Source organism: Thamnophis sirtalis, unplaced genomic scaffold, assembly GCF_051295495.1.
Source record: "Thamnophis sirtalis isolate CommonGarterSnake01/CBP01778 unplaced genomic scaffold, rThaSir2_p1.2 scaffold_7, whole genome shotgun sequence".
Lineage (NCBI taxonomy): Eukaryota > Metazoa > Chordata > Lepidosauria > Squamata > Natricidae > Thamnophis > Thamnophis sirtalis.
In genome coordinates, this window is record NW_028261387.1 from 88,135,333 (window position 1) to 88,239,281 (window position 103,949).

At 42.9% G+C, this 103,949-nt stretch overlaps 2 protein-coding genes across 3 annotated transcripts; both read right to left on the minus strand.

The window, feature by feature from the left end:
- Positions 1-1,642: 1,642 nt before the first annotated feature.
- Positions 1,643-11,863, minus strand: RPS21 (ribosomal protein S21). 2 transcript variants are annotated; one of them, XM_087720562.1, is made up of 6 exons: positions 11,726-11,863; positions 9,044-9,137; positions 5,376-5,439; positions 4,651-4,722; positions 2,756-2,811; positions 1,643-1,710 (listed from the first exon to the last, which is right to left on the minus strand). In XM_087720562.1, exons 2-6 carry the CDS (start codon positions 9,091-9,093, stop codon positions 1,701-1,703), a joined length of 252 nt encoding a protein of 83 aa, XP_087576688.1. In that variant the 5' UTR covers positions 9,094-9,137; positions 11,726-11,863; the 3' UTR covers positions 1,643-1,700. The 2 variants fall into 2 exon arrangements, with proteins under 2 accessions (XP_087576688.1, XP_087576689.1); XM_087720563.1 differs by lacking the exon at positions 1,643-1,710 and having other exon boundaries at positions 2,752-2,811.
- A 5,336-nt stretch (positions 11,864-17,199) lies between these two features.
- Positions 17,200-87,763, minus strand: CABLES2 (Cdk5 and Abl enzyme substrate 2). The gene is made up of 9 exons (XM_087720565.1): positions 87,119-87,763; positions 50,015-50,107; positions 49,141-49,218; positions 45,636-45,744; positions 42,946-43,111; positions 34,176-34,279; positions 26,221-26,327; positions 23,564-23,768; positions 17,200-20,962 (listed from the first exon to the last, which is right to left on the minus strand). The coding sequence occupies exons 1-9, from the start codon at positions 87,709-87,711 to the stop codon at positions 20,822-20,824; spliced, it is 1,596 nt and encodes a 531-aa protein (XP_087576691.1). The 5' UTR covers positions 87,712-87,763; the 3' UTR covers positions 17,200-20,821.
- Positions 87,764-103,949: the final 16,186 nt, after the last annotated feature.

A 103,949-nucleotide genomic window follows, 5' to 3' on the forward strand; every position in this document is an offset into this window, starting at 1 on the left:
CTTTGTCAGGTTGCAAAAGGGGATCACGTAACCCTGGGACACTGCAACCGTCATAAAGGCAAGTCACTTGTCAAGCACCTGAACGTGAATCACGTGAGCATGGGGATGCTGCGAGGGTCGTTTTAAGTGTGAAAAATGGCCATTAAGTCACTTTTTCCCCCAATGCCGTTGTTACTAAGTGAACTGTTGTAAGCCGAGGACTTTCTGTATTTATGACGGTTGCATCATCCTGAGGCCATGATTGTTGTGACCTTCCCAGCAAGCAAGATAGGAGCTCCATGGAAAAAAGGTCATAAAATCAGGCATAATTCACTGAACCTCCTGGCTCAGCAATGAAAATTGCTCCTAAATTCAAGGACTATCTGTAATACCCAGTTCCTGCAACCGTTCTTCATATGTTTTAGACTGGAGGCTAGTCTAGTTTAATGAAAAGAAAGACTAGGGGAGAGATTATAGCAGCCTTCCAATATCTCAGGGGATGCCACAAAGAAGAGGGAGTCAAACTATTCTCCAAGGCACCTGAGAGTAGAACAAGAAGCAATGGGTGGAAACTAATCAAGGAGAGAAGCAACTTAGAAACGAGGAGATAAATTTCCTGACAGTTACAACAATTAATCAGTGAAACGGCTTGTCTCCAGAAGTTGTGAATGCCCCAACACTACCTATATATGGAAGCCTGCCTAATTTGTTAAAATTTCTGTTGAGTCATGTCCAATTCTCCTATTCTTTTATTCCTAGGGCTGAGAGTGTTTCTATCTCTGTCAAGTATTGCGTCAATAACTCAACAAAGATCCATAGATGATACTTCAAATCACCCAGAGGTGTATGGATTGTCTGTTGTCACACTGCAACAAAAACAAGTAAAGAAGCCATGTATGATTGTGGGCTGCATCTTCATTCAGAAATTTTAACTTGCATGTTGACAAACTCCAAGTGTCTCAAAACTGTGGATCTTTTAGTTGAATCTAATCCACCTATTTCTAAGGCTTATGAATGTTTTAATCAATCCACATCTTAATATAAAGACTTCACCAAATTACTTGCTTCTTTCAGTTTCTTAAACTTACCGTATTTTTCAGAGTATAAGACGCATCTTTTTCCCTCAAAAAAGAGGATGAAAACCTGGGTGCATCTTAGACGCTGAATACAGCATTTTTGGCCTCCCGAAACCCCATCCCCTTTGCAAAAATGGCCATGCATAGCCTTTAGGAGGCTTCCAGAGTGTTCCTGGGGGCTGGGGAGGGCAAAAATGAGCAAAAAATGGGCCTCTGTTTGCTCGTTTTTGAGCCCCCCCCCCCAGGAGCACTCCTAAAGACTATGTATGGCCTTTTTTTTTTTGGACAAAAAACAGGCTATTTTTGGGAGGTCTGTAGAGTGCAAAAACGTTTTTTTTAAAAATTGCCTCTTCAAAATCTTGGTGTATCTTATGTTCCGGTGTCTTATACTCCGAAAAATACGGTAATTTAAGAAACAAATACTTTTCTAGGATCAATGCCATCGAAATCAACAATTTAATTACACACAGGACTGTACTCTTAAACTATCTTAAATGACACCTATCGATAATGCCGTAAACTTCAAAATTAGCCATGGGTAAAGCACTCTGCCTGTTACGACTTGAAATGATGCACTGTACAACAAACGTTTTCCAATGGTTTATTTTCTAGGAAATCCCACGTCGTGACATTTTTTTTTTTCAGTTAAAAATTCCTGCAAAGACAAAACAAAATACAGAATGGTTAACTTTCCAAGTCATTAAGGACATGGGCTCATAGAAATTCTTCCCTGGAACCTGCCCTATTTGACTTTATCTTAAAATAAAATGTTTGGCTGCAGCTCTATGCTACATTTGAAAATATGCTCAGAAAATATGCACCGAAAAACAAGAGAGGGGGAGGCTTTCATAGGGAAAAATGTTGAGATTGCCTTCTGATTACAGAATAATAGAACTGAAAGGGACTTTGGGGATCTTCTCGTCCAACCCTCTCATAAGCAGGGAATCCTATACCATTTCAGGCAAATGGTTGTCCAATCCCTTCTTCAAAACCGCCAGTGATGGAGAAACCACAATTTCTGGAGGCAAGTCATTCTATTGATTAATTGTTCTCACTGTCAGGAAATTTCTCCTTAGTTCTGATAAATGGGTGTTTTATAAGAATTACTTTTTGTGAGATGAATGGCTATATACCATATTTTTTGAAGTATAAGACGCACCAAGATTTTGAAGAGGTAATTTTTTAAAAAATTTTTTGCACTGCATACAGTACCTCTGAAACCCTCTGCGCGCCTCATTTTTTGTAAATAATGGGGCATGCTCCTGGGGGTTGGGGGGCAAAAATGAGCAAAAAACAGCCCTGTTTTTTACCAAAAAAGGGCATGCATACCCTTTAGGAAGCTTGCAGAGTGCTCCTGGGGACAAAAAAATGGCCTGTTTTTCACTTGTTTTTGCTCTCCCCAGCCCTCAAGAGCACTTTGCAGGCCTCCCAAACTTTCTGCATGTCCATTTTTGTGAAGGGGGCAGCGTTTCAATAGGCCAAAAATGCTGTATTCAGTGTATAAGATGCACCCAGCTATTCAACCTCTTTTTTGGGGGAAAAGGGTGCATCTTATACTCTGAAAAATACGGTAAACTTTATAAACAAGCATTTTCACCAAGGCATATCTTTTGGGAATAACGTGTCTCCCAATGACATCCATGATGTGCTATCAAACAAAACAGAAAAGAAAGATGCATTATCACAGCTTCCAGACTTACTTGGAAACAATTCCATCATTCTTTGCCAGTCGCAGAATTGAATCATCAGACTCCCCCTAAAAAACAGTTTTGTAGTTAGGTAAGATGAAGAAATTGAATTCACACCCTGAATTTCAATCTGCAAAATGCTTCGGTGAATTTGGGAAGTTGTCCAAAGGAAATTCATTGGCAACTAAAAGGACAAGTTTCTAATATTAAGAATCAAGTACTATCGCATACTTATTTGCTAAGTTTTTAAGGTTAGAAAACGGCCGAGATTGAAAACCTATAAAGAATTTATAATAGTCTAAAATTAGAATATAGAACTAGTATTCGTACAGTGAAGGTAAAGCATTCCATAACAAAACATTGACACTGAAATGATTTGGTCCTGAAGTGGTTTAATCTTGAAAGAAGTCCATTCTAAGGTTTGTCTGTTTCTTGAACAATTTGAAAGGTGGTCTGTTTGAGGTTACAACATTCCATGATTGGACATTTTATTCCTGAATGTTATTTTGTTTTATTATGTATGTATGTATGTATGCATGCATGTCCCACCTTTTAGTATTTTTTACAAATAACTCAAGGCAGTGAACATATCCGACACATTTTTTTTGTGTCTTTTAATGACCCCAGTGGAGTCGGAGCAACTGAATGGAATGGAGTGTTTATTGGCCGGGTGCCCTTCCTGTTACCAATGCAGAGTTTGCAGCTGATATTTACTCATTGTGCCCAGAGAGAAAAATATCTGCCACTACCTAGGATTGAACTCACAGCCTCCTGATTCTGAGGAAAGAGCTCCACCTCTAGGCCATTGCACCACTCAGTGAACATAGCTGACACATATCCCTCCTATTTTCCCCACAACAACCCAAACAAAGTTGGTTGGGGTGAGGGGGTCTGGCTCAAAGTCAGCCAGTTGGCTTTCATGGTTAGGGCGTGACTTAAACTCACGGCCTCCCACTTTCTAACCTGATGCATAAGCGTGGCACGACAAAACCGTGCTCCACTAAAGCACGCCCGATTAAAGCGCGTCGCTGACGTCATCAGCAGCACGACAACAACGACCACGGAGAAAAAAGGGCGCTTTAAAAAGCGCTTTTAAAGCAAGCCGATTCACATAAGGGTTAGGTTTAGGTTAAGGGTTAGGGTTACGTTAAGCGTTAGGGTTAGGTTTAGGGTTAGCATTAGGTTTAGCGTTAGGTTAAGGGTTAGGTTAAGGGTTAGGTTTGGGGGGGTTAGGTTTAGGTTTACGCGTTAATTTTAGCTTTACCGCTCACAGCGTGCTTTTTTCGTCGTGCTGTGATGACGTCAGGTACGCGGTTTCGTCGAGCGTGCTTTAGTCGACCGCGGTTTTGTGGTGGAACCATGCATAAGAACTGTGGTGGCACAGTGGTTAGAGTGCAGTACTGCAGGCTACTTCTGCTGACTGCCAGCTGCCTGCAATTTGGCAATTCGGATCTCAACAGGCTCAAAGTTGACTCAGCCTTCCATCCTTCCAAGGTGGGTAAAATGAGGACCCAGATTGTTAGGGCAATATGCTGACTCTGTAAACCGCTTAGAGAGGGCTGTAAAGTGGCATATAAGTCTAAGTGCTATTGCTATTAACCACTAGACCAAACTAGCTCTAATATTATGCAGTATGGTATTCAAAATTTCTTGCCTGCATTCTTTCTGTAATACAAACAAAATGCTGACAATTTATTTGTGTAATATACCCACTGCTCTTACTAATTTCCGTATTCAGAAGACAACCATCCCTAGACCTAAAGTCTTCACCTTAATTGAATTGCTACAAGGAAAATTGGAATGGATGTAAACATGTATAAAGACAATGAATGAAACTACCCATCCTATATTTATAAACTATTCAGAAATAGGCAAAATCTGAGTCATTGGAAAACAATTAGACTTACCATCCGACGGATTGCTCCACAAATGGCATATGCTTTGAACTGGCCATTCACTCTGCCTGTGGCTTTGTCAACCTGCCATTGGAATTAAGAGGGTTCAATTAACTGTTACACAATCATAACTGCAAGCTGAAAGATTGGAGGTATGAGGCACAGAATATATTTATTCATTTTATGTTTTATAGATCTAACCAGTTTGACAACCAAGCAAAGTCCAATCCCATCCTGAACAAATGGGTTTAAAGGAAAAGATGCATTTACTGAGCTAGGGTGGAAAAAAAATCCCATTTATTAAAGAATATTTTTCATTACTGCTATTCCAAGGCACATCGAAATGAAAGAGAAAAAAGGAAGAATTTGAAGTAATTTTAAACTTTTAAAAGAAACCTGAAACAAAATGATGATCTTATCCTCCTTTAAACAATATTTTGTTCTAACAATATTCATTCTCTTTCTCTCATTGCTAGCTTTCAGTTGTATTCTGAAAGCTTTTGATTAACAGTTGTAACGTTAACAATGAAGCTCTGGTTTTGTTGGCCTGCATTAGAAAATACATCTTAATGCCTAATGCCCATACATCTGGATCTATCACCCCTAATGCCCATACATCTGGATCTATCACCCCAAAATAAATACAAATATGTTTGACTATGCAACTGCAACTAGCTGTTTATTTTATTTGAAAAACTGGTAAGATTTCAACTTGGAATTACAGATATTTTACTTACTTCTGCAACATTTATTTGGATGGAAGCATGGTCTTTAGCACCAATTATCCGATTGCTAGCAGAGCTGAAGGGAAAGAAATACATAAATAGAACTTAAAATCAGACACTGATTTAGAAAAAAAATGTTCTGTTATCTTTCTAGATAACTCTCAGCATGCAGCATCAATTCCATTTCTTGACATGCCAATTTACCACTCTTTTAGCAGAAGTTCCTACACAATAAACACACACACACACACACACCTCAGAATCCCTCTTATTAAGATGTTGTAGGAGGGCAACTGTACTAATCTACTGTAAGAAAAACCAAAAACCTCTTTTCTAACAAATTTTATTAAACACATTTTCATAAGCTGCAGTTTATACCTTTTAAAGAAATATATTAGTCAGAAATTTCAGGTGCCAGATTCTTTCTTATAATATTTTTAGTTGTAAATCATGCATATCTACTTGAATAACACAAATCACTGTGTGCGCACATGTAAATGCACCAGAATAAAACACCATGCCCAATTAAGACACATTTAAGATTAAATTATAATTTGGGTTAAAATCATGAATCAGAAAGCTACTGAAATGTTTTTCCTGAGAAGGAAAGTTTTTCATCTATAGCAGAGCATTCATTTGGATATAAAGGTAAACCCAGATTCCAATGTATTTTCAGTTAGCAATTCTCGCTTCCAGAGTGCCCGCATAATATTGAAAACTTTTACTACCATTTAAAAGTAATTACAATTTTATTTTATAATCTAAAATTGGACAAACTGTTAATCTAAGAGCCAAGGTGGCGCAGTGGTTAAATGCAGCACTGCAGGCTACTGCTAGATCAGCAGGTCAGCGGTTCAAATCTCACCGGCTCAGGGTTGACTCAGCCTTCCATCCTTCCGAGGTGGGTAAAATGAGGACCCAGATTGTTGGGGGCAATATGCTGACTCTCTGTAAACCGCTTAGAGAGGCCTGAAAGGCCTATGAAGCGGTATATAAGTCTACTGCTATTGCTATCTTAAGCTATAACTGATATAAATAAGGTATTTTAAACAATAATTTATGAAGTATGATTTTCTCTCATCTTAACTAAACTAACTAGTGGTTAAGGCATCAGGCTAGAAACTAGGAGATTGTGACTTCTAGTCTCGCTTTAGGCATGAAAGCCAACTAGGTGACTTTGAGCCAATGCCCAGGAGACAATAATTTCTAAGCCTTCCTTGGGAAGTAAAGCCAGCTGGATGACCTTAAGCCACTCAATCTAATCCACCTCACAGGGTTATTGTGGGAAAAATTAAAGAAGGAATGACTATAACCTATGTTTGCCATCTGGGATTATTTCAAAGAATGAGGGCAGGCTAAAAACATCTAAATAAATAAAACGTACTTAAAATGTCCCCCCTCGCACATATGTGCTAGTCGTTCCCGACTCTAGGGTGTTGTTCTGTTTCAAAACAAAAGGGCTAGCGCTGTCCAAAGATGACTGTGTGGTCATGTGGCGGGCATGACTCAATACCGAAGGCGCAAAGAACGCTGTTACCTTCCCACCAAATGTGGTTCCTATTTTTCTACTTGCATTTTAACATGCTTTTGAACTGCTAGGTAGGCAGAAGCTGGGACATGTAACGGGAGCTCACTCTGTTACGCAGCACTAGGAATTCGAACTGCTGACCTTTGTGATTGACAAGCTCAATGTCTTAGCCACTGAGCCACAACGTCCCTAGAAAATACTTAGTGGCTATAGTGGAAGACAAAGATTAGTTTAATTAAGGTTCCTTCGCACCACTGAAACAGAGAAGCCTGACGGTGTAGTTCAGTGGTTCCCAACCTTTTTTTGGCCATGCCCCACCTAAGCATCTCTAAAATCCCGATGCCCCCCCCCACCTGTGACACATAATTCTTACTTTACTAAAAAATGAACTCTACTCACGCGGAGGAAGCCTAAAAGGCCATTAACTTGGTTTAAACAAAGTTTAAATAGCCTCCATTAAAAATCAAATTGCCCCCCACGTTGGGAACCACTGGCTTTAGTTGTAAATATTAGGCCTGATACTGCTGGTTTCTTTCATTCATGGAATAACATAAACAAATTGTCCCAAGCTTGCTTTGTTGGGCCATCTGAACATGCTGCAATGACCTCTGGCAAAAATCATAGAGGGGGAGGAAAAAAGAACAAAGCCAACTGTGATTGGTTCAAGTTAAGGAGGTTTTCCTAGGTACCGAGAGGATGCTGAGCTAAGCTTGCAAGTAAATTGCCTAACACGTGTAGCAGTGAGAAGTCTTTGGATGCTGTCTGAGTTTGGTTGCTTTCTTACAGATGTTTCATGGAGGGAAGTATGCAGTGGAATACCCCAAGGCTCTGTTTTGGGCTCAGTACTCTTCAACATCTTCATCAATGATTTGGATGAGGGACAAAAAGGGGAACTCATCAAATTTGCAGATGACACCAAGCTGGCAGGAATAGCCAACACTCCAGAAGATAGGCTCAAGATACAGAAGGATCTTGATAAACTTAAACATTGGGCACTATCTAATAAAATGAAATTCAACGGTGAAAAGAGTAAGGTTCTACATTTAGGCAAGAAAAACGAAATGCACAGGTACAGTATAGGTGGTACCTTGCTCAACAGTAGTGAAAGGGATCTTGGAGTCCTAGTGGACAACTATTTAAAGTCAGCAGTGTGCAGCAGCTGCCAAAAAAGCCAACACAGTTCTAGGCTGCATAAACTGAGGGGTAGAATCAAGATCACGTGAAGTGTTAATACCACTTTATAATGCGTTGGTAAGGCCACACTTGGAATACTGCATTCAGTTTGGTTGCCACGACATAGAAAAGATGTAGAGACTCTAGAAAGAGTGCAGAGAAGAGCAACAAAGATGATTAGGGGACTGGAGACTAAAACATATGAAGAACGGTTGCAGGAACTGGGTATGTCTAGTTTAATGAAAAGAAGGACTAGGGGAGACATAATGGCAGTGTTCCAATATCTCAGGGGTTGCCACAAAGAAGAGGGAGTCAAACTATTTTCCAAGGCACCTGAGAGTAGAACAAGAAGCAATGGGTGGAAACTAATCAAGGAGAGAAGCAACTTAGAACTGAGGAGAAATTTCCTGACAGTTAGAACAATTAATCAGTGGAACAGCTTGCCTCCAGAAGTTGTGAATGCCCCAACACTGAAAGTCTTTAAGAAAATGTTGGATAGTCATTTGTCTGAAACGGTATAGAGTTTCCTGCCTAGGCAGGGGGTTGGACTAGAAGACCTCCGAGGTCCCTTCCAACTCTGCTATTGTATAAGAACAGAATAAAATTCTTTATTGGCCAAGTGTGATTGGACACACAAGGGATTTGCCTATGGTGCATATGTTCTCAATGTACATAAAAAGACAAGATACATTCGTCAACTATCATAAGGTACAACACTTAATGATAGTCATAGGGTACAAATAAGCAATCAGGAAACAATCAATATCAATTCTAAGGATACAAGCCACAAAGTTACAGTCATGCAGTCATAAGTGGGAGGAGATGGGTCACAGGTGATAGATGAAGGGAATGTTAAGACACTTAAGAGTACTGCTGATTTGGAGTCATGTGTAAGATCAAATAAGTAATAATACAGCCATTATCAGTTTCCAAACTATCCAAGGAAGACACAAAATTTCTGATGATCAGACATACTCACCATTTACGAGGCACGTAGAGATCTACAAATTCCCCAGCGTCGTTCTGCATTATGCTTCTTTTACTTGCCTCAAATCAGGTACAACAGGAGATTTCTAAAAAAGATTATTGCTAAGATCAGTTGTTAAGTGAATCACTGCAGTTGTTAAGTGAATCATGCAGTCATTAAGCAAATCTGTCTTTCCCCATTGACTCTGCTTGTCAGAAGCGGCTGGGTAGGTCACAAAAGGTGATCAGAAGACCCTGAGACAATGCAACTATCATAAATATATCCCAGATGCTAAGCACCTGAATTTTGGTCACATGATCATGGGGATGCTGCAAGAGTTGAGTGTGAAAACAGTCATAAGTCATTTTTTTCAGTGCTGTTGTAACTTTGAAAACAATTGGTTCTAGGTCAAGGATTACCTGTAGCTGCCCATTTGCACATAACTTTACAGGATAGAAACTGGAATTGCCAATATTGGCTTATACATCTTTTGGGAACAAGATCATATCCAACTAGCCACTAGTACCCCATTAAGATGATTGTGTATTTAATAACATTTGTATTTGAATGGCAGGATACAAGCTCTTTCCCATCCCTACTAAAGGAAGTCCCTTCTTTTTTCACAGATGCAAGCAGGAATACACTCAGGCAGTTCCTCATTCTTCTTGGCCACTACAACTACCAGCCACTCTGAAGACTATAGAAATTATAGATGCAAATATGTGGAAAGCAACAGGCCGTAGAATGGCTGCATTCATTTGCTCTGATAAATCTGCATCTAGGACAGGGGTATTAAACTCGCAGGATGGATGCATCACGTGCTGGCCAACTCCACACCTGGTTTAACAAAGGGGGAAAAAGTCATGATACGTCATATGACGATGAGTGTTTGACACCTCTGATCTAGGAGATAAAACTCATAAACTTGAGTATAAAAATCTGCAAAGACTGCTCTTCTTAAATCAAAGTTTTCTCAAAAGCTCCAGTTCTATGACATGCATGGATAAGAAGGTGGCTAAACTTTCCCACTGTTCAACCCCATTTTCTAGGTTCTTATGAGCGCTAAGTGAAGCAGAAGGAATGGGCTTGACTTGGAAAAAGTGCCAAGAAGAGCAACCAAGATGATTAAAGTCCCGGAGACTAAAACATATGAAGAATGGTTGCAGGATTTGAGTTTGGTTAGTCTAGAGCAGGGGTAGTCAACCTTTTTATACCTACCGCCCACTTTTATATCTCTGTTAGTAGTAAAATTTTCTAACTGCCCACCAGTTCCACAGTAATGGTGATTTATAAAGTAGGGAAGTAACTTTACTTTATAAAATTTATAAAGCAGAGTTACAGCAAACCCTTACCGCCCACCATGAAAGCTGAAACGCCCACTAGTGGGCGGTAGGGACCAGGTTGACTACCACTGGTCTAGAGAAAAGAAGGACTAGGAGGGTGACATAATAGCAGTGTACCAATATTTGAGAGGCTGTCGCAAAGAGGAGGGGGTCCATTTATTTTCCAAAGGGCAGGACAAGAAACAATGGATGGGAACTAATCAAGGAGCCGAGGTGGTGCAGTGGTTAGGGTGCAGTGCTGCAGGCCACTTCAGCTGACTGTTATCTGCAGTTCAGCAGTTCTAATCTCACCGGCTCAAGGTTGACTCAGCCTTCCATCCTTCAGAGGTGGGTGAAATGAGGACCCAGACTGTGGGGGCGATATGCTGACTCTGTAAACCGCTTAGAGAGGGCTGAAAGCCCTATGAAGTGGTATATGTCCAACTGCTATAAGGAGAAGCAACTTAGAATTAAGGAGAAACTTCCTAACAGTGAGGAAAATCAACCAGTGAAACAGCTTGCCTTCAAGGTTGTGGGTGCTTCATCACTGGAGGGTTTTAAGAAGAGATCAGATAGCCACCTGTCTGAAATGGTATAGGATCTTCTGCCTGAGGGGGGGGGGTGTTGGACTAGAAGACCTCCAAGGTCCCTTTCAGCTCTATTCTGATCACAGACGTTGGTCCAACATTTCCACTAAGCATAGTCACCATTAAAAAAACAAACTAATGTGCATTTGCCTTGAACTAGGAGGATGGAGATAACTAACATCATCGATCAGAGATACTTGGCTGACTGACCCTGCAAAGTGGCGCTCAATGATCTGGAAAGCGGAGCCTGCACCTGCGGGAATGCGCTAAGAAGAAGATCGAGCAGGTACCTGGCTGGATCTGACAGGCAAGGGCAGGATCTGTTCTCTCTGGCCTTAAATGCAAGCCAAAAAGGACGGATCCAAGATACAGGAATCAATGTGAAGCCAAGCATGCACAGCTTAGCTGGCTTTCCAAAGGGGAACCCAGGCGGGTGGGCAGGAAACGTGGCCAGGCAGCCATCAGATGGGAAAAACCAGGATAGAAATGTTAACAAACGAAGCTCTCTGGATATTTTCATTTGGAACCCTTGCACTAGTACAGGGGGTTGGGCTCGATGACCTCAAGGGGCCCTTCCCACTCAAGGCTCTACCCTCCTAATGGGGCTTTCTGCATAGGCAGCATTGGGAAAAAGAGGGTCGCGGGCGCATCCCTCCTTCCCCGCCCCGCTCCCAGCCCCGTGGAAACAAAGGAAGATTCCCCCTTTCAGCCGTGGCCCGACCGGCCCCGGGGAAAGGCGGCGAGAAAGAAGCGGCCCCCGCGAACCGGGATAGGCCTCGCCTCACCTCCGCACACGCCGCGAGCTCAAGCCGGAAAAGGAAGAGGGCGTCACTCCGAAGCGACTCGAAAGCACGCTGCCGAAGGGAGGGGGGGAAGGCCACGGAGCGGCGCGCGGGAGATGACGGCATCCGAACGCGAGAGCGAAAGCGGCGGGAAGGCGTCCCAGAAAGCAGAAGGCGGGGGGGGGGAGGCGCTATTTTGAGGGCGGGGCGAAGAGGGCGTAAGTCACGCCCATGCCTTTCTCTTGTTGCAAGGGCGGGAAAGCTCCAAGCTGAGCGCGCGCTTCTAGGAGCGGTGCGCGATCTGAGGAGAATTCCGAATCGTCCAGCGGGAGAAAGAAGCACGCAAAGGAGCCTGCGATGTGTTCTATATATTGCCTCATGCTGGCTGGGGAATTCTGGGATTTGAAGTCCGTCCATTCTTAAAAGTTGCCAAGTTTGAAAAAAACACTGATCTAGATAGGCCTTGGGTCAGATGGGCATAGCTAGTTTAGTGAAGAGAAGGACCAGGGGACACATAGCACTGTTCCAATATTTGAAGGGCTGGCACAGAGAGGAGGTCAAGCTATTTTCCAAAGCACCTAAAGGTCAGACGAGGAATAATGGATGGAAACTGCTCCAGGAGAGATTCAACCTAGAAATAAGGAAAAAATTTCTGACAGTGAGAGCAATCAACCAACTGAACCGAAGTTACCTTTAGAAGTTGTGGGAGCTTCATCACTGGAGGCTTTCAAGAATAAACTGGACTGTCATCTGTCAGAAATGGTGTAGGGTCTACTTGGGCGGTGGAGTGGGGTTGGGCTAGATGACATATAAGGTCGCTTCCAACTCTGTTAATCTGTACCTGGATTCAGATCCCATAATCCCTAGCCCATGACTGTTGTTTATGTTTGTTTATGTTTATTATACTTGTATGCCGCCCTATTCCCGAGGGACTCAGGGCAGCTAACAAACAAGTGGGGAAGGGGGAAATACAAAAAACAAACGACAAAAACAAGATACACAAAACAGATTAAAAACAACACAAAAGTCACAGGAATTCAAGTGGGGCTGGGAACTCATCAGCCCCAGCCCTGCCGGAATAGCCAGGTCTTGACGGCTTTGCAGAAAGCCAGAAGGGTGGTGAGGGTCCGAATCTCCATGGGGAGATCGTTCCAGAGGGCTGGAGCAGCCACAGAGAAGGCCCTCCCCTGAGGGGTCGACAGTCGACATTGGCTAGCTGATGGTATTCGGAGGAAGCCTAATCTGTGGGATCTAATTGGTCGTAGGGAGGTAATTGGCAGGAGGCGGTCTCTCAAGTACCCATGATGACGGCATGATGGGAGTCTCAGCCCTTCAATTAGAGGGCAGCCTGGAAAACAAAACTATCCCGGGATTCGTGGCTTCTGCCAGCTCATCAGAGAAGCTCACCACATTGGAGTAGTGCAGCCAATATTGATCATCATGATACAAAAAAGATACTGGGACCCTGGAAAATGTGCATAGAAGCACAACAAAGATGATTAGAGGACTGGAGGCTAAAATATATGAATACAAAATGGGTGCGTCTAATCTAAGGAAGAGATAGACTAAGGTTGACATAGCTGTCTTCCAGTACTTGAGGAGCTCTCACAGAGATGGGAACCATTTATTCTCCAAAGCACCTCAAGACAGAAGTAACAACGGATGGAAACTTATCAAAGAGAGATTCAACCTATAATTAAGGAGAAATTTCCTGTCAGCGAGAGCAATCAGTGGAACTGCTTGCCTTCAGATTAAGAAGTTGTGGGTGCTCTGTCAATAGAGGGTTTTAAGAGCTGGACAGCCATTTCTGGATTGGTATAGGTCTTCTGTTTGAGCAGGGGGTTGGACTACAAGACCACCAAGATCCCTTTCAACTGTTCGTGGCTTTTGCCAATTCATCAGGGAAAATACTGTTTGTGTATGAGGTAGCATTGCAACAAGATTTCTCTTCATTCTGGGCAGCCCCATCTTCGCACCAAATTGGCTTCCTGGGAAGACACTTGATATTTTGCTCCTTTGAAAAGCAGTGGTGTCAGTAGGAACTGCCAGGCCAACCATCTCTCCCGGTGTTGTACGGTGGATGGAACTACTTAGGGCTAGATGGGCCTGGCATGGGCCACCGCACCACAAAATGAAAAGGGAACTCAACCTGTCAATTCAGGTCTTACTGATGGGAAGTGAAGCGCAACAGCCAACACCAAGAAGCCATTTTGTATCTCTGTCCTACTCTCCTGACCTACCTGAAAATGACAGCTGCTTGAACTGGTCCTTCTTGCCATTTGCAAGGGTGAGCAAATGTCAAAATATATCTAATGACATCACACAAAGGCTACTGTGTGTCATTTTGACATCACTGTTGTTTGCTGAAGCTGTTGCTGTTTGCTTCCTGGGCATGTTTTGCTCTGAGGATTAGACAAGCCAAATTAGGTTAGGTACACAGAGCTGATCTGATACAGGATATGGGAGATTCCATTCTATATCCTATAATGGGTGTCTCTGCATTTGTGGAGCAGCAGAAGTAGAAGATCTGGCTCACATCTTATTTGATTGTTGCCTGTATAAGGTGAGAGACAGGTACCTTGGTCTATATACTAAACCAGTGGTAGTCAACTTGATCCCTACCTCCCACTAGTGGGCGTTCCACTTTTCATGGTGGGCGGTAGGGGTTTGCTGTAACTGCTTTATAAATTTTATAAAGTTACTTCCCTACTTTATAAATCACCATTACTGTGGGACCGGTGGGCGATTAGAAAATTTTACAGAGATACAAAAGTGGGCGATAGGTATAAAAAGGTTGACTACCCCTGTACTAAACGAATGATACATTGGGATCCCCATATCAGAACAACTTACCTTATGTGCGGCCAGAATCTGAAAATAACATTTCACACAGCATAGTACTTGAGTAAAATGGTTTGGTTCAGATCGGCATATGGGATTGATTGAGGTAGATTGTAAAAAATTATAGAAATATATTTTTAGCATATTTTATTTATCTACCACTATATATTAAATTATTGTACTTTATTCCAATTTTATTTTAAATCGTATTTTATTTGTTCCATTTTAAATACTTTTTTTATCAGATTTTAGTAATAATTTGTGTCTGGAACTCTACATTCTCTCCTTGGATATGCACAATTTATCCCTATCTGAACATCAGTCCTATCAATATAAAAGCCAACGAAGTTAGTTTTGGACTCAGGTAATCCTTAGAGATTGTTTTTGAAATTTGATACTATACCTACGTAAGAGTTATGCATACAAGACTCAGTATACTTTACCCTATTGAATTATTGCCGACACCTTGGGTTTGAGACCTGAGTGCCATATGACGGGGTGAGCTCCCAATACTTCTAGCTCCTGCCACCTAGCAGTTAGAAAGCATGCAAATACGAGTAGATTAATAGGTACCAGTTTGGTGGGAAGTATTTTGTGCACTTTTGGCATATAGCCATGCCTGGCCACATGACCACAGAGATGCCTTCGGACAACACTGACTCTGGCCAGAAAACAGAGATGAGCCCTGCACTGTAGAGCCAGACACAACTGGACAGGGAAACTTTACCTTTACTTAAATCCTTTCATTTTACAATTTATTTGACATATGGTAGTACATCTTATGAAACAACCCCGAGTAGTTCGCAGCACTATGTTCGTTATATTATCCCCTTTTGATGATAAACATACTTTTCATCCTCATCCCCCTTAGAATGATTTGAACAAGTATCAACCCATTCCAGCTTAGTGCAATCTTCATTAGCCTATCATCCCTATACCTATAGGAAACTATAGGTATTTAATGATTTAAGAGCCATGGTGGCACAGTCATTAGAATGCAGTACTACAGGCTACTTCTGCTGATTGCCAGCTGCCAGGAGTTCGATTCTGACCGGCTCAAGGTTGATTCAGCCTTCCATGGTGGGTAAAAAGAGGACCCAGATTGTTGGGGGCAATATGCTGGCACTTTAATTTCTTAGAGAGGGCTATAAAGCTCTGTGAAGCGGTATAGAAGTCTGCTATTGCTATTGAACATTTATCAGTTAAAACCAGATAAATGTGGTGAAATGTATCTAGAATGCATGTATTCAAGTTGTATGATAATCACCTTTAGTCCAATGGTGGCTATTTTGAGGCCTCTCCTATTTTGTCTAATTATAGCATCCAGCACCACTTTAGTTGTGGGTGTTGAGAATTATAGTTCAGTAGCATCTATCAGGCCATAAGTTTCCCACTTTTTAGTCTTTATAGCAAAGCTCTCAATTCTGGAAACACATTTGAACATATCCAGATTCCAAAACAGCCTGCACTGTTGCGGTTATTCTCTGTGTCATAACTATGAACAATTCTGATGAGATGTACTGAAGACTACAATGTGTGAAGCCTATCATGTACTTGTAAATAGGTTACAGTTTTACTGCAAAAGCAGCCACTGATAGAAAGGTCAATAGCTAAATATAGATGCCATGAAAAACATTGATCTACCCCTTGCAATTACACTGAAGCTCATCAATTTTGCAACTCTGTTTTGTTAAATACCCAAGGCTGATTTTCATTGTCTAATATATCACTGATCAACGGATATTAAAACATGGGCACTTGTTGAAAGAGGTGACCTGTATATAGTTATAATTGGAACAGTTGCAAGCAGCTATTTATGGATTTCCCCCCTATTTGTGCAACTAATGAGAAGGGTCAATTTGCTGACAGTTCAGATTACAAGTGAGGAATATACAACTAAGTCATTATTCTTACATATAAGCTATGTTTTTTTCTAGCATATTATTACTATACATCAAAGAATTATTGTGAAATATATGTAGACAAACTTAAGATTTTCACACAAATCAGTTCTAGCAAACTAATACTAACAGCAATTCTGAGTAAACTTTGTTTTCATAGTCAACATTACACTTAATATAAGACAGATAAAAATTAGCAGTATCCCAATTCTAAAACCCCATTATTTATTCCAGAAGGTCCTAGCAAAGAAATCAGTTTTATCAGCTTAATGGTATAAATGGTATTTGTAGTAATGGCTTAATATTCCAGTATAAATTTATAGAATATAAGGAGGTAAAATCTAAAACTATAAAATATATCAAGTAAAGCTAAACCTGAGTCTCTCATATATATAAATATTGTAAATATATAATATATATAAATATGTATTATTTTGTCTCTGTCTTTAAGGTATGTCTATATTTACATATATAAACATATTTTAAAGACAGGCAAAATAAAGCAAATCAGTAGTAATCTTTCTTGCTTTTTCCCTTATGTTTTGATGCATAACTATTTACTGGTAAAACATGAGTAATATACAATCTATTTAATATTCAGACTCATATATATAAAATTCTAGCTTTGGAATATGCATGTCCAGAAAGTATTTGTTCTAACATTTAACATTCAGTTCATAAAATCACAGGCTGTTTTTTGTGCAGGGAGGAAAAGAAGAAAAAGACACACCACAATGTTTTAAAGGGTTATTTATGACACAAACCTGAAATATATTCAGATGTGCTAAGTTATAAAATAGGTATCAAAACATTCAATTACACAAACATTCAGTTATTAACAAATTCATTCATTTCATTTGGAAGAACAAAATCAGACAATATACAAAGCAGAAACTTAAATGTAGGACAACACAAATTTACTAACATAAAAATATACAAACTCCAATTCAGAATGTTTTCTTGGGATGAAGGTATACGAGCACCATTATTTACATAAGAATCTATAATTTAAACTTCAACTGTCAAAAGATTAGTATCTTACTCCAAAGATAGTAAACTGGGATTTTATACTGGATCTAAGTTTGGTTGTAATAATAATAGTTACCACGCAGTGGCAGATATTGCATGAACAAGGAATACAGTGAGTCTTAGACAAATGAGAACCAACCACCCCAAATTAGGTATGAAATTGCAAACACATTACACTCTCCATATTCACCACAGTATTCAATAGTTGAACTGTTCTATGTAACTCAATGTACAAAGCCAAAGTGCAAAGTTAAAAAGGATGATACTCAATTCCTCATTCTTTTGAATCCTGAAGCAACATTGACTCGAATATTAGGCAAGATTTTCAGTCTCTTCCTTCCAAAATATATTTCCATGTATAATAAAAGACCAGAACGAGTCTTTTGTCAATATATAGACCACTGCATATTTGCAAGTACATATAGAGACAATCAGGAAAAGGGAAGAGGAGAAAATCAGAATCCCTGATTTATAGATGGGTCCTTAGTTCTAAAATAGATTTTTCTTTTAAAAAGTTGTACCGTCAGTCATTACAAATCCACTTTATTATCTGAAGAGGTGAACTCGTACCATTGCCATATACATTTAACACTTAAGGTGTTTTGAGCTTTTAAGGAAAACAGCCTTCTCCAACCTTGTTGCCTCCAAATATACTCTAGAAGGCAGCAACGACTTGCAGAAGAACTTACTTGTCCCAGTGCCCGCATATTACGGTAATAAATGTTTTAACTAAACTGTACATGTTTCCAGAGACAAAATTAAATTTCAGAGTTTAATTAGGACAGCCTTTTCAAGCAGCCTTTTGACAAGCCTATTTGCTTGAAAAAAAGATAACAGCAATAGCACTTAGACTTATATACCGCTTCATAGTGCTTTACAGCCCTAAGCGGTTTATGGAGTCAGCATATCGCCCCCAACAATCTGGGTCCTCACTTTACCAACCTCGGAAGGATGGAAGGCTGAGTCAACCTTGAGCCTGTCAGGATCGAACTGCTGGCAGTTGGCAAATTTAACCTGCAATACTGCATTCTAACCACTGCGCCATCATGGGTTTTATACCTGCCTTACTTGGGAATGTAAGTTGGCAAATATTTTAGAATACAATGTAGCTAGTCAAGTCATTTGGTGTTAGGTTAGAACTGTTTAACAAAATTGGAAAAATTTGGAGGGGGGGGGAATCTGTTGCTTTCTGTTCAGGTGAATTAATGTCCCACCCGATTATTTCTAAGGTTTCCTGGGAAAAACTGGGATGGCATTCTACACTGTGAAATTCCGTAAAGAAATGCTACGTACCACATTTTTAATTGTGAGCAATAGTTAAGCTACTATACATTGTATCAAAAAAGGCTACAATTAGGACTTGACAGGTATTATTAATACAATGAGGTGCATTAATTTGCAAGCCATGATTAGAAAGCCATTCTCAACTGGGTTGGCTCAAATTTCAATAACAAGCTGACTTTGGGTTAAAAATATTTTTCCAACTAGTTTTCGTTCATGCATGAGTGCGAGAAAAGTCGGATAAATCAAAACTCTTCATGCTAAATAATGCAATCTTGGGTTCTAGTCTTTTTCTCTCCCTTCACTCCAGATGTTTCTGACCCCCTTTGCAACTTTCCATTCCAAACCATATGTATTTCCATCTTAAGATTTGTGGCATTCTAGGTAGTAAACGCCCTCTATTTTACTAAGAGGCTCAGTTTCTACAGCCCAGAATGATTGACTGTACCATTTAAGATTCAACAGACTTGTGTCTATAATTTTAAATGCTTTTGTTAAACAACATTTACTGTCTTAAAACAGCTAATTGGAGAGAATTTGTTCTCTAAGTTTCTCCCCCGTGTGCTTGTTTACTGTACATTGTCATATGATGGTAGAAGTGTACCTGTGCTCAAAAATGTGATTTTATCCTATACTTGGTACCTTCCATACTGATGCACCTTTATCTTCCCTCTTATTTTGCAAGATCTCTCTCTCTCTCTCTCTCTCACTAAAACTGGCCAAAGTTACACTAAAAAAAGTAGAATGGACATTAATCACAATATCCAAGAAGTAATTTTGTTCACTGGCAAATATCACACGTATACACAGACACTTTGATTTATATCACAATATTGCTTAGGAAAAAAAAACAACAACCTGACAGCCACTGACTCCTCTTATAGTCTCAAGAAAGTTCATATTTTAGCATCTGAATGCTTAAATCAATGTATTGTCCAAGTGTATAAAAACGGCATCTACCCAGCACACTGCTAAACATTGGCCTTTATAACATTGGCGGTTTGAATGTGCATTTAAAAACCAGGTTTGTGAGGAACATCACAGTGACGAAAAGCTTGGAAGAACCTTTTTTTAAAAAGAAGTTAGTTTTTTTTAAACAGAAGTTAGATATGCTGAGTTTCATTGGCTTAATTTAGGTAACGACAGCTATACTTCCCGAGACATTTACATGTCAGTAGCATACAGGAAAGATAATATATGAACACTTTGTTATAAATAAAAGAGTTATTACTTTCAGGCTACAGAAAGCAGTAACAGAAACATATAGCTCTGGAAGCTACATGTCAGAATTACTGCCATTAAATCAATGGTTTCACTCAACCTCTGAGGGACACGTTAAAATGAAGACTGTTTTGCCATGTAGCTCCTTGTTCAACAAGTGCAATATTTCATTTAAAAAGAAAGCAAAACTGAACAATCAACATAGAGAACCTTCCCAGAAATGATAGTGCAGATACGTTAATTTTTTTCCTTATAGCACAAGTAAATAAAGGCAAAAGGATAAATTGCTGCTTAAGTTCAGAATTTGCCACTAAGTAACGTAACTTTAAAAACAAGAAAGAGAAAAAGGGAGACTGGTACCAGCCCAGTCTTAGGCACATCCTTCTTCTTCCCCTCCCCAAGTTTTTATGGTTCGAAATGTCATTTTTTTTTCTCAAGCACTAATTAAGGAATGGAAGTGTTGCTCTTTTAAGTTTGAAGGAGAGGGGGAAAAAGAGAGTAAAGAAATGGTAAAGTAGCAGTGGCAGGCAATAAGAAGAAATTGTTTCCAGAAAACAAAAAGTTAAATGAAGAATAATTAGCAACTTTAGTGGCAACTGGATGCAAAATCATTTGTGCTTTAGTTTCTCAAACAAAAATTTCCCACTTCTGCCACTTCTCACACTGTATTGTATTTTCCACTTTGATACTTCCATGAAAATCCCACCATCGGACTCCCTGCCAGGAATATTCTTAACACAGTTTGATCCTGTCACCTAGGCGAAGCCGGGTATCAATCTCCAAATCCACCTAAAAACTGGTGCTTTTGTTGTAATGTAGCTCTCGACTAGGACTGTTGTGTGAGACGACGGAAGTGAGGTAACACTTGGTTATCGGGAAGGTAAAGAGCCAATTCCAAAGCCACAAGAACAGTAAATTCAAATCCGATGAGATCTCGTCTGTTGAATCGGAATCGTTCTTCCAACTTCTGTAAAGGCAGAAAAAAAATAAATTACAGCACCATGTTTTGCATCCTTGCTTACAACAGGCTGCATATTTGTTCGGCATACAAAACCAGAGCTACCGTAATTTTCGGAGTATAGGACGCACCAAGATTTTGAAGTGGTAAATTACAAAAACGTTTTTGCACTCTGCACGCCTCGTGCTTTGTGAAAAACGGGGCATGCAGAGAGTTTGAGAGGCCCGCAAAGTGCTCCAGGGAGCTGAAGGGGGGCAAAAATGGGCAAAAAATGGCTAGTTTTTCACAAAAATGGGCCCGTTTTTTGCAAAAAGCAGGGCATGCATTGGCTTTGGGCAGCTCATAGAGTGCTCCTGGAGGCTGGGGGGGGGGGGAACAGGCCACAAATGGCCCATTTTTCACTCATATTTGCCCTTTCCAGCCCCCAGCACCACTCTACAAGCCTCCCAAAGCCAATGCATGTCCATTTTTGCAAAGGGGCGGGGTTTCGGGAGGCCAAAAATGCTGTATTCAGTGTATAAGATGCACCCAGATTTTCACCCTCTTTTTTGCGGGGAAAAAGTGCATCTTATACTCCGAAAAATACAGTATTTTAGTGATAACATACAGGTAATCCTTGACTTACAACTAATTGTTTAGTGATCGTCTGAAGTTACAATGGCACTGAAAAAAGTGATTTATGACCGTGTTTCACACTTGCGATGGTTAGGGCATCCCTGTGGTCATGTGATCAAAATTCAGGGGCTTGGCAACTTTGATACACTACAGTATTCTCTAGGAGAAAGTATTTTCTGTATGGAGAAGCACTGAAGTATGTAAAAGCACACCACTTTCTTCAGGGAGAGTAATTTTCAAGGACAAGAGATGACTAGCTGTAAGTTATATCACTGGAAGGATGGACGTCACTAGCAGGGGTGGGATTGGCCCTTGTAAATGCTTTAAGAATAGGGAAGGGTGAAGGAAGACTTCTGGAGATAAACTGTTCCATTTTGATCTTTAAAAATCCACTCATCCAGCAGAGCCAAACTAACATACACTACCATGAAAATTTAGTGGAAAAGCAGAAACATTTTGGTGATCTGATTTCTCGTCATTACTGATAAATATTTCTCTCTCTCTCCCTCCCTCCCTCCCTGTAGTTAGAAATTGGAATGGTTTGTCTCCTTCTTACCCTGGAGTAGGGATTAACATTTTGCCATTGAATTTCAATGGCCTCATTTCCATGTTGCCTGTGGGCTGCCATTTCTGACTTGCGCAGTATTCTGAAAAGTCACAGCCTGAAGGCCAGACAGATTTAGCTGCCCAGTGAGAGGAACATCAAATGGTTACATAATACGACAGGAGACAGTGAGATGGTCTTCTGCAGAACTTACACTTTTGCAATTGCCATACGTTGGCTTTGCTGACGTTTGTTACAAGGGAAGTTATAGAACTAATTACATTGCTTCAGGAGGATGACAGACCCTGGTGCTGTTTTCTGGGAAAGAACCAGTGGTGGGATTCAAATAATTTAACAACCGGTTCTCTGCCCTAATGATCGGCTGGGTGGGCGTGGCCAGGGGTATGACAGACAGCACTTGGCCTCCTGCACCCCCCTGGAAGCAAAAATGGGCCACGGTGGGGGAGGGATGCTCTGTGCCCCTCCCTGTCTTCCATTTTGGGCCTAGTAGGCCTCCCAGGAACCAAAATAGGGCACGTGGAGGACTCCTAGAAGGGGCAGGGCAGGGAGTGTCCAGCCAGCAATTTAACAACCGGTTTAGCTGAAGTGGTGCAAACTGGTTGAATCCCACTACTGGAAAGAACCAAATTGCCTGGTACTTGGCCCATCAACAATGATTTATTATAAGGTAAATGGAGTGTAGTAATACATCGAAGGGCAACAAAGAGATAGCTTCAATCCCTGCTCATTTATTTGAGAATAAGTCTCACTGAAAAGAGCAGGGCTTATTATCAGAAGGCATGAATAGAACTAGGATGCATGAAAAAAAAAACACTCTAGTTCCAGACGAAGAATAGAAAAAGAAATTGCTTGATGCCATTATCAGCAAGGTAACAGAAGAAGAAAATTAAAAATTGGTGCATATGAACAAATGGCTCTGCTGCAGAGAAATTCAAATTATTTTGACAATAACCAAGGAGACCCAGTCTCAGTACAATTTAAATCTGGTATCATTTCCCATTCCAAACTAACACAATCATTTGACTGCTGATCCATTAAGTAGACAATTTGGGGGTGGTAGTTGCAGAGACAACATTATTACTATTATTTTCATCACAATCCTGACATCCAAATGGTAGCTTCAAAGCACTGCCAACAATTCCACCCTGTCGCTTTCCGATTTTTCTCCTGCATTTACAGTGACAACCACGTGCAGGCTATTCGTATTGCAATTACTTAAAACTAACTTTGGATTTCCAGTCTCTTATCAACATGTATATATTTCCATTCAATGTTTTTTTTGCAAGTCTGCAAAGATTTATGTATCAAGTGTATTAAAAAAATTATCATAAATGTAAATGTGATTTGTGTATCAAAAAAAAAAAATCATTTGAGAACTTTAGCGTTTTCAAAGAGCTGGAGACCCCGGGAAATATTCCAGTCGTACTTACATCAATTAGGTGTTTGACTTCGTGTTTCCTGAGATCACTGCTAATCTTGGCTGCGAGCAGCACACAAGCACCGGCACACAGTTTTCGGTTCTGTTTGTTGAGCTTGCCTTGCAGGACGAGCTTCTCAAAGTAGACGTAAGCCATGGACACAGTAATTGGCTCCAGGTTGCACTCCATACTCAGGGTCCGCATTTCTCTCTTTAAACTGCAAGGGAGAAGGAAGCGGACAAGAATCAAAGGTCATTTTCTTTCTAGACGGACGAGAGAAACTTCAGAATTAGGTGAAATACGTATGCCAGGCCTGGAAGCCGTTTTTTACATTTGGGCCTTCAGGGCTGTCACATTTGCTACGGTGGGAAAATGGGAAGGGGGATTATATGGAGTAGAGGGAGATATACAGTCAAAATAACATTCTTTTCTCAGAGAGTCAAGGATGTCTTGCCCTGCAGCTGCAATGATGTGACTGGGAGGCATCTCCAGTTTTGGACGGTGCCTGATTGGGCCATGTGATGGACATGTGGGAGCTGGGTGGGGACTTGAACTTTCGTTTGGGTGGGGAAAACCTGGAAGCTTTCAGATTCGGGTTTTCCCAGATGTGCCAATATGACATATCTAATAAAATGGAACATTACGGAAACTCAAGCTTTGGAGACTTCTTTCATTGGGGGTGTTACTTGGAACCCTGACAATGTATGTTTTAAAGCACGGGGTCTCCAACCTTGGCAACTTTAAGACTTGTGGATGAACAACATTTTAGTTAAGCTGAAACTGCTAGACACCCTCTATGAGGTTTCTTCAATCAATCAGAATAGAGCTGGAAGGGACCACCGAGGTCTTCTAGTCCAGCCCCTGCTCAATGAGGAGACTCTAGGCTATTTCAGTCAAGTGACTGTCCAGTCTCTTCTTTAAAACCTCCAGTGATGGAGAATCCACAACTTCTGAAGGCAAGCTATTCCACTGGTTAATTAAGTTTTTTTCTTAATTTCAGATTGCTTCTCTCCTTGATTAGTTTCCATCCATTGTCCTTCCCTCTGGGGCTTTGGAAAATACGTGGAGACCCTCTTCTTTGTAGCAGCCTCTCTAATACTGAAATATTGCTATCATGTCCCCCCCTAGTACTTCTTTTCTCTAGATTAGCCAAATCCAAATCCTGCAACTGTTTTTCATATGGTCTCCAGATCTTTAGTCGTCTTAGTTGCTCTTCTTTGTACTTTTTCCCAAACTCTCAACATCTTTTTTGCAATGTGGTGACCAAAACTGGATGCAGTATTCCACGCGTGGTCCTTTTAAGGCTTTATAAAGCGGTATTATTACTTCACACGTTTTTGATTCTACGCCTCTGTTTATGCAAGCAAGGTGTCAGCGTTCCAAGTATCATGTAGAATTAAATCAGAATCCAAGGCAAAACGATCCTTAAAGTTCCAATTTAATAAATCAGACATCTTGGTACATCTATGGAATCTCAATTCTGGAAGTTACCTAGGATTCCCACCCAGTTGAAAGTTCATGATCTTGTCCCCACGCCCCCAAATCCATAACATGGCCCAATCTTCTTCTTCCACGCTGGCATCTCCACCCAGCTGGTTCCGGTCAGGTGCGGAGACAAAAGATGACCTTGGGCTTCTAGAAAAGAATGACATTCCACAATTCTACTCCTTTCTATTCCCCCCTCCCAACTACTACACTAATGAAACAGCATAATGAAATAAGAGAGAGTGTGGCAGGCCCAAGATCCTAAAAGGGATATAAGTGCAGGCCTGACACAAGGATTGTATTAGCTTTATTGGCTGCTGCCGCACATTGCTAGCTCAATACTCCGGTTTCAGTTGAAATTTTTCAAATTCAAATATGTTTCACAGTTCTAGTCAAAAACTGTACAGAACTGAAGTTTTGCTAGGGACAAAAGCACTCAAAATATGCTAGAAGGTTTGATGGCACATACTTGATTTGTATGTAAAATAGAACATGCAAAAACATGGGTACGAAACAAGCCAAGAACAAAACTTTGCCCAGTATCGTCTTCTAATCAAAACTAAACCAAATAATTAAGTTTCACACTTCACTGTAGGAATTAAATCTGTGCTTAGGCCAGTGTTTCTCAATCTCCAGAACTTTAAGCTGGCTGGGGAATTCTGGGAATTGAAGTCCACACATTTTATAATAGTTGAGGTAGAGAAACAGTGATTTAAACTACATCACAGCATATTTCACAACTAGAAATTCATTACAGAATCAACACCCCCCCCCAAATTCTTAACATAATTAGAATGAAAAAGAAGGAAATAATAATACATCACCTCCTGACTACACTGCTACCACTTTACAGTGCTTTTACAGCATATTGCCCCCAACAATTGGGGTCCTCATTTTACCCACCTCGGAAGGATGGAAGGCTGAGTCAACCTTGAGCCTGGTGGGATTCGAACTACCAAATTGCAGGCAGTCGGCAGGCAGCAGAAGTAGCCTGCAGTACTCAATACTCAAGTCTGCAAGGTTATATGTACTTCCTCATATTTATTAATACTTGTGCAAGATTGGGCAGTAAATGTTTACAGATAAAACTGTTCTGATAGAAATCTGGATAGAAAAAAGCTTGTTCCAAAGGAAGGACTGAGAAAAAAAAATGATTTTCACATTCCCCCAAATAATTTCTTTACCTTCTGATTTTGCTTAGCGTGAGCTTGATGTAAGGAAATTTTTCTTTAAATGTTTCATTCATATCCTTTTTAAGATCTGAAGGTTTTACATATTCGATCACGGTGGTCTGAAATAAATAAAAAAATGATTTATTTATAAATTTGTACTGTGAAAGAGAACGTGGGACACCCAAAAATAACAGAACAGAATATAGAATAGAATAAAATAGAATAGAATATAATAGGAGAAAATACAGGTGACACTCGAAAAATTAGAATATTGTGCAAAAGTTCGTTTATTTCAGTAATGCAACTTAAAAGGTGAAACTAATATATGAGATAGACTCATTACATGCAAAGCAAGATAGTTCAAGCCGTGATTTGTCATAATTGTGACGATTATGGCTTACAGCTCATGAAAACCCCAAATCCACAATCTCAGAAAATTAGAATATTACATGCAACCAATAAAACAAGGATTGTACATAGAACAATATCGGACCTCTGAAAAGTAAAAGCATGCATATGTACTCGGTACTTGGTTTGGGCCCCTTTTGCAGCAATTACTGCCTCAATGCGGCATGGCATGGAAGCTATCAGCCTGTGGCACTGCTGAGGTGTTACGGAAGACCAGGATGGTTCAATAGCGGCATTCAGCTCTTCTGCATTGTTCGGTCTCATGTCTTTCATCTTTCTCTTGGCAATGCCCTATAGATTCTCTATGGGGTTCAGGTCAGGTGAGTTTGCTGGCCAATCAAGCACAGTAATCCCGCGGTCATTGAACCAGGTTTTGGTGCTTTTGGCATTGTGGGCAGGTGCCAAGTCCTGCTGGAAAATGAAGTCAGCATCCCCATAAAGCTCGTCTGTGGAAGGAAGCATGAAATGCTCTAAAATCTTCTGGTAGACGGCTGCGTTGACCCTGGATCTAATGAAGCACAGTGGACCAACAGCAGCAGATGACATGGCTCCCCAAATCAACACAGATTGTGGAAACTTCACACTGGACTTCAAGCATCTTGCAGTGTGTGCCTCTCCATTTCTTCCTCCATACTCTGGGTCTTTGGTTTCCAAATGAGATGCAAAAGTTGCTCTCATCAGAAAAGAGGACTTTGGACCACTGAGCAACAGACCAGGTCTGTTTTTCTTTAGCCCAGGTAAGACGCTTCTGACATTTGTTGTTCAGGAGTGGCTTGACAAGAGGAATACGGCATTTGAAGCCCATGTCCAGGATCCGTCTGTGTGTGGTGGCTCTTGATGCACTGACTCCAGTCTCAGTCCACTCCTTGTGAAAGTCCCCAACACTTTTGAATGGCCTTTTCCTGACAATCCTCTCCAGGCTGCGGTCATCCCTGCTGCTTGTGCACCTTTTTCTTCCACACTTTTCCCTTCCACATAACTTTCTATTAATGTGCTTTGATACAGCACTTTGGGAACATCCAACTTCTTTTGCAATTACCTTTTGAGGCTTTCCCTCCTTATAGAGGGTGTCAATGATGGTTTTCTGCACAACTGTCAGGTCAGCAATCTTTCCCATGATTGTGATTCCTACTGAACCAGACTGAGAGAGCATTTAAAGGCTCAGGAACCCTTTGCAGGTGTTATGACTTAATTAGCTGATCATAGTGAGACACTCTGAGCCTAGAATATTGCACCTTTTCACAATATTCTAATTTTCTGAGATTGTGGACTTGGGGTTTTCATGAGCTATAAGCCATAATCATCACAATTATGACAAATCATGGCTTGAACTATCTTGCTTTGCATGTAATGAGTCTATCTCATATATTAGTTTCACCTTTTAAGTTGCATTACTCAAATAAATGAACTTTTGCACGACATTCTAATTTTTCGAGTTGCACCTGTAGAATAAGAGAAAATAGAGCCCTTTAGTAGAATGTTAGCTGCAGCTAAAACTGAGCAGTTTCTCCCTAGCCAGGTGTTTTTCAATCTTGGCAGCTTTAAGATGCATGGACTTCAACTCTGGGGAAACACTGTCCTTGCTTATTTTCCATTAGTGTTTGGTTATTTTGCTGATTTCTTTTTCTGTGCTTAATTTTGTAGGCTGCTCGGAATTGTGAGACAGGCAGCTATATAAATCTGGTAAATCAGTCAATGTTTAAGAATAAATCTAGGCAAAAATATAGAACAGTGGGGTCATTGTGGGTCTCCGAGCTTGGTTGTTTTCTTGCAGATGTTTCATTACCGAACTACGTGCACTGATGATGTTATCTAGTTGGGTAATTAAATGTTAGTAAGAAAACCACCGAGTTCAGGGAGCACCAAGGAACCCACTGTTCAATCCTTAGCTACAAATATTCTATCAAAAATGTAGAAGGCCCATATATTCTGCACTATGCAGTAAAATTCAATGCTTTGTTTCAGCTGCACCCCATTAAATTGAACTTTGCACCCAAATAACCCTTAGCTGGTGTTTAGTTGTACTAAGTTTGTGCTGTTAAACCACATTGCTCGTCTGAGTCCCGGCATCAGAGTCAAGCCCTCCCCTAACTAGGTCAATAGGGTTATGAGACTAATCGCTTTTAAGACAGAAGGTTTCCAAAGCCTTTTAATAATCATTTAATCCTGCAACACTTGGCACTTCAAACAGAATGGTGCGTTGAGACTCTTTAGAAAGAGTTCAGAGAAGAGCAATGAAGATAATTAGGGGACTGGAGGCTAAAACATATGAAGAACGTTTGCAGGAACTGGGTATGTCTAGTTTAATGAAAAGAAGGACTAGGGGAGACATGATAGCAGTCTTCCAATATCTCAGGGGCTACCACAAAGAAGAGAGAGTCAAACTATTCACCAAGGCACCTGAGAGTAGAACAAGAAAAAGCAATGGATGGAAACTAATCAAGGAGAGAAGCAACCTAGAACTAAGGAGAAATTTCCTGACAGTTAGAACAATTAATCAGTGGAACAACTTGCTTCCAGAAGTTGTGAATGCTACAACACTGGTGGTTTTAAAGATGTTGGATAACCATTTGTCTGAAGTGGTGTAGGGTTTCCTGCCTAAGCAGGGGGTTGGACTAGAAGACCTCCAAGGTCCCTCCCAACTCTTGTTATTTTATGTTCCACGTCTACGCCAGTCTAGGTTGAGAAGCAAATACACTGGGTTTAAACACAAGATGGGTAATAACAGGAGGTGCAGAGAAATTGCTCCAGCCTTTAGGAGTTTGCTTAGTAACTGAAACTCAGAAGTTGAATCTGAGCTCATTAGGATCTGGGTCTGCCTGCTAATGGAAGCCAAACCTGCTGGAGAGATCATTAGAAAAGCATTACTGCTCATCACCTGGTGTTTGACGGGCGGCTGCTGAAACTATTCCTGTGTGCCTCAAAGAGAAAAAAAAAATGTAGGTTTGTGATAATATCTGCATTGCCCTAGAGGTCTATATAAACTCCATTTATGTCTGTCCTTAGGCCACGGTGCCTGGCATTGCGCTACAATCGGATTAAGTTTGAATACAATTTGAATACTTGATTTACTGTTCGGTTATAAGAGTCCCTATAACCTTTCAGCTGCATATTGATTTTGCAGAGAGATTGTGCGGGCTTTTAGTCGCACGTGCAGTAAGGAAAAAACTAAGCATTTTTAGGAACCCTGAGATAATTCCAGGTTTGTTTGTTTTTTCTCTGACCGTGCTGAGAGCCTCCAGTTCTGGCAGTTTTTTTTGGGAATTATCTAAGCAACATGATTGGCATGATCAGAAGGAGAAACAGTCTAAATCAGTGTTTCTCAACCTTGGCGGCTTTAAGTCCTGTGGACTTCAACTCCCAGAATCCCCCAGCCAGCATAGCTGGCTGGGGGATTCTGGGAGTTGAGGTCCACAGGACTTAAAGCCGCCAAGGTTGAGAAACACTGATCTAAATTATGTGGAATAGTTTTTAAGTGGTCCAGAATAGGTTTTGGACTTATATAACGGGAAGTAAGATTAAGCAATCTGTAACTCCATGACTATGGAGATTCTCAGTCGCAGGTTGTCCCAAAGGTGCACTTTTCAAGAGGCAACTGGACTTTCTTGGTTTTTTTTAAAAAAGATGTTCGGCTTCTCATCCAAGAAACGTATTCCGCTCTGACTGGATGGTGGGGAATGGAAGGATTTAGAGTCCTTGCAGACAGCTGTCCATTTGCATTCTTTTAGAGAGTTTTAGAGACTTACTGGAGAAGAGCCTAATGCTGTGAAAGACTGATGGCACAGGATTAAAATAAAGAGGAGGGAAGCCTTAGCTACACAGAGGAAGAAAGCTGAAGTGTAGGTTACGGATTGCAAGAAACTCCCCCCACTACAAAACTTTCTTTTGGAGGCATTAAACCAACATTATAAAATTTGCTGTCAGGAACCTGGTGAAAAATAGACTTGACTGGTTTCTTAGCGGACAAATTTTGAGAGGTTCCTTTTGTTAACTTTAATATTGTCTCTGTTAGGAAGCAGAGAAATCATCGTGCCAAGAAAAGTGTGTCTAGTCAAGGCTGTGGTTTTCCCAGTTGCAATGGATGGCTGTGAAAGTTGGACCATAAGAAAGGCTGAGCGCCAAAGAATGGAAGCCTTTGAACTCTGGTGCTGAAGAAGACTCCTGCATTGAGTCCCTTGGACTGCAAGGCGATCAAACTGGTCAGTCCTGGAGGAGATCAACCCTGACTGCTCTTTAGAAGGCCAGATCCTGAAGAGGAAACTCAAATACTTTGGCCACCTAATGAGAAGGAAGGACTCACTGGAGAAGAGCCTCATGCTGGGAAAGATGGAGGGCAAAAGAAGAAGGGGACGGCAGAGAACGAGGTCGCTGGAGGGAGTCACCGAAGCAGTCAGCTTGAGTTTAAAGAGACTTCAGAGGATGGTAGAGGACAGGAAGGCCTGGAGGAACATTGTCCATGTGGGTCGCGATGTGTCAGACACGGCTTCACCACTAGCAACAACAAGAGAGTTGTTGAGGCCACCTGGAGGTTTATCTGTGTCCTTTGGGTCATCTGAGTAGTGCAAATGGATATATAGCCTTCCTAGAACTATTGAAGGGACAGTGTTGTAGACACAGTTCTTTCAACAGTTCTAATTCCATTCTTTCCATTCCCCAGCATCTGGTTAGAGCTGAAGAAGCTTCTTGGATGAGAAGTGAAACTTTGTCTTTGAAGAAAAACCAGAAAGTCCATCTGCCTTCTTGAAAATACACCTTTGACCTGGATGACTGAGAAGCTCCACAGATGTACAGTTGTTCGGTGGCTTGTGGGGAAAATTGATCCAGTAGTCAGATTAGTTTTCCCTACAATTCGCAAGATCAGCCCATCTCCCCCCACCCCATCCCGGCGATCTAGAATCATATTAGGACTAGAAGCTGATTCAGGTAGCAGATTATAAACGAGTAGCAGCAAACGGGTTTCAAATGGGAGGAAAAAAAGGCTTGTTATCACTAAGAATTCCACACGAATGAACTTCTATAAATTATTCTCTTTGCTTTCAATGCTGTCGAAGTCTGGGGCCATGCAGTGGTAATTAATTCTGAAGGTTAAAGTCCATTACGTGCCATTTCAGAACAGAACAAATCTATCTTGGTTAACAATGGTCACCAAACTGCAGCTTGCTAAGGGAGGTTGGTGCAGGGGAAAAAAATAAGACTATTTGTGTAACCTCTTTCTCCTTTATTTCACGGAAATGTTGGAGTTGGGGGAACCTAAGTCAGGAAAATAACCCTAAAACAGTGTTTCTCAACCTTGGCAACTTGAAGATGTCTGGACTTCAACTCCCAGAATTCCCCTGGCTGGGGAATTCTGGGAGTTGAAGTCCAGACATGTTCAAGTTGCCAAGGTTGAGAAACAATGCCCTAAAAGAAGAATATGGGGTTATATTGATCACAATTCTATCTAGTTTCAAAATCAATATGATCTTGGATCCCAGGATGGTGAAACTGGAACACCAACCCCTGAGTTGGTTAGGAAGACGTGAAAAGAACCGAAAACCACAGGCAGTTCTCAACTTATGACCACAATTCCTGTTGTTAAGCAAGGCATTTGTTAAGTGAATCACGCCTGGTTTTAGGACCTTTTTTTGCCATGGTTGTTAAGCAAATCACTGAAGTTGTTAACTGAATCTGAGTTCTCCATTGCCTTTGCTTGTTGGAAGCGGATTGCCATGCCCCTGTCGGAGCCTGAATCTGTGGAAGAGGAGGAGAACTGGAGCTGGGGCCTATGAAGATCAAGGGGGCAGCATCGTTGACTTCGGAGGAATTTGGGCAGAGCAGGACAAGGCAGCCCAGGGGTCCCTCAGGCTTGGGACGGCTTGCCAACAGAGAGAGAGAAAGGGGCAGGACGACAGAGAGCGAGTGGGCCATGGAAATGAGGAGTGACGGAGTTCAGACCATGAGCAAGGACCGCCCCCTTCTGATCTCCAAGCACGGAGAGTGGAGAGAAGGTTTCGAGTTTCGAGTTTCATTTTATTTATATGCTGCCCTATTCCCAGCGGGACTCAGGGCGGCACACAAACCCAAGGAGGGGAAGGGAAACACAAAAACTACACAAAAGTACAGGGCATGTAAAACAACCAACAGCCACACGATTCGAGAGGGGAAGGGAACTCATCGACCCCAGGCCTGCCGACACAGCCAGGTTTTAACGGCTTTTCGGAAGGCCTAGAGAGAGGTGAGGGTCCGGATCTCCGCGGGGAGTTCATTCCAAAGGGCCGGAGCTGCTACAGAGAAGGCCCTCCCCCGGGTAGTAGCCAGATGGCATTGGCTGGTGGACGGAACCTGGAGGAGGCCGACCCTGTGTGATCTGACTGGTCTTTGGGAGGTAACTGGCAGCAGGCGGTCTCTCAAGTACCCAGGTCCAATACCATGAAGGGCTTTATAAGTGACGACTAGCACCTTGAAGCGTATCCGGTGGGAATGGCACAGGCTAACCCGACAACTCCAGAGGAGAGCATCCCACCCCTCTTCACAAAGCACATCGGGGGACTGAGACTTAAGGAGACACTATGGGGAGGGGCATTTGTCAGGAACAAAAGCTGAATTTGTGGAGTTTTTTTGTGCTTGCTTCTTCCTTGCTTCGTGGATTCATTTCCCTGTTCCTTTGCCTCGCTGGACTTCTTCCAGCCAGAGGCTGCTCTCTCTGTGTGTGTGTGTGTGTGTGTGCACGCGTGTGCTTCTCTCACATTAAAAGGACTCTCAGCTAGCTGTGTGGCCTTTCGTGCCTTGTCCCGGGTCATCACATTGACTGGGAAAGTTGTAAATGATGATCCTGGTATCCTGGTTGCAAGCCAGGATTTTTTCAGTGCTGTTCGAATGGTCTCTAAAATGAATAGCTGTAAGTCAAGGACCACTTTTAAATGTTATTGTTAATATTAATTGGGTTTGTTTTTGGATACTCTATCTAATTTTCTTTTTTAACTTTTGTAATATGTGTTCTTTTTTTTAATGTTGTACGCCGCCCTGAGTCCTTTGGGAGAAGGGCGGCATATAAATCCAATAAACAAACAAACAATTATAGCAGTGATGGCTAACCTTTTTGTTGTCACGTGCCAAAAGCCATGATGAAATGTGCAGGTGACATCCTCGTGCCCCCTGCCCCGTGTGCCCCCTACCCCCGTGCATGCACGGGTGACCCCACACTCTCCCTCTGCTCAAGCCTCCGCATGTGCCCCGCCCTCCCCACATGCAAGTGAGACACCCACCCCCAATTGTGCATGCTTGGCAGCGACCTGAACACCAGCTGGCTAGTGGGAGGTGTGCACATGCGCAGTGGAGCTGAGCTGGGGCGACCGCTCATGTGCCCGCAGAGAGGGCTCTGTGGGCCACCTGTGGCATGTGTGCCATAGATTCGCCATCACGGACCTATACATTGTGTAGAAAATAGTATAACCATCATTGCTCTCCCACAGTAATTTATAACCAGTCCGGGGAATGAGGACTCAATAAGACACACAGGGAAATACATCACAAATGCTTGACTACTGTACTTGTCAAGAATCTGCACGGAAACATCTTACCATGTATGATGCAAAGATGAGGACACGTTTGTGTTTCCCGCACGGCCACTGCGGGTCATCCAGCAAATTGGGATTGTACTCTATCAACTCTCCCACTTCGTTTCCTAGGAGTAAAGAAGAAGTTGATGACTAAAAGCTCACCAACGTAATTTAGGAAAAGCATCCCCTGAATCTTCCTGAAGGATCTTTGCTGTCAAGTCCAGATGAAGCTAAGTGTTCTGACGTAAGCCTCCCAAGAGCATGAAGCTGACTCCTCGTCCCGATAAAACCTCTTTTATTTAGGTGAAAGGGAATTCCTCCTCCAGCAAAGTCCTGGCAAACAGTCTTTCATGGGATTTCACAACAACAGATCTTCTATCACAATTTTTTTGTTTTCATTTTCATACACTCACATGTATGCTGTACATAGCCAACACCATACAGCATTAAACAATAATTGCATCAATTCCTCTTGTCAACAAGGCCCCAGAAAATAGAAACCCAATATAACTCTTCCGCTCTCCATACACCTCTTTCTTCCACCACCCACCAACTTTCTATCTTCCCTCCATCATCCCCCTCTACCCTACTTCCCCTCCCCCTCTACCACTCCTCTCTCCCCAACAACAGATCTTCATCACACTTGGAGAGCTGCCAGGCCGATATCTTCCAAACTACAAGCTGTAGCAGCAATTACTTGGCAAGAAGTCAGGAACAGATCTTCCCACGAATGAATTGAACTAATTGTCTCCTGCAAACTCTCCCTTGTCTCCTTTCGCTCCTCTTTATTCCCTCCGGGAGGGGCCATTCACCTATGCCTTTACTCCTGAGTAGACCCTTGTTTTTTAGCTGTTCCCTTCTCCTGGGAGCTCTGAGCATGCACACATCGGGAACAGGCTCCAGCTGTTCTTCTGCCTCCCTGATGTCTGACTTCGAAGGCAGCTGATAACTGTCAGACAGCTCTGGCCCTCTCTCTGCCTTCGACACAGAGCCCTCATCAGAGCTTTCCCCAGACTCCAGGACCGGCCCATCTTCCTCCCCAACCTCCTCACTGTCTGAATCAGCCACCAGCTCCGCTGGCAGGCCACAACACTAAGGAAGGTTCAATCCTAAGACCAGTATGGTGCAACGAGGCCCGGTGTCCTCCATATGAATGCGCACAGCACACGCACACCTGCGTCCTTACCTCCTGCGACACTCCACCTCTGTGATGCTCTAGCTGCTCAGCGGAGCATCGTGCAGGTGCTGTACGCTCTGTGCACGGATGCCCCAAAGAGCTCAAATACAGGTAAGGATGGCGGGCGGGCAGGTGGGCCCTCAGGAGCATCGTACCAGAATGGTTCCCGGTGCTCCTGGCAGGCACCGGTACACCCGTACCGGTCGTAACCCACGACTGCTTAGGTCACTCGTTTTGGAGGTCAGGAGGACACAACAGTTGTGCTCTGCTTACAACCAACAAGAAGACCATTTTCGGCTACATGTCCAAAGAAATGTGTTTCCTGACTTGGACTACTGGTCATAAATGTTGTTTTGGCTCACCTCAGAGGTGGGCTGCTGCCAGTTCGGACTGGTTCAGGCGAATTGGTAGTTCCGATCAGCAGCTGGGCCCGCCTACCCGCCCTGGCGTCCTATATAATCACCGAGTGTTTGAAGCTGTGCACATGCACATACTCACATTTTTGGTTCTGGGCTGCTGTTACATTATGTGATGCTCACCTTTGGTTCACCTGCCTTCTTTCTTGGTTGGCAAGCCCATGCGCCCCCACAGCTTAGAGTGTATCATAGCAGGAGGGAATGCAACCTCTCAATTGGTCACTGATTACCACGTCACAAGGTGTGTGTGTTTTTTTAAGATTTATGCATGGAACAGTGAAACATATTGCATTTGTTTTTACCAGGTAAAATAGACAAAGAGATCTGATACTTTTCCCTTGTAGCCCTAGTAAAATGAAAAAATTCTCCTCTCCTCCCTTTTTCCTCTTCTTTTCCCTCCTTCCTTCCTTCTTTCTTTCCTTCCTTTCTTTCCTTCTTTCTTCTTTCTTTCTTTTCTTTCTTTCTCTCTCCCTCCCTCTCTCTTCCTTCCTCCTCCTCCTTTCTTTCCTTCCTTCTTCCTCCCTTTCTTTCTTTTTTTCCTTCTTTCCTCTTCTTTCTCTTTCTTCTTTCTTTCTCTCTCTCCCTCTCTCTCTCTTCCTTCCTTCCTCCCTCTTTCTTTCTTCCTTCCTTCTTTCTCTTTCTTTCCTCTCCTCTCTCTTTCTCCCTCCCTCCCTCCTGGAAAGAATGAATCAGGCTCAACACAATCGGAAGAGAACACCAGGTCATCAGTGCCACTAAGCAGTGGCAGAGCAAAGAGTTAAATCTGGAAAAGAATGCTTTAAGCTGGCTTTATTTCCAGCCAATTTACCCAGGGGAGACAAGCAGCTTAGCATTGCAAAAGCTCAAAATCTTCAAAACCCCCCAGAAAGTAACAACAGATAGTTAAAAAAAAAAAAAAAGAACACTGAGCTAAACAGACTGCTAATTTGATTAAGCAAAGGCATATTTATATATCTTTGACCTAATTTAGTCTAGTCTTAAAGTGCCAGATTAGAAACCAGGAGAACTGGGAGTTCTAGTCTTACCTTAGGCATGAAACCCAGCTGGGTGACTTTGTTCCAGCCACTTTTTCTCATCCCAACCCACCTCAGAGGGTTGTTGTCAGGGGGAAAATAGGAGGGTGAACAATGACTAGTGCCCTTCCTACTTTGTTTATTTTTATTTATGAAAATAAAAAGCCAGGGTAATATTCTCTCTCTCTCTCTCATACACACACACACATGGAGACAGAAAGAGACAAAGAGAGTGTGAGTCAGGGTAATATTGACAAACCCAGACCCTCTCACATATCGTATTTTTGGAGTATAAGATGTACCTCCCCCCCCCAAAAAAAGAGAGTAAAAATCTGGGTGCATCCTACACACTGAATACAGCATTTTTGGCCTCCTGAAACCCCACCCCTTCACAAAAATGGATGTGCAGAGAGTTTGGGAGGCCTGCAAAGTGCACCGAGGGGGCTGGGGAGGGCAAAAAACGAGTGAAAAACGGGCCGTTTTTTGCTCGTTTTTGCCTCCTGTCCCCCCCGCCAGCCTTCAAGGTGCACTTTGCAGGCCCCCCAAACTCTCTGCATGCCTCGTTTTTCACAAATAATGAGGCGTGCAGAGGGTTTGGGAGGTCTGCAGAGTGCAAAAACTTTTTTTTTAATATTTACCTCTTCAAAATCTTGGTGTGTTTTATACTCTGAAAAATATGGTATATACATACATACATATATGTATGTATATACAGATACACACACACACACACACACATAAACACACCCACTTTCTCTCTCTCCCTCTCCCTCTCTCTCTCACACACACAAACACACAAATAAACCACATTTTTTTTAAAAAAACCAGATAATTCCCAAAGGTCTTTTTTGGGGGGGGGGTGGTAAGATACAATATTTAAGACTATCCTCATTTGGCTTTAATTTTTTTAAAAAAAACCTATGAAGGCCCTGCAAATGTCTGGGAAAAGGCTGGGAAAGGATATACTGAATCCCTTCCAAATGTGCCCAAATCCTTCTCTCCAGGGACCCCTTCCTCTCTTCCTCCTCCAGAGACCACTGCAGAGAGAGCACAGATTCCTGCGGTTGTGTGTTTGTCACTCATCAAAAGCTACGCCCTGCAGATCTGACGGCCCCAGCGAGTGTTGCCTCTCTTAGTGGGGTTCTACAGGGCCTCGAGCAGCAGGTGCCAGGCTCCGGCCTTCCATCCTGCTGCTTTTTGGAGGAGGCGCGCTGAGTCGCGACGGGGCAAAGGCAAATTTTTCTGAAGGTCTCACAGCGGTGGTTGAAGGGATTCGTCAAGTCACCTCGGGAAAGGAAGGCCCCGCCGTGTATTTCCAGCAGCGGCTCAGCGACAAAGCAGCATCGGGAGAGCAAAATGGGGATTCCTCTGACGAGCACTTAAGGCTCCTGGAGATGCTCTCTTGATGGACCACCGACCCAGCAGAACCCAATGGGCTTTTAGCTGGAACTTTCAAAGTCAACCGGCCGTATGCCGCTTCTGTTCCTTGAAAAATAATGAGACCTTCCTTGTTTGGAAGCTCTGAAGCACAGTTATGGCAGTATTTCAAACGTTGAAAAATCAAACTAGAGACCGTTTGGACTAGACGCCAAGCTAGAAGTCGGGAGACAGCGAGTTCGAGTCAGGCTTTAGGCCTGAAAGCTGGCTGGGTGACTTTAGGCCAGTGATGGCTAACCTTTTGGGCACCGAGAACTGAAAGCACTCGCATGCACGCGCACACCCATAATGCAATGGATGCGCAACTCACCCCCCACGCCCTGTCCCACATGCGCGATCCCTGTGATTTCGCTGAACACTGCTCAGAAACGGTTTTTATAATCAAAACAGCAGAGTCATATGCACAAGACAGAGGAATCAATCAGCCACGGGAAGTTTCTACTACTGCAGAATAGTAACAAAGAGCTGGTGGGGGGGGGGGGGGAGGGAATGCACCAAGGGGCTAGAGAATGTCTCCCCAAAAATAACTCAACAAAAATGTGGGTGCAGTAAATTACTGACAGAATCTTGGGATGGGAGAAAATGGAAAATTAGAGACAGGCTTTATAAAGGTAATAGGGATGTAGTGGCTCAGTGGTTAAGACGCGGAGTTTGTCGATCAGAAGGTCAGCAGTTCGAATCCTTAGCGTCGCGTAACGGAGTGAGCTCCCATTACTTGTCCCAGCTGCTGCCAACCTAACAGTTCAAAAGCACATAAAAATGCAAGTGGAAAAATAGGAACCATCTTTGGTGGGAAGGTAACAGTGTTCTGTGAACCTTCAACATTTAGTCATGCGGCCACATGAACTTCGGACAGTGCTGGCTCTTTGGCTTTGAAACGGAGATAAGCACTGCCCCCTAGAGTCAGGAACGACTAGGACATATGTACAAGGGGAACCTTTACCTTATATAACAGGTTGGCATCCTAAATAGATGCAATCTATCTTCCTGTATTGTGTTGTAAGCCTTGTTTCTTTTCAACCTGTTTATCTCATCATCTAAAAGGAGAACTGGCTTGTTTTCAAATTTAAAAGGTGGCACTCATTGAGCGAACACAGCTTGGTTTCCCAAAGCCAAAGCCAGTGGGATGAAGTATTCGCTAAAACATAGCGGAAAACTATTCAGAATTGCTATTTTAACGCGATTGGTACTTTGCCCAGATTTTTATAAGAATATATTTACGTTTTTGGCTTTTTAAGGCATTGCTTCGACTTTCAGGAAATGTCTCATTGGTATTTTTTGCATAACCATGCTTATGAGATTAAAAAAATATATATTTTCTATCTTTAGCTGGTTTGAGACCTCCGGACGCTGAATCCCAGCTAGGAGTACCCAGCCAATAATAAATTTGATTAAATTGCGGGATTTTAAAATAATATTTTGTAAACTCAATATGCCTTTTTAAAAAATATATATATTTTGTTGAACTGTGGAAGTTTGCATCCAGATAGAGCCAACTTTCTGCAAGCTTGAGAGTACTTGTACTTGAGAGACCGCCTGCTGCCAATTACCTCCAATAGACCGATTAGATCCCACAGATTAGGCCTCCTCCGAATTCCATCCGCCAGCCAATGCCGACTGGCGACTACCCGGAGGAGAGCCTTCTCTGTGGCTGCTCCGACCCTCTGGAACGAACTCCCCGTGGAGATTCGAACCCTCACCACCCTCCAGGCCTTGCGCAAAGCCCTTAAAACCTGGCTGTTCCGACAGGCCTGGGGCTAAAGAGCTGTTGCCCCCCCGCCTCGAATGGTATGACTGCTGTGTGTTTTTTTAAATTATGTATTGTTATGTTCTGTCTTTTTATTTCTTGTCTGTACCCCCCTCCCCTGATTTGAATTGTGAGCCGCCCTGCGTCCCCTTGGGGAAAAGGGCGGCATATAAATGTAATAAAATCAAATCAAATCAATCAAGCCTCACAGCTTGCAAGATCTCATGCCAATTCTAAAGGTGAGATAGAAATATATTAAATAAACAACAGAAACTTATTTAGTTTCTTATTGAGTTTAGGGGCAGGAAAGCGTTTAAAATGGTTGTTGGTATCTGTTCTCCTAACCTTTCTGTCATTATTTAATTAAACACAGCATCAAATTTATATATGGACTGCTGGATACCCGTGCTCCTCTACGAAAGGATGTGATCGGGCTTGATAAATCAACACTTACAGCTTGAAAATTAATGAGTAGTTACGGCCTCTCCTCTCCCCTTCTCTCCCTCAGGTTTTCCCCACAGAGGCCTCTCCTATCTTATCCCCTTTTCTTCCTCAGGTAACTCCTTAGCATCAAAGCGTTTTTTCAGGTGGGAGGGAGAGTAGAATGTCTAAACTGCCAACCACAAGCTGGATACTTCATGCACTAGCCAAGCCCACACCCAAGTTGGAACAGAATTCTTTTAGGTTGGGGAGGGGGAGTAGAACGTCTAACTCCTTAGCATCAGAGAGTGTTAATAGTAATATAAGAAATACTAATGATCTGATGGTCATTTTGAAAAATCCTTTCTTAGCGAAGGATTAGGTCCACAAACCATAGTGGAAATTAACTATGGCTTCACAGAATATGTCTATTTCCAAAGCTGAGCAGTTGCGGGAGAATTGGAATGGGATAACTGTGGCACCCTTTGCCACAGAAGCCTAGCCTTGACCTTCCTCTGATAAATTGTCTGTTTCTTGGCTGTTCTTTGTTTCATATTTACAGGTTTTTACACCATAGATCAGTCTCAACCTTAGCAGCTTGAAGATGTATAGATTTCAACTCCCAAGATTCCTCCCCAGTCATGATGGCTGGGGAATCCTGGGAGTTGAAGTCCGCACATCTTCAAGTTGCCAAAGCTGAGAAACACTACTACATATGGTTTTCAATTGAGGTGAACGGCAGCATGTAAGCAAGCTTGGATAAATGCATTTCCACTTTTCCTGTCTTTCTCTGTTTCTATATTCTTTGCAAAGTTGAAAAATTCCCAAACAGGAGGTCCAGAATTCAGAAGAAATGACTAGATAGATAGCCATTGATTTATATGTCTATTATCAAATGTGGAAAGCAACTGGTTAGTAGGAAATAATTGGATTACAAATTACAGTTGTGCTTTTTACACATTGATTGGAAGCATTCAGGCAAATTAGATAAGTAGATGGGTTGGAAAATTTGCTAGATAAGCAGAACACCTCATAAATTGGAGGTTGGGCTATTTCACTCAGCAGGGTAAAATCAGAGTTGCATATTGTGAGGCTACCGAGCCAGTGAGATCCTGAAGCTTTGGGAGCAGTTGCACAGCCCCTCCAAAACTTACAATAAAGGTGTAATTTTAATGTAAAATACACATGCAGTAAATCCCTCTTCAGGTCAAGGGTGGCTCTCACTGACCTCCCAGACCCGTGCAATTTTCTTGGACAAAACAAGGAAATAATTTCAAATTTGTATCCTTCCCAGAGTTGGCATTCAGCCAGTTCTGACAGATTCTGGAGAACCGGTAGCGGAAATTTTGAGTAGTTCGGACCGGCAAATAGGCTGGCCGCACCCCCGCTGCCTCCCAGTCAATCTTCTTTTATTGCCCTCAACAGGAGAATGGATCTGGAAAGCGGGTTAGTGGGGTGGGGAGGGAACAGGGATTTTTCAGCAACATTTCCCTGCCACGCCCACAAAGCCACGCCCACAAAGCAACACCCACAGAACCGGTAGTAAAAAAAATTGAATCCCATCACTGATCCTTCCAGATTGTTTTCGATGGGCCAGTTTACAAATTTCCTACTGGTTCACACCTGTATTAGTCAAACTCAACTGCTCAATTTCTGAGCCCAGAAAAGACAATTGGAGTGGCTCCTCTACTGAGGCTAAATGCTCTGGGAATAGTCATATCTGCTTTGAAACACAAAAGACTAAACTGATATTTAAAATACATGAAATAAATGTGAGCATTTATTTATTTCTTTATCCTTCCTTTATTACTTTATAAGCAACTCATGGCGGCAAATATACCCAATACTCCTTCCTCCTATTTTTGCTGCCACAACATCAACCTGGAGAGGTGGGTTGGGCTGAGTGGGAGGGACTGGCCCAAAGTCAATCAACAGACTTTCATGCCCTAATGCGGGACTAGAACTCACAGTCTCCTGGTGATTGGCCCAAAGTCACCCAGCAGGCTTTCGTATCTAAGGCGGGACTAGAACTCACTGTCTCCTTGTGATTGGCCCAAAGTCACCGAGCTGGCTTTCAATCCTAAAGTGAGACTAGAACTCAACAGTTTCCTGATTTCTAGGCCAGCACCTTAACCACTAGGCCAAACTGCTTCTCCTTTACATTTGACCTCACTCTACCCATGTCTTGTAGTATCTCCTCTTGCACTCTATTCAAAGCAGCTGCTGGTTTAAAAAAAATTCATCCCAAGATTATGCTGAGTATATAGGACAACATCTATCCTTTGCTACAATGCCAAGTATTATGTACAAGAATGTTCTATTAATGCAATTTTTATAATTAACTCTCAGAGTACTAACAAGGACAAAGAAAAGCATCAAATCTGTGAAAAATGTAGGCTCCCAAATTGCTGTTTTAGAAAATGAAATGCTATATTTTCACCCAGTTGGTCCATTAAATCTACAGCTGGCAATATTCCACCTGTCCTCTTAATTGCAATGCAACCACTGTTTGCTTTTATTTTTCTTATTTAAAATTTTAAAAAAATACAGAAAGGTAGCATATAATTCTTGAAGGACTTACCGAGATCTGCTGTAGAAGGGATGGTTTTGGCTGCTGGCGTTTTGTACCTTGATCCCCCAGCTGTTCGGGGTGCAGATGCTCGACATACGGAAATGGCACTGATGCCATCACTTTTGTGGCCCATGAGAGCGTTGGTTGGATACAAGAATTTTGCATAGGACACCACCTGAAAGACAGTTCCACAGCCGTCAGCAACAGACGGCCCATGATTTCGGCAACAATCTTTGGTCTCCGAGTAGTGTATTTTCTTGGAAAAGGAATTCCCTGGGAACAATCTTGCCAGTAGGAAATTCATTTCCCAACTTTGGTCGCCACGATATATTAAAAAAAAAAAAAGATGCTGAGACTCTTTTAGAAAGAGTGCAGAGAAGAGCAAGAAAGATGATTGGGGGACTGGAGGCTAAAAGATACGAAGAGCGGTTGCAGGAATTGGGTATGTCTAGTTTGATGAAAAGAAGGTCTAGGGGCGACATGATAGCAATGTGCCAATATTTAAGAGGCTGCCACAAAGAAGACGGGACCAACCTATTCTCCAAAGCACCTCAAGTTAAGGACAAGAAGCAGTGGATAGAAACCCATCAAGGAGAGAACTAATCTAGAACTAAGGAGAAATTGCTTGACAGTCAGAATATTTAATCAGTGGAATGGTTTGCCTCCAAGTTAGGGGTGCTACAACATTAGAGCTTTTTAAGAAGAGATTGGCAACCATTTGTCTGTAACAGTATAGGGCAGCGATAACGAACCTTTTTTGGCTCGGGTGCCATAAGTGGGGGGAGCGCAGGGGGGCTTGTGCGTGGGCATGCTGCACCATAATGCAACGCGTGACCCCCCCCAGCGCGCATGCGCACATGATAGGCGCTCCCCCCCATTTTTGCTTTTTTTTCCGCCCTATAAAGGCTCCGGAGGCTTTATAGGAGCCTGGGGAGGGTGAAAACAGCCTCCTCCACCCCCTCCAGAGGCTTCAGGGACCTTCAGGAGGCTTCCCTGAAGCCTCCGGAGGGCAAAACACTACTCTACCAGCAAATCGGAAGTGACCTCTGGTTTGCTCGTAGGGTTGGTTTAAGCCCTCTGGAGGCTTCAGGGATCTTCAGGAGGCTTCCCTGAAGACTCCGGAGGGCTTAAAGCGACCCTGCATTGTTTTTAGTCCTCCCCCTGAAGGTCCCTGAAGCCTCCGGAGGGCTTAAACCAACCCTACGGAGCAAACCGGAAGTCCATTCCGGAACTTCCGGTTTGCCCATAGGCCATTTTTTTTTTGCGCTCCAGAGGCTTCAGGGAAGCTCCTGAAACCTCTGGAGGGTCTCGGGGGGGGGCATGGGAGGCTCTTTTTGCCCTCCACAGGATCCTATAAAGCCTCTGGAGCCTGGGGAGGGGGAAAATGGCTTTAAAAAAGGCTGAACTCAGCTGGCCAGCGCACACATGCGCACTGGCCAGCTGACAGGGCAACGCCTTGCGTGCCCTGACAAATGGCTCAGCGTGCCACCTGTGGCACGGGTGCCATAAGTTCGCCATCCCAGGTTTTGGGTTTCCTGTTGAGCAGGGGATTGGACTAGAAGACCTCCAAGGTCCCTTCCATCTTAGTTATTCTGTTATTCAACTTCAACTCCCCATTTGGAAGACACAAGTTCAGTTGCTGGAAGGCCATAACACAGCAGAATTTTGAGCTTGAAAAATTAATCAAATCTGGGAACCCAGAACTAACCAGTTTTAAGTTCAAGCGAGCCACCCGGAGGGGGTTTGCTAGCCATGTGGCGTTGTGCATGGAGCGAGCAAGCGCCTTCAACATTTAACAGAGGCAAGCATGGCATGCAAAATGCATAAGGAGAAGTTTTAAAGGAAAGAAATTGAGAGCAAATTAATTACGGAATAGTTTCAGTATCTCTAAAAAAATATTTCTTCCCAACTGATGTCTATGGAGATTCTCAACCATCCAGGTCATTGTTGTCCCAAGGATGCTTTTTCAAAAGGCAACTGGACTTTCCTGATTTTTTTTTCCTTGAAATGTTTTGCTTCTCATCCAAGAAGCTTCTTCAGTTCTGACTAAAGAACTTCAAGGAAAAAAACCAACCAAAGTTTAGTTGCCTGTTGGAAATGTAACTAAAAAAGGGCATATATTATCATATGTGGTGGAATTGTGTTAAAGCAAAAAAAGTTTTGGGCAAAAATACATAAGTGGTTAGAAAAGATGATAGGAAAACATGTTGATTTTAAACCTGAACTGTTTTTATTAGGTATAACATCAGAAAAATTGATAAGCCAAATATATATTTTAATACTGCATGTCTTAACAGCAGTGAGGATTATATTGGCACAATATTGGAAAAACGAAGAAACACTGCGAGACGAAGAGATAATTAGGAAGATAGTAATTTGCGCAGAAATGGGACAGACTTACGCTGAAGATTAAACAAAAAGAAGACACAGAATATTATCAAACATGGACTTTATTTTACCAGTGGTTGGAAAAAAGAGGTGGAGATTAAGAATGTAATCTGTATTTTTAAGTGAATTAAATAACCCAGACAACACGATGTTTATGAAGCAGTAACAAAATGTAAACAACAGAAAATCAATAAAACCTTTTTAAAAAAAGGAAGGGAAAAGCATGTTTGGGATATGGAAGCGCGCACACACACCCTTGGAAACCTCCACATCACAACACAAATGACTTGTTCCGCTCTGTGGGGTCTTACCTTGCCGTCAGCTCCTAGTTCCACGCCTTCCATTCCTAACACCATCTCTGACGTGACTGAAATTCCACCCGATGGATGCCTCTGTTTCTGGCCCTCTATCCTCAGCTCGCTGTCCAGAAGACAGAATAAGAGCAAAGCAGAAAATTCAAAAGTTGCTTTCTTCTCATCCCCAGCCCCAAACCAGCTGGGTCAGCAAATAATAATAATAATAATAAAGCACCCGCACACGTTGAAAAATTAAAAGGGCGATTCCCTGGTTGGAAAGTGTTTGTTTTCAAAAGATTAGAGAAGAGAAGAGAAAGAAAAAAATATAGCTCAGTAAATAGTCAAGAGGACTTAGTTGGAGTTCATCCTATTTTTAAAAGAGTTTCGTTCGCAAATGTATCCGCGGACAAGGCTCAAAATGTTAAAAGTTATTCCCACGATTCGAGAGGACTGAAAACAGAACCCGGCCTTTGAACTCCATCCTGAGGCTGGAGGATATAATATAGGAAAAGATGTAAGCTCGCAAAGCTATAAAATACACAAAGAACCGATGCTGCCCTGGGAACCTCTTTTGCTAGAAATAACATCTGTGAACTTTACTTCGCACTCATCCCCCCCTTCAAAACGACATAAAAGTAGGAAGTTTCCTGGCAATTGTTAACTCGTTTAAATTTATGCCCAGTGGGATATTATAAGTCACCCAGTGCTTAGAAAGAAAACATTCTGCCAGCTTTCTCTAGCCGGGCTGTCTTTCGGATGTGATGTGATTGTAACTCTTTAGGATTCCTTGCAAAACATGAGAAATGTTGGAAGGCCATAAATAACACATCAGGATTTCGAGCTTGAAAAATTAATCCAAAACTGGGGAGCCAGAACTGAACAAATATGAAAACTACTTTCTCATATCTTAAAGCAGTGATGGTTAACCTTTTTGGCAATGAGTGCCAAAACTGGAGCAAGCGCATGTACATGCATGCAGGTGCGCTTATGCGCGCCGGAGCACCAGAACCCAGAAAAGAGTAGCTAGCCAGGGCGCAAGGACGTGCCAAACAGCTGCTCTGCTGGGTTTTGTTACGTGCGTGCATACCAACTGGTCTTTGTGCATGCACATGATGGAACTCAGGAGAGAGCAGCTGGCTGATGCGTATGCGCAGCTGGCCATTGCACATGCACACGGCGTAACCTGGAAGGGCAGCTGATGACGGCGCATGTGCCCAGAGAGAGGGCTTTGCGTGCCACCTCTGGCACATGTGCTATAGGTTTGCTATCACGGTCTTAAAAGCATGTATACGGGTAGTTCTTGTTTTATGACCATCATTGGGACTGAAATTTTCAGTTGCTAAGCAACGTGATCCTTAATAAAACCATTACATGACCCGACCTGATTTTATGACTTTTTTTTTTTTTTTACTGTGGCTGTTAAGCGAATCACATAAGGGAGTTGCCTGGCTGTTAACTGAATCTGGAGACTTCACTTGTCAAAATCCAAATTGCAAGACCTTGGGACACTGTGACCATCGTACATGTTAGCTGCCAAACCTCCAAATTCTGACCTGGTGACTTCGGGGGATGCTGTGATGGTCATAAGTGTGAGGAACAGTTATAAGTCACTGTTTTCAGGGTCACTATAACTTTGAGCCACCGTTAAACAAATGGTCATAAGTCGGGGATTCTCTCTATTCAGCTGCACACAAGTCCATGGTATATTAGACAAGTTTGCAATTATATTATTCTATTGCAGAGGTCTTCAAACTTGGTAACTTTAAGACTTGTGGAGTTCAACTCCCAGAATTCTCCAGGCAGCATGGAGAATTCTGGGAGTTGAAATCTATAAGTCTTAAAAGTTGCCAAGTTTGGGGACCCCTGTTCTAACTGCCTTTCCCCAAGACTCTTAAATCAGTAGCTAAACTATTTGCGAGGTATTCAATCTACGTTTCCCATCCCCAAATAATTCATTTGGCTTTCATTAAAACGAAGCACTTTTGAATGTCTTCGCTATTTCCCATCAAGTTACAAAGAAGTTTCCCATACGTTATTTATAGCAGCGGCATCCGTATGGGGGACGGCTGTCATGAAAATATCCATTTCCTTCTTCATAGCACTAATCACAGGAACTTGTGTGGTGACATAAGTTGTTTTATTTTCATGGCGAGGCTAATTAAATGTGATATATACTTCCAGCAAGAACCCGAAGCATGTCGTGGGAGTTCCGAAGGAAAGGTGTTTAAACGGAACAGTCTGCTTATCAGCTCTGCTTTAATTAAGGTTTAATGAGTGATTCAATTCTGAAGTGCGCAGGGCCAGGGATATGACTTATGGGGTGCGATACTTTAGAATAGAATGACAGAGTTGGAAGGTACCTTGGAGGTCTTCTAGTCCAGCTCCCTGCTTAGGCAGGAAAACCTAGACCACTTCAGACAAATTGTTATCCAACATCTTCTTAAAAACTTCCAGTGTTGGGGCATTCACAACTTCTGGAGGCAAGTCGTTGCACTGATTAATTGTTCTCACTGTCAGGAAATTCCTCCTTAGTTCTAAGTTGCTTCTCTTCTTAATTTCTACCCAATGCTTCTTGTCCTGCCTTCACTGTTTTGAAAAATAGGATGACACCCCCCTGCCGCCTCTTTGTGGCAGCCTTTCAAATATTGGAAGACTGCTATCATGTCTCCCCTAGTCCTTCTTTTCATTAAACTAGACATACCCAGTTCCTGCAACCGTTCTTCATATGTTTTAGTCTCCAGTCCCCTAATCCTCTTTGTTGCTCTTCTCTGCACTCTTTCTAGAGTCTCCACATCTTTTTTTTTACATTGTGGCTACCAAAACTGGATGCAGTATTCCAAGGGTGGCCTTACCAAGTGTGGCCTCTTGATATGTTTCTAGACATCCATGGGAGAATGTTACCTGGGAGGAAATACACAAATGTGTGTGTGTATGTGTGTGTGTGTATGTGTGTGTGTGTATGTGTGTGTGTGTGTGTGTGTGTGTGTGTGTGTTCCAGCATAAATCTGGAACGCCTGGGCCGCTGAAAAGAAATGAATTATATCTATAGTGTTAAATCACAGTACTTTTGACAGTGATAGTGTGCATTTTGGATCCAGGTTTTCGTGTGTATGTGTGTGTGTTCCAGCATTACTTTGATATAATTCATTCCTTTTCCAGTCTAATATAGGATTCGGATAAATAAATATCTGGGCAATGCCGGGTTATCAGCTAGTCATCAATATTATACAATCCGAAGCAAAACCATATTATTGCAAGAGTGAGCAATATGATCTTATCCAAAAGAGTAAAAAAAGGAGGGGGGGGGGGAAGGAATGACTTCAAATAAGCTTAGAAAAATGTATATGGAGATTCTCAGTAATTCAGGTCATGGTTGTCCCGAAGTTATTTTCTTAAAAGGAAAAGCAAATCCAATTTGCCTTTTGAAAAAAAAACCACCTTTGGGATAAGCTTAGAAAGATGACCACTTCATAGCCCATCAGAGTTAAAGATACTCGTAAGAAAAACTGGAATTTCTCACCTGATCCTTAAGCTCTCTCCGTAAGGCAGGATCGAAAAAGCCACACAAAGGGTTCGTTTTGCGCAAATTAACACTATCCTGAAAAGAGAGGGAAAGAATATTGTGAATTATAGAAGCATTTTCATTTCTAGCGAGTTGGATCAATAGCCCTTATAATTCGGGTTTTTATTAAATAGCTTTCTGTGAGCAATTAGAAGCCCAGGTTTTTATATATTTTTTAAATGCAGCCATTTCATGCTTTCCCTAATGCAAGATTTAGAAAAACGACTTCTCCAGTTTCCAACAGAAGTCATCTGTAACCATCTCTGCTGTATGGTCTTCAGTGAGGAAGATTTATGCAATATTGGTGAAACATTTAGTTGGCAAGGTGGAGTCTCTAAATCCCATTCCCCAATTATAAGAGGATAACCCTAACCTTAGGCATGAAAGCCGGGAAGGTGATTTTGAGTCAATCACCAGGAGGCTGTGAGTTCTAGTCCTGCCTAAGGCATGAAAGCCGGCTGGGTGGCTTTGGTCCATTCACTCTCTCTCAGCACCTCACAGGATTGTTGTTGTGGAGAAAATAGGAGGAAGATGGTGGATATATATATACACAACCTCAAGTTATTTGGGTAAATAATAAATGTGGGCAATAAACAATTAACCTAACTTAACCAGACCTGACCTAAAACTGAATAAAATAAACTTAAAATAAAATAAACCTAAAATTAAAATATCTGCCATTGGTCAGAGAAAGCCAATAAGGGGGGCACCTCAGAGATCCAACAGAACCGCCATCCCACTTTTCCAGCCATTTTGTCCCTCCAATGAATCTGTGAACCAAAATGTGCATGGATTTGCTCAAGAGATCTACTTCGGTTAAAGCAAAACTCACCTGCTGTTCCGTGTGTCATATTGCCTCATATTCTTGATGAAATGTACTTTCTTCAAGCCTTTGTGTCGCGGAGATCCAGATACATGCTTCGTTCTACATTTCAAGAAAAGAAAAAAAAAGAGAGAGAGAACAAATACGCAAATATTTGCGACTAAAAAAAAAGATCTCTCAAGGATAACGAGAGGACTGCAGATGTCATAGTTGGATCGAGCATGCATGCTTAGGTTCGGGAGTTTTTTTTTTTTTTTATTTGGCTTGAATGAGGGTGGCGGGGGAAAAAAAAAGGACTTGCAAAGCATGCAATGGAAGGTTAATGCTGCTTTTGACAAGTACCTGCGCGCACTGGCATATCCCACTATGTCTTCTAAAAACTCTAGAGAGCAGCGCTGGGAGATAAAACGCCTTCTGCAAAAATGCACAACAGCACGAAGAGCGAATCGTATTAGTTCATGGCCTCCGAGAACTGCAAACCATCAATCTAAGCCAGGGGTGTCAAACTCCAGGTCTGCGGGCCGGATCCGGCCCGTGGGGTGCTTAGATCTGGCCCGCGAGGCCGCCCTGGAAACAGCGAAGGAGCAGCCAGCGGTGCCTCTGCCAGTGAAAACAGAACTCGGGAGGGCCACGGCAGACGGTTGCAAGAAGACGTCACAGCCAAAAACGGAGCTCGGGAGCCCGTTTTTGCTGGCAGAGCACTTGGGCCCCCCACAGGCCCCTCTGACACGAGTAACGTTGAGCTGGCCACGTCCACCTCGGGCCCCCCCAAGGTCAAACACAACCCTGATGCGCCCCTCAATGAAATCGAGTTTGACACCCCCGATCTAAGCGCATCCCTATACAAGAAGTCCTTGACTTACAACCTCTCATTTAAAGACTGCATGAAATTACACTGAAGGAAACCTGACTTATGATACTTTTTCCACACTTGATGTTTGCGGCATCCCTGGGTGTGTGTGTGTGTGTGTGTGTGTCACGTGATCAAAATTCAAATACTTGTTACCCAGTCTCTGTGGTGGTTGGAGTGTCCCAGGATCATCTTTTGGTGAACTTTGTTTTAAAACAGTTTTTTATTTACTTATAAAGTATCTTGAATGCAGTGTATTGCTCGGGCATTCCATTTTACAGAAGAAAAAAAAGAAGAAAAAGTAACCGATATACTGATACGAATAAAGATAATGCAACAGAGTAATTCTAACCATATTTATAATTACGTTCGCTTATTTATGATCTTATTTTGGCGACTCTCTGACAAGCAAAGTCAACAGGAAAGTCAGATTCACTTAACGACCTTGTTACTAACTTTAACAACTGCAGTGACTCACTTAAAAAACTCTGGCAGGAAAGGTCGTAAAATGGGACCAAAGTCACTTAGCTGATTGTCTTGCTTAGCGAAGGAAATCTGGGGTTCAGTTTTGGTTGTAAGTCGAGGACTACCTGTACGGTCATTTTCCCACAAGTAATCTAGAACTTTGGTCTTTCAGAGAAGGTTCTCACACCGTTATGGCCACCAGATGGACATTTTTGGACCACAGGCTGTGGTCCCTAGCAACAAACTCTAACCGTCAGAAGTAGCAACCCTGGGCCTTGCAAAATACAGTATTGTGGTACATATTTTGGGAAACAGACTGATCCCGCTCTTGGGAACAGACAGTGAATCCATCATTCTCAAGAGCATACCTTATTAAAAAAACACTGAGTCATATTTTGATGAATTTTCCCACGTTTCTCTTTTAAAACAGCAGAATAGGGCACACAGCATGAAAACCACCGATTGAGAACAGTCTGTTAGGAACAAAACTTACTATTCCGTTTCCGTTTCCGAGCGGCTTTCAACTCTTTAGGAAAAACTCTTCAGTCTCCCTCCCCCTCTGGGATTTTAGGTAAATATCAAGCCTGTATTTTTAATCATTAGTAGCTGCAAGCATTTCTCTGCCGTAGCTTTTCATGTGGACACAACAGTGTTCAAAAGTCATGCTTCAGTGGTTATTAGTACTTGCCAGAAGAGAAGAAAGGAAATTATTTATAGACTATTGATGATTTTTTTTTTTTTAAAAAAAGTTGTTGCTAGGAAGTCCAGGCGTAAGCCAGAGACAAAGGATTTATTGTAAATGGATATTAGTCGAAGTACAATCGTTCTGAAATGTAAATAAAACTATGTTCTTGCCTTATCAATACTGTTGGTCAACAAAACTGTTATCATTCCTGGCCCAGCATAGGTTTTCTCTAAAAAAATAATATTGATCTTAAAAAAAAAAAAGAATCACTGACCTGACAATTTACTTTAAAATTGGTTTAAGAATATATCAGAGCACAGCTCAACAGTAATTATTTTCTTTTCTGGTTAATAATAACAATAATAATAATAACAACAACAACAACAACTAGTGGGGCCCGACTAGTAACCAATTCCAAATCCGGCGAAACAACTGGCCGCTGTGATACAATTGTATAACAACAACAACAACAACAACAACAACAACAACGATCATTTTGGTTTTGCTAATAGAATATGACACAGAGGCAACGAGCTGGGTAAGTTAATTACAATTCACTAGATTACATTTGTATACTTTTTGAACAAATGGAATTTGTTTTAAACCCAGTTTATCTAGGCGGGGGGGGGGGGGCAAACTCAAGTCCCAGGGCCCGGGTCCGACCCGTGGGATGGTTAGATTTGGCCCAGGGGGCCACTCTGGAAACAGCGAAGGACTGCCCTGCAGCGCCTCTGCCAGCGAAAATGGAGCTCGGGAGGGCTGCACGCGGATCCTTCCATGCGCCGTTTTCGCTGGCAGAGATTTGGAGGAGGCCATTGCAGCTGGAAATGGAGCTCGGGAGCCTGTTTTCACCAGAAGAGCGCTCGGGACATCACAGGCATCCTTGACACAAGGGATGTCGAGGTGGCCACCCCCACCGAGGTCAAACACAACCTTAATGCAGCTCTCAATGAAATTGCGTTTGACACCCTTGATCTAGGGACTAAAGCATCAAGCTGGAAAGAAAGGGACTGTGAGTTCAAGTCCCGCCTTAGCCATGAAAGCCAGCTTTGGGTTGGTAATTCTCTCCCAGCCCAACTCACCTCACAGGGTTGTTGTTGTATGGAAAATAGGAGGATCAAGTGTTTATATTTGCCACCTTATTTCTAAAAATAATAAGGAATAAATAATCAGGAAATCGATCAACCAACCTTCTGGAAATGATAGATTAAACTAATAACTAATAATTATTACTGTAGCACTGATGATGTTAGCTAGTTTGGGTAATGAAATGTCTGCAAGAAAACCAGCAAGCTCAGAGAGCACCAAGGAACCCTCAAACTATGGAGAAAGATGATTTTGTAGTAGAATTTCTCAGATGAAATTATTCTACCCTGTCTCCTCAGGTAAGGTTTAATGGGATAATCTCCCCAGCACTCAAGATGTGGGACATGTCAAGGATGTCCCTCTCTTCTCTAATATTTAATTTGGTATGTTTAATAAAACAATTGGATGATACACAAGGCAGGTGGGGAGTAGGAATTGAATAAAAGTTGCTGTTAAATACAGACGATATTGGGAACAAGAAATACTACCCTGTTTTCACGAAAATAAGCCCTAGCACGATTTTTTTCAGGATGCTCATAATATAAGCCCTTCCCCAAAAATACTCCCCAGTTAAAATTGTCAGAAGACAGAGGCGTTTAGTACTGTATTTTCCCCAAAATAAGACCTAACCGCAAAATAAGCCATAATGCGTCTTTTTTGAGCAAAAATTAATATAATACCCGGTCTTAAGTTTTGGGGAAATATGGTAGTAGGCAAACCACCGGCAAACTTTTGAAATACTTGAAGCACACTCACATTCTTCCTATAATAATAGATGATTTGTAGATGATTTGTACTGATTATATCATCTTTTAAAGATCTTAATCAAAGATCTTTTACTTAAATATATAGAAACGATGCACCGTTATGTATTATTCCATTTTCTAACAAGGTAACGAGCTAGACACCTTTGGGCAGTATTGAATAAGAAATTCAAATTAACCCCAGGTTTCATTAAAAATGGATGCTCGGTTCTGATTACTGTAGGCGATTTATATAAGGAAGAGGTTACAGTATTATTTTTGCTATAACAGAAAAGTGGAAAACTGTTTACAGTCCGTCTGTGAGGGAGATGGGCTGCTTAAAATGTGATCGATTAATACGGCAAATAAACATTGCATGCTAATATTATTTCATTTTAAAATATTTCTTGTTTTCTCTTTACAGGGAGTCCTCGACTTACAATTCATTTAATGATGGTTCGAAGTTACAATGGCACCGAAAAAGGCCACATGTCCGTTTTTCACACTTATGACCATTGCAGCATCCGCATAGTCATATAATCAAAATTTGGACGCTTGACAAGAGGTTCATATTTATGACGGTTGCGATGCCCCAGGGTCATGTGATCCCCTTTGGCGACCTTTTGACAAGTAAAGTCAATGGGGAAGTCAGATTCATTTTACAACCATGTTACTAAGTTAACTGCAGTGTTTCACTTAAAAACTCTGGCAAGGAAGTCCATAAAATGGGCCAAAACTCACTTAACAACTGGCTCGTTTAGCAACAGAAAGTTTGGGTTCAATTGTGGTTGTAAGTCAAGGACTAACTGTACCACGATTCTCTGTGTTGTAAAATCAAGACATACCAGGTCAAAAAACCAATCTGCTAACTGGCCCGCACACACAGAAAACACAGAAATATGATTTTCTAGTTTGAAAACTCGGTGTTGCCCAGGTATTTATTTATAGAGGGAAAATGTCCGGAAGAAACATAATTTCTAATGTTGGATTTTCCCCCTTACCAGAGGGAGTTCCCTTGTGGAATATTGTGAAGCCGTTAACATGGCAACTCCACTGCGCTGTACAGTAGAAGCCATTTTACGGCATACCGTAGAAGTCATTTAAGGCACAATGAATTGTATCTTAACAGAATACACACCCTAAGTTGTATTATGGGTGTCTTACCTCCACAGTATCTGTTTCCAGAGAGTAAATCATCTATGTACCAAGTTTGGTTGAAATTGCTTGAGATGTTCCAGAATTGCTGGATACACACATACAGATATACCCACAGCCATATGTGTGTGTGTGTGTGTGTGTGTGTGTGTGTGTGTGTGTGTAGTATTTGTTCTGATAAATAAATAAAGGGAGAGTAGTATAGATCTATTTCAAGCTATTTAGCTCTCATCAGCTAGCCATACCCTTACTGGGATTCGAACCTGGGCTGTATTACATATTAGGCAAATGTAACAAAGGCAACAGTAAAATATTGGGCTTTCTGTCTGGATGGTCTCTTGTGACGAGCCGATGGACAGAGAATGGAGGCAGTTAGCTTCCTCCCATAATTGGGGCATACCAGGGGTTGTGACTTTAAATACACACACACACACACACACACACACACACACACACACACACACACACACATACACATACAAATATATATGATTGTTGAAACAGGTTTTATCCAGTCTTTATAAGAATACACATTGGAAGGCAGGGGGTAAGGGGGAAAAATAGAACTGGCAGGGAGAGATATATATTAATTAAATCCCAGGTAATGGTACCAATAAATCATGGTTATGGTTGAACACTTCTGACAATTGAAACATTTAAAAAAAACACCAAGATTATATGTCAAGGCATGGAAAACCGTATCGGTAAAGGAAGATTTCATTCATCAAGTTTAATGGCATATTGTGCATTCAGTATAAATGTCAGCATGCATGAAAAATAATTCTTTAGCAGGAGATGAATAGCCATATGAGCTAGCTGGCCAACAGCTCCTATAATCAAAGAAGAGCTTCAGACGGTTTTAAATAAGATTTATAATCTAAGCACAAACCCTTCGTGATATTGCTGGGATTATTAACAGGAACGGTAACAGACGAATGCTATTTATTAGCCTTAACTTTTAGTTAAAGAGTGATGGGAAAAAAATCCTTCCAGTTATGGAGCTAAAGTATTACAGCTCACAGAGAAAATGCAAGACCCAAGGCTAAAAACCGTCATTCTTTATTATTTATTTATTGTGGTGGGGTAGAAGTCTGAAAAATAGAAATAAAATTTTTTGTTGGCTCACGTTTTTAGGGAAATCGTGGTTATACATTGCATTTTGCCACTTTAAATATTTGTATATTTTTGTACTGAAAATATGGGACATTTCTGATGCCACTGAAATACTGCAGCAGAGACTGCCATCTCTGGAGAATTGGTCTAAAATCCACAGGCAGCCCAAAGATTATCCGGCCTCTGAATCTACCACAGCAGCGTTTTCCAACTTAAGACAGCTTTAAGATGGACTTCAACTCCCAGAATTCCCCGGCCATGTGACGCTGTAGTCCACACATTTTAACATTACAACAACAGAGTTGGAAGGGACTTTGGAGATCTTCTAGTCTAACTTCCACCATTTCAGACAAGTGGCTGTCCATTCTCTTCTTAAAAACCTCAGTGATGGAGCACACAGAACTTCAGGAGGAGACAAGCCATTCCACTGGTTCATTGTTCTCGCTGTTAAAAAACTTCTCCATATTTCTAGGCTGCTTCTCTCCGTGATTAGTTTCTGTCCATTGTTTCTTGTCTTGCCTTCTGGTGCTTTGGAAAATAGGTTGACCCCCCCCCCCCATCACCCCTCATCACCCCTCAAGAGCAGAGGTGGCGCAGTGGTTAAATGCAGCACTGCAGGCTACTTCAGCTGACTGTAGTTCCACAGTTCGGCTGTTCAAATCTCACCGGCTCAGGGTTGACTCAGCCTTCCATCCTTCCGAGGTGGGTAAAATGAGGACCCAGATTGTTGTTGGGGGCAATATGCTGACTCTGTAAACCCCTTAGAGAGGGCTGAAAGCCCTATGAAGCGGTATATAAGTCTAACTGCTATTGCTATCTTTGTGGCAGCCCCTCAAATATTAGAACGCTGCTGCTTTTCAAACTGTTTGAAAAACACTGCAAGGCCCTCGATTACCATGTCATGAAAGGTGGAATTTCTCTGCTATACTATATTTCCATTAAAGGTAAAGCTAAAAGTTCCCCTCGCATACATGTGCTAGTTGTTCCGGACTCTAGGGGGCGGTGCTCATCTCCGTTTCAAAGCCGAAGAGCCAGTGCTGTCCGAAGATGTCTCGGTGGTCATGTGGCCAGCATGACTCAACCCCAAAGGCGCATGGAACGCTGTTACCTTCCCACCAAAGGCGGTTCCTATTTTTTCTGCTTGCATTTTTACATCCTTTCCAACTGCTGGGTTGGCAGAAGCTAGGACAAGTAACGGGCGCTCACTCCATTACGTGGCACTAGGGATTTGAACCACCAAACTGCCTAAATCAGGGGTATAAAACTCGATTTCATTGAGGACCACATCAGGTTTGTGTTTGATCTTGGGGGGGGGGATGAGCGTGGCCAGTGCATGGCCAGCTCAACGTCACTCGTGTCGGGGCTGCCTGTGGCGGCCCGAGCGCTCTGCCAGCAAAAACAGGCTCCCGAACTCTGTTTTCGGCTGCAACAGCTTCCTGCAACCTTTTGCCAGCGAAAACGGAGCTGGGGGGGGGGGGGGCGCACCTGCAGCCCTCCTGAGCTCTGTTTTTGCTGGAAGAGGCATTGCGGGTCCATCCTTTGCTGTTTTCAGGGTGGCCTGGCAGGCCAGATCTAAGCACCCCACGGGCCAGAACAGCCCCCCCCTCCAGCCTTGAGTTAAACACCCCTGGCCTAGATAAATTTGGAAAGCACAATAGCTTTTGATTTAAAAGGCAAACTCCACCTCCTTGTTGATGGCTCGATCTGATTATTAAGTCACAGAGATGTGGGAGAAAAAAATAGCTAGGACTGGGTTCTGGACAGCCCTTGTCATCCTGCCTTTCCAAGTTGTTTACCCAGAGGACCGAAAGTGGCAGAGGCTGAAGCAGCCAAGGTCGTGGGAATCTTCTGGCTAGACTGCTGGAGGTCACAGTGATCACAGAACCACAGAAAACTAGAGGAGGTTTTAAGCTGGAACACGCTGTACTTTCTCAAGGACATCATCCCTGCACTGTCATCCTTCTGCAGCTTATTTTGGAGGCAATCCCTTAATCTCTGTGATAGGAGAAAAATCAGATGTCAACAACTCACAATTGGTTTTGGGTTCCGAGTCCTCAGAGCAATCTTGCTATTGTTTTAATAAGTCTACCTTTCTTCTGCAAAGTCTGGGGTGTCCAACCTTGATAAATTTAAGACCTATAGACTTCAACTCCCAGAATTCCCCAGCCAGCCGAAGCCCACAAGCATGGCTGGCTCGAGGATTCTGGGAGCCGAAGTCCACACGCATGGTTGGCTGGGGGATTTTGGGAGCTGAAGTCCACATGCATGGCTGGCTGGGGAATTCTGGGAGCCGAAGTCCACATGCATGGCTGGCTGGGGAATTCTGGGAGCCGAAGTCCACACGCATGGCTGGCTGGGGAATTCTGGGAGCCGAAGTCCACATGCATGGCTGGCTGGGGAATTCTGGGAGCTGAAGTCCACACGCATGGCTGGCTGGGGAATTCTGGGAGCCGAAGTCCACATGCATGGCTGGCTGGGGAATTCTGGGAGCTGAAGTCCACACGCATGGCTGGCTGGGGAATTCTGGGAGCCGAAGTCCACACGCATGGCTGGCTAGGGAATTCTGGGAGCTGAAGTCCACAAGCATGGCTGGCTGGGGAATTCTGGGAGCTGACCTCTACACACATGGCTGGCTGGGGGATTTTGGGAGCTGAAATCTACACGCATGGCTGGCTGGGGAATTCTGGGAGCTGAAGTCCACAGTCTTAAATTTGCTAAAGTTGGACACCCCTGCTCGAGATTAAAATTCCCAGAATCCACAAGGAACATGGTTGGAAAATTTCCAAGTTGTACTGGCAATACACATTGGTTCATTTTGTTTGGTTTGTCGCCCATTTTTATATCTTATCTTTCAATGTTTTAATGTTTTTAATCTTTTCGTTGAAAGAGAGGAAGACATAATTATGTTCTCTTGTACAGTACAGTTAGTCCTTGACTTAACAACAGTTCATTTCAAGACTGGTCGAAATTACAATGTCACTGAAAAAAGTGATGTATGACCATTTTTCACACGTATGACCATTGCAGCATCCTCATGGTCGTGTGATGAAGAACTGGATGTTTGGCAACTGGTTCATATTAATGACGGTTGCAATGTCCCCAGATCATGTGATCCCCTTTGGGAACCTTCTAACAAGCAAAGTCAATGGGGAAGCCAGGTTCACTTAACAACGGGGGAGTTAACTCAACAACTGCAATGATTCACTTAACAATATAGCAATAGCAATAGCAGTAGACTTATATACCGCTTCATAGGCCTTTCAGGCCTCTCTAAGAGGTTTACAGAGAGTCAGCATATTGCCCCCAACAATCTGGGTCCTCATTTTACCCACCTCGGAAGGATGGAAGGCTGAGTCAACCCTGAGCCGGTGAGATTTGAACCGCTGACCTGCTGATCTAGCAGTAGCCTGCAGTGCTGCATTTAACCACTGCGCCACCTTGGTGGCAAGAAAAGTCATAAAATGTGGCCAAGCCCACTCAACCAATGCTTCACTTAGCAACAGAAATTTTGGGCTCAGTTATGGTCGTAAGTCGAGGACTGGCTGTATTTAAAAGTTCAGTTTACCCCTGAAATTTATTTGCACCCATTCCAGCAGTCACTCATACCAGAGAAACCTCGACAGCGTGTATTTTTACTGGAGGTTTCAGATGATGGATAGTCACCATCAACAATATTCTAATGGAGCCTACTGGTGGAAGCAGCAAAAAATCAGCTGCCTCCGAATTCCTGGCTACGTACCTGTTTAGAGGATCTTCCATCTGACGTCTTATCAGGTTTTCTTATCCTTCAGGCAAGAAGGAAAGAAGAAACTGTTTTGCTGGCAAATGCTCTTCGATTTTTGCAGCTTTTGTGCTTGCAAGGAAAGGGGGGCTAGCCCAAGGCAGAACGGCCGTCCGTGCTGGGAACTTCAAACTGCCTTGTGCAGGACAAAGTAGGTCTCTCCCACTCTGATCAAAGTTTTGTTTAATTTATTCTTATCACGAGCTGGATCCGTTCACCATGGACATTAATTGCTTATCAACATTTTAGCTTCTTTTCTTTTTCTCCTCCGAAAAAATTATTTACTCAGAGGCTTCTAAAATGGCGCCGAGCAGCCTGGTTTCTCCGGTAATAACGAACACTTTTTGCTAGACAAAGCAAATCCTCAAAAGAATTCAAAACAAGAGAGATTGCTTATCATTTGTTTTGGTTTCACAATAGAAGAATTTTACTCCTTTATTAACCTTGCTTATTTGGAAGTTAAATGGTGATGAATCTGCTGAATGGTCTTGTTACAATGTTTACTCACTGAAAGTTTTGCCAAGCCTTAAACTTCAAAATAAAAGCCTCTTTTTTTAAAGCTGCTTATTTAGGCAATAGAGTTTTATTAACTGCAGGCAGATAAATTTTGAAATGGCCTCAAAACCAAATATTAACTTGAAGTCGTCACCCTCTACTTCCAGGGGCACATCCTCAGTGCCTGGCACAAAGCTGCAGCCTCCGCTTCCTACGCCCCCTGCTGGGGATGTGTTAACGAAAGAATTTTTTCTGAGTAATCTAAGCGAGGCTCTTAATGCACAGACAATTAAAATGGAAGATAAATTTAGAGATAATAGAGAGGAGAGAAAAGAGGAAATAAAAGAAATGAAAGAAGAAATTAAAAATGAAATTAAAAGTGAAATAAAAGGACTTAAACAGGAGTTGTATGAGAAATTTGAGGCGAAGGTTGATAAAATTAGAGACGACATGCTGAGTCTTGTAACTGTATTAACAGAACATATTTCTGGAGTGGAAGATACTTTAGAGGTTCTTAATGATGCCAATGCTAACTTGACATTGAAAACAGAGGTGGTGGAACAAAAAGTGGAAAATGCTGAAAAAGAAATTATTATGATACAGTACCGACAAATGGAGTTCGCATTAAGAGTAAGGGGGCTGCGTGAGGAGAAACAGGAGAACCTGAAACAGATCCTATCGGAAGCTTTTGACCGCCTGATGGGAAGACCAGGGACCAATCAAGGCTGGCAAATTGACAAAGCTTACCGCGTCAACTCCTGGCTGGCAAAGCAGAAGCAGCTTCCTCGAGACATCGTTATATATTTTACTACAAGAGAGTTTAGAAATATGGTACTGCAAGCATCTTATAACACTAAGCTTCAAATTGGCGGTCAAGACCTGGTTGTTTTGAAAGAGATACCACCTCCAATGTTAAGAGCCAGGAGAGACTACGCTTTTTTTGGTTGAAGAACTCAGAAATCGTCAGATACAGTATAGATGGGATGCACCATTTGGCATCATATTTACATTTGATAAGCAAAGGTACCGCCTCAACTCTGTATGGAAAGCCCGAGATTTTTATTATAATATATTGAAGGCCGGACACTCTGCACCATCTGGACCCAGAGAAAAACCACAAGAAAGACAGGATAGACAGCAAACTACACAACCATCAGACAAGATGGAGCATCTTTCTTCTCTAGAAGTGCAAGGTGCTATGGAACCAAGACCTAGCCGCATGACTACTAGACGTATGGAGAAACAAGCTAAAAAGCAACAGCATCAACAATCATCGGCCATCGATCAAGGATCTACAACAACAAATCTGGAAGCAATGGGAGGAGCTAGACCTAAGGTTAAACAGGCCGTGCAGGAAGCTCTAAAAATGCTTCAACCAACCAAAAATGACAACTAAGATTTTAACATGGAATTATCTGTAATTAGTGACTGGATTCACTTAACCAATGATAGAATATTGAACATTGAGGGACACGATCTGGTATTTGGTTGGCATGCTTACCTGTTATTCAACAAAAAATTGGATAAGAACTTTAAAAGTCATATTTTAAGAAATGCTTTATTGCGGGTCTGGAAGAAATATCAATATAAATTAAATGACAAGATACCCATGTGGGCAATTCCTAGACACGCAATTGAAAATATGAATACAGCACAAAAACAGGACAGAATTACCTACAGACAGCTTCTTACCTCGGAAAGGGGGGTATTACAATTAAAATCTTTAGAGGTATTAAAAGAGGAGAAGGTAGTTCAAACATGGTTCCAGTATGGGCAATTACAGGCTAGGTGGAAAATAGATCAAAAAATTGGTTTTATTCAAGTTGAGGATAATTTGTTTAAACAAATAAGAGATCAAAGCTTAATGCATATAAAGAGGATATATAATGTATTGATACAGATGGATTCGGAAACAGAATTAGTTAAAGATTGTATGATAAAATGGGCTCAAAATATTGAGGAACCAATAATGTTGGATACATGGGAAAGAATCTGGGTAAGAAATGTGAAATTTACACAAGCTCAAAATCTGAGAGAAATTTTTTACAAGATGTTCTATAGATGGCATTTAGATCCTAAAAAGTTGGCTTCTATGTATCCGAATGTACAGCCTAAATGTTGGAGATGTGGTTCTCTCGATGCTACATATTATCATATATGGTGGACCTGCCAAAAGGTTAAAGCATTTTGGATAAAAATATGGTGGGTCATGCAAAATGTTTTTAAAAGAAGGATAAAGTTTAGTCCTCAGTTATTTTTACTAGGTATATGTACTGACTTTACAGTGGTAGAGACCAATTTGACTCTGCACCTGATAACTGCAGCAAGACTGTTGGTGGCGCAATATTGGAAGAAGGAAGACTTGCCTACAATTCAAGAATGGACATTGAAAGTAACAAACTTAGCTGAAATGGCTAAAATATCGGCATATCTCAAAGATCATTCAAATGAGAGATATAAACGAGACTGGAAAAAATGGATTGATTATATACAAAATAAATACGGGACTAAGAAATTCCAGTTAGCCTATGCTTAAGATCAGAAATGATTTAAATTGTTTAAAGTTAGTTCAGTAAGAAGAAGCTAAGGTCAATCTAGAATGTCATTAATTTCTTTATTTCTTTTTTCTCAATAGATTTTAGACTGTGTTAGTTAAAATTCTATACCGTGTACGGGTTCTGGGAAGTCGGGGGGGGGGAAGGAGGAGGGGGGGTGGGGGGTGGAGGGAGGGAGGGGTACACAAAAAAAAAATTGTACTTCAATGTTTTAATGATTGACAAATGATGACATATTTGTGTGTTTTTTTTAAAGAAAAATAAAAAAAGTTCTGTTAAAAAAAAAAAAAAACAATATTCTAATGGATAGCAATAGCAATAGCACTTAAGACTTATATATTGCTTTACAGGGCTTTCCAGCCCTCTCTAAGCGGTTTACAGAGTCAGCCTGTTGCCCCCAACAATTTGGGTCCTCATGTCAGCCACCTCAGAAGGATGGAAGGCTGAGGCAACCTCGAGCCTGGTGAGATTCGAACTGCCAAATTGCAGGCAGCCGGCAGTCAGCAGAAATAACCTGCAGTACTGCACTCTAACCACTGCGCCACCATGGCTCTTCTGGATCCTGCTGCACTGAGCGTAGGGTTGGACTAGGTCGGGAACCACAACTCCCGGTCCGTGGCCCACAACTGAGCTGCAGCCTGTTTGCGTGAACTGGGCCATGTGAGTGGCTGGCCGGCACACATGCACACACAGTTCAACTTGTGTGAGTGGCAGGCGGTTCCCCTGCCCTCCCCCGCTGGGCTGCCAAGCTGTAAATGTTAGGGAACACTGGACTAGATGACCTCTAAGATCCCTAGTAGCCCTATGATTCAGTGATTCCAATAGGCCAGACCAGAAAGTACCTGTCAAAACATCTTCAGAGAAGCAATTCTTGGACCACGTAGTTAAACATTCTTCAAAGAGGTTCCAACAACTGGAAAGCCACTTGGTGGACCAATCAAGGGGATCAACTATCTGGGGTGATCTTACTTCTTACTGTAAAAAGCTCGGCCCAGGAAGGCAACATGTGGTGAAGTTTACCATACACAGGTTCAAGCAGGGGTGAAATGCTTTGAAGTCTGCTAACACTTTGCTTTGCTACCGGTTCGCTTTGCGCTCATGCTGATTGTCGCACAGCTGATGGTCGGAACGTTAAAAAAAATGGTACTGGTTCAGGCAAACCGGCAGTTCTGATGATCAGCTGTGCAACAATAAGCTGTGCCACGTGATTTCTAATTGCGCGGCATAGCTGATTGTTGGAGTTTCTGGTTCACCTGAACCGGTAGCATTTTTTTTACTACTGGTACGGGTGAACCGGTAGCATTTTTTACTACCGGTTCGGACGAACTGGTAGCCTTTTTTACTACCGGTTCGGGTGAACCAGTAGCATTTTTTTACTACCGATTCGGGTGAACCGGTAGCATTTTTTTATTACCGATTCGAGTGAACCAGTAGCATTTTTTAATGACCGATTCAGGTGAACTGGTAGCATTTTTTTACTACCGATTCGGGTGAACCGGTAGCACTTTTTTTACTACCGATTCGGCTGAACCGGTAGCATTTTTTTTACTACCGATTTACTACTGGTTCAGGCGAACTGGTCCAAACCGGTAGCATTCTATCCCTGGGTTCAAGCCTCACTGCAATACATCTTAGAAGAAAGAGGCAAAAACAGTATTTTCTTCCAAGTGTAATATGAACCGGATGGGTCCTATCAGCCTCCCCCATCTCTAAAGATTTTTTTAATCCATGCTTTTGAGCGGCTAAACATGCACAGCTGAAAATGGCATGCAGATCCACTCTCCAAACTTCCTTGATAGCTGAGTCACTTAAACCGTGTCAGCACCTAATTAAACAGAAGTTATTTTTACTCTAGGATTTGCCTCCTAAGAAATCACTGGCAGATTTCCCCTTCTAGTCTCCATCGCAGGACTGCAGAGTGGCTCAAGGCAAATGCGTTTGGGCAAAGGTTCAAAATCCTGCTAAGAAAAATGGGATGCAGTCCTCTGAAATGCGTTTGAGGAAAGCTTAGTGGAGCTTTCTGGTGGGTTGTTTTTTTTAGGCTGTGGATTATGGGAGAATAAATTGAGAGTCAGTTTGGTCTAGTAGTGGTATCAGGCAAGAGACAGGGAGATTGTGAGTTCTAGTCCTGCCTTAGGCATGAAAGCTAGCTGGCTTACTTTGAGGCGGCCACCAGGAGACTGTGAGTTCTAGTCCTGCCTTTGGCATGAAAGCTGGCTGGGTTATTTTGAATCTATCACCAGGAGACTGAGTTTTATTCCTGCTTTACACACGAAAGTCGGCCGGGTGACTTTGGACCACTCACCAGGAGACTATGAGTTCTAGTCTTGTCTTAAGACAAGAAAGCTGTCTTGGTGACTTTGGGCTAGTCATTTTTTTTCAGTCCAACCCACCTCGCAAGGTTGTTGTTGAGGGGGGGGGAAAGGAGGAGGAAAAGAGTATCAGAGATGTTCACCACCTTGAGGTGTTTATAAAAATAATAAAGGCTGACTATAAATATGAATTAAACATGCCCGAGGATATCACATCGCAGCTCCCATCAAGGGAAATGGCGCCTAATCACAGCAAGCAGAGAGCACGGTTGATTGTGCCAGCAAGACCTGGAGAAATTTCACCTCAGAAAACCAGATCTGTGATGCTTTATTAACACGGCTTAGTATCTGTTCTGACTCCCCTCGTCCCACACCAACACACTCCGAGCCAAAGATAAGTTACGGCATTTAATTAACAGACAGACAGGTCCTTGGCAGCAAACCGGCACAGACAAGCTTGGGAAGCAATCCAGCACAGATAAGCCGTGGCAGCAATCCAGCCTGCCAAGCTCACAATAATGTTCTCCAACATTAGTTCCTGCGTTGACTTCTGCAAAAGGGGCGTGTGCACAAGCAGTCCTTTTATAGTCTGGAGAGGAGCCTAATGACCACCAGCTGAGTGCAATTACCTCCTGTAATTGCGTAATTGTTCCTTACGCCTATTAGCTCTCCGGTGCTGGGCATCTAGGAACAACTCCCTTGGCTCCTCCCCACTGCTGACGTCCGGATCACACTTCCTTGTCTCCTCCCCACTGGTCCAAGGCTCAGGCGCCTCCTGGTGGCCAACCAGCTTCTCTGTGCCCTGCTCGGAGTCGGAACCCTGTCCAGGGTCCTCCACATCCTCCAAAGCCGGCTCATAGGGCTCCTCGCTGTCGGAGTCTGGTGGCAGCTCCAATGGTTCCTGCTGGGCCACAACAGTATCCCTTCTTCCTCCCCAAGCGTGCAGCTAGGATGCTGCAAACACAAAGATCAAACGATAGAAATTCGGGCAAACGCCTGTGCTTTTCCTCACATTTTTAATGTTTTCTAACCATTTTTTTTTTTTTTGGTAGCCTCCAGCTGCCTGGACCGACTTTGTAAATCCTGCCCATTTCCTTGGTGCAGAAATTAATAATAATAATAATAATAATAATAATAATAATAATAATAATAATAATAATAAAAACTGGCTACACCGCAGAGTGTATGGCTGCCCTTTTTCACACCTTTTGTTAGACTTACTTTTTAAGAGAACAAAGAAGAATCAAAAGATGTAGGAAGCTCTTTTCAAGAAATTGGTGAGGGGAAAGAAGAAATACAAGAGGAAAAAAGGGAAAAAAATATCTTTTTAAACCGAGGCGCAGTAGCAATTCATAGGAATTCACAGGAAACCAAGTTCATGCATTTTATTTTCAAGCCCCTATGCTTGAGATCAGGTTTTTTAAAAAGTGTTTCAGGATGCAAATTGGGCTGGTGGAGAGACACACGCAGCCTCTGATCACCACCTACTGTATACCTGGTGAAACAAGGACTCTCGGATTTCATTTCTCTTTTATTTAAATCAATCCCTCCTTCCTGAACACACTGGCACCATTCGAACCACCCACAACAATGCAGCCTTGTTCGATACTAGGCAAACAATTCAAAGATCAGCCTGAGTAAGCTAGTTGCAGTGCTGAATATGAACACCCTGGGGTTGTTTTTTTATTCACAGGCAAGATGCAAATCTTATTCTTTTATGTTACTTTCACCAATACCCCCTTTTTATGCCCGGGATATATTGGCAAGGTAATTCTGTGGTGATAATTAGGACTCTATTGCAGGCTAGAACACCAATTTGAAAAATAAGGGGTTGAAACAGAAGACCTATGGGAACAATTAATCAGTGGAACAGCTTGCCTCCAGAAGCTGCGGGTGCTCCACCACTGGAGGTTTTAAAGAAGAAATTGGACAACTACTAGCCTGGAACGGTATAGGGCTGTGATGGCGAAACTATGTGGCACGCGGAGCCATTTGTCAGGTCACGCAAGGCATTGCCCTGTCACCTGGGCAGCGCCCATGCGTTGAAGGCCCTGGAGGTCGAAAATCGGCCCTACGGGGAACCCGGAAGTTCGGGAATGGTGATTTCCGGTTTGTTCGTAGGGCTGATTTTTGTAAGACTTCCCTGAAGGCTCCGGAGGGCAAAAACCGGCCCTACGAGCAAACCGGAAGTGACTCCTGGTTTGTCCGTAGGTCAATTTTTTGTCCTCCAGAGCCTTCACGGAAACCTCCTGAAGGCTCCAGTGGTTGAAAATCGACCCTATGGACAAACCGAAAATCACCATTCCCGAACTTCCAGGTTCTCTGTAGGTCTGATTTTTGCCCTTCGGAGGCTTCAGGGAAGCTCCTGAGGCCTCCGGAGGGCGTCTGGGGTGGGGAGGCTGTTTTCACCCTCCCCAGGCTCCTAGAAAGCCTCTGGAGCCTGGGGAAGGTGAAAAAACGCGGCAAAAATGGGGTGGGTGGGTCACTGATTGCGTGCATGTATATGCGCTGGGGGGTACATGCATAGCATTATGGTGTGGCACATCAGCGCACAACCCCCCTGTGCTTCATCCGCGTTTGGCACAGCAGCCAAAAAAGGTTTGCCGCCACTGGTATATGGTCTACTGCTTGAGCATGGGTTTGGACTAGAAGACCTCCAAAGTCCCTTCCAAATCTGTACTAGATGGCTACCCATGCTTCGCAATGAAACTATGTGATTGGGCAATGCAAGAAAAAGCCAGTTCACTCTGGTTCAATCCTTTGGCTCAGTGGTGGTCGGTGACTGAAAGACATAAGGGAATATCGCTCCCACCGCTTTGAGTCCTGAAGCAGTTCCATAGATGGAAGACGTAGACATTTTGGTGAGGTACCGACGTTTAGTATGTAAGGAGCCCCAGATCGCTTCTGAGTGAAGGAGTGGAATAGTTTGAACTGAAGTAGTGGAATGTGAGGCAACTGGCAGTTGGAACAGAGTTCTTTTCGGGTGGGGAGGGGAAGTAGAACTCCTTAGCATCCGAGCGTGTTAATCACTGTATAAGAAATACTAATGATCTGATGGTCATTTTGAAAAATCCTTTCTTAGCGAGCAGCTAGAAGCCAAGCGGAACATACGTGCCAAGTTTCAAGTTTGTAGGCTTTACGGTTCTGGAGATTTCGTGATGAGTGAGTGGTATTTGCCTTTTATATAGAGAGATTCTGAGACTCGTCTTAATGGGGTTGTGAATACACAGTATTCTTCCTCTTGCATTCAAAGTAATTCATTCTTCTTTCTAAAATAGTTTTGCCCATCAGGGTAACCTTTAGATAGTCAGAGGAGATTGGAAGCTAATCCTGAAGTTTTTACAGTATCTACAGCACCGTAAAACTGAGGCACCCCAAACTGATGAAGCCTGATCTAAAAGAGTTAAGAATAGGAGGCACTGAACCTGCTGTTAAAAAAAAAACACTGAAATATATTCTAAACAATAAAGTAAGGAGTAAAGTAAACTAAGCCCCAGAATAGTCCAAAGCCCCTGAAAGATCAGGATGTTTGTAATGCTCAATGTGGCAAGAGAGAGAAATGATTAAATATGAGAACTGTTCCTTAAATGCCAATCAAGGGTCCTTTGATTGAGATGGACAGTGAATGAATGAATGAATGAATGAATGAATGAATGAATGAATGAATGAATGAATGAATGAATGAATGAAATGGAATGAATATGGTTTGGAGAAAATGCTTTGGACTTAACAAAAGACAACATTACTCTGCTGTTTGGAAAAGGTGTAATCTTCTTTCCAGATTATTTTTTGAGCCAAGCTGGTTGCTTTAAGAGTCACATTATAAATTGGCTCATCAAAGCAGCTGCATCTCTCTTCCCCCCCCCCTCCCTCCCAGGCTTCGACAATTGCCTGAAAAAGATCAGGGAGGGGTGCTGTCCTCACCCAAGATCCTAATCACTATTTCCAAACCATATTAAAAGTGTATGCAAATATACAGGGAGTAATCAAATAAACTATACCTCTGATGGCACGCGGAACCATTTCTAAGGGCACATGAGGCGTTGCCCTGTCAGCTCTAGCATGCATTTGCATGCTGGCCAGCTGATTTTCAGCCTTGATTTTTGGCTGTTTTTCATCCTCTGGAGGCTTCCCTGAAGCGCCCGGAGGGTGAAAAACAGCCCAACATGCAAACCGGAAGTCCGTTCCCGATGGTTTGCGCGTTGGGCAGTTTTTCGCCCTCCGGAGGGGCCCACTATTCGGGAACGAACTTCTGGGTTGCCCGCTGGGCCATTTTTCTCCCTCTGGAGAAATTTTTTGCGGAGGGTAAAAAAATGACCCAGTGTGCCTCCCGGAAGTCCGGAGGCTCAGTGAGGCCTGCACGCATGCGCGGGTGTGTGCATGCATGCATGGGGGGAGGGCATTGCATTATGAGTGTGGGCACAGGCACGTGTGACCCCCCTCCGCTCCCCCCCACTTTTCACACACCTCAACAAAACGGTGAGCATCACTGACCTACACCGAAGAATGTTTAATGCTAATTACACTTAAGCAAAACAGAGTGAAATATGGTTTAAGTCCTGCCGCACCCAATTTTTCACCTCACCTCCTTGTTCAGAACAGCTCCAAGGCATGTTGCACCACCATTCGAAAGAGAACTAAAAGTTTGCAAGCCAAGCCATTGAGGAACTGGCAGCTAAATTCTATTTATTTATTTCATAATCAAGGAACCATTAGAGAAATGGTTATTTGTCAAATCTGGCAGGGGTGTGGAGGGGAAAAATGGTTCCTTGAAATTGCAGAACTTAAGATCTAGAATTTTATAAATTTATGACAGGTATATTGTAAATCAGTTTTTCCTCCATCTCAGCAACTTGAAGAGATGTGGACATCAACTCCCAGAATTCCTCGTGCTGGCTGGAAAATTCTGAGTGTTGAAGTCCACACATCTCCAAGTTATTGAGGTTGAAAAGCATTGCTTCAAACCAGGGGTGCCAAACTCAATTTCATTGAGGGCCATATCAGGGTTGTGTTTGACCTCAGGGGTCAGGAGGGACATGGCCAGGGTGGGTGTGGCCAGCTCGACATCACTTTCGAGATTCTGTTTTTGGCTGTCATGGACTCCTGCAGCCCTTTGCCAGCAAAAACAGAGCCCCCCACCCCCTGCCCAGTTTTCACTGGCAGTGGCACTGCAGCCTGGTCCTTCACTGTTTTCAAGGTGACCCCGCGGGCCAGATCTAAGCACCCCCTGGGCCAGATCCGGCTTGCGGGCCTTGAGTTTGACACCCCTGCTTTAAACCATCATTTCCTTGCGAACGTCCATCCTTTTATTACTGCACGGAAAAAACTTGAAAGCAAAATCCAAGCTATTTCTAAAACCTTTTCCTAACGGAAACAGTTGCATTTAAGGAATCACATTTAAATGTTCCAGATAAGCACGGCTTATATTTTACATGCTGGTTAGGAATCAAGATTCCTGGCTCGGGCCTGTAAAATCCCTCCTACTGACATGAAGGTACAAAATGTGCTCCTCACAGCTGTTGTATTGTTCAGATATATTGCCTAATCCTAAAACACACAGGATAGAGGCTGCATTAAGCCACAAAATGTGGTAGACACAATTGACAATCCGTTATTTTATTAGTTTCTCCCTTCTACAACACCTTACAGTCATTACATCAACATTGTTATGTCATCATACCTGTACATGTATATAATATTTCGCTTATATATTTACACACCTTTATACACAGTTCTCTATATATTTATATATAGCTTTTTTGCTTAATTAATTTTATTCTTGTTTTGCAGCCATTTGTACCAATTGTTCCAAATTTCATAATATTCAGACTCTTCTTTATCTTTTAATTTTAGTGTTAATTTGTCCATCTCTGCACAATCCAAAGTTTTTTTTTATCACTAATTCGTCCGAGGGGGTATTATTTTGTTTTCAGCATTGGGCAAATGCTATTCTAGCTGTAGTTAGCAGATGTGTTAATATGTACTTAATTTTCTTTGTATATTTCCCTTTGATTATTCCCAGTAGAAAGATTTCGGGTTTGTATTTTATCTGTTCTCCTGTAATTTCTTGCACCCATTTCCAAATTTTTGTCCAATATTTTTGTGTTTCCGGGCAGGTCCACCATATGCAATAATAAGTCCCTTGTACTTTTTTATACTTCCAGCAGGTCGGCTTCATGTTTGGGTACATTTTAGCCAATTTATAAGAAAAAACATGCCCCCTAAATCACTAAGATTCCCTGTGCACCAAACACCGCGGAAAAGCATTTTCTGCTGATATATTAAAGCATTTTCTGCTGATATATTACTGTTTAAATTTGCTGATGGTTGGGTCCATATGTCCTATTATATATTTTGTGCCAAGATTCCAAGTTGGAATATATTTGATGTCAAATTCCATTAGCGCCCCCACCCCCACGCAAGCAGAGCTGAACACAGCTTTCCTCTATCAAATATTAAAAAGAAATCCAAGAGAAATAACATCCAAGAATACAGGCATACTTGATATTTTCCAAATTAAAAGAATCTTAAAAGTTGCCAAAGCCGGAGGGAGGCTAAGCAACTACAGAACATGGAAAACTCCTTCTCTGCAGCAACCCAAATATAATTTATTCCACTGACGGGATCCTGGGATTACTCTGTAGAAATCCGATGGCTGCTTTTATGCCCCTTGGCACAAAAACCGGCAGAGTATATGCGCTTGTCATATTTTTGCATTTCGAAACATGTACGGTGCATAAAATAGTTTAGGCTGGTACGAACTGCTCATATGAGGAAGCAGTCAAAGGTTATTCTCATTTCACCGAGTTCTCTCACAATATTGCAAGCCTGACTTGTTAAATATGTGTGAAGCAACTATCTCTGTTTTAGCATTTAGAAGAGATGCCAGTCCTAGCTACAATCTGCCTCCTTGCTAATCCTTCTGTCCCCAGGAGACAATCATTTTATAGGAAGATAAAAGTGCCTTCTATCTCAAGTAACAGAAATATTACCTTCTTTTTTTGGTTTGCTGTTATGACTGCTTGTTTCAATTTCTCAGAGCAAAGATAGCGAGCTATTTTTTAATATATGCTGTTGTTTGGAGGACTTATTTCCCCCCCACCCAACACTTTTGGAAGTGGGTCTCCAAATTATGCCTTTCTTGCACCTTTCTATAGTTAGGTACTTGTTAAAAAAATGACAGCATGTGTTTTTTAGATTCTCAAAAGGCAGAAGTGTTGGAAATCTTATCTTCGCCTCTTATTTAATAAACAGCTTGAGTAGATTTCATAGGAGCCTTTACAAGGGATTAATTTTTACTTTTGCAGAATGAGGCTTTAATGCGCTTTTTTTCCTCATTTGATGTCGAAGGAAGATATTTGTTGATGCTCGCCTCTCCCAAAGGGATTCGTGTACAAATGATACTTTCTTCTAAGTTATTTTGCATCCTGCATTTTCACTGCCAAGAAAACTGCAGAGATTTCGTCCAGGCTGTTTATTGGGAATTGACATGGACTTGAAAGCATCCAGCAAATCATTTTTTAAAAAAATCATTACAATTCTACCATCTGCTATTAGTTACAAAAAGTGATTGAATAGCCTTATTATTTATATCCCACATTTATTATTATTTTTATAAATAACTCAAGGTGACCAACGTATTTACCGTAATACTCCTTCCTCCCATTTCCCCCCCAAAACAGCCACCTTGTGAGGCCAGTTGGGTTGAAAGAAAGTGACTGGCCCAAAGTCACCTAGCCAGCTTTCATACCTATGGCAGGACTAGAATTCACCATCTTCTAGTGATGGAGAACCAATGGCGTGTGTGCCACCTCAAGCCGTTGCCCAGCTCAGCGTCATCCCACATGCGTGTGTGCCTCCCACCTGCCAGTTGATTTTTGGGTCTCTGCCACGCGTGGGGGAGATGTGCATCATGCGTGGGGGGCGGGCAGGAACACGGAGTATGTGTGGCCCATGGCCCATTTTTGGTCCAAAGAAGCTTCAGAAAGATCTGGAAGCCCCAAAATGGGGCACAGGGGGGGAGGAGTGTGTCACACACGGGGGAGAGTGTCACTCGTGCATTGCATTATGGGTGTGGGCATGTGCACACGCTTTCGGCACGCAAGGAGAAAAAGGTTAGCCATCACTGTTTGATTGGTTCAAAGTCACCAAGCTGACTTTTATACTTAAGACGACAATTCACCATCTCCAGGTGACTGGTCCCAAGTCAGCTGACTTTTGTCAGCCTCTGCTTTGCTATCGCTTCGGCTGCCATGAAACGGGGAGGGAGGGCATGGTATTTGGGAGGGGTTACTCATTGTGCTGGAGGAAGGTTCTGGAGTTCACTGGCTGATCGGACTACGCATGCGTGGGTGTTCCCGCCAGGACTAACGGCACCGACATTCCATTCCATCTTCGTGATGCCTTTTGAAGTTATCTCACACCTGACACTTGGAAGAATTATGATTGGACTGGAACTGTGATGCCAAGGGGTGGGGAACGGGCTATTCTATATATCAATCGCTTTCGCGCCTAAATAATCAGACTTCGCTTCGCTATGCCTTTAATCATTCTTAATTAGTAAAAGTACACTTGATTTCCACACATGGAGTCTCGTGGTCTTTCTTTCCTAATTAATTAATGGAGAGGTGTTGACAACTTTCTTGCCTAAAGCAGGGCTAGAACTCACAATCTCCTGATGATTGGACCAAAGACACCCAACTGGTTTTCATGTCTAAGGTGGGACTAGAACGCACAGTCTCCCAGGCTCTAGCCTGGTGCCTTAACTATTGGATCAAACTAGCTCTAGTTCTTTTCCTCAAAATCTCCACCATTTTGCCCCCCAAACTGGTAGGACTTCCAAGCTACCAGACTTCTACTGCTAAAGAGCCACGGTGGCGCAGTGGTTAAGGTGCAGTACCGCAGGCTACTTCCACTGACTGCCGGCTGCCTGCAATTGGGCCGTTCGAATCTCACCAGCTAAAAGTTGACTCAGCCTTCCATCCTTCCGAGGTAGGTAAAATGAGGACCCCGATTTTTGGGGGGCCATATGCCGACTCTGTAAACCCTTTAGAGAGGGCTGTAAAGCACTGTGAATTGGTATATAAGTCTAAGTCAGTGTTTCTCAACCTTGGCTACTTGAAGATGTCTGGACTTCAACTCCCAGAATTCCCCTGGCTGGGGAATTCTGGGAGTTGAAGTCCAGACATCTTCAAGTGGCCAAGGTTGAGAAACACTGGTCTCAGTGCTATTGCTATTGCTACTGTACTTAAGAGTCTACATTTAGCTTGCTTCCCCTTGTCTCTAACAAGAAAGATAAATCTCAATTTAACTGTAACCTCTCTTTGCTTGAAGGCCTTGGCTTCCAGTATCCTGCCATCAGCATCTTCTTAATGAGATACTAATTAACCTGCACAAATCTTCTTTTCACATCCCTGGAGCTCAGCACTCCATTGCTGATCGGAGGAGAATAAGAAATAACTTGGCATTTGCTGCTTAGCTATTTATTGCCCACAACAAAAGCTGGAACAAATGGCCTGCAGTAACGCACAAAATGAAACGAAGAGAGCTTTGTGGTCATCCCTGCTTCACACTTTTTTTTTTTCCTGGAGGACTGAGGATTGCTTAAATATAGCTTTCCAAAGTCCGGGTCAAATATAGCCTTCCAAAGAAATCCACATTAAGCCAGTCAGATGTCAATGTTACTTAACCAAAAGTGGAGCACTGCAAGGTAACCGTTAATGGTTCTTTACTTAACTAGATAGGACTAATTGTCTCAGTTTTGAAGAACCACAATAGAACCAGTGTCCTGGGAAAATACCATGAACATGGTAATGTTGAGACTCTAGAGCAGTGTTTCTCAACCTTGGCAACTTGAAGATGTCCGGACTTCAACTCCCAGAATTCCCCAGCCAGCATTCGCTGGCTGGGGAATTCTGGGAGTTGAAGTCCGGACATCTTCAAGTTGCCAAGGTTGAGAAACACTGCTCTAGAAAAGAGTGCAGAGAAGATCAATAAAGATGATTAGGGGACTGGAGGCCAAACATATGAAGAATGGCTGCAGGGCCTGGGCCTGGCTAGTTTGATGAAAAGAAGGACCAGGGGTGACATGATAGCAGTCTTCCAATATCTCAAGGGTTGCCACAAAGAAGAGGAAGTCAAGCTATTCTCCAAAGCACCTGAAGGCAGGAAACGAAGCAATGGGTGGAAACTAATCAAGGAGAGAAGCGACCTAGAAATAAGGAGAAATTTTCTGGCAGTGAGAACAATTAATCAGTGGAACATCTTGCTTCCAGAAGTTGTGAATGCTCCGACACTGGAAGTTTTTAAGATGATGTTGGATAACCATTTGTTGAAATGGTATAGGGTTTCCTGCTTAAACAGGGGGCTGGACTAGAAGACCTCCAAGGTCCCTTCCAACTCTGTTATTCTATCCTATTCCTATTCTATTCTATACATTTATCTTTCCAGTCATTGCTCTGGTTAGGAGGAAGTTGGGATGCTTATCTTGTACACCTCTGCCATTTTCCCTTTATCATATAACTGAGGGAAGACCACCACCCCCCACTCTCCTAGAAGAATGAAATATTTTGAGAAATATTTTTTAAAAAGGCAGAATATTATATTTTCCTAAAGGAGGAATGGAGAAACATGCTCTCGGAGACAGAAAGAGACACCCCCCACCTTTCTTAATAGCCCCCAGCAAGTATTTTTTGCCCATTGAGAAAGACTGGGCCAACCTATTTACAAAAGAAAAGACCTTCAGCTCCAGGATGATGGGATTAAGATGTGACCTTCCAGTACGTAATAGGATTAACCCACTGGCAGCAGAGCTCACCACATTGCACAATCTCCTAAGGACATTGCACCAGAGACCAAACTTCAACCAAACCTTAGATAACCTACCAAGCCAGCTCTGACTCCTACAACAGCCAATAGAATACATGTCCTTGCACAGGAACAGGAGGCTCAAGGGCAAAGCCCAAGAGAAGGTATAAATACCCCTCACTCTGACCCACTCCATGTGGTCAGCTGCCCAGAACCACCCACGTGCTTCTGCTTCATCAATAAATGGACCCTCTTTCCAATCAGCCTCCAGTGCTGATTTCTCCCGGCTTCGAATGGACCTGGGTATTTCTTCCAACACAGCTGAGTAACTTTCTACCAACAAGGACTGGGACTTTTGTTGTGGGCAACGGTTCCACCACAAAACCGCGGACGACAAAATCGCGGTCGACGAAAGCGCACATTTGACGTCATCACAGCGCGACGAAAACATCGCGCTGTGATCGAAAAATGTAAAAATAAAGCGAAAACCTTACCCTACCCCCCCCAAACCTAACCCTAAACCTAACCCTAAACCTAACCCTTAACCTAAGCCTAAATCTAACCCTAAACCTAACCCTTAATCTAACGCTAAACGTAACCCTAACGCTCTAAACCTAACCCTAACCCTAACCCTTAACCTAACCCTAACCCTTACCTTTATGTGAATCAGCTTGCTTTAATTTTATTTTTATTTCAATTTTTAATTTTTTTCGTCGCGCTGTGATGACGTCAAATGCGCGCTTTCGTCGATCGCGCTTTTGTGGACCGCGGTTTTGACAGGTCACGGTGGGCAACGTGTTGGCCATTGGCACAGACAAGATGGAGAGAGCCCCATACGTATCAGTTATCACTATTTCAACAGTGATTTCTTTTCTCCACTCAGCTGATCTACGATCTTGGTAGAAAGGGAAGAAAAGCAGGTAGGGCTCCTTTGAGCTGCACAGGAGGTAGCCAACCGTGAAAGCAAACCTGGATTCCTTCCAGAAAAACGCACGACGTCAGCTGTAGATCAATAAAGACTACCAGAGGAGGCTGCCAACAGTGACAATAGGAAATCTGAGAGCCCTGGATAAGAGGAGGATGGGAAGAATGATCCGGCTGAAACAAGATCTGGGTTGTTCTCCATAGGCAGTTTAAGGCAGAGCTTTGGGAGGCTCTTAAAGTGCTCCTGGGGGCTGGGGGGGCAAAAACGGCCCTCTCTAGCCCCTAAGAGCACTCTGGAAGCCTCCTAAAGGCTATGCACGGCCATTTTTGCAAAGGGGGTGGGATTTTGGTAGGCCAAAAATTCTGTATTCAGTGTATAGGATGCACCCAGATTTTCACCCTCTTTTCTGAGGGAAAAAGGTGCATCTTATACTGCAAAAAATACGGTATATCTAAAAGGGAAAGCTACTAAAACATTCTACAAGTCACTGTAGAATGACTTAAAAGCCACAAAAGTCAACTTGGTGACATTAGTGAATCAGCGTAGCAGTTACAGGCAGTCCTCGACTTACAACCAGGGTGGATAAAAATCGATTTTTTTTTTAAGATTAAAAAAAATTGGATTTTTAAAAATTTAAATCGGATTTTTAAAAATTTAAATCGGATATTTTTTTAAAAAAAAGGTTTATCCAATTTATTTTAATAAAATGCTTTTGGAGTAAAAATCTATCTAAAGAGTTTTCTATTTAAGATGCATTAATAATTTAGTTTATTCTGCATGAAATGGAGCTTAGTGATATAGCAAGAGGCTATATATTCTGTAATATTGGGATTGTCAGTGAGTCAACAGCGGGTCAGAGGAGGAGCCACTGTGGGACAGAGATGACAGTTGCTCTTTAAAAATTATGATTTAAATGAGCCTTTTTACTAGTCAACTTGATTTAAATCAACCTGATTTAAACCGTGATTTAAATCAACCTGGTTTAAATCGTGATTTAAATCACGGTTTAAATAATGATTTAAATCGCGATTTAAATCATGGTTTAAATCAAGTTGATGTAAATCAAATCCAACCTGCTTACAACAGTTCACTTAGTGACCATTTGAAGTTATAATGGTACAAAAATATGACTTATGATTCCTTTTCACACTTATGACTGTTGCAGCATCCTCATGGCCGCATGATATAAAATTCGGACACTGGGCAACTGACATGTACTTATGAGTGTTGCAGTGTCTCAACATCATGAGATCCCCTTTTGCGCCACCCTGACAAGCAACGTCAATGGGGAAGCCAGATTCACTTTACTAACAATTGCAGTGATTCACTTAACAACAGAGGCCAGGAAGGTAGTAAAAGGAGGCAAAATTCACTTAACAATGATCTCGATTAGCAACAGAAATGTTGGGCTCCGTTGTGGTTATAAGTGGAGAATTGCCTATATATTGGAGACCTTGACTCTAAATTGGGATGCTCAAGAGGATGACTCAAAGAATTAATAAAACAGAATCCAAAATTGAAGGACACCTGTTATAAGGGGAAATTCCTGGGATGGTAATCTGCCATCTAATATTTCAAAATAAAACAAAAACAAAGCAAAAGAAGGCCTTGATCTAATAGCAATAGCACTTAAGACTTATATACCGCTTTACAGCCCCCTCTAAGCAGTTTACAGAGTCAGCCTATTCGCCCCCAACAATCTGGGTCCTCATTTTACCCACCTCGGAAAGATGGAAGGCTGAGCCAACCTTGAGCCTGGTGGGATTTGAGCCGCCAAATTGCAGGCAGATGGCAGTCTCAGAAGGAGCCTGCAGTACTGCACCCTAACCACTGCACCACCGAGACTTAAATCAAGTACACAATCAGTGATGCCCAGGGAACATAACCTAGATCAGTGGTGGCAAACCTATAGCATGTGTGCCACAGGTGGCACAGAGCCCTCTCCCTAGCTCTGTTTTGGTTCTCTGCTGCACATGCGCGCATGCCTCCCACCGGCCAGCTGATCTTTGGGTCTCTGGCGTGCATGCACGGGGTGTGCACACACCTACGCCCATGCTTGGCCGTTTGGGCGCGCACACACACTCTGGGTGCTTGGTGCCTAAAAGGTTCGCTATCACTGACCTAGATAGCAATATCTGATAATCAAAGGTGTACTATCTAGTCCAGAACTGATTCAACAGGACTTGGCTATCAAAACACCATTTTAGGATTGGAGGCGGTATCAGCCAATCACTTGGGAACTAAGGAAGGTTTCTTCCTCAAAGGATGAAGAAGGATGAATAAGAGAATCCAGAAGTGCACCAGCAGTTAAAGGACAGTTCATCAGCTGACAACACAGAAGAGGAATAAATAGCAGAAAGTAAAAAGAAAAAGAAGGATGAGCAGAGGATGGAAGTGGAAGGATGGGATTCCATACTGTTGAACCTTTTTATCCGAAAGAGGGATTGACTCAAATGCAGAGGGAGTAGAAGACATAGAGAAGATAAATGACGTCTAGTAGAAAGAAAAGAAGAAACAATACTCATCATTTGTAACTTGCATAGGATAAGCAATAGCACCATATAGTGGGGCCAAGAAGGGCCTTCTCTGTGGTGGCTCCCTCCCTGTGGAACATCATCCCTGCAGAGATAAGAGATTGGTCCCACTTTGGCACTCTTTACAAGGCCCTGAAGATGTAGTTTTGCTATGGGTCTGGAGACTCCAAGAATGATATGGAGCCCATCAAGTGGCTTGTTAGATTGCTGTCACCATCAAACGAGCCAGGATTGAAGTGTGTGTTTGTGTGTCTGTGTCTGTTTGTGGGGGGGCTGTTGCTTTTTTTATTGTCCTTGCTTTTATCCTTGTAAGCCAATGGGAGTCACTGAGAGTAAATTGGGTGGCCATAAACCTTTTTTTAAATAAATAAACTACCTAAGAGGGGGAAACCCTGCTCTTGTTTCGCTTTTCAGCTTTCACTTTTTCTGGGCTTGTCTCTTCCTGCTCCTTAGATTGACAGGTTAGCTAGTATCCATGAGACATGGGAGGAGAGAATTGATGGCTGGCCCCATTTAGCTTAAGGTGAAAAAGCAAAGTCAACTTGACTTTGGCTGACAAGTCAATGCAGGGTTTTGCCAACAGGGAAGTTATTTCCATTGCCTTCTTGGGGGATTTTGTTAACTAATATGGGGAAAATGTTACGATATACGATATAATTACATAAAGAAGGGAGAATGATAATAAACTATATGCATGGAAGATGGAATTTTTGGTATTAAATATTATGGATGTTCAGCTAAAACAGGATATGAGGATTTGATGTTAATAGAGGATTTTACAAACAAGTAAATGAAATGCTAGCATATGGTTATGGATTAAATATTTGGCATAGTTAAGGATGAAGGATGTTTAAATAACTGTAGTCAACTAAAAGTGGAGGTATAATGATGTCAATATGGTAAACATTTGAGTTAAGATATTTGAATTAATATGAATTAATGGAAGAGATGTACCAAAACATGTTGTAACCAGCTGATATACTTTTTTTATAATATATACCTGTGTTTTTTTTTAATTCTCTTTTTTCTTCTTTTGTTTTTCCTTTTTTTTCCTGCCTTGTTTTTTGTTCTTTTTGTCTTTGTGTTTTGATTTTTTTTTCCCCACTGGTGTGGGCATGTGTTGTTTAAGTCAGTGTTTTTCAACCTTTTTTGTGCAAAGGCACACTTTTTTCATGAAAAAAATCACGAGGCACACCACCATTAGAAAATGTTTAAAAAATTTAACTCTGTGCCTATATTGACTATATATAAGGTGTTTTTCCCACGGCACACATTACACTATGTCACGGCACACTAGTGTGCCGCGGCACAGTGGTTGAAAAACACTGGTTTAAGTAACAAAATTAATTTTTTTTTTAAAAAATGCAGGGTTTTGCCAACAGGGAAATTATTTCCATTGCCTTCTTGGGGGATTTTGTTTTTAAAAAATTCCCAGTCTACCTCACAGTGCTGGTGATGTCCCATCCAAGTATCAAACAGGCTGGATTCCACTTAGCTTTCAGGGTTAGACAAGGTTACAGAAGGGTTAGCCCCGTGCTGGGGTACCCGTGGCACGCGTGCCGCAGGTGGCATGCAGAGCCCTCTCCGCAGGCATGCGAGTCGTCGCCTAGCTCAGCTCCGCCATGCATGCACACACGCATGCCTCCTGCTGTCCAAATGGTTTTCGGGTCTCTGCCATGCATGCGTGGACAGTGGGGCACACATGGGGGGTCGCATCTGCATGCATGGGGGATTTGGGGCACACATGGGGGTTGTGCGTGCAGGCACAGGGTCCCACAGGGGCACAGGTAGGGCATGTGTATGCATGCATGGGGGGCGTTGGGGAGCACAAGGGTGTCTCGCATGCATGCGCGGGGAGGCGAGGGGGAGCATGGGCGCATGCGCGGGGCAGAGGTGGGGGTTGCACACGCATGTGGGGTGGCCCCCCATGTGCACATTGCATTATGGATGCGCGCTCACATGCTTTCGGCACACGATAACGGGTTAGCCATCACTGATTTAGGCTAAGAGGGTTGACAAACAGTCACTCAACTCTCAAATCTGCATTGTTTAGGGAAGTGAAGTGGAATCCTTTATCCTTAGAAGAATAAAGCAGAAGAACGAAGATGCTTTCCCCGCACTATGTGTGAACTGTGGGAATCAACTCTCTGCAAAGTTTTCTAAATGTATTGGGCAATTAAAATTTGAAGATCTGGAGAACATCCTTCTTGCAAGAGGGAGCTGCTTCTCTGTATGCATGCAAATGACTTTTTAAAAAAAATTAAATTTCGCCTTTATTTTTTATTTTTATAAATAATTCAAGGCAGCAAACATATCCAATATTCCTTCCTCCTCCTATTTCTTCTTTCTCCCTTCTGGGTATTTTAGTTTCTTTTTCAACTTGGTCCATTTTGGATTTCTGGACCTTCTTAAATCAGGGGTGTGTCCACCCTGAGTAAATTTACGGCTTGTGGGACTCATGTCAGCTGGGGAATTCTGGGAGTTGAAATCCACAGATCTTAAAGTTACAAAGTCTGGACACCCCTGTTCTCAGCACTCTGAAAGACGACCCGATATATTTGGAGAGAATTAAAATAAATTGAATCATTTTAAAAATTAAATTGTTTTAATTAAATCAAACTCTCCCTGTGGATGGGCTCTAGCACTAATCCGAAAGCTCAAAAGACAAAATCTCTAAACAACCCAGAATCCTGCAACATTATCCTGGAACACGTATATTCGCTTTCCTTTGTGAGAATTTAAAATAGGAAGGTTGCATGACACGCTTGATTGGAGATAGCAAAACATCATGCAGGATAGGAATTTCCCCCCCAAAAAATGTATTATTTTTTTCCCCCGTCTGGGAAAAAGTGCTCTAGCAGATACTTTTGTTCAGCAACAAGCAAGGAAAAACACATCATCCCCGTAGGGTTCTTAATTATGGGAGTGGAAGCCCAATGCCTCTGTTACAGGCGCCTGGTAGCGAAAGCTGGCCTATAAATTTCTAGCTTCCACAGGTAGATAGTAAATTGTACCTGACAGAGAAGAAAAAAGCCTCAACAACGAAGACAAGCCTGAATGTTAAAGATGTTAGGCAGAGGACATTCCACACCTTAAGCAATCCTATCTGAATTGATACCGTGTTTCTCCGAAAATAAGACAGGCTCCTATTTTCTTTTGACCCCTTGAAATAAGCACTTGGCCTTATTTTCAGGGAGGTCTTATTATTTTTGAGGTCACCTCATGGCTGCTGCTGTGTTGCAATATTTTCGGGGAAGGCTTATTTTTGTGCATGTGCTCAAAAGCCCGATTGGCCTCATTATCCGGGGAGGTCTTATTTTGGGGGGGAAATAGGATATTGGTACCACAAGTGGCACAACTCCTTCCGAATGAAGCCGGACACAAGGAGATCAATTATACTCTGTCTTAATGACAAGGCCGCTTGGATTTGTTCCAGCCAGGATCAAATTTGGATAGGATTGTTTGGGCTCTACCAAAAACAGGTCACTGGAAGAGTCTGCCCGGCTATTCCGAGCTCAGAGTTGGGTTGAAGAGATCTAGGATACATTCACAAGTCGGTGTAAATTGAAAGAAAACTGAAAATTGAAGGACGCGAGCAACAATCTTGTTAAGGACAATGCTGGACAATGAATATCTATAGAACAAGAGTTGTCACTGTACAGAGGGATGTCTTTAGCTTTCTGTGCTGTATTGTGTGTGTGTATCTTTGTGTACTTTGAGTAAACTGTTGTCTCAGATGGAGTGGGTGGGGGGCGGGCGGGGGAGACTGATCCAGCAGGCTTCATGCCCGAAGTGTCAAGAGGCCCTTTGGATAGTGAGATGGGGGAATGTGTAAATGTAATAAATAAAATAGGACCAGAATTATATAGGACAGACGTTCTCTGAAGATCTTCTAGCCTAGTGCTTGGAAGGATTTTTCAAGTCACAATTCCAGTAAGAACAAAAACGATACCTCTCCTAAAGTTGCATTTCAGGTTTCAGATATCTCTCTCTCTGCTCTGTTACTGCTCTGTTACAGGTTTTAAAAAATCAGAAACAGTCTGCTACAAAAACAGTTTGACAAAGTCTTTAGGAGCTGCACAACTCACATTCGATTTCTGAGAAGCAGGAGGAAAATGGAATAGATCAGGGGTCACCAAGCTTTTGGATCTCAGGGACCACTAAGTTCATAATTTTAAATTCTGTGGACCACTAATGTGATCTGCCTAATAACCAGCTGGGTGGGCGTGGTTAGGTGGTCACATGACTGGGGTGGGTGTGGCCAACTCGACGTCACTCACATTGAGGGGCACCTCGACCGACTTCCTTCTTCTATAACTGCTAGAGCTTTTTTAATTATTGCAGATCCGGAAGAAAGGAAGATGTTTTGGACAGGGATATGTGGGAAGAAAGGAAGATGTTTTGGACAGGGATATGTGGAAAGTCATTGAAAAGTTACACAATACCAACACTATTTTTGCAAGTGGTACAAAGATCATTGCGGGGGTGGCTTTTGTTTTGTTTTTGTTTTGATAAATATCACAAGCACAATGCTACAAGGTCAAGCTGAACAGGACAATCACATTTGCACTAAAAAAGAATTATTCTTTCCCTTCCCTGAGAAAAATAAGATTTCCTTTTCTCTGGATACCCCTCCTACAGAACACAGAAAACATTTATTAACAGGACAAACCGAACCGAACCAGAAAACCAACTAAAATAAAAGCAAAATATAAATTGTTTTTGCCTGGATGGGTTAAATTATGTACCAGCAAAATACCAGGTAGGCCTTTGAACTAGGGTGCTGGAGAAGACTCCTGTGAGTCCCTTGGACTGCAAGGTGATCAAACCGGTCAGTCCTGGAGATCATCAACCCTGACTGCTCTTTAGAAGGCCAGATCCTGAAGAGGAAACTCAAATACTTTAGCCACCTAATGAGAAGGAAGGACTCACTGGAGAAGAACCTAAGGCTGGGAATGATGGAGGGCAAAAGAAGAAGGACGGCAGAGAATGAGGTGGCTTGATGGAGTCACTGAAGCCATTGGTGTGAGCTTAAATGGACTCCAGAGGATGGTAGAGGACAGAAAGGCCTGGAGGAACGTTGTCCATGAGGTCGTGATGGGTCGGACATGACTTCGCAACTAAGAACAACAACATTTTGTTGTTTAGTTTATGATACTTAACTTGTTTAGGGGCCTCGTGCATTATGCAAACCTTGAATATAGGCTAATTCAGAAACCAGGTTGGATGTGCCGCCAGAGGATTCTACGACCAGCCAACTAGCTTTACAGATGTGAGGATTGCAACCAGAGCCCCAAATAGCACATTTCTGAATAATCACTTGGCCCAGAGTCTATGTGCTCAGTGAATCTTATATGTTTACCTTCTTCATAGCCTCTCTGCCAAATTTGAGGGTTATTCACAGATTCCCAGTAAAAACCACAAAACAACTCGTAAACTATCCTTTAGGGTCGGGCTTGAAATGGTGACCTCACGAACATATTCAGAGAGTTTAATTGGCAACAAAACTGCTTGCTTTTGACTTCTTCCAGGATATATTTTTTCCCAATTTCTCAATCCACAGCTTGTTCTACTCTACAGATTGATTTACGATTGCAGACTTTCTCATCCAAGTAGGTCTCAACCTGCTCAGCTTTTGAAGATCAGTCAAAGCTTATACATTGGCTTAATCAATGTGGCACAACCTAAAGATCATCACACACACACACACACACAGAGAGAGAGAGAGAGAGAGAGAGAGAGAGAGAGAGACACCTGTGATGTGGGAGGGCGTTAAGAAAGAATTCCATGTGGAGAAGGATTTTTCTCAAACTTTGCAACGTGCTCTCATTTTTTGGAGCCTGGGCCTAAAAATGCTATTCACATATTCACAATGGCAAAAATCAAACCACCTAAGTTGCCTCATTAGCCTCCAAGGAGAGATGCCTGGGCAATAAGCTCATTTTGTACACAAACACAACCTCCTTCCGTCTTTGGCCATTCTGGGATGGTGAAAATGCACCCCAGATTTGCTTCTCTTAAGGCTCAAAGGGACCCAGCAGAACACAGCTGTGTTGTTGAAAGCTCCACAGAGCTCCGACACTCTTCTGCAAGATTTGAGTGTGAAAACCAAGAAAAAAGGGGGGGAAGGGGTTAATTTGACGTAACTTCTCTGCATAGCAAAGCAAAAACCCCAAAAGGAGAAGGGGTTGAGGGTAAGGAAAAATAGTCAATATGTAATTCCTGAAAAAAAATAGAAGCAAAGTTGCACGCCGCCCCTTGGTTCCTTCCCTCCCAACCATCTCCAGAAAGTCCAGAAAATGCAAACTCAACACACACACAAATACCTTTTAAAACAGGGGTCACCAACCTTTCAGACCTCAGGGACCACTACATTCATAATTTTAAATCCCGCAGACCACTAATATGAATTTTTAAAAAAAGATAAAATAGTATTTGGTGCAATATAAAAAAATGCAAATTCTGCAGATCACCAAAGTTTCCTCGTGGACTACCCAGTGGGTCCACGGACCACCAGTTGCTGACCGCTGCTTTAAAATGTAGGGTACTCAATGGGGGGATTGGAGAGGGGGTCACAAAGGGACACTGGCAAGCTGGCCACAATGTTTTGGAGTGGGTTTTTTTTTGCACTTCTGGTCTAGGGCATCAAGTGGCGTTTCCCAACTTTCCTTCTCTTTTAGGGACTAAGGAGGAGACAAGCAAAACTCTTTGGGATGATTTTCCTCAATCTTGCTTCCAGGATAAAATGCTCCGTAGGTTTCCTTCGGGTTGCACACTAAGGAAGCCTCTTTGCACGGCTCCCTTGAGAAAGGGCACACACACACACACAGACCTTTATGCTGCTGGTGGACAGAAAGTTTGCTCAGCCTAAAAAACCCCAGAGCACCGCATACAGACGTGTTCTCTCCGGCTCACCCGCCTTGCCTTTTACCTTATGCCACCTTGCCCCAAGCCGCTTCCGCTACTGGAAGAAGGGGGGGGGGGGGCGACTGGCAACAGAGTGGTCAATGCCTGGAATGCACTACCTGACTTTGTGGTTTCACCCCCAAACCCCCACAACTTTAACCTTAAGACTGTCTACTGTCGACCTCACCCCATTCCTAAGAGGTCAGCAAGGGGGCGTGCATAAGCGCACCAGCGTGCCTTCCATCCCTCTCGGACTGTCCCCACTTATTCGTACCCATTTCCCTGTATTCATAATCATGTTTATACTTATACCTGTTATCTGATGCATGCTTGACAAAAATAAAATAAAATAATAAAACAATCGGCCCGTCCTAAAGAGGGGATGGGTGCTGTAGTCCCAGGGTTCCCAGCAGGGGGAAAAGTTGCAAAAAAAAGACAAGGGATGGGCCTAGGGGTTTTTTCCCTGTGGCCCCCCAATACCCATTCCTTGGGGCTGGCCACAAAAAAGACAAGGTGTGTGTGTGTTTTCCCCCAATCCAGAAGGCACAGCCGGGAGGGGGCCTTAATCCAGCCGATCCGCCAGCAGGTTAATTAATTAATTGGAATTAATTGCAGACCATCATAAACAGACGATACAAGCTTCCTCCCCCCCCAATACTTGTGCAAAACCCGGGGAAAAGGGGGGGGAGAAGAGACCCTTACCTTTGCCTCTGTACCTCCAAAGGTAGCCCTCCTCCTCCAGCTGCTCCTGCTGCTCCAACAGAGGCGCCCTGCGTGGGGCTCAGCAATCCGGGGGGCGCGATGCCCGTCTTGGGGGCGCCCACCAAGACCCCCGCCAGGGCGGCCGGGCTGACAGCGGCAGCGGGCACGGGGCAAAGCGGGCTGCCCAGCAGCAGCTGGGGCAGGAGGGCAGCGGCCGCGCCCAGCCCGCGGGAAGGGTCCAGCTCAGCCGCGGGGGGCAGCAGGAAGCCCGCGGGGGGCCCGAGCGGGGCCGGCAGCAGCAGGCGGGGCGCGGGCTCCGCCGACGCCGCCCGCCCTGCTTCTTCCTCCGGGGGAGGCGGCGGAGGAGGAGGAGGACGCGGCAGCGGCGGCGGCTGAGGCTCTCCCGGGGCCGGCGAAGCGGGCTTGCCCGGCGGCGGCGGCCGCCCGTCCAGGGAGATATTGTTGAGGAAGAAGAGGGCGGCCTGCCTCCGCCGCGCGTCGCCGCCCCGCTTGCGAGCCCCGGCCGGCGCTGCCTCCGCGGGCTCCTCTTGGGGCGGCCGGCTGGCCGGGGAGCCGCACGCAGCCGCAGCCATTCTCCCCTAAAGCCGCGGCAGCCGCCACTCGCAACGGCGGGGAAGCCGTCGGCCCGCCGGCCGCCCGCCCCCAGCTCGGGCGGGTGGAGCGGACTCGCGCTTCCCACTCTTGGGCCGCTAAGGGACGGGGCTCAACAGCGCCCGGGCAGCCATTGGCCGCAACGCAGCGGTATGTAAATAGGGGAATCCTTCGCCGCCTCTCATTGGCGCGCCCACGGTCCTATTGTCACGGCCGCTCTGTTTTCCCCTCCTCCTCCTCCTCCTGCTGTCCCCACCCCTTCACTCGGGACCTTTTTTTTCCTTCTTCCTTTCTGTTTAACGCGTCTTCGCCAGGTCCTAAAGGCCGCCGGGTTCAAAGGCTGGGAAGGTTTCCGAAGGGGGGAAAAAAACAACCGCTAAGAAAGTTCAGTTGCCTTTTGGGAAAAGCGCCAAACGTGCTTTTTCAGGAGGCAACTGGACTTTCTTGGGGGGTGGGGGGTTGAAGACGTTTCGCTTCGCATCCAAGAAGCTTCTTCAACTCTGACAGAGGAGAGCAACCAGGATGGTTAGGGGGACTGGAGGCTAAAACATACAATGGACGGTTGCAGGAGCTGGGTATGTCTAGTTTAATGAAAAGAAGGACCAGGGGAGACAGGATAGCAGCCTTCCAATATTTGAGGGGCTGCCACAGAGAGGAAGGGGGTCAAGCTATTCTCCAAAGCACCTGAAGGCCAGACAAGGAATAATGGATGGAAACTGACCAAGGAGAGATTCAACATGGAAATAAGGAGGAATTTCCAGACAGTGAGAGCAATCAACCAGTGGAACAGAAGTTGCCTTCGGAAGTTGTGGGAGCTTCATCCCTGGAGGCTTTTGAGAAGAGATTGGACTGCCATCTGGTCTCCTGCTTGAGTGGGGGGTGGGGTGGACTAGATGACCTATAAGGTCCCTTCTAACCCTGATAATCTGTTATCAGTGGGGAATGGAAGGATTTATATTCCTTGCAGACAGCTGGTCATTTGCATCCTTTTAGAGGATCGTTGATCTCCAAGTGCTTCCTGTCAGAGCTGAAGAAGGTTCTTGGATGAAAAGCAAAACATCTTCAAAGAAAAAAGTCCAGTTGCCTCCTGAAAAAGCACCTTTGGGACAAACACGAACTGGATGGTCAAGAATCTGTATAGACATTTGACCACGTACGCAAGGAAAGCAGCGTTTAGAGCAGCGTTTATTTCTCAAACTTGGTTTTTTTTTGCATATCTGCCTAGAATAGGGGCAGATGGATTGCCACACATATTGAATAAATAAATATTATAGTCAAAATAGAACTTTGGACAACAAAACCCAATGGTTTTCAAACTTGGCATGCTGGCAGGGGAATTCTGGGAGTTGAAGTCCACACATTTTAAAGTTGACTCTGTCAACAATCCTTTTCTTGGATTATAAAGAATTTGCAAATGTCACTTTTAATAGCCTTACGCTATTGGTATCATACACCTGACCAGGTGAAGGAAGTTCAGGGAAGTTTGACATTTAACCTTCTTTTACCTGGTGTTGAATGATTTAATGGTTCATGCAACAGATTTATCTTTCCATTGAGTCAATTAGTAAACATATGAGCAGAAAGAATTTGAAATGCAAATTTATTCCTTAGAGTTCCACACTTTTATTTTCTAATTAAGAGCTGGTTTAAGAAGATTCCCTATAATATTTATCACTGTTACCTGTTTTTCTGGAAGTATCTTCAGTAGCCCTGAATAAAATATGTAATGCTAGTCTTGGAAGGGAAGAAGGAAAAACCCAATTTTCAGAAAATTTGCTTCCAGTATGTTTCTAATAATAAGACACATGTGTCTTATCTCATAGGATTTGCTGCCACAGATGTTCAAAGCTATGCTAAATTTTGTTTAATACCAATAACTGAATTTTCAACTTAATGTTAACACTTAAAAGTTACTGAATTTGAGAAATATTTGCTTAGAGTGAGCAAGTGAATGAGTTTGTGGCGATGTGGTCCCTGCAGTTTTCTTGGCAAGATTTTTGGAACTATTTTGACCATGCCTTCTTCTTAAGGCTGAAAATGAATGATTGGCCCAAGACAGAAAATCATTTTTAAGGCTGCATAAATTTTATTTTGGTTAATTTCTACCCCTACCCCTAAATAATACTTCATACATGGATGGGAGACCACTAGGACTATAGGTTAGAATGAGAAACTGAAATCCCTATAGGTAGCCACCACAAAAACCTCTTTATTTTTAACCAATGCAAACCTATCAATACTTTGACACAGATATTATTATTATTGCTATCATTTTATCATTTCATTTCATCCGATGTTGTGCGCTGCCCAATAATATTTTGAGACTGGTGGTTTTTTTAAATTACATGAATAAGTAAAATAAAAACTGTGATGCCTTTGCTTTTCCTGCTGAAAGCTTTCATCTTTTTTTTAGATGTAGCAGAAGTTAATTTCCAAATAAATCCTTCAACCCACCTGCTCCAGAGGGAATTTCTGGCTTGTAAAGCTTCTGATTTGAAAAGAAAATTGAATATTGATTTTACGATTTATGAAATGGTTTTGGGTTTTAATCTTTGTATGCCACTCAGGGTCACCTTGGTGAAACAGGCAGCCCTATCAATTGTTTAAACAATTAAACAAAGAGACGAATGAATAATTAAAAAAAGCCCTTTGCACATGTATATTCTTCCATTTTCAAAACTTTTCAAAGGAGTAAGCCTTTAAAGCAGATTTCCTAACTGAATCCTGTTTTCTACATTAGAGAAAACGTTTTTTAAAAAAAGCATAGCCTGAGTGGCTAATTAATATATTAAAACCGCTAGCATCAATTATTTATTAGGTAGCAGATCATCATTTTCTCACTGTGCCTACAGGAATTCTTTTATTATTATTATTATTTTCCACCTTCGCATTGGGGAAAATAAGCCCTTTCTGTTGGATTGCTTCCTTCGGGGTATTCTTAAAGCCATTGCAGGATCTCTGTGTCGCATCCCACCCAATTGTGTGGTGCAGCCCTACTAGGCAAATTATCATTTGACTTGTTTATGGAGTGATGAAAGAAGTGTCCTTCTGGGTTCGGCTCCAAGTGGGGAAAAAGACACTGGAGACATGGAGGCTGCTTGGAAAGATGGTTTATTGGTGGACAGGACCACATGGCTTGAGCCCTGAACAGAAAAGGTGACCACATGCTTCAATGTTGGTGGAGAAGAAGAGAAGGGCCGACTGAGATGCTGAGTCCCTGGTTTTATCCCCCTCTGGTCTTTGATCTCGAGCTTGTATTCTGATTGGTTGTCAGACTCTAGTTCAGTGTTTCTCAACTGTGGCAATTCTAGTTCAGTGTTTCTCAACCTTGGCGACTTGAAGTCCTGTGGACTTCAACTCCCAGAATCCCCCAGCCAGCTGTGCTGGCTGGGGGATTCTGGGAGTTGAAGTCCACAGGTCTTAAAGTTGCCATGGTTGAGAAACACTGCTCTAGTTAAGGATCTGCCCAGTTCAGCGAACCTGCAAATCCCACCCCTGGCTCGACCCTCCCACTCTGCCCAGCCCCTCCCAGGAGTCTCCACATGGCCCATTAGGATACCATTAGGTAAGCTAAGTACAGGGCCCTCATGGAGGCTCTGGGAGGGTGAAAAACAGACCTCCTGGAAGTCCGAACATCGGCCTGTTTCCAGCCTCCGGAGGGGCTCTGGAGCCCAGGGGAGGCCATTTTCCCCCTTTGGAAAGCCCCTGGAACCAGGTGGAGCAAAAACACCCACCTGCTATGGTGCAGGAGGCTGATTAGGCCACGCCCTCCATGGCCACGCCCACCCAGCAACCGGGAAGAGAACCTGTTGCTAAAAATTTTTGAAGCCCATCCCTGCCAAAAGTGCTTTGTTTTTTTCCTTGAATATGTTTCCCTTCTCCTCTAAGAAGCTTCTTCAGTTCTGATGGTCTTTCTTTTTCCTTGAAGTTATTTCACTTCTCATCCAAAGAAGCTTGGTCAGTCAGAACCGAAGAAGCTTCTTGGGCGAGAGATGAAACATCTTCAAGGAAAAACCAAGTCCAGTTGCCTTTTGAAAAAGCACCTTTGAGATATCCATCGATTTGCCTTGTGCTAATTTGAGAGGAAAGATGATTTGGATTGGGGGGGGGGGGGGGAGACGCCGCAGATTTCAAATCTTGCTTTTAGACTTTCCAGCCATGGGTTAGTCCCTGCAGGAATCCTTGATGGCATTCACACAATACATGTCTTAACCTTAAGGGGATCGGATTTCTTATTTTCTAAGCTGACACAAACACTCGTATATCAGACCATAAATTAATCAAATAGCCGAAGTTGACATTGACGGCCGCTAGCTGACCCAAAATTTGCCAAATCAGCTCGTGAGGCTCTGATGCCTCTTCTGAATGCTGCTTCATTGCTGCAGATTTAGTGCTGCTGGTATTTGAACCTGGCTGCAGCTGGCAATGTTAGCATCCCCAGAAGAAAAGAACAGCTGCATTGAAGGTTATTTGGCAACGATTTAAGAAATGGCCTTTATTTTGTGATTGTGAGTGTGATTGAACAGAGTCGTGGATTGCAAACTTAATGCTACGTTTTTCTTTCTCTCTTTGCTGGCTGGGCCTTCTAATTAGGAAACGTTAAATGTGCTCCTGGAAAAGGGCGTTTTTCTCTATACTTTTATCTGCAAGATCCAGCTGCTTATAGTTGTCAGAGTTTTAGTAACTAACCATGGTAGACTAGACAGGAATTTCCCTCCCCATCTCACCCTGGATGTTAAATTAGCATAGAATCACTGGACGGGGAAAAATACTATTTCCATGTAGTGCTTCCTGTTGCAAAGTGACTCTCTTTTTATTTCGTGCTCGTTCACACAACATACTAAACCTTGAACTCAGATTTTAAAAGAAAGCTTTTCTTTAAACTGAGCTTCATTTTGGTGACGTTAGAGCAGTTTTCTCAACCTCAACCAGGGGTGGGATTCAGCCGGTTTGCACTGGTTTGGGAGAACCGGATGTTAATTTTGCATCCCGTTCGCCGAACCAGCTGTTACAAGGACTGGCTGGCCACCCCCACTCCTCCCCTCCTCTCCCAGGAGTCTCCACGCTGCCCATTCATCATGCCAGGTAAGTGTAGGGCTCACACGGAGGCTCTGGGAGGACGAAAAACGGGCCTACCGGAAGTACCAGTCGTCTGAAAATTGGCCTGTTTCCAGCCTCCGGAGGGGCTCTGTAGCCTGTGGGAGGCCATTTTTGCCCTCCCAGAGGCTCGAGGAAAGCTTCCGGAGCCTGTGGAGGGCGAAAATGCCACCCCCACTGTGGTGCAGAAGGCTGAGTAGGCTACACCCATCATGGCCACGCCCACCCAGCAACCAGGCAGAGAACCAGTTGCTAACATTTTTCAATCCCACCCCTGAGTCCTCAACTACTTTAAGATGTGTGGACTTCTGAAATAGATTAACGATACAATGAAAAACTGATACATTTATGAATTGAATACTTTAGAATTTTTTGTTTTAAAAAGGATAAGGATAACAATGATTTGATGTATACTTGACAGAGGATTGGTGATATAATGTATAACCTTAAGAACATATTACAATGATATCTTGTTGTTGATAAATAATTTTAATAAGGGAATAATTAAAAATTGGTATATATATATATGTAGCGACTATTTAGAATATTTTGTTGAAAAATAAAGGAATAAGATTTCTGTTTGAAGGTATGAGGTACAAGGATAACAATGAACATAAGCATACCTGATAGTTGATTGGTGGAATTATGTATAATTGAAAATAGTGATATATAAATATAAATGGTTGGTAAAAAAAAAATTTTCTTTCACATGGGGATTATATAAAGGTATACTGTTATAAAATAGACAATCAAGAATGTAAGGGAATTATGATTTATTGGGGAAAAAATAATACTAATTGCAATTGAACATATACTGTAGAATGAAAGTGAGGTATTTAGTTACACTAGATGAAAAATCTGTGATGGTAAATGTTATTCGAGAATATGGATGTTAAAACACTTGTAACCAAACGACATGCTGTATGTGATGATGCTTTTTTTTTCTTTGTTTTTCTTTTGTTTGTTTTTTTATTGTTGTGTGTATGTGTTGTCTGTGTAATAAAAATAAAAAATTATATTAAGATGTGTGGACTTCAATTCCCAGAATTCTCTAACCAGCTATGGTGGCTGGGGAATTCTGGGAGTTGAAGTCCACACATCTTAACATTCTGAGGTTGAGAAACACTGCTTTAGATATACCTTGCCTTTTCCCAGGAGGTAGATAAGCACAGATTCCTAGTCTAGCATCAGTGGTGGGTTCCTACCGTTTCCGGTGAACCAGTAGTGGTTTGGCGGCCTGGGTTGTTGGAGCCGGCAGCAACCAAGGCCGGCCACGCCCCCGAATCAATTCTCTCCATCTTGTTTTTTGCTTCTGCACATGTGCAGAACAATTCTTATTGTACTGTGCATGCGTGCACAGCGTGCATCAAGCAAATGTGGGTTGCGTGCCCACGCGCGAACTGGCAGTAATGGCTGCCAGAACACCCCGCCCCGTCTAGCATCTACTCTTGGGGGTCTCCCATCCATGTATGAACAAGACCCAACTTTGTTTTTAAAGTTCTTACAAGGTCAGTTTGGTGCTAACTGTGTTTTCATCTGATTTGAATTACAGATTAGCTTCCTTATTTATTTATTTATTTATTTATTTATTTATTTATTTATTTATTTATTTATTTATTTATTTATTTATTTATTTATTTATTCAATCAGCCAGTCATTTTATGTCTGTCCTTGGCTGGCAAAATAAATATTGAAGCATGCAAGTCTTAAAGCTGTCAAGTTACAAGACCCTTGCACCCCTAACCCTTTAGGGAAAAAAAACCCAGGGGTGTTCAAACTTGACAGCTTTAAGACTTGTGGACTTCAACTCCCAGAATTCCTCTTCCAGTCATATTGGCTCAGGAACTCTGGCATTGAAGTGTGCAAGTCTTAAAGCTGTCAAGTTACAAGATCCTTGCACCCCTAACCCTTTAGAAAAAAAACCCAGGGTATTCAAACTTGACAACTTTAAGACTTTTAAGGTTTAGATAGGACTCTTAGAGGCGGGCGGGGTGATTGGTGAGCCAGCCAATCAGTGAGCAGTGGGCAGAGCAAGTGTGGTGCAGACAGGCAGGGGGAGGGAGCTGGAACCGGTTCTAAACGGCATGGTAGATTTGTGGAACCTCTTCTGTAGAAGAGGTTAGAACTGGCAGGAACCCACCCCTGGAGGCAAAGTACGTTATAAAAGTATGGTATAAAAACCCCAACTTTAGAAATTCAAGGTCATTTGCTTCTAACCTCTCAGGAATGCCAAGAAGAGAGCATTGCCAAATAATACAACAGCGATCTTGCGGATCTAATAGGTTTAGCAGAGCCAATGTTGCTAAACTGTAATTTTCATTAGGAAAGTGCAGGAAATACTTACTGTAAATACTCAGGAAACAATCCCATTAGCCCCATTCGTGAATTTGCGTCAATGGTACGTAAGCTTCTATTTAGGGGACGTGATGGCTCAGTAGTTAAGACGCTGAGCTTGTTGAACAGAAAGGTCGGCAGTTCGGTGGTTCGAATCCCTAGCACTGCATAACGGAGTGAGCTCCCGTTACTTGTCCCAGCTTCTGCCAACCTAGGAGTTTGAAAGTATGTAGAAAAAATAGGAACCACCTTTGGTGGGAAGGTAACAGTGTTCTGTGTGCCTTCGGCATTTAGTCATGCCGGCCACATGACCACTGAGACGTCTTCGGACAGCGCTGGCACTTCGGCTTTGAAACAGAGATGAGCACCGCCCCCTAGAGTCGGGAACAACATATGTGCGAGGAGAAGCTTTACCTTTAATCTTAAATAATCATTATTAATCTTAATCTTAAATTAATACAGGTAGCCCTTGGACTGGAATTGAGTCCAAAATTTCTGTTGCTTAGTGTGGCATTTGTTTACCTTTACGTTTATAATTAAATTCAAAGACTCTTGAAAATGTAATAATTCGAGTCCTAGCCAAGGATTTAGGAACTACGTAAATTGCATATGAGGATATAGGCAATTCCAAGCAGGATTTTTTCCCCCCCGGTTGTAAGTCACTTTTTTCAATGATGGTGTAATTTCAAATGGTCTTTAAATGAAATTTGAGGACTATCTGTAGAGGTTTAGCCTATTTCATCTCTCTTGTCTTAGCCTCACTCACTCTTTTTTAAAATAATTATTCATTTATGTATTCAATTTATATGCTGCCTATCTCACTATAAAACAACTCTGAGGTTTGATTTGTGGTTGCGGGCATAGCTACTCCCACCCCAGAGTATTTTTATTGGCCCGACAATTCATTGGCTTGCCTAATCATCATCTCCCTCCTTCTCGTTTTCCTGTCCCAGCATACTACCACCTGCCTGATCATCCCAGCATCTTCACAACTTCCCTCCCTCAACTAGAACTGTGTCCATGTCTAGTCTACTTCTAGCACTGATGATGTTACCTAACTGGGTCATGAAATGTCTACAAGAAAACCACCAAACCCAATCAACCAGCCTAGTGGATTCAAATAATTTAACAACCGGTTCTCTGCCCTAATGATTTCTTCCAACAACCTGTTCACGAAACTGCTCAGAAAATTAACAACTGGTTCTTCCGAAGTGGTGCGAACTGGCTGAAGTCCCACCATTGCCCCTAGGCCTTCTTTTTATTAAACTACACAAACCCAATTCCTACAATTTTTGTGGGAAGCTACCCTGTTCTCCTAGAAGAACGAAATATGTTGAGGAATATTAATATTATATTTCTCTGGATGAGAAATGGAGAAATGTGTTTTTCAGGCAGGAAGCACTCTTAATAGTCCCCACCTTTTGCAATAAGATATCCGTACTTAAGAGATAAAGAGATTGATGGCTCTATTCATAAGCAAATTCCCTGCAGCAAGGTCTGAACAAAGGTAGGGTTAGCCCTCAGCCACAATAAGAATTGCCCAACAAGCCCCTTCATTGCATCAGCCGACCAAACCTCAACCAAACTGAGCTCAGACAAACTCCTAGGACTTGTACATGGCCCCGTGGGAGTCTGACAACAGCCAATAGAATATACGTTGTTGCATAGGAACAGGAAGTTCAAGTTCAAAGTCCAAGAGAAGGTATAAAGAGCCCCCCACTATCAACTCCATGTGGTCAGCTGCACCAGAACCACAACTTATGTGGTCCTGTTCATCAATAAATGGACCTCCAGCCTCCAGCCTTCATTTTTTTTCTCCCAGCTTGAAACCAAACCAGATGGTTATTTCTTCCAACATAGTCTTCATATGTTTTAGCCTCCAGTCCCATAATCATCTTTGTTGCTCTTCTCTGCACTCTTTCTAGAATCTCAACATGTGTTTTTACATCATCTCGACCAAAACTGGATGAATATTCCAAGTGTGGCCTTACCAAGTGGTATTATAAAGTGGTATTAACACGTCACGTGATCTTGATTCTATCCCTCTGTTAATGCAATCTAGATCATCCATGAATCTTCACTGAGCAGGCTCTTTACACCAGAGTTGTGGTTTTGTGCAAACATTGATTGCTAACCAACTTCCAGGGACAGCTGCATAGAGAAAGCATATCTTCTCCATGTCCAGTAGGTGGCAGTCAAGGACAAGCAGAGCCATAGGTTTGTCCTATGGCATTAATCTCCATTTTGGCAGAGATAGGGCAAACATGGTGGCTTGCTTGGCAGATGAATTACCGGTAATCAGAGTCCAAAAATAAGAATTCTGGACAACAGCAATATGTTTTTGGAGTCCAGTAATGATTTGGATATGTCATACTGTTTTCTTGGCAACCCTTCAGAAGCAGTTTGGCACTGTCTGCTTTCAGGATGGAATAATAGGATTGTCTGGTGGTCTCCCATCCAACTGCTAACCAGATTTGATCCTGCCTAGCTTTCTAGGGAATCATCCAAGGCTGGTTAATGCCCCCCGCACCATGAGACACAGGGCAAAAGACACCACCAATAACTGATAGGTAGTCAGAACCAGAGGTGGTATGCAGCCGGTTCTCTCCGGTTCAGGCGAACCGGTAGTGGCGGCTGCAGGAGATTCCACCCACCACCCTCGACAAATCAGTAGGGAAGGTAAGTGAATCCCACCCCTGGTCAGAACCCCTTTACTTCAAGACCCAGAGCCTTGGAAGACTTTGGAAGGAGGTCACCCACACTTCCCCTACATTTGCCAGCTACTAAGATTGTTGGACGAGCAGGCTAAAAAACAGCCAGGGAAGTGATTGAAGCTTGGGAAAGAAGCCCCCGACAGTCAATAGGAGTGCTGATTTATCACCAGCTTATCAAGTACGTAGAAGGTGATAGCTGTTCAGCAGGAACCACAACAGCCAATGGCTTAACAGCCAGCCATTAACAAACCTCAATCAGCAATCATATTTTAATGCTCAGAAACCTTGCAAATCTGAAATGATCGGGGAGTAAAAATTTAATTGAAGACATGAAAACCAAAACACTGTGAACCTTTCTGATGATTAACCAGGAACTGTTATTAGTATGTTTGTTACCAGAAAACTATAAATATATAGTAGAATTAATCAAAGTTGGGATGATGCCTCCCTTGGGAATTTAATGGCCAAATTAGAGGCACATCAGCATGATTTGAATGAAGGAGCTGAAAGGAACATTTTACAGGAGACCAGAGGAAAAATGTTAACATTTGCAATAATAGGACATTTTATTACATAGAAGAAAGAAACCAGGACACATTTGATTACATAAAGAATGCAGACTTTAAATCACAGACAACGAAGAAAGATAACGAGAGCGAGGTTTTGTAGGAGTTGCAAAAACAGTGAGGTACGGACAAAGAAATAATATCTAAGTTAATAAATAATTGCTTACTTGAAATTGGACATGATCGTGAAAGAAAAACAAATTGCTTCGGATTAACATATCTGCAATAAGGACAAGCCTTGATAAATCTTACCAAGGAAAAGTTAATTTAGTAAATGAAATGTGAAGAGATATTTGTGGGAAAAGCAGTATTAAACGGAAATACCTGATGAATCCTGATGAAAAAAGAAATATAGTAATACAGGTAGTCCTCGACTTATGACCACAATTGAGCCAACATGTCTGTTGTTAAATGAGACATTTGTTTAAAGAGCTTTGTCCCATTGTGTGACCTTTCTTGCAGTTGTTTCGTGAATCACTGCAGTTGTTAAGTTGGTAACATGGTTGTTAAGTGAATCTGGCTTGTCAGAAGGTCACAAAAGGGGATCGCAACGATTCCAGGACATTGCAACTGTTATAAATATCAGTCAGTTAGCCAAGCATCTGAATTATGACAATGAGAGCATGGCGGTGCACCAAAAGTTGCAAGTGTGAAAAATGATCATAGGTCACTTTTTAAGGTACCGTTCTAACTTCAGTCACAAAATGAATGGTTGTGAGTCAAGGACTACCTGTATACACCTTGCCAACAAAAGTGTGTCTAGTCAAGGCTATGGTTTTCCCAGTTGCAATGGATGGCTGTGAAGGTTGGACCATAAGGAAGGCTGAGCGCCAAAGAATGGAGGCCTTTGAACTCTGGTGCTGGAGAAGACTCCTGCATTGAGTCCCTTGGACTGCAAGGCAATCGAATTGGTCAGTCCTAGAGGAGATCAACCCTGACTGCTCTTTAGAAGACAAGATCCTGAAGAAGAAACTCAAATGCTTTGGCCACCTAATGAGAAGAAAGGACTCACTGGAGAAGAGCCTCATGCTGGGAACGATTGAGGGCAGAAGAAGAAGGAGACAACAGAGAATGAGATGGCTGGATGGAGTCACGGAAGCAGTAGACGTGAGCGTAAATGGACTCCAGAGGATGGTAGAGGACAGGAAGGCCTGGAGGAACGTTGTCCATGGGGTTGCAATGGGACGGATACGCCTTCGCAACTAACTACAACAACTTCTATTACAAGTACAGTGTTTTGTAGCTGAACTGGATCCTAATTATACAGGTCTCTGCTATTTCGTGCAGCAAGTTGCAAAACGGCTTTTAAAATGGATTTTGCATTGTTAGAAAACATCCAACAAGTAACATTAGTGGAAAACAACAGAATGATACCAATTTGCAGGAACTTATATATCCCTAATGCATGTAACAGGAAGTGTGAATAATAATAATCCTGCAAAATTGCAAGAAGATTTGGTCACAGAGATGAGAGTGACATTAAAACATCCGCTGGAAACAAAAGGAATCAAAATATATTTTGTTACTTTTAAAGGAAATTTTTCCAAGCCAGTCAGGCGTTAGAACCTATTTTGTTTTCAGATGTTTGTAGTCCCATGCCAATCAAAGTAAGGGTGAGAATATTTATGTAACATTCACAAGCTGTCACTCAAAAGTATATTTGGACCTACCTCTGAAGCATTTAAGGCATTCAAAACTGTTTGGTGCTTATGTAAGAAACTGGTTCAGCTTGGAAAAAAAATGAGGAAATTAAGATCTGATCACGGAGGAGAATATTGTCACTGGGAATTTGAAAAACATATTTGACATTAAAGACTTAAAAGATGGGGGGGGGGAATCACACTGTTATAGCGGTGGCAAAATAGGTTTCCAAAAAAAGAGAGAAAAGGATCAAAATCTGTTAAGATCAAAAGATCTTTGTAGTTGCAAGGTTAGCCAGTCTATTTTTGGGGGAAAGCAGAGTTACGAAATTATTTGCCTATAAAAAGTGCAGATAAAACTCTACATGGGAGAAGCCACAATCTGTTGTGCCTAAAGGTATTTTGATGCAAAAATATGCTTAAACTGGGAGTCCTCGCTTACCAACTGCCTTGTTTAGCGACCATTCAAAATTACAACAGTGTAAAAATATAGCTTTGTGACCAATGCTCACATTTATGACTGTCACGGTGTCCTGCAGTCATGTGATCATCGCTTGGTGACCTGGTGGTGCAGTGGTTACAATGCAGTATTGCAGGCTAATTCACCTGACTGCCGGCTGCCAGCAGTTTAACATTTCGATTCTCACTGGCTCAAGGTTGACTCAGCCTTCCATCCTTCCTAGTTTGGTAAAATGAGGACCTAGATTGTTGGGAGCAATAGGTTGACTCTAAACCCTTTAGAGAGGGCAATAAAGCACCGTGAAGCCAGTGGTGGGTTTCAATTTTTTTTAGAACCTCTTCTGTAGGTGTGGCCTGCTTTGTGGGAGTGGCTTGCTGGCCATGTGACTGAGTGGGAGTGGCTTGTGGCCATGTGACCAGGTGGGCATGGCCAACTTGTAAAATGTGGTGAAACTCAGTTAACAACGCTGTTGCTTAGCAACCAAAATGTTGGCTCAGAAACTCTGGCATTTGAGGCACGCAAATCTTAAAGCTGTCAAGTTACAAGAGCCTTGCACCCCCAACCCTTTAGAAAAAAAACCCCAGGGGTGTTCAAACCTGACAGCTTTAAGACTTGTGGACTTCAACTCCCAGAATTCCTCCTCTCGCTCTTCATCTTGATGATGTGCGGATGGGCAGGGGGAGGGAGCTGGAACCGGTTCTAAACGGCACTGTAGATTTGTGGAACCTCTTCTATAGAAGAGCTTAGAACTGGCAGGAACCCACCCCTGGGTGAAGCGGTATATAAGTGCTATTGCTATTGGGTGCTTTACAATAGGCTTGCAACTAGCAAAGTTAATGGAGAAGATGGTAGTATAATTGTACCTTGTTTTTCCGAAAATAAGACAGGGTCTTATTTTCTTTTTACCCACAAAATATGGCTTGGGCCTTATTATGAGAGGAGGGTTTATTGTTTTGGGGTTGCCGGGCAGCGGCTCTCTTGTGAGCGGGCTCCCAAAGAGCCAGGCACAGCCACATGGGCGAATGACTGTGTTGCGCTGTCGCAGCAGCGCAACACAGCAGCCATGAAGCGACCACACTCATGAGCAGCCACCTGGCAAACCCCCTTTCCAGCCGGGCACAGCGCCATTCACTGACCTAGGGGTATCGCCAAGCCGTGTGAGCGCCTGTTCGCCGTCGGCCAGCTCCCGTGGCTTGGCGCCTTCAAAATGGCAGTGAATGGCGCACTGCACAGCTGGAGAAGGGGGTTGCGCGAGCGGCTGTTCCACTCTCGCTCATGCGCCTCCCAGCCTCACAATGCCCTGGCCCAACTCTCTGCACAGAGCCAAGGCACCTTTGCTGCCGCCACCGCCGCGTGGCTTTTTCTGCGGCTTCCAAACCGAGTCTTCTGGCCGTGGCCGTTCTGGGCGTTTGCTCTATGGTTGTGGGCCAGCTGCCGGCAGAGTGTTGTGGCATTGCTCCAAGCAAAAATACAGTTACTATGTTGTATGCAATTCAAAACCATGTGCTCATATGGGGAGGGAGAGGGAAATCTGATGGGGGCAGGGGGGATTTACACTTTAAATTTACTTCTAGAGTCTGCACACGTAAACACTCTCCCCCCCTGCCCGAAACTCACAAACACACCTGTCAAAGTGACTGGCATAAGAGGGAGTTTGCTTCGGATGCTCAGCTGCAAACCGTTCTCTTGGGAATAATGAAATTATCAAATTAAAATAATAAAAATAGCTGCAATGATATGCCTAAACATCAGCCCCCTAAGTCTAATTAAAACATAAAATTAAATTAAATGATGCCAAGTCATGGCTACATTTGCCTATTTGCAAAAAAAAACCTCTGGCTAACTTACCTACCTGCCAACAGGAAACGGTTGCTGGCTGATTCAGGTGCACTGCTGACCTTCTCTGGAAGTTTAGCATAGAGGACAAGAAGCAGCAGATGGAAATTAACCAAGGAGAGAAGCAACCTAGAACTAAGGAGGAATTTCCTGACAGAATTACCATATTTTTCAGACTATTAGACGCACCAAGATTTTGAAGAGGTAAATTTTTAAAAAAAGGTTTTTGCACTCTGCAGGCCTCCCAAACCCTCTGCATGCCTTGTTTTTTGTGAAAAACGGGGCATGCAGAGAGTTTGAGAGGCCTGCAAAGTGCCCCTGGGGGCTGGGGGGGAGCTGCAAAAACAAGCAAAAATGGCCCATTTGTTTTGCGAAAATGGACCCTTTTTTCACAAAAAACCAGGGCATGTATAGGCTTTGGGAGGCTTATATAATGTTCCTGAAGACCGGGGGGGGGGGGGGGGGGCAAAACAAGCAACAAAAATGGTCCATTTTTGCCCTCCTCAGTCCCCAGGAGCATTTTGTAGGCCTCCCAAACCCTCTGCACAGTCATTTTGGTGAAGGGGGCAGGATTTCAGGAGGCCAAAATGCTTTTTCAGTGTATAAGACGCACCCAGATTTTCACCCTCTTTTGGGGGGAAAAAGGTGCGTCTTATACTGCGAAAAATATGGTAATCAGTGGAACAACTTGCCTCCAGAAGATGTAGGTGCTCCATGCCTAGAGACTTTCAAGAAGAAATTGGATGTCAGAGTTTGCTGCAGCAATCACATCCAAAAAGTACACACAGGGAACTGATTCAGCAGGATTCATTAACTTCTTTATATACATAATTACAGAGAAGGCATATATATACAATCCACATTCTCGTTCTTCCAACGTGGTAGAGAAAATACAAGCAAAACACAAGCAGAGGAGAGGAATTTCAATTTCAGTTCAGAGTAGCAGACTAGTTTAGAGCTCAGCACAGACTCAGAGCTTTAGAAGTTAATCTAAGCCACTCGCAGGCTCCTTGCTGTCTCCTTGGTGTTCACACAACAAATACTGTTTCAGTTTCCAAACAGCCCTCATTGGCTGATCTGTTACCATGTCTTTCCCAACAGTCCCCATTGGCTGACCTGTTACCCTGTCTATTCCAGTCTATGACCACTCATACTCTGACATTGGACAACCATTTGACTAAGAAGGCCATCTAGCTCTTTTGAACCTGCATGAGAATATGGTGGTACCAAAAACGCTGGAGGACAAAAACTACATAATCTTCTAAAGCCTTGTAGGCTGTTGTGGGAACATTGGCTAGTACTTACCTGAGGTGACCCTACATCAGTGGTTGGATTCACTTTCCTTCCCCACCAGTTCGCTGCACACGCACAGTGCTCGCGCATTACGTTGGGGCGGGTAGGCAGAGTGTCCCGCAGCCGCCACTACCTGGTTCGCCCGAACCAGAGAGAACCTGATGAATACCATCTCTTCCCCTTTATCAAGGGTGTCAAACTGCCGGTCCACAGGCTGAATGCGGCAAGCACAGGCCACCCCCATCCCAGCTCCATGAAGGGAAAAATGTTGCGATGCGT

Bases quoted from the DNA above. Each gene is read 5' to 3' on its own strand.
- CABLES2 (XM_087720565.1), bottom strand. From the start codon at position 87,711: ATGGCTGCGGCTGCGTGCGGCTCCCCGGCCAGCCGGCCGCCCCAAGAG. The intron at 50,108-87,118 runs GTAAGGGTCTCT...CTTGAAATGTAG, and splicing joins TTGGAGGTACAGAGGCAAAG to AACGAAGCATGTATCTGGAT. The intron at 43,112-45,635 runs GTAAGACCCCAC...ACTGTCTTTCAG, and splicing joins AACTAGGAGCTGACGGCAAG to GTGGTGTCCTATGCAAAATT.
- RPS21 (XM_087720562.1), bottom strand. From the start codon at position 9,093: ATGCAGAACGACGCTGGGGAATTTGTAGATCTCTACGTGCCTCGTAAA. The intron at 5,440-9,043 runs GTGAGTATGTCT...CTTTCCCTTCAG, and splicing joins CTCTACGTGCCTCGTAAATG to CTCTGCTAGCAATCGGATAA. The intron at 2,812-4,650 runs GTAAGTCTAATT...ACTGTTTTTTAG, and splicing joins GTGGAGCAATCCGTCGGATG to GGGGAGTCTGATGATTCAAT.